Source organism: Gorilla gorilla, chromosome 9, assembly GCF_029281585.2.
Source record: "Gorilla gorilla gorilla isolate KB3781 chromosome 9, NHGRI_mGorGor1-v2.1_pri, whole genome shotgun sequence".
Taxonomy (NCBI): Eukaryota; Metazoa; Chordata; class Mammalia; order Primates; family Hominidae; genus Gorilla; species Gorilla gorilla.
Window position 1 is genome coordinate 71,708,639 of NC_073233.2, and position 138,722 is coordinate 71,847,360.

Consider the following 138,722-nt stretch of genomic DNA (forward strand, 5'->3'; position numbering starts at 1 on the left):
GCCTCCAGCCTAGGGGACACCATGGGGAGTGGCCTGGAGCAACTATTTGCTGGGACAGAAGCCACTGGTTCTCCACTCTTCCTGTTTTCAGTCTGTCCTGCCCCGTCCTAGGAATCTCATGTCTCAAGGCCAAATTCGCTAAGTCGAAAGACGAGTTACAGACATAACTTAGATTAGTAAGGGTCTACCCTCTCTCCTCCACAGGAAGCTGTCTCAACAATTAAGATTCCTGGCTGGGCGCAGTAGCTCATGCCTGTAATTCCAGCACTCTGTGAGGCTGAGGTGGGAGGATCATTTAAGCCCAGGAGTTTGAGACCAGCCTGGGCAACATAGGGAAACCCTGTCTCTATAAAAATACAAAATGGGGCCAGGCGCATTGGCTCACGCTTGTAATCCCAGTACTTTGGGAGGCCGAGGCAGGTGGATCACCAGGTCAGGAGTTCCAGACCAGCCTGGCCAACATGGTGAAACCTCATCTCTACGAAAAATACAAACAATTAGCCAGGCGCAGTGGCTCGCGCCTGTAATCCCAGCACTTTGGGAGGCTGAGGTGGGTGGATCACAAGGTCAGGAGATCAAGACCATCCTGGCTAACACGGTGAAACCCCATCTCTACTAAAAATACAAAAAAATTAGCTAGGCGTGGTGGCGGGCGCCTGTAGTCCCAGCTACTCGGGAGGCTGAGGCAGGAGAATGGCGTGAACCCAGGAGGTGGAGCTTGCTGTGAGCCACGATCGTGTCACTGCACTCCAGCCTGGGCGACAGAGCAAGACTCTGTCTCAAAAAAAAAAAAAAAAAAAATGCAAACAATTAGCTGGGCATGGTAGCGCGCACCCGTAATCCTAGCTACTCAGGAGGTTGGGGCAGGAGAACTGCTTGAACCCAGGAGGCAGAGGTTGCAGTGAGCAGAGATCGTGCCACTGCACTCTAGCCTGGGTGACAGAGCAAGACTCCGCCTCAAAAATATATATGTAATAATAATAATAAATCAAATAAATAAATAAATTCCAATTCTTGGCCAGGCACAGTGAATCACACTTGTAATCCCAGCGCTTTGGGAGGCTGAGGTGGGAGGATCGCTTGAGCCCAGGAGTTCGAGGCTGTGGTGAGCTATGATTTCGCCACTGTACTCCAGCCTGGGTGACAGAGCCAGACTCTGCCTCTACAACAAACAAACAAACAAAAATTCGATTCCTGTATTTGGCACTTTCTATGTAGCTGTGTAGCTGGTGGAGGAGAATTCCTGGAATTCCTAATAACTCCACTGAAGATGGTCTGGAGTCTTCCCTCAGAGCTCAGCACAGAGAAGGTTTGCTCAGCAGAGCAGGTATGCAAGGCAGAAGGCCTGGCTTTGCAGGCCGACCAATTCGCTTCTGTGACTTTCATGTTGTTTGATTTGGTTTCTTCATCTAAGCACTGCAGTGTTTAAAAGCAAGGACGGGGGATAGAGCTAGGGTTGGGCCCTGCCTTAGCAACTAGCCACATTTCATTAAATCTAGGACATCATGGGTTGCAAGATGAACCATTATTTTATGTATCCCCAAGGAAAAAAGTACTGCCAAACTATGACAATGATCTCTTATCACTTGGAATTTTATTTTACGTTTATTAAAAGAGCTCTTTTGGCCAGATTCGGTGGCTCATGCCTATAATCCCATCACTGTGGGAGGCCGAGGTGGGTAGATCACTTGAAGTCAGGAGTTCAAGACCAGCCTGGCCAACATGATGAAACCTCGTCTGTACTAAAAATACAAAAATTAGCTGAGCATGGTGGCACATGCCTGTAATCCCCGCTACTCAGGAGGCTGAGACGGGAGAATCGCTTGAACCCGGGAGGTGGAAGTTGCAGTGAGACAAGATAGCGCCACTGCACTCCAGCCTGGGCAACAGAGCAAGACTCTGTCTCAAAAAAAAAAAAAAATTAAAAGAGCTCTTTTAGGCTCTTTTAGGTGCAGTGGCTCATGCATGTAATCCCAGCACTTTGGGAGACCAAGGCAGGCGGAACTTGAGATCAGGAGTTCGAGATTAGCTTGGCCAACATGGTGAAACCCCATCTCTACTAAAAATACAAAAAATTAGCCGGGTGTGATGGCGGATGCCTGTAATCACAGGTACTCAGGAGGCTGAGGTGGGAGAATCACTGAAACCTGGGAGGTGGAGGTTGCAGTGAGCCGAGATCATGCCACTGTACTCCAGCCTGGGAGACAGAGTGAGACTCTGTCCCAACAACAACAAAAAAAAGAGCTCTTTTAGACTTGCAGATTTTTTTTCTTTTTTTTTTGAGACAGAGTCTTGCCCTGTCACTGAGGCAGGAGTGCCGAGGCAGGAGTGCAGTAGCACAATCACAGATCACTGCAACCTCCAACTCCCAGATTCAAGCGATTCTCATGCCTCAGACATCAAGGTAGCTGGGATTACAGGGGCACGCCACCACACCAAGCTAATTTTTTTTTTTTTTTTTTTTTTTTTGAGACAGAGTCTCACTCTGTCGCCCAGGCTGGAGTGCGGTGGCGTGAGATCGGCTCACTGCAAGCTCCACCTCCCAGGTTCATGCCATTCTTCTGCCTCAGCCTCCCAAGTAGCTGGGACTACAGGCGCCTGCCACCACGCCCAGCTAATTTTTTGTATTTTTAGTAGAGACGGGGTTTCACCGTGTTAGCCAGGATGGTCTCGATCTCCTGACCTCGTGATCCACCCACCTCGGCCTCCCAAAGTGCTGGGATTACAAGCATGAGCCACCACGCCCGGCCTTTTTTTTTTTTTTGAGACAGAGTTTTGCTCTTGTTGCTCAGCCTGGAGTGCAATGGCCCAATCTCAGCTCACTGCAAGCTCCACCTCCTGGGTTCAAGTGATTCTCCTGCCTCAAGCCTCCTGAGTAGCTGGGATTACAGGGGCCCGCCACCAGACCCGACTGATTTTTTGTACTTTTAATAGAGATGGGGTTTCACCATGTTAGCCAGGACGGTCTTGAACTCCTGACCTCAGGTGATTCCCCTGCCTCGGCCTCTCAAAGTGCTGGGATTAGAGACATGAGCCACTGTGCCTGGCATTTTTTTTTTTTTTTTTTTTTGAGATGGAGTTTCCCTCTTGTTGCCCAGGCTGCAGTACAATGGCACAATCTCAGCTCACTGCAACCTGTGCCTCCTGGGTTCAGGTGATTCTCCTGCCTCTGCCTCCTGAGTAGCTGGGATTACAGGTGCCCGCCACCACACCCGACTAATTGTTTGCATTTTTAGTAGAGACAGGGTTTCACCATGTTGGCCACGCTGGTCTCGAACTCCCAATCTCAGGTGATCCAACCGCCTTGACTTCCCAAAGTGCTGGGATTACAGGCGTGCGCCACCACGCCCGGCCATCCAGCTAATTTTTGTATTTTTTGTAGCAACTGGGTTTGGACATGTTAGCCAGGCTGGTTGCGAACTCCTGGCCTCAAGTGACCCACCCGCCTTGACCTCCCAAAGTGCTGGGATTATAGGTGTGAGCCACTGCACCCGGCCCTAGATTTGTTGATATTTTAACATAGGTTTTCATGATATATCACTCTTCATATACATGAAAATGTAGGCAAAATAAATTGGTTGGGGTTGTCAAAGCCCTGTGACCAAGGACCACCAGGAACACACTTGTAACCAAAATTAGGTTTAATTTGCTGCAGTGAAGGAGAATACATCCCAGGGAAACCCTCAAGGCACCCTCAGGAAACTCCTTAAATTTGGCCTCGTTCCCATAGTTCTATGGAAGAATTAGGGAAATGGAACTGGTTCAGGATTGAATGCTGTCAAGAAACAGGGGCAGGTCAGAAACTGGGTATCTTTTTTTTTTTTTTTTTTGGAGATGGAATCTCGCTCTGTCACCCAGGCTGGATTGAGGTGGCGCAATCTCGACTCACTACAACCTCTGCCTCCCGGGTTCAACTGATCAGCCCGCCTTGGCCTCCCAAAGTGCTGAGATCACAGGTGTAAGCCACCACGCCCAGCCTGGACTAGAGTAATTTTTGCTAAAAAGAAATAGCAATTGCTCCAAAAAAGGTGAAGTCAGGCCGGGCACAGTAGCACACACCTACTTTCCGGCACTTTGGGAGGCTGAGGCAGGTGGATTGCTTGAGTCCAGCCTGGACAACATGGTGAAACCCCATCTCTAAAAAAAAAAAAAAAAATCTTTTTTTAAAAAAAAGCAAAGTCGGCCGGGAGCAGTGGCTCACACCTATAATCCCAGCACTTTGGGAGGCCGAGACAAGCGGATCACCTGAGGTCGGAGTTCGACACCAGCCTGACCAACATGGAGAAACCCCGTCTCTACTAAAAATACAAAATTAGCCAGGTGTGATGGCGCATGCCCGTAATCCCAGCTACTCGGGAGGCTGAGGCAGGAGAATCTTGAACCTGGGAGGCGGAGGTTGTAGTGAGCTGAGATTGCGCCATTGCATTCCAGCCTGGGCAACAAGAACAAAACTCCGTTTAAAAAAAAAAAAAAAGGCCGGAAGCAGTAGCTCGCGCCTGTAATCCCAGCACTTTGAGAGGCTGAGGCAGGAGGATCACAAGGTCAGGAGTTCAAGACCAGCCTGGACAAGATGGTGAAACCCTGACTCTACTAAAAATACAAAAATTAGCCAAGTGTGGTGGCAGGCGCCTGTAATCCCAGCTGCTTGGGAGGCTGAGGCAGAGAATTGCTTGAGCCCGGGAGGCGGAGGTTGCAGTGAGCCGAGATTGTACCACTGCGCTCCAGGTTGGGCGACAGAGTGAGACTCCATCTCAAAAAAAAAAAAAAAAAAAAGGCGAAGTCACTTTGTGGTCATGAAGTGGCTTCATCTATGTCTCATTCTAAACATAGCTTACCTTCTGCTGGTAACAGCACAATCTGAATGCCAGAAAAGCCATCTTTCACTTTCCTGATAGTCCTAAACTTCAGTCCTAAACTTCACGTTGATGTTGATTATAGAAAGCATCACCATTTGAGGGATATTAAAATGTGGGGGAAATATTCACTCTAGGTTGGATGAAATAAGATTCTTGCTGTATTACCTTGGGCAAGTAATCTAACCCTTTAAGCTTCAACTTCTTGCTCTATAAGCTGAGAATAATATGACCTAAAAGAAATAATGTCTACTAATTGGATGGTACAATACTGGGTGTATCGCTCAAGGTTCAACCAGGAAAATAGGAACCACTTTTTTTTTGAGACAATCTAGCTCTGTCGCCCAGGCTGGAGTCAAGTGCAGCGGCACGATCTTGGCTCACTGCAACCTCCGCCTCCTGGGCTCAAGCAATCTTCCTGACTCAACCTCCTAAGTAGCTGGGATTACAGGTACACACCACCATGCCGGGCTAATTTCTTTTTTCTTTTTTCTTATGGTAGAGACGGGGTTTCACCATGTTGGCCAGGCTGGTCTCGAACTCCTGACCTCAAGTGATCCACCTGCCTTGGCCTCCCAAACTGCTGGGATTACAGTTGGGAGCCACTGCGCGCCGCCAGGAGGGAACCACTTTAAGTATTGAAAACAGAGAGAATGTAATGCAGGGTTTTGGTGACACGATTAACAGGGGTTAACAGGGAGGTCTGGAAAGCCCAGCAGGGGACAGAGAGAGGCAGTACAGAGACTGGCAAAAGCAAGAAGCTGCCTACAACTCCTAACCCGCAGGGACAAAAAGAGGAGGTGGACTGAGTAGAGCCCAGGGGCATGGATCATCCTACAGATGTTGGGACCACAGCTACCTATCCATGAGCTGGAGCCACTGAGAGGCCTCATCTGCTGCTGGACATGTCACCTGAGCCTGAGCAAGAGAGAGAAAGAGAAGAAATACCATGGCTCTTTCTTTCCTCCTGCCTTCTCTTCTCCTGCGACTGCCTTCCATTGGCTAAACCGAGGCCTGAAGCCAGATGCTCTGGGAGCCTGAGAAACTGCCCCCTGCAAGACTCAGCCCACTGCAATACAGAGCAGAGCAGAGGGGCACGGAAGGGATCTGTAGCAAATGGTAGAGAATGACCATTCAGCAGAAATAGTTAAACAGGCTTGGTAATACCTTTGTTGTAAAACCTTTAAAATATCAGATACACTTGCACATAACAAAATAATTCCCTTAAAAATAGACTGCAAGGCCAGGCGCGGTGGCTCACGCCTGTAATCCCACTTTGGGAGGCCGAGGCAGGCGGATGACGAGGTCAAGAGATCAAGACCATCCTGGCCAACATGGTGAAACCCCGTCTCTACTAAAAATACAAAAATTAGCCGGGCATGGTGGCACGTGCCTGTAGTCCCAGCTACCCGAGAGGCTGAGGCGGGAGAATAGCTTGAACCTGGGAGGCGGAGGTTGTGGTGAGCCCAGATGGCGCCACTGCACTCCAGCCTGGTGACAGAGCGAGACTCTGTCTCAAAAAAAAAAAATTAAAAAATTGACTGCAATCCATATAGACTAGTTCACACCTCTTCTCACACCCCCATCCTACTATGCGATTCTGAATACTACTGTGTCTGGTCTGATATAACGACATTCGAAGATGGATTTTCAGTGTCAGACATTTTGCATTTTCTGAGCTGAAATCTCATGAGGGTTGCTATAGAAGAGGGAGATGCACATTCCATGTCACAGAAGTAAAAGCTCACCCAGAGTGTGGTTATAGGGCAGCAATGTCATGGCAACTGGACTGTGGTCTTGGGGCTCTCAAGGGATTGCTGTGTGTCCTTGGAGAGGGTCACAAAATCTCTGGACTCCCGTGCCAAAAATGGAAATCATACCCATCAGGGTGGTTTATGTCCGCTCACAGTCCACTCTGCTTCTCTTCTTTGCCTTCTCAGAAGGGTCCAAAATGGTTTTTGAAAGAAACGATGAGCCGGACTAAGAAAACAGATAATGTGCCCACGGCCACGGAGCTGGCAGATGAGAAGGAATTCGGTCTTTGCGTTTCCATACCAAGGCCCTTTCCACTCACCCACCGCTTCTTCTCCTGCCCGGGGCATCTGCTGGCGGAGGAAGGCTTGTCCACGGAAAGGCAAAAGCGACTCCCGATCAAAATCCGGGGGCACCTGGTAGCGCTCTCCACGCCAGCAGAAACGCCCAACTGACTTCTTAATGGAGGGAAACCCCGGGCTTGGCCCGCAGACTGAGGCGCCCGCGTTGCGGCTTTTGGGGGCCCCTCTGCCTCTGCGCACCGGGCGGCCCCGGGTCCCCTCAGCCCTTCCCGCCTCCTCCCGGGTCCAGGGTTTCTAACGGGGCCGCGTGCCCGGGGCGGGGCCACGCGCGATTGGCCGCGCGGCATCGGGGGCGGGTCCGCGGCTGGCCGGCCGGGCGGGCGCCGACAATGAGCCTCCATAAAAGGGAGCGGCGGGGGGCAGGGGCCCCGGATTGAGCCCTCCCCGCCCGAGCTCCCGACGCGCCGAGGTCTCGGGGAGGCCCGGCCGGCGAGCGGCGGGCAAGCGGCGGGGAGGGGGCTGCGCGGGGCGGGCGGCGGGCCCGGCGCTGTTCCGGCCAGGAGGCGGGAGGCGGTTGCCGGCTGCGCGCCGAAGCCTGCGCGCCAGTCCTCCGGCCACTGCTATCGCCCACGGCCGCACCATGGCCCTAAAGGCCGAGGGCGCCGCACTCGACTGCTTCGAGGTGACGCTCAAATGCGAGGAAGGGGAGGACGAGGAGGAGGCCATGGTGGTGGCAGTAATTCCGCGGCCCGAGCCGATGCTCAGAGGTGAGGATGGAGGGGATTCCACTTCCGCGTCACGGTGCGGGGCCGGGGCTGGGGCCGTCCCTTCCCAGTCGGGGTCCGGGACCCGGGCACCTTCTCACCCCCTTCAGCCTGGGGCCCAGGTTTCCTCTCGGATCTGGGTCCAGGGCGCGCTCTTGCACCTCCCCCACCATGGTTTAGAAGCTCAGGCCTCCTCGATTTCCCCCTCCCTTCCCCTTTCCCCCGCCCAGGGTCTGGAGACTTCGATCCACGCCCCGCACGCTCCGGATCTTCCGGTGCCCAAGCGCCCCCTCTCCCGGGCCCAGCACCGGAGGCCGGATCCCCAGAGGCGCTGGGTGGTTGCGGCCGCCGTCTCACAGCCTGGGAAGCGGAGGCAAGCACAACGGCCGGGCTGTGTTCTAGTCCGAGGGGCGGCGAAGCCTCTAGGCCGGAGGCTGCAGGCGGGCGCCGCTGCCGACCTCCAGGAGAATTTTAAGGGCTCTCCGAGCATAACGCTTTCCTGCCCACCACCCCGCTTCATTCCCATTCCCGGGCCTTCCACTTGCAGGAGCCACAGGTGTCAAGTTCTGGAGAGAAGGGATGAATGGGACTGCATACAACAGCTAGTTTGGAAAAGCAGTGCAGTGCTAGAACGAGATTAGCTTTGGGAGGGGATGGGAGGAACAGTCTCAGAACACTCGCGGTCCCCTCCCCCTTCACCGATTTCTAGTCCTCAGGAGCTTGCAAACCGTAAGAAAACAAAGAGCCATCTTTGTGGGAGACTTAATATGCATGAAAATGCAAATATATTTCCATTCTCCCACCCCGCTTTTCTTAGGCGGGATAGTACCCAGAAGAGGTTGAGAGCAGCAAGGCCATTCATTGAACTTCAGCCGAACAGAATGATGCCTGTCTGCACTGCCTGTCATCCTTTTTGGAACTGGAAGGGTTATAAAATTCATGAGGGAAATAAAGGTCACCTCCCTTCTCGGAGCATTTAGTCCAAAAGATAGGTTGTTTTCCTACTTCTGCTAATATTTGTTGAGTGTTCATTGGGCATTGTCAGAGGCTGTCTCAGTTAATCCTCTCAACCCTGCAAGGGTGGCCTTATCCCCACTGTTAGGGCGGGAATAGACAGGTGAATTCATTCAACCAATATTCACTGGACGTCTACTTTAGGCTGTTTAGGCTAGTGTTTTTAGGCTGGGAAGTAGTAGCAGTAAACAGAGCAACCGAAACCCTGCTCTTGAAGAACATATATATACCAATGGCTAAAGACAGAGAAATAGGTTCATGTATAGTATGTTGGGTGGCAATAAATGGTTCGGAGATCACTAAAGCAGGAAAAGGAGAAAGAGGAGGAATGGGTATTTAATTGAATATATCGAGTGGTTCAGAAAGGGTTTTCTAATAAGGTGAATTTTGAGCACAGACCCAAAGGAAGTGAGGATGCCAACCTTGCAGATATCTGCAGGAAGAGCATTTCAGGCCAAATAGCAAGTGCAAAGGTCCGGCAGCACAAGCTTCTGGAAAGATTTCGGTGGAGAGAGGAAGAAAGATTGAATTCAAGGTTTTTGGCCTGAGCAGCTGGAGGAACAGCCTTCCCATTTTCCGAGATGGGGAAGGCTGCGGTGCTCTTGGGAGACTGGGAGTGAAAGTTTGAATATGATTACGTTTGAGATGCCTATTTATGACATATTCAGGTGGAGAGGTCAACTAAGCAGTCAGATACATGGGCCTAGATTTCCTGGAAGTATCTAGCTAGTGGCGTAAACAGAAATTGCCAGCAGGCAGACAGTGGGATGAGAAGGAAGTAGAGAAGTGTCTAAGGACTGAGTCCTGGGAAACTCCATTGATGGCAGGTTGGAGACCGAGTCAGTCCCTCATCACACATTACTAAATGCCACTGCATGCGAGGAGATACAGATACAGATGCTGGAGATACAGATGCAAAACATCAGAAATCTGTATGGTCATGGATTTTTTTTTTTTTTTGAGACGGAGTTTTGCTCTTTTTGCCCAAGCTGTAGTGCAATGGCACAGTCTCAGCTCACTGCAACCTTCGCCTCCCGGGTTCAAGTGATTCTTCTGCCTCAACCCCCCGAGTAACTGGGATTACAGGCATGTGCCACCACGCCCAGCTAATTTTGTATTTTTAATAGAGATGGAGTTTCTCCATGTTGGTGGGGTTGGTCTCGAACTCTCAACCTCAGGTGATCCGCCCACCTCGGCCTCCCAAAGCGCTAGGATTCAGGCATGAGCCACCGCGCCTGGCCGTGGTCATGGATGCTATGGTGTGGTAAGGAGACAGGAAGTGAACATCCCAAAAACAAGTGCCAGGTGGTGATGTGTGCTGTGTTGGAGGTGATGCATAAGGGGAATGGGGTGCTCTAGTGAGGGGAGATGGTTCTTCAGCAACAAGCCAGAGGAAGGGAGGGAATATTGAGAAGAGATGAGGAAGAACTAGCACACATAACTGAGAAAGAGGGCCAGGGAAGCAAAAGAAGAACCAACAGAAGGTCATGCCCTAGACGCAAGTGATGAAAATCAAGATGGAAGAGGTGATCGGCAGAGGATGAAGTTGAGAAACTGACCGCAGAGTTTAGCACTGCTGACTTGGATGAGAGCTGTTTTGGAAGACTGGTAGGGAAGAAAGCTGATTGCAACTGAGAGGTCAGGTTTTCTGCCCATGGTCGCATGAGAGATAGGTACAAGACATATCTCGTATCTGTTTCAGACACCACCTCTTGCATCCATGCAAGCCGAGGCTCCTATTTCTCATACCACCTCTTCCATGCAGCCCCCAGGTATTAGGGCCTCCTGTGTTTTAATTTTGTCCCATCCTCTCTGGAAGGTAGGAGGGAGATGCAGCCGTGAAGGATCATGGGCACTTCGTAAAAGCACTGAGCTTGCAGGCTGATGCAGGTCTAAGGCTGCCTTCTTTGCTGAACTGGAAAGGGTGATGCCCTGTGAAAGCTTATGGTCTGTCTGTGTACACAAAGAGCAGGTATCAGGCAGCAATAGGAGTGGGACCATGGCTGTAAATGCTCTGTGAGCACTGAGAAGGGAGGCGAGTTCTGAGGGGATGGGGTGGCCTTTAGAATGGGCACGGTGGCTCATGCCTGTAATCCCAGCACTTTGGGAGGCTGAAGCAGGAGGATTGCTTGAGCCCGGGAGTTCACAACCAGCCTGGGCAACATAGCAAGACCCCATCTCTTAAAATTTTTTTTTTTGTTTGTTAATTAGCTGGGTGTGATAGCATGCATCTATCTGTAGCCCTAGCTACTCAGGTGGCTAAGGCTGGAGGGTCCCTTGAGTCCAGGAGTTGAAGGCAACAGTAAGCTATGATAACACCACTGTACTCCAGCCTGGGTGACAAAATGAGACCCCCATCCTTTAAAAAAAAAAATTATTAGCCAGGCATGGTGGCGCTCACCTGTAGTCCCAGGTGCTTGGGAGGCTGAAGCAGGAGGATCGCTTGAACCCAGGAGGTCAAAGCTGCAATGAGCTGAGATTACGCCATTGCATTCCAGCCTGGGTGACAAAGTGAGACTCTGTCTCAAAATAAATAAATAAAATTTAAAAATTAAAAGAATTTACCTTCCTCATCCTCAAGAAAGTGTAGAAGTCAGATTTGGATGAAATCTATTTTCAGGGATTGGGGTTCTGGAAAGCTTTGCAGGGATGATGTTGCCCAGCCCAATTAGGGTGGTCTGGACAGATGTGCAAAGGCTGGAGACCTGCAAGAATGCAGCCTGTTGGGAAAGTATGTGTAGTCAGTCCTAAGGTCCAAGACTAGATCAAGAGGAAGTATAGACGCGAGAGTCGTGGGATCCCGGGCACATCGGCTGTGTTGAGTGTGGCGTGTGCCTCATGGGCTCCAGGGGAAGGAAGAAGAACCCTTTGGCCAGAAATGCTCTCCTCCCCCATCCCACTCAAACCACTGAGTCTGGAGACGTGCTAAGTGTTGTTGGTTGTGGGCACCTTTAGTGATAACACCCTCCCCCTCTCCCCTCGCAGTGACCCAACAGGAGAAGACCCCACCGCCTAGACCCAGCCTGCTAGAGGCGGGCAGTGATGGCTATGAGGAGCCGAAGCAGCAGGTGTCTTGGGAGCAGGAGTTCCTGGTGGGCAGCAGCCCAGGAGGCAGCGGGCGGGCACTGTGCATGGTGTGTGGCGCTGAGATCCGGGCACCCTCGGCCGACACGGCTCGCTTGCACATCTTGGAGCAGCACCCTCACACCTTGGACCTGAGCCCTTCTGAGAAGAGCAACATCCTGGAGGCCTGGAGTGAAGGGGTGGCCCTCTTGCAAGATGTGAGAGCTGAGCAGCCGTCCCCACCCAACTCAGGTAGTTGGTCCTGGGGCTGGCGAAGGGAGAAGTTGGACTTGTTGGGGCACTAGAAGCTCATTGTGCTCTTGCTCCCTGCAGACTCGGGCCAGGATGCCCACCCAGACCCAGACTCCAACCCAGACCCTGCCAGAATGCCAGCCGAAATTGTCGTTCTCCTTGACTCTGAGGATAACCCATCCCTCCCTAAAAGGAGCCGGCCCAGGGGACTCCGCCCCCTCGAGCTTCCTGGTTAGTCAACAGAGAAGCCAGTGAGCCCCGGTGGAGGTGGGGGTTTGGGGACAGGGTGAAATACAGGCCCTGTGTTCTGGGCAGATATCTTCAGGAGCCCTGGGGTGGCAGGGTTCGGGGATGGCCTCTTAAAAAGGGTATGAGGTCTTTTCTTTTTGCAGCTATCCCTGCCACAGAGCCAGGAAATAAGAAGCCCCGTGGTCAGAGATGGAAGGAACCCCCAGGGGAAGAGCCAGTCAGAAAGAAAAGAGGCAGACCTATGACCAAAAACCTGCACCCTGACCCAGGTGAAGGGGAGGCCCGGGGGAGGCGTGGGCTCTGGCCGCAGTGCTCTGAGGAAATCCGCGTCAGTGAGGATGGAGCAGGGCCCGGGCGCAGGGCGCCTGCAGCTCCTGAGGCTTTTTCACTCACAGTTCCATCCCGTCCTCCCTTCCAGAGCCCCCATCGCCAGACTCGCCCACGGAGACTTTCGCAGCACCAGCCGAGGTCCGACACTTCACTGACGGCAGCTTCCCCGCCGGCTTCGTCTTGCAGCTCTTCTCCCACACCCAGCTCAGGGGCCCAGACAGCAAGGACTCACCCAAAGACAGGGAAGCGGTGGAAGGAGGCCTTCCCCGAGCGGAGAGCCCCTCTCCAGGTGAGCCCTCCTGAGAGGGAAGCACAGTGGGGACCTCGCAGGCAGCACTCCTGGGCCGGGCCTCGGAGAGGCTGCTCTATGGCAGAGCTCACAGTAGGGGTGGGTGGGGTGGGTGGGGTGGGTGGTGCTCAGGTTTCCTGGGACACGGGGCCGGGGCAGGGGGATCTGAATGATGAGGAAGGCTGGCCTGAAAGCTGAGCTTTTCTTTTTCTGTTTGTTTGTTTTTTGAGACGGAATCTTGCTCTGTTGCCCAGGCTGGCATGTAGTAGCACAAGCCCGGCTCACTACAACCTCTGCCTCCCAGGTTCAAGCAATTCTCCTGCCTCACCCTCCCTAGTAGCTGGGATTACAGGCGTGCGCCACCACACCCGGCTAATTTTTGTATTTTTAGTAGAGACAGGGTTTTCTCATGTTGGCCAGGCTGGTCTCAAACTCTTGATCTCAGGTGATCCAACTGCCTTGGCCTCCCAAAGTGCACCACGCCTGGCCTATTTTTTTATTTTTTATTTTTTGAGACAAGAGTCTTGCTCTGTTGCCCAGGCTGGAGTGCAGTGGCGCGATCTCGGTTCAGTGCATCCTCTGCTTCCCAGGTTCAAGCGATTCTCCTGCCTCACCCTCCTGAGTAGCTGGGATTACAGGCGTGCGCCACCATGCCCAGCTAATTTTTGTATTTTTAGTAGAGACAGGGTTTCGCCATGTTGGCCAGGCTGGTCTCGAACTCCTGACCTCAGGTGATCCACCTGCCTCAGCCTCCCAAACTGCTAGGATTACAGGCGTGAGCCACCGCACCTGACCAGGTGGGCTTTTCTTAGTGTTTCCTTGTTTCCTGGAATTGGTCATTGGGTCCGGGGAGGCCAGTGTTTCCCAGAAGCCTGATACTGATTTCCACACATGCAGTTTGTTCTAGCTAGAGCCTGAGGGGTGCCCACCTTACCCTGGTGGAGCTGAGACCCAGATGGGGCCACTGAGCAATTCAGTTAGGTGTCCAGAGAATAGATGAGATGAGCAGTGGACAGACACCTCCAGGGAACACCAGCTCAGTAAATTGCCTCATAACAGCAGTAAGTGCTTGTGTTGTTTGGGCTCCTACTGAGTTTAAGAAGCTTACATACAAGGCAAGTCGTGGTGGCTCACGCCTGTAATCCCAGCACTTTGGCAGGCTGAGGCGGGCAGATCACCTGAGGTCGGGAGTTTGAGACCAACCTGGCCGATATGGCGAAACCTCATCTCTACTAAAAATATGAAAATTAGCCAGGTGTGGTGGCAGGCGCCTGTAATCCCAGCTACTTGGGAGGCTGAGGCAGGAGAATTGCTTGAACCTGGGAGGCGGAAGTTGCAGTGAGCCGAGATTGCACCACTGCACTCCAGCCTGGGCAACAGAGTGAAACTCTGTCTCCAGAAAAAAAAAAAAAAAAAAAAAAAGAAGCTTACATACAGTTTATTTGGCCCTTACAAAAATAACTTGTATAGAAGGGCAGATGTCCATTCCTTTTTCCAAAAGGGAAAACCATTTCTCAAAGAAATGGTTCCTTCTTCCCCATGGTCCTTATGTCAGTTTCCTATTTGCCGCTGTAACAAATCACACAAATCTAATGGCTTAAAACAACACACATTGCTTGTGCCTGTAGTCCCAGCCACTTGGGAGGCTGAGACAGGAGGATTGTTTCAGCCCAGAAGTTCAAGGCTGCAATGAGCTATGATCACACCACTGCACTCCAGCCTGGACGACAGAACGAGACCCTCTCTAAAAACAAAACAAAACCCAAATTTATTATTTTACAGTTCTGGAGGTCAGAGGTCCAAAATGGGTCTCACTGAGCTAAAATCAAGGTGTTGGCAGGGCTGTGTTCTTTCCTGGAAGCTCTAGGGGAAAATCTATTTTCTTGACTTGCCCAGATCCTGGAGGCTGCCTGCATTTCTTGGCTTGTGGCCTCCTTCCATCTTCAAAGCCAGCAGTGGCTAGTAGAGTCTTTCTCAGATACTGCCCTGGGTTCCGGCTCATCTGCCTCTTCCCCATTCAAGGACCCTCATGATTATATTGGGCTACTCAGTCCAGGATAATCTCTTTTTGAGTCCGCTGATGAGCAACCTTAATTTCATCTGTAACCTTCATTCCTCTTTGCCATGTAACAAAACATTCACAGGTTCCAGGGATTAGGGTGAGGGGCATCATTCTGCCAACCACACATGACCCAGCAGACAGAATTAGGATGAGACTGGAATGTAGTCCAGCAGGGCAGAGACCGAGCCTAGTCCTCTGTTCACCTCTCCATGCCAAGCATAGTTTACAGGCGCTCAGGAAATGCTTCTTGAAGAAGTGAATGGGTCAGGAGTGCACGTCTCCTTGTACCAACTTGTCTGAAATGTGTGTTTGAAACTAGAGCCATAGAATGATGGCCAACGAGGTGGCTGGAGGCTCTCCTGAGAGTAGGGCTCTCAAAAAGCAGGTGTGCTTTTGTTTTTGTTTCTTGAGACAGAGTCCCTGCCCAGGCTGGAGTACCATGGCGCCATCATAGCTCACTGCAGCCTCAAACTCCCAGGCTCAAGCAGTCCTCCTGCCACAGCCTCCTGAGTAGCTGGGACCACAGGTGTGCATCTCCACACCAGGCTAATTCTTAAATTTTTTGTAGAGACAGGTTTTCACTGTGTTGCCCAAGCTAGTCTCCAACTGCTGGGCACAAGCAGTCCTCCCACCTGGGCCTCCCAAAGTTCTGGGATGACAGGTGTGCTTTTTTGCATAAAGAAAAAAGCCTTGGCTAGGCACAGTGGCTCACAGACCTGTCATTCCCAGCACTTTGGGATGCCAAAGTGGGAAGATTGCCTGAGGCTAGGTGTTCGAGACCAACCTGAGCAACATAAGGAGACTCCATCTCTAGAAAAATTTTTTAAATTAACTGGGCATGTTGGTGTGCACCTCTAGTCCCTGCTAAGACTGGAGGCTAAGGCAAGAGGATCACTTGAGCCCAGGAATTTGAGGTTGCAGTAAATTCTGATTGTACTCCAATCAGATTGTACTACTGTACTCCAGCCTGGGCAACAGAGCTAGACTGTCTCAAAAAAAAAAAAAACAAAAAAGAAACAAAGAAAAAAGCCAGCGTATTGTGTACTCCTTTAGTCACACTCCACTCACCCCTCACAAGGTTTTTCTTTGTGTTCACTGCTATACCACTCTTAATTTGGTTTGTATCCTTCAGAGAGAGCTCTCTGTGTGTTTGCGTGTGTGTGTAGTTGCTTTTGTTTATTTGCCTAAATTTGAGCCCCCCGTTTTCTGATCTCGAGGCAGGCCTCACCCCTTCACGTAGATCACAGTTCTGACTGTCTCAAGTTTCAGCTTGAGTCACATTCCAGTCCTGGCTCCCTGAGACCGTGTGTGCTGCTTGGACTTGAGCATGTCCCAAGTCTCCTGGTCCTCTCCGGTGGATCCCTGCTCTAAATGGCTGACCTCTTCCACTGTCTAATGGGTCTTCTGGTTTCATTTTCGAAAGGGAGCCCTCATTTCGAGTCCTGGGGTACCCTGTGTGCAAACTCCACCTATCTGGAGTGGTGAGTAGATGAGAAGAGAATCCCTGAGATTCTAGGTTTCTTTGGGGTGAGTGGGCAAAGTCTGAGAGGAAGGGGCTTCAGCAGGCTGCTTGAGTGATCTGAGGGGGCGGAGGCAATTGTAGGGTGTTGTCAGCAGTGGCAGCCTTTGTGGAGGTTGGAGATGCCTGGGAAACCACAGAAGATACCTCAGTGGTACACAAGTGTTCCTGGAGCCTGTGCCCGAGGGAGGCACCCTGGGAGATGGCATGAGTGAGACAACCTTTGTCCCCCAAAACTCTGTGTCCAGGTATATAGGCTGGAGGCAGTAAATCTTTAAAAACCAGGGGCCCCCGTGGCGGTTCTTTGCAGAGCAGAGGCTCTGAACCTGTGGTTTCAGACGATCTCATGAACCCAAAGCTTGGATAGATTTCTCAGAAACCTGTGAGGCTTTGACCAAAATGTCTCTACTTTCTGTGTTGTTATGTACGTATTGAAGTTCTCTGAAGACTTTATTTAAATAAAGATCCTGCCACTTTAAAAAAAATTAGAGGTGTAAAAATCGTGGATTTAACAGTTGGAAAAGGCCACCTGTGGTCAGGTTAGCTGAGCTGATGAATGTGAATGTGAGGTAGTCCGGGAAGACTCTAGAACCTTCTGAGGACCTTGCCAGAGGAGGATGGGGAGTGTGTGCAGGCCAGGAGAGGAGGTGGGCCACAATGACCCACTGACAAGTAATGGAAAGAGGAGCCTCTCTGTCTTGCTGGTGTTTTTTTTTTTTTTTTTGGAGATAGAGTCTCGCTCTGTCGCCCAGGCTGGAGTGCAGTGGCGTGATCTCGGCTCACTGCAAGCTCCGCCTCCTCCCAGGTTCACACCATTCTTCTGCCTCAGCCTCCCAAGGAGCTGGGACTACAGGCGCCCACCACCACACCTGGCTGATTTTTTGTATTTTTAGTAGAGACGGGGTTTCACCGTGTTAGCCAGGATGATCTCGATCTCCTGACCTCGTGATCTGTCCGCCTCAACCTCCCAAAATGCTGGGATTACAGGCGTGAGCCACCGCACCTGGCCTGTTTTTCTTTTTTTTTTTTTTTTTCTGGAGATGGAGTTTTGCTCTTGTCGCCCAGGCTGGAGTGCAGTGGCGCAATCTTGGCTCACTGCAACCTCCGCCTCCCAAGTTCAAGCGATTTTCCTTCCTCAGCCTCCTGAGTAGCTGGGATTACAGGCGTGCGCCACCACGCCTGGCTAATTTTTTTTTGTATTATTAGTAGAGATGGCGTCTCACCCTATTGGCCAGGCTAGTCTCAAACTCCTGACCTCGGGTGATCTGCCCACCTTGGCCTCCCAAAGTGCTGGGATTACAGGCATGAGCCACTGCACCTGGCCGGTCCTTCTCTTTCTGATCTGGCAGTTACAGTGGGCTGATCACTCACTCCTTCCTGGAGACAACTTTCTTCCCTTGGCTTTTCAGGCAGCTGCTCACCTGGTGTTCCTCTTCCCTCACTAACTGTTCCTTCTCAGTTTCTCTTGCCGCTCACTCTCAGCTCCCAGAGTTGGAACACGTCATATCATTGTCTGCCTTTCCCTTTCTAGAATGTAAGGGCCTGCAGGTTAGGGTGTTTGCGTCCTGCACTATAATATCCGCGGTAACCAGAACAGTGCCTGGCACAGCGTAGGCCCGGCTTATGAGTTTGGTGAATGAGTAAGTGCTTAAGTATCTGCAGCCGTGGGTCAGTGTCGGTACTCGCTCCCTGGGAGATCTCATCCAGGTTCACAGCTTTCAATGCCATGTGTGTGCTCGTAATGCCCACCTTGGCTGCTCCTTCCTGGTTCCATCCTCTTTTCCAGTTGCCCAGGTGGCGTCTCTACATGGTTGTCTAAAAGATCTCAAACATTGTGCCACTGCACTCCAGCCTGGCGACAGAGCCAGACTCCATCTCAAAAAAAAAAAAAAAAATCTCAAACTCGCCACATTGAAACTGAACCCCCAGTCTCCCCAATGCACCCTACCCCTAGACTCCACAATCTTCCCTTTCCCAGTGAACAGGCAGCCCCAGGCTTCAGTTTGCTGTGACCGCACCCACAGTCATCCTCTTCTTTCTCCAGCCCAGCATCTGTCCAGCAGCCGATCCTCCAAAACAAGTTCAGAGCTCACACTGCTGTCACCACATCCACTGCTGCTACCCTAGTCAGGGCCGGCTCTCGCCTGGTTCCTGTAACAAACCTAAGCCAGGTCTCCTGGCTGCTGAGCTTTGCCCGCTATGCTCTGCTCTCCTGTAGCAGCCAGAGTGTCCCTGCTGAGAACACAAGTCAGATCCAGTCACTCCTCTGCTCACGGCCTTTCTGTGCTGCTCCTGTTGCACTCCAGATAAAAGCCAGAGCCTTCGTGGTGACCAGTGAGCTCCCCACAGGCTCCTGACCTCTCCCCGAATATCCCGCTCCCGGCACAGGCACTGGTCTTGCTGTTCCTGGGGAAGCCAGCATGCTCTACCAGGGCATCCACATTTGCTCCTCCCTCTGCTCAAAATGCTGTTCCCTCACCTGTCTGCCTCACTGGCTCCTCACTCCCTCTGTGTCTCTGGTCCCCTGTCAGCTTTCTGCTATCCTATTATCCTATCTCCTTTCCCTGGTGTACTTTGCTACTTTGCGTCTGTCCATATATAACATACTGCATTTTTTATTTGTTTATCCTATTTGTTGGCTCTGATAAATAGAATGTGAAGTCCCAGAAGGCCATTTAGGGAGTTCCATTCACCGCTGTACCCCTAGCAATCCGAACGGCATTGGGCATATAGTGCTCAATAAATTATTGTCAAATTAATGAACAAATGGGGTTCAGTGTTCCTTCAGGGAGCCTATAGTTTATCAGGGAGACAAACTGTGTTCTGGGAACACAGAATAGCATTTGGTAGGTGATAAAAATGCGGTGGCAGCCACTAAGTCATTTTAAATTCCAGCACATCGCACAGCAAAATTGTACCTGTTTTCTCTGCCACATTTTAAATAATCGTGTCTCTAAAAACAGGGTAGAAAAGGAACACACACAAATAAATCCTTCCCAATATAGACAGTGCAGTAGTTGAAATCACCATTTTCTGTTTTTGCCTTTCAATGTAATGTAACTTTTTTTTTTTTTGAGACAGTCTCACTCTGTTGCCCAGGCTGGAGTGCAGTGGCGTGATCTTGGCTCACTGCAACCTCCACCTCCCAGGTTCATGCAACTCTCCCGCCTCAGCCTCCCGAGTAGCTGGGATTAGAGGGGTGCACCACTATGCCTGCCTAATTTCTTTGTATTTTAGTAAAGGGGTTCTCCATGTTAGCCAGGCTGGTCTCGAACTCCTGACCTCAAGTGATCTGCTCACCCTGGCCTCCCAAAGTGCTGGGATTACAGGCATGAGCCATCATGCCCAGCCCTAATGTAACATAACTTTTGCACACGTCCCTGTTGCGTGCTCGTTTTTTATGGCTGCATGCAGCCACGGCAGTCCTCAGTCCTCTTTCCTCTGCCTCGAGGCCCAGCTTTGCCCATTATGAGTGCCTTCTCCATACTGCTAAGGTGGACACCTGGTCTTGGTGATGTAGGTGTTGACACTCAGGAGATAAAGAGCCTGGTGGAAGTTCGCCAGGGGTCTTTTCTCTTCCCCACGTAGTCCCTCACGAGCTCCTTTGTGGGCACAGCTATGCGTTAGACTGCTTCTGGGTGTTCCCACCCCATCACCTCTGCCCCACTCAGGCAGAACCCGTTAGGCTAGGATGCCCAGTAAGTTTGAGATAAAATGGAGTTGGCTGCAGGTAGGAGTTACAGGAAGAGGCACGAGCACCGGGCGTCCCTGTGCCAAAATACACACAGGAGGAAGGCTGCCTGGCTTCGGCTGGCTTGTCCCTAGGGAGGCTGTGCGCCTCATTTTCTAGCTGGCAGCAGTCCTCGATCACCCAGGAGTGGAGCTCCCTGCCGTCCTTGGGCTTCCCCTCATGCCAGGCACTGGGCTGTGGACATAATGAAAGCCCTGGAAATGTGGGTACAGTTTGCAGAGCTTCTAGGGGGCATCCTCGTGGTGGGGTGTCTGGGGGGCTCTGACTGCTCTCTGCTCTCATCCCTGCCCAGCTCCCCCTCCGGGGCTCCGCGGGACACTGGATCTCCAGGTTATCCGCGTGCGGATGGAGGAGCCCCCAGCGGTCAGCCTCCTGCAAGACTGGTCCAGGCACCCCCAGGGCACCAAGCGTGTGGGAGCAGGTGACACCTCAGACTGGCCCACAGTTCTGTCAGAATCCAGCACCACTGTGGCAGGAAAGCCGGAAAAAGGGAATGGGGTGTAAATTCTTGCTTTCCTGGGGAGGGAGGGAGGGAGGAGGCAGCGTCCCCCAGTGGCTTATAACTCAGAGCTGCCTGGCTCACCCACCTGGTGGAGAGAGTAGAAACAGGTGCCAGGGCAGGAGGGGGCTGGGGCAGCATCCACTGTTATTTCGGGGCACTGGAAAGTGTCTGTTCCTGGCCAGGCCTGAGGTCGGCGAGGGTGGCTGAGGCTGTTGTGCAGTAGGGCACTGGGCCTGTGGAGAACACCTACCCCAGTCCTTCGCTGACCCCCACCTCTGTTTGTCCCCCATGACCTCCTCCCACCCTCCCCCTGCTCCCCACCATTCTCCCTTGGCACAGTGCCTTACACAAGAGTGGTCATAAGGGGGTTTGAACTGAGTCCCACTACCTCGGGGGACACCTCCCCTCCCCACTTGTTCAGGCTTCTAAACCAGGAGGCCTCCATTACCTCTTCCTGTCCCACCCCTGCAGAGGCCTGAAGCTGGGCCTGGGCACCCCATTCACTCCCGTTCTCATTTACATCTGTTTTCCTGTTGTATATATCACCTTTGTTGACAATAAATTATTTTTTTTTATTAAGAGTTCCGTCTGGGCCATCATTGGGGGAAAGGGTTTGCTAGCAGGATACCTGGCCACCTAGAGCAACCTTGAGGGGCAGGAGGGTTGGAAGATGGTCCTGGGGGGAGCCAGGGAGCCACCTCTCCTGAAGGTGGGACAGCACCAGGGCAGGCCTCTGTGGAGCCCAGGAACGAGGGCTGACTTGTGCTATCCGTCACCTGTGGGCGTCTCACCCCCTCCCTTCCTCTCTGCTCTGGAAAGGGGGTCAGAAACAGTTTTCTTTAACATTGTACCTTCTGGCTCACCTGGTAGGCCTCTGCCCAAAAGAGGTCACTGTAGAAGCCCAGGGGTGCTCACAACCAGGGAGCTGGGAATTAGCCTGAGCTTGCTTGCTTGCTTTTTCTTTTCTTCTTTTTTTTTTTTTTTTTTTTTTTTTTTTTTGAGACAGAGTTTCATTCTTGCTGCCCAGGCTGGAGTGCAGTGGCGCGATCTCGGCTCACTGCAACCTCCACCTCCTGGGTTCAAGTGATTCTCCTGCCTCAGCCTCCCTAGTAGCTGGGATTACAGGCACCCACCACCATGCCCATGCCCAGCTAATTTTTTGTATTTTTAGTAGAGACAGAGTTTCACTATGATGGCCAGGCTGGCCTCGAACTCCTGACCTCAGGCGACCCACCCGCCTCAGCCTCCCAAAGTGCTGGGATTACAGGCGTGAGCCACCACGCCCAGCTTATCCTGAGCTTTCTAAAGTGAAATGGCGGTAGCCAGCTTGCAGATGGAAAGATGCCTCCTCCCTTTCCGTATGATGGTGAGGGGCACAGGGGTCCTAAACTCAGCCCTGCCTTTTCCAGCCCTACAGACCTGCACCCTCAGCTGTCCACCTTCATCCCACCCAACCCTTGGCTTAATTAAACCCAAACGCTTGCTGGTTTCCCCTATTCCCTGGATCATGAGGAGGCCACTTTTGGTCTCTTCACCAGATTCCTTACCTTCCTAAACTAAACCAACAGGGGCCAGATCTGTGTGTGGTTTTCCCTTTGGTGAGATGGAGCACACAGGCAGCCCCTTCTCAAACCCCAGCTGTACTGTCCTGTTTAGAGCCCATGGCAGGTGTGGTAAGCAGGACTGTATACCTCTGCACATGCTGACAAATGTGCACATAGGAGAAGTGGGGGCACAGGTGGGACTTGGAGGGTAGCTATTCCTGTAGGACGCTGACACTGCCACATATTTTTTTTTTTTTTGAGTTGGAGTCTTGCTCTGTCGCCCAGGCTGCGATCTTGGCTCACTGCAACCTCTGCTTCCCAGGTTCAAGCGATTCTCCTGCCTCAGCCTCCCGAATAGCTGGGATTACAGGCGTGCGCCACCATGCCTGGCTAATTTTTGTATTTTTTGGTAGAGATGGGGTTTTCGTCATGTTGGCCAGGCTGGTCTCAAACTCCTGACCTCAGGTGATCCGCCCACCTCGACCTCGCAAAGTGCTGGGATTAGAGGCGTGAGCCACTGTGCCCGGCCAACACTGCCAGATTTTGAGACTAACCAGGAAGTTCATCTCGGGCAGGAAGGGTCTGGGCCTGGGCAGCGTGTGCTGCGTGCTCACCTGATGGGGTGTCACCATGTGCCAAGCCAGGTATGAGGGATCTCACGACTTGGTGGGCTCCTGGGACATGGTCCCTTCTCCCCATCTGACAAGCTCAGGAGGAGCCTAGAAATATACAGGGTCTTTGTCTAGGGGACATTAAAAGACAGGTGTGGTGGACAGAAGGCAGTGGCCAAGGCTTCAGGATGCCTTGTATCTAGTGTGGCTCCCCCACTGCATGATGGCAGGCAGGCAGGCCGGCCATGGAACTCCCATGTCTCAAACACCATTATCCACAGATTGGCAAAACTTGTATCCTACCTGATAGGAAGGAATAAATAATGCTAAAAATCTGGTTCTGCAAGCACAAATACTGCAAATGGTTTTCTCTCATCCTTTCAATCCTGTGACTTGTGTTTACATTTATGCCAATGTGCTTTTAAAACAACATGACTGTGTTGCTGGGTGTTTACACTTGAGAAAACGTATGTAAAAGTTTGTTGTAAAATTGTGAAGCTAAATGCACCTTTGCTGTTCTATGATTAATGGCTTGGCCTTCTAGACTGTGAGCTCCTGGGCAGGGACCAGGTTGTATTGACTTTGTTTTCCAAGTGTCCTGCCTGGGGCCTGGCACATAGTAGGTGCTCAATAAATGTTTCTCGAGTGCCCTCTGAGTGTGTATTCCTGTGTGACATTTTTCTAGTGCATGTTGGTCCCTGGAGTGTGGTTCTCAGCACAGGGTGGTTGCTACAGTGACTGTGCAGGGTGGGAACTTCATCCCCACATTGTGGCCAATAGGGGTCTCCCCAGCCTCAGCCAGGGCCCTGGGGACTATGTGAGTGTGTGTGGCCAGCAGCTGTGTGTGGCACCTCTGGGCTTCCAGGAAAGAGTTGGAGAAAGTGGGGCTGAGGATATGACTCCAGCCCAGGCTGGAAGGACCTTACTGACGGATTGCCCAGGGCTTTCCTACTCCACACTGGCTTGGAGTCCCTGACGCTGGTCCTGCGTCAACGCCGGTGCAACACCGGGGAAGCTCTGCACGAATGTCGGTGACTCTCAGGGCTGGTGGTGGCACCTTCATCCATGTGGTGCTGTGGCCCGACCATGCGTTTGGTTGAAGAAGTTGGGGAAGAGGGTGCCACTGCCCCTGACTGCTGAGCCACACACCCATTTCCTGACTTCCCAGACCTCCTTGGCTCTCTGAAGCCAGCCACCTCCTGCCCTCCCAGCTGCCTTCCGTGGGATCCAGGTGTGGGAGATCTTTTTGGATACCTAACAAGGAAAAACTTTCTACATTCCCAGTACTTCTGACACCAATGTTAGTGGGGAGGGGGGCACCCACATCAATTCTCCGACTCTCCAGACACCAGCCAGCTGTCCTAAAATTCAGTTCTGACACTCACTACCCGGAGTTAGCACAGTCCCCGCAGGTGAAGGGCTCAGTCCCAGCAGACTGCCCCTGCTTCAGATACCAGTTCTAGGTCCCAGCTTGTCACCTGTACTTCTGACCCGCCCAAATTTGGAAGTTCCCACAACCCCCTCCTCAGTTTTGATAATTTGCTGTAATGGCTCACAAAAATCACAGAAACAGGCCGGGCGTGGTGACTTACGCCTGTAATCCCAGCACTGTGGGAGGCCAAGGCGGGTGGATCACCTGAGATCAGGAGTTCGAGACCAGCCTGGCCAACATGGCAAAACCCCGTCTCTACTGAAAATACAACAATTAGCTTGGTGTGGTTGCGGGTACCTGTAATCCCAGCTACTCTAGAAGCTGAGGCAGGAGAATCACTTGAACTCAGGAGGTGGAAGTTGCAGTGAGCAGAGATCACGCCATTGCCCTCCAACCTGGGTGACAGAATGAGACCCTGTCTCAAAAAAAAAAAAAAAAAAATTAGGGAAACATTTACTTACATTTACTTGTTTATAAAGGATGTTACATACGATATAGACAAACAGGTGATGAGGTACTGAGGGCGAGGTTCAGAAGGGTTCCAAGCACGGGACCTTCTGTCCTAGTGGAGTTGGAGTGAGCCACCCTCCTGGCCTATGGATGGGGTGCTGTCACTGACCTGGAACCTCCCAAACCCCATTATTTAGGGTTTTTATGGAGGCTTCATTAGGCACGATTGATTAAATCATTGCCCACTGGTGATTGGCTCAATCTCCAGCCCCTCTTCCCTCCCCAAGGTCTTGGGTAGGGATGAAAGTTGCAATCCCCTAATCATGTGGTTGGTTTCTCTGGCCACCAGCCCCATCCTCCAAGAGTCATCTCATTAGCGTGAACTCAGGTGTGGTGAAAAGAGACTCATTATGAATAACAAAAGATGCTCCTCTCTCCCCATCACTCAGGAAATTCCAAGAGTTTTAGTTCTGGACCAGAAACCCGGATGAAGACCAGATATATATGTCTCTTTTTTTTCTTTTTGAGTCGTAATCTTGCTCTGTCGCCCACGCTGGAGTGCAATGGCATGATCTTTGGCTCACTGCAAGCTCCACCTCCCGGGTTCCAGTGATTCTCCTGCTTCAGCCTCCTGAGTAGCTGGGATTACAGGCGCCTACCACCACGCCCAGCTAATTTTTGTATTTTTAGTAGAGATGGTGGGGGGAGTTTCACCATATTGGCCAGGCTGTTCTCCTGGCCAGACTGGTCTCGAACTCCTGACCTCATGATAACTCCTGCCTAGGCCTCCCATAGTTCTGGGATTACAGGCGTGAGCCACCTGTGCCCAGTTGTCTTTTTTTTTTTTTTTTTTTTTTTTTTGAGACAGGGTCTCGCTCTTGAGGCCCAGGCTGGATTGCAATGGCACAATCTCGGCTCACTGCAACCTCCGCCTCCAGGGTTCAAGCAATTCTCCCGCCTCAGCCTCCCGAGTAGCTGGGATTACAGGTGCTTGCCACCACCATGCCCAGCTAATTTTTTGTATTTTTAGTAGAGATGGGGTTTCACTGTGTTGCCAAGGCTGGTCTTGAATTCCTGACCTCAGGTGATCCACCCGCCTCAGCCTCCCAAAGTGCTGGGATTACAAGTGTGAGCCATCTAGCCTGGCCGATATGTATGTCTTTTTATATCACAATGCTGGTAATCCTCTCTTTCTTGTGGACAAAGCCAGTCTGAGACAAGGGAACAGTCACCCCTGCCCTCCTTGAAGAGAAACTGGAGCATGTGGGAGTGTGAATGGGAATGGGGGACACTGGCTGGGCCCCTGCCGCACCCCAGTGGTGGCACTGGTCTGGTCCAGGCCTTGAGGCTTTCTAGCAGATGCTCCTGCAATCTGAGCTTCCTGTTTCTCTGCAGAAAATGCGGCAGTCACCCCCACCTCCACCCCACACACAGCTGGGCTGCTGTGTGGCTCAAATGAGACTCTGCATTTGGGGCCCTTTGTAAACTGTAAAATCCTGAACACCCCTAAGGTGTGGTAGAAGATGGGGGCTGGGATGGGAGAGGGTCTCTAATGGGCTTGCAGACCCTCTCTGCCATCGGAGTCTCTTGGGAGGGGGGCACCCTACTGAGGCTGCTTGCAGGTGCAGGGACAGGGAAGGGGCTGCAACACCTCCTGGGGTGTCTGCCTTCCTACCTCCCTGGAGCCAGGTGCCTCAGCCCAGAGCCATCATGCCACCAAATCTGCTCAGTCCCTTTCTCCCCTAGAGAGAACACCCTCATTCTCAGGACAAATGTACCAGCGTCCAGGAAGGAAGAGGAGCCAGCCTTTGGGTTCCCAACACCAATGTCAATGGCTTGGATCTCCTCCAGCCCCACATCTGGTGGGGGTGGGCAGAGGAAGCAGGAAAAGCAGGTGTGTGATGGGAGATGGGGTAACCACCCTGTGTTGCTTAAATCACACAAACATCAGTGAAGGACCCCATGGGCAGGCACTGTTAGAAACTATGGGGTACAGACAGGACACCTACCCTGGCTTCATCATGGATCACCTCATATTGTGCCCATTATACAGGTGAGGAAACTGAGGTACAGTGAGATGAATGCAGTGACTTGCCTGCCATTCCAGAGCTAGTAAAGGAACAGCTCTGGCCAGGCATGGTGGCTCACGCCTGTAATCCCAGCATCTTGGGAGGCCAAGGGGAGGCGGATCACCTGAGGTCAGGAGTTCGAGACCAGCCTGGCCAACGTGGTGAAACCCCGTCTCTACTAAAAATACAAAACTTAGCTGGGCATGGTGGCAGGTGCCTGTAATGCCAGCTTGGGAGGCTGAGGCAGGAGAATCACCTGAACCCAAGAGGCAGAGGTTGCAGTGAGTGGAGATGGTGCCTCCAGCCTGGGCGAAAGAGCAAGACTCCCTCTAAAAAGAAAAGAAAAGGAAAAAGAAAATAAGAAAAAAGAAACAAAAGGGAAAAGGGGGTCTTACTCTGTTGCCCAGGCTAGAGTGCAGTAGTGCAATCATAGCTCCCTGCAACCTCAACCTCCTGGGTTCAAGTGATCCTCCCACCTCAGCCTCCCAAGTAGCTGGGACTACAGTTGTGCCACCATGCCTAGCTAACAGGGGTCTCCCTATGTTGCCCAGGCTGGTCTCAAACTCCTGGACTCAAGGGATGCCCCCCCCACCAAATTTGGCCTCCCAAAGTGCTGGGATTACAGGCGTGAGCCATCACACCTGGCTTTTATTTTATTTATTTATTAATATTTAGAGAAAGGGTCTCACTCTGTTGCCCAGGCTGGAGTGCAGTGGTGTGATCATAGCTCACTGCAGCCTCGACCTCCCAGGTTCAGGTGTAATCCTCCTACCTCAGCCTCCCGAGTACCTGGGACTACTGGCAAATTTTTTGTATTTTTTGTAGAGACGGGGGTTTGCCATGTTGCCCAGACTGCTCTCGAACTGTTTAGCTCAAGCAATTCATTCACCCACCTCAGCCTCTCAAAGTGCAGAGATTATAGGCATGAGTCACCATGCCGGGTCAGGCCTTAATTTTTTTAAGAAAAGGGCTAGGTGCCATGGCACACGCCTGTAATCCCAGCACTTTGGGAGGCCGAGGTGGGCGGATCATGAGGTCAGGAGTTTGAGACCAGCCTGGCCAATATGATTAAACCCCGTCTCTACTAAAAATACAAAAATTGGTCAGGCGTGGTGGCGCACGCCTGTGGTCCCAGCTACTCAGGAGGCTGAGGCAGAAGAATCTCTTGAATCCTGGAGGTGGAGGTTGCAGTGAGCTAAGATTGCACCACTGTACTCCAGCCTGGAGACAGAGGGAGACTCCATCTCAAAAAAATAAATATATAAATACGTAAATAAATAAATTTAAAATTTGAAATGTTTTTAAATTTAAAATTTTTGACACATTTTATTCAGATAGTAGTCTGATCACATATGGTCTAAGAACATTCAAATCATAAATCAAATATAAATCAAATGTTAAAGATGGATCTTCAAACATTATAGCCAGTGATGCCACACTCACCTATGATCTCTGTGACATAAAACCACATCCACACCCCAGTGACCTCTGAAACATTCAACACAGCTTCCTTGACTGTGAGCTGTTTGAAGCTACCAGTTTGAGCGCTATTGACTTTTTTTTTCAGGCCCTCAATAACTAGGGATCTCAGCAGGGTTTGGAGGAACCAACTCCACCTTGGCGTAGTACTGAAATGTGGCCAATCAAGGCTTCAACTGAGTCACAGCAGCGTTCACCAGTACCAGGGCCTTCTCTGGCGAGGTGATGGACAAATCAGGTCATGGTTCTAGGATGGAAAGTCTGTCGCCCCGAAGGGCCCGCTGAATGCCAACACCTCCCGGCAGTTTTACTCTGTGTGTGTGTTTTGTTTTCAGTTGTTCAGGTGGGAAAGCCTGCAATCGTCTTTAACTCCCCTCTTTCATAACCCCAACCCATCCGAAAGCCTGTTGGCTGTACCTTTCAAATATGTCCCAAATCTGATCACTTCTCACTACTTCCACTGCTGCTGCCTGGCCCCAAGCCACTGGCATCTCTCCCTTGAATTGTTGTAAAAGCCTCCTTGCTAGTGCCCCGGGTCTGCTTCTGTCATGCCCTTTCACTCTGTTCTCAGCCCAGCAGCCAGTTAGATCATGTTACTCCGGCGGCAACTCATCCCACTCCCAGGGAAAACCACAACGGTAGCCCACCAGGCCTGGTTCCCGTCGCCACACACCTACCTCCTCACTCACTCTGCTCCAGGCTCATTGGCCCCTTGCTCTTCAAACGGGCCAGGTATGCTCCTCTGGCTGGGTTGCTCTTCCCCTAGATGTCTGCAGAGCTCATGCCTTCACCTCCTTCAAGTCTTTTTTTTTTCTTAGCCTCCCAAAGTGCTGCAATTACAGGTGTGAGTCACCACGCCCGGTCTCCTTCAAGATTTTACTCAAGTGTCACCTTCTCAGTGAGGGCTCATGAACCCCCTCAGTACTGTAGCTTGTCTTCCACCCTCTCACCCCTGTAATCCTGGCTTAACTGGCTCTGTTTTTTTCTGATATCACTTAATACTGACTCTTTTGTTTGTTGTATGTCTTCCTCAAAATGAAAAGTAAGCTCCCCAAGGGCAGAGTTTTTTTTTTTTGATTGTTTGTTTTTTTGTTTTTTTTTTTTGAGACAGAGTTTCTCTCTTGTTGCCCAAGCTGGAGTGCTGTGGCGTGATCTCGGCTCACTGCAACCTCCGCCTCCTGGTTTCAAGCGATTCTCCTGACTCCGCCTCTCAAGTAGCTGGGATTACAGACGCCCACCACCGTGCCTGGCTAATTTTTTGTGTGTTTTTTTTAAGTAGAGACGGGGTTCCACCATGTTGGCCAGGCTGGTCTCGAACTCCTGACCTCACATGATCCACTCACCTTGGTCTCCCAAAGTGCTGGGATTACAGGCATGAGCCACCGTGCCTGGCAGGCAGAGATCTTTATCTTGTTCACTGATCTACCTAAAAGCCTAAAACAATGCCTTGCACATAGTAGGTGCTCAATAGGGATTTGCTGAATGAATGAATGAATTTGCAGATTTAGAGAGGGGGTAAATGTGTGGCAATAATTCATCTTTGAGGAGAACTAGGAGGGTTCACGGATTTGAGTAGGAGAGATTTGAACTGGATCTTGAAGTGGTTCTGGAAGCTGAGGTGGATGATGGGCAATCATCTATCAGCTTGAACAAAGGCATGGAAGTGAGAGAGACTGGCAGCAGGGTAGGAGTTAGGGAGAAGTGTGATCAGTGATAGTTGGAGAGGTTATTGCAAGGCAATGTGAGGCCAGATTGAGCAAAGTTTTGAATGCAGGCTAAAGGCTTTTCCTACAGCCAGGACCAGCTACATAATTTGTGGGGCACAGTGCAAAATGGAAATGCATGGCCCCTTTGGTCAAAAATTTCAAGATAATGGGCCGGGCGTCGTGGCTCACGCCTGTAATCCCAGCACTTTGGGAGGCCGAGCCAGGTGGATCACTTGAGGTTGGGAGTTCTAGACCAAACTGGCCAACATGGTGAAACCCTGTCTTTACTAAAAACACAAAAAATTAGCCGGGTGTGGTGGTGGGCACCTATAATCCCAGCTATTCAGGAGGCTGAGGCATGAGAATCACTTGAACCTGGGAGGTGGAGGTTGCAGTGAGCTGAGATCGCACCACTGCACTCCAGCCTGGGAGACAGAGCGAGATTCAGTCTTAAAAAAAAAATTTCAAGATGGTGACAGCAGAGCATTCATCCAAGCTCAGGGCCCACCTGAGCACAGGGCTCTGTGTGACTGCACGGGGTTGTGGGCCCATGAAGCCAGCCCTGCCTATAACCGGTGAGGGAGCTGGTGATAGCTTTCTAGCAGAGCAGAGATGTTATTGGAGCTGGACTTTGGGAAGATTATTCTGACATGTCTGGTGCAGTAGGTTGGAGGGAGTCTAGGCAGGGAGACAAGCTCAGCAGCCTTGTGCAAAGCTAGCAAGGAAGAGAAAGGATAGGTAGGGTAGGGGTCGGGGATGAAGGTCAAAGGGCAGGGCTGAGGCAGGGGTTAGAGCTAGAGTGAGAAGCTTGGAGAAGATGGAGTCTATTTAGACGAGCGTGTGGACCAGGGAGAGACTGCTGGAACACCAACCACCAACTGCTTCCTCTCTCTTTTCCCTGCTTTCCAGACCCTGGCATTAGAGGTGATACCAGGCACAGGAATCCACAACGTGTCTCCCTTTGGCCACCAGAGGGCAGATGATTCTCAAGGATCGAATTTGGGTTGGGGGAGTGAAGTGTTCTCTGTCCTCCTCTTCTCTCTTTCCCTCACCTTCATGGGTGTGCCTTCACCTTCTTCCTCAACGGTTGGGTGCCTGAATAGAGCTGGTATGGGGCATGGGGAGCAGTGCTGGAGTCCCAGGATTTACTAAGAGTGTAGTGATACCTGTTGCCTTAGGAAGTACTTTCATACCCCGGTAATTACATCTGCTCAGATGCCTATTTCTCTGATTGATGGGATGAAGGCTGGCTCAAGATGCTGTAGCTGGGAGTTGGAGGTCAAGTAGCAGGGGTCCAATCAGCAGTTTTCCCAATAACTCCTGGAGCCTCTCTGCTCCTGTACCTTTGGGAACCTGTTGCCTGAGTCTGGTTTCTGACTCCTGCGGGGCCTCTGCCTCCTGCCCACCTTAAGCCACTGATGGGAGGGTGTGGTTCCAACGTGTTCCAGGTACTATGGGTGAGGGCAGCTTGGCGCTGGGGAAATCAGCCCAGGATACTCCCTGTCCTTGGTAACGCAGTGTAAGGGGAAGTGAGGAATGGACTGCAGTTGCCATACAGACTTCCTGTTAGTCAAGGGCTCTCCAAAGCTGAGAAGGACCTCCGAGTTCATGAATCCAATGGCTTCACTTTACTGATGGGGAAAATGAGGCCCAGAGGAGGAAAGAAAAGAAACTTTAAATGCCTTATCTTGCAGAGGCATTTTAAAAGGTAACTGGAATTCAGAAATGTCACTTTGAATGTCAACGCAGGAGCAAAGGCAAAGGAAAGAGGAGCCTAAACTCAGTGATGTTATGTGATTTTTCCAAGATCACGCAGCATTGGCACTTGGCAGAGCTGGGGCTGAAATGCAGGGCCCTGGATGCTCTCGCATCCGGTGCAGAGGACGCTGCCCTGGGCCTGCCTGGGACCTTGCCGAGCCCTGCGGACTAGATGCGGGAATGCACGGATGAATCCATAGAAGCCAAGATAGACGGTGGCAGACAGGCAATAGACTGATGCTGCATTTGACAGGTATATTGATAGGCTAGATGATAAAAAGAAGATGAATTTTATGAGCCGACCGACAGATGGACAGAAATGCAGACAGGAAGCTGCTATAGAACCAGAGGATGCCAATCACAGGGACGGCTAACAATCTTGTTTTGTATTTAGTCAAATCACAAGCACAGACAGGTGACCCACGCTTCCTGTTCAAGGTTTGAAAATGCCCGAAAACTGACGGAAAGACACGAAGCGAATCAGACTCCGAGAGCCACCCGGGGAAACGACAGGGTGCTCGGAGGGCCTCGGGTGTTGCCGGAAATGGCCGACGACCGCCCTCGGCAGGGCTGTGGGAGGGGGCGTGGCCGGCTCAGCACGCGGAGCAGCTTCGGGTATTTCCGGAAACTGCCGAAAGCCCTCTTGAAGTGGGCGGGGAAAGGCCGGTGGGCGTGGCTGGATGGCCGTGGACGTGGGCGGGGGGTAGGCACCCGGGGTCGCTTCGTGGATTTCCGTAAACAGAGCCGAAGCTTCGTCTTCGGAATCGAGGAGGAGAGCGCGTCCCCGGGGTTTACCTTCTTCGGCTGTTTCCGGAATTCACCCGTAGTCTGTGGCCGGGAGGAGAAGGCGCGCCCCACCTCCCGTTTCTAGCCGCTTCGGATGTTTCCGGCTGCTGCCGGCGGAAAGAGCCGAGGGCCGGCGGTGGTGGCGGCCATGTTGGGAGCAGCAGGTCCGGCGGCGGCTGCCTGTGTGCCGGGCGTGGAGCAGTGCCGCTGAGGGCAGGGGAGGAGCGAGGCAGGCGGCCGGCTGCGGCGGCAGAGAGTAGGCGGAGCGGCGCGGCCCGGCCGAAAGGCGGCACAGCCCAGCCGGGGGTCGGGGGGGTGCGGTCCGGAGCCGCTCGGAGCCGGCGCGGCCTAGCCCGAGCGGCGCATCCCCGGGCTGGCGTGAGCGGCTGCCCGGCCTCCCCGCACCCCCGGCCGGGGCCCATGCGGCGGGTCCTCCTGCTGTGAGAAGCCCCGCCCGGCCGGGCTCCGCGCCTTCCCTTCCCTCCCTTCCTCCAAGCTTCTCGGTTCCCTCCCCCGAGATACCGGCGCCATGTCCAGCGCTCGGACCCACCTACCCACGCTGAACGAGAGGGACACGGAGCAGGTAAGGAGCCCCGAGGGCTCCCCGAATTCTCTGGCTGGGCCCTTTGCACCTTGAGGAGCCTCCTCCCTCTTCTGCTCTCCTCGTGCCCCTGCTGCCATCCTGCAAGCCTCGGCTGCCCTGTCATCCGGCTCCTGGCTCCGGCTCCGCACATCCCGCTTCCGAGTCCTGACCTGGGACCCACCTCGTCCTGACTCCAAGCTGCACACTTGTCTTTCTGCCAACCCCCTCTCCCCTCACCGCCCTCCTGCGTTCTTCCGTGTCACCTCCCCAGCTTCCCTTTCTCTTCCCTTTTTCTCTCAGGGGCCTTTCTGGTCTTCCTCCACCCACGCTTAAAGCAGCCACCCTCCCGCTCCTCGAATAGCAGCACCCCGCGATTTGCCACAGATCGTTGTCCACCTCTCCGTTCGTCTCTCCTGCCTCGCTTCCCCTCCGCCCGCACCGGTTCTGCCAGTCTCTGGGTTATCACCCTCAGGGTCCTTGCCCTGGACTGCGCTCTCGATCCCTGGCCCCTTGCAGTTCCCCCAGCTTTTTCTACCCTGCTTCTTCGTTTTCCAAATTGTGCTCTCCCTCTTGCTTGCAACCCACCAGCTCCACCCTCATCACCTTTCCAAATCCTTCGCCTACTCTTTGCTCATCACTTTCCCTTCTTTGCTCCAGGAGCTCCCTGGATCCTGGCGCTGGCATTTGTCGCTTCCGTGTTTTCCCACAGCTGTCATGCGCATAGTTTTCCCACAGGTTGCGTTTGGGGTTCCAATCATCACTCCCTTCAGAGTCTTTGGATCCTTCTTGTTCTCTTCGCTTCGGGTTTGGCTTTTAGGTCCCTGGGCCTCGTGTTTCTCTCTGTGAGTGTTCTACCAGCCTTCTACTGGGCTCTTTCTCCCAACCGAAAGACACTTGGCCCCACCGTATTAACACAACCTGTTGCTCAGTCCTTTCCCAGACCTCGCTGCATCACAGTTTTTGCCTTTCTGTCTTCGTACGCTGGAACACAAACCATGATGACTTTCTGTGTCTTCACTCCTGTGCCTGGCACTTAGAGTATTTTCTTTCTTGCTTGTTGCCTTCCTGTTTCTCCACCCTCACCCCATCTTCCTTACTGTGCCTTTTAATCAGCGTTGCCTTTCATCTCCGCATTAGTCTCCTGCCTTCTTCATGTCCTGTGTATCCCCCCACCATGCTTGGATCCATTCGGTTCCTATTGGCTAAGTCTCTGTAATTCCCAGGAAGTCCAGGTGTTTTGCATGCTAGTTTCTTGAGCTACACCTCAGCCTCACGACTCTACACGGTTCCCCTCATCCTGGCAGTCACTGCTATGTTTTTCACCCAAGTCTTAGCCTTTCTGTGTCATCTCACTTTTGATCCCAGAGACGTCCACTTTCCACACCTCGCCTTTCTTTCACCGTCTCTAGCGTCCTTTGCTGACTGCTCTGTGCAGAGTCCCCTGCCTGTCTTACCTTTCTTGGTGGAGAACTTTACTAGGCCAAAAAAATTTGACTTGAAAAAGAAGTGCTTCTGTCCCGGGGCTGCTGTGCTTTTTGCCTTCTTTCCCCTCCTTCCATCCTTTATGTTTCCCTCTTACTCCCGTCTTTCTTTGTAGCCCGGTAGAGCAGTTGTTGTATTCTCTTGCATGTGAACATTCTTCTTTGAAAAATCTTACCTCCTTTCTTTTACTGTGTTTTTCTATTTTGTTACTCCCTGGCCCTCTGTCACCTGGGCAGTTAGGAACTAAAGAGAAGTTCTAGGCAGAGTTTTTCTCTGCAGGGTTGACCCTTTTATTACTTGTGGATTATTTGCTTCTGGGGGTGAAATAGGGGTTGAGAGGGAGGGATGGTTGATTTCCATTTCATCACTGGGTTTGGCAGCTGGTTCTGCATGGGACAGGGGTCTTTGGAGACAGAGGAGCATGTTCTGTGTCTCGCAGTCTTTCTCTCCCTTGCCTACCGGCTGTTTCTCTCTCCTTACTGGGAATTGCTTTCTCTGGGCCCTCTTGAGGTTGCTTATTCCACCCATTTTCCTCTCACAACCTTTGTTTTAGCAGGTAAACCCTCCTTAACCAGAGAACTTTCCCAGACTGTTGATCGTGAGCTGGTAGGAGGAGGCCAAGTGACTGACTGGCACCCTCAGGCATTTGGGGAGGGGCGATGGAGTGCCTATTCTCAGTGAGGCTGGTGGGGGGCATTGTGTTCAGCAGAGCAGAGTAACAGACTGCCTCAGTGTGGTTTCTTTGTGCTGCTTACTACATGTAAATGTATTATTGCCATGGTATTTTTCCTGTGATGTGTGTGTTGATTTCCTTTCTTCCTTACATGCCTAGCGTACTGCTGAGCATGTAGTAGGAATTCCACCGTAGTGTGCATCCACTGATTCCATGATAGCAGCAATCAGTGACCATTTGGGAATGTAAGTAAGCTCTTTGCTCTTTGATAACTTTGCCCAGAGCAGTAGCTGCATACATTGTCATCCTGTTACGATTATTAATTACCCATCCTATTTCTACTCTTTATGGACTTAGATTCTCCTTAGCCCCTTCATACCTTCTACTGTTGTTCTCAGGGTAGCCAGTCACCGTATCGACTTAATATTAAGTCTCATTCCAGTAAAAGCAGGGGCTTTGGAAAACCTTGGATGCACCTATTCCAGACAGATTCCTGTATTCTTTTTTTTTTTTTTTTTTTTTTGAGATAGAGTCTCGTTCTGTCGCCAGGCTGGAGTGCAGTGGCACAATCTTGGCTCACTGCAATCTCCGCCTCCTGGGTTCAAGCGATTCCCCTGCCTCAGCCTCCTGAGTAGCTGGGACTACAGGCACACACCACCACGCCCGGCTAATTTTTTGGATTTTAGTAGAGATGGGGTTTCACCATGTTGTCCAGGATGGTCTCAATCTCCTGTCCTCGTGATCCAGCCTCCCAAAGTGCTGGGATTACAGGTGTGAGCCACTGCACCGGGCCTGATTCCTGTATTCTTTAAAATGGGAAAAAGACGAGCAGCAGCTCCTCAGGTCACAAGGCCAGGTATATCAAACACTGGCCTCCGAGAATAGATCATGCCACCAAGTGAAAGAAACCTCTTCTTGGTCCTGTTGTGATTTTAGCTAAAGTAGTCATGGAAGCTTGGTCATTACTATAGTCTTAATGTTATTTTTTTTAAAAAGGGGATTTAGTTGGGCTGATTTCCTCCCCTAGAGGTCCTCTGTCACCTTATTTAAATTTAAAACTGGTTTTACCAGAAAATAGGTAAACAAACACCACTGGTTGTCTCCAGTCTCTTTTCTTGCTCTTCCTCTCCCTCTTCTTTAAAAATGTGGCTGATGAGAACCTGTTTCCAGGAGCCCTTTGATCACTCTGAAACACACAGACACTGAAAATGTTGAAGCATAAAAATAAACCTTGCGTTACAGGGAGATTGCCTGTTTGCTGTCCACTTCGCTTATAACAGTGAAAGTAGGAGATTAAAAAAAAAAAGAAGTTAAGCCCTGTCTTTAAGATGGTTTTTGTGACACCTGATTCCAGATGTGCTTTTTCACAGCCATAGACTTCCTGCTTTTGCAGGAGGAGGGTTCTAATCTGGGGCTCGTAGCTTGGGGGATTCTTAGTCTGTGAGCTGAGCTTTTTGTTCACTTCTTTTCCAAATGACTCTGCTGGCCTGAAGCTTGGCAGTTGTGAAAGCAATCAGCAAGATGACTGTTTGTCTTCCAGCCAGCAGCAGCAGTCACAGGTAAGCCTGGAGAAAGGTCCAGCTTCCAGAGTTCACCTGCTAGAGTTTTCCATAACACCTGGGGGAGAGGCTACTCCATCTGGGACCTGCCCCACCTCTGGGCCTCAGAAACTATGAGAGAGGGATTGAGAGAAAACTTGCCCCACTTCTGCTGCAGTGGGAAGGGAGGGGGCTGCTGTCAGGCTTCTAGGCAGTGAGTGGCATTGTTTATTCTCTCAGTTCTAGGAAGGGGAGTTTAGAAGTACTGGTGAAGAAAACAAAGTTACAAGATCCTATAAGGAACAGCTGAACTACTCCAAACACTCTTCATTGGACCCCCATTGTTGACTCTGGATAAAAATATATATATATATAAAAATCTTTTTTTTTTTTTTTTTTTTTTTTTTTTGACACAGAGTCTTGCTCTGTTGCCCAGGCTGGAGTGTAGCGATGCGATCTCGGCTCACTGCAACCTCCGCCTCCTGGGTCAAGCGATTCTCCTGCCTCAGCCTCCTGGGAGTAGCTGGGACTACAGGCGCCCACCACCGTGCTGGCTAATTTTTGTATTTTTAGTAGAGACGGGGTTTTGCCATATTGGCCAAGCTGGTCTCGATCTCCTGACCTCAGGTGATCTGCTGGATAAATATTTTTTTTTGCTTTTGGTGTCACTTAGGTAGATTGGATCGGCTAGCTAGCATCTCAGTCCACACTCTGAGCTGTGCAGCAGTGTGCCCTGGTGCTAATTCTCACTCTGTCCTTTGATTCTGGCCAGGGGGTCCTTGGTGGTGCTGCCTTCTGGTCAGGAATGTGGGTGAATGTCAGACCAAATAGTGTCACTTTCGGCTTGGCCGTAGAGATCAGGAAGGAAGTGTTGTTAGAGCAAGGGCTTTGGGAGTCCTTGGAGTTCGTAACCTTTGAACCTGAAAAGTAACTGTACCTAGTAAATTAGAATAATTTCTCTCTGGTCAGGCACCATGGCTCATGCCTGTAGTCCTAGCACTTTGGGAAGCCAAGGCAGGAGGATTGCTTGAGGCCAGGAGTTCAAGACCAGCCTGATCAATAAAGTGAGACTCCATCTCTACAAAAAAAATTTTTTAAATTTAGCTGGGCTTGGTGGCACATGCCTGTGGTTGCAGCTACACAGGAGGCTGAGGCAGGAGGATGGCTTGAGCTGGGGAGGTCGAGACTGCATTGAGCTGTGTTTGTGCCACTGCACTTCAGCCTGAGTGACACAGCAAGACACTATCTCAGAAAAAAAATTACTTTTCTCCAATTTATGGACTTCGGAAAGTAGCTAAACAGATGGATATAAGACAGTTGTTGAAACTCGGCCTGCTGCAGATTAAAATAAAGTTTGCACAAGGATAACTTAATCTTTCATACCAACCAAAGTTTGGGCTGGAGATTTTTCTCAGCATAAATGTCCTAAGCAGAGTTGGTGCCTATGAGGTAGGAAGAGATTGAGACTTTGCTTGCCTAAGAGGTTTGCAGGGTTCAAGCTCTTGGGAGTCAGAACTTCTCAGACTAGATTGTTTCCCCTTTGGACAGAACAACCCAATTCTCAGTGGGCATTTGATCGGGACTAACCCAGGCCTTCATGAACTCTTTCCCATTGAGCACTTAGCCACCTGGCTGGCATTTCTCTTCTCCCAGGAGCTTCCATGAGGTTCCTACATATGTATTATGTCGACTTGAATGAATATTTTATGTCTAGAGTGCAGCCAAGCCTCAGACTTTGTGGCCCATTATCGACAAATGGGGTAGGGGGTGGGCGCCACCTTTGGCCCCGTGATAGCTTCTCTGCTAAATGGACTCCCCCCAGCAGCACTTTGAAGCCCATTAATGGATTGGAATGAAGTAACCTCAGCAGATGGAAAGGGTGAGGAGGGTGGTCATCTTCCTTCCCTGAGACTGCCTGATGAGGCTTTCCTACAGTAACCAGGACAAGCCCCTATTCCCTCTGCTTGGTTAAGCTGTGGACTGGAGCTACTAGGCCTCTGCTTTGAGAAGAAATATAGAAAGGATTTGATTCTCTTTTAGCCATGGTGGGGCCGCCAGTTTCCCCACTTTCCCATCAAAGCAAAGATTGAGAAGGATGTGGAAAGGGTGGGTGGAGTTTAAACCTGGCCCTTCCTCCTTCAGTGGAAGTTCAGCAAAATGACAAACCAGATAGGTGGCTAAATTTCCTTCTCTTGACGGGAGATTCCAGTATTTGTACGTTTTGTGCTTGTAGCTTGGATTCTCCAGGCCTCCTCCCAGCTTTCATCAAACATGAGTGAGTCACTGAAGTGTTGTCTATGCATTTTCTCCCTTCTGTCTCTGCAAAGGGAAGAGTAAGCCTTTACAAACCTGTGGGGGAGGAAGTCACCCTCTTCCCACTGCTGGAGAGCCAGGCTATCCCCAGGTTAACCCTGAAAGTGCTAACTCCTGAGCAGAATGTTACTGCCCCCTGCCCCCTTCCTTTTTGGTATAGGCCATTGAAGGTCATTGCTCGTCTTTTTTTTTGAGACAGTCTTGCTCTGGTCACCCAGGCTGGAGTGCAGTGGCAGGATCTCAGCTCACTGCAACCCCCACCTACTGGGTTCAAGCGATTCTCATGCCTCAGCCTTCCAAATAACCAGAATTACAGGTGCGCACCTCCATGCCTGGCCACTTTTTGTATTTTTAGTAGAGATAGGGTTTCACCATATTGGCCAGGCTGGTCTTGAACTCCTGGACTCAAGTGATCCGCCTGCCGTGGCCTCTCAAAGTACTGGAACTACAGGAGTGAGCCACCGCGCCCGGCATCATTGCTTATCTTTTAGACTGAGATAGTACAGCTGATTCTAAACAGCACCCAGAGAGAATCTGGCCTCTTGATTTCCAGCTGTGTCTCAGAGGAGGAGGCATCCCAGTTCCTCCTCTTGCCCTCTAGACATCTCCTCCTCTGATAAGTATAAATAGGCTAGATCCCTTTATCTTCATATCTGTTTTTGTCTGGAATGTTTCAAGTTTCTCAAGCTAGGTGTGGTGGCTCATATCTGTAATCCCAGCACTTCGGGAGGCCACGGCAGGAGGATCACTTGAGCCCAGGAGTTCAAGACCAGCCTGAGCAACATAGTGAGACCTCATTTCTACAAAAAAAAATTTTTTTTTTTTTTTTGAGTAGGAGTCTTGCTCTGTCACCTAGGCTGGAGTGCAGTGGTGCGATCTCAGCTCACTGCAACCTCCGCCTCCCGGATTCAAGTGATTCTCCTGTCTCAGCCTCTTGAATAGCTGAGATTACAGGTGTACGCCACTGTACCCCGCTAATTTTTGTATTTTTAGTAGAGATGGGGTTTCACCATGTTGGTCAGGCTGGCCTTGAACTCATGACCTCGTGATCTGCCTCAGCCTCCCAAAGTGCTAGGATTATAGGCATGAGTCACCCCGCCTGGCCAAAAAAAATTTTTTTTTTTTTTTTTTGAGACGTTGTCTCGCCCTGTCGCCCAGGCTGGAGTGCAGTGGCGTGATCTCGGCTCACTGCAAGCTCCGCCTCCCGGATTCACGCCATTCTCCTGCCTCAGCCTCCCGAGTAGCTGGGACTACAGGTGCCCGCCACCACACCCAGCTAATTTTTTTGTATTTTCAGTAGAGACGGGGTTTCACCTTGTTAGCCAGGATGGTCTCGATCTTCTGACCTCGTGATCCACCCACCTCGGCCTCCCAAAGTGCTGGGATTACAGGCGGGAGCCACCGCGCCCAGCCCAAAAAAATTTTTAAAAAGTTACCTGGGTGTGGTAGCACATGCGTGTATCCCACCTACTCAGAAGGCTGAGATGTGAGGATCACTTGAGCCTGGGAAGTTGAGGCTGCAGTGAGCTGTGATCATGCCACTGCATTCCAGCCTGGGCAACAGAGTGAGACCCCATCTCAAGATAAATAAGGTTTGTCAGTCCCTGTGGTGGTTCTTTTCGCAGATGTCTGTCTTTGGGTTGGCACTTATTTCCCCCTACTTGCAGTTATTCCTTACATTTCTTGTTAGAAAATGGCAAAAAGGGCAAAAGTAAATTCATTTCCTTTTTACACCAAATCATTAATTTTAGGCTTATAAAACAAAATGAACAGAAGATTTGGTAGGAGAGGAGGGGAGATGGACACTGATACTGGTGGCTAGGTGATCCTGAGGGACAACTAGTGCCTGGCAGAAAGAGAGGAGGGCTGTGTTCAGTGACTGGCTCCCAGCCACTTTTTTGGCCTTTTTCTTTTTAACATGAGGAAGGCGGAGCAGACCAGGGGCTTCTCTGTAGAACCAGTCAAGCTGGTTTTGGGCAGCCTTGGCCTATTTTCTTGTGTGCTCTTTGGGAAGTTGGCAATACAAAGGTCTGCCTCCTTTGGGGCTGTGTTCGTTGAGGGGAAAGTTTGGAAGACAACTATCTGTCAACAACCCCCTTCTCCCCAAACACTGAATGGGTCTCTGAGCTGGTCCTTCACTCCAGGGAGGAGACTTTCTCTCCACCCTATGCTGAACCTGAAGGCAGCTTTGCTTTATACACCTTTCACTGAAAGCTCTAAGACATTAACTCCTTTTTTGGACTCCCTTCCCAATTCACAACTTGGTGAAAGGCCCTCAGCCTGGCCAGGAGGAAGGGACTGGGTCTGCCTTTGGCTCCTCATTTATGGGTCTGGGAGGGGATCAGGACTCCTTACTGCTATGATCTGGCTGCTAAATTCAGTGACATCCCAGGCCTTTTTTCGTCCACGCAATGGGACTGTCTCTCCAGGCCTGCTGGGAAAGAAAAGAGAGAAAAAATAGTTTTTGGTCTTTGGCAGCTTACAGGGACTTCAGCCACAGGAAACAACCTGTAGGAAAGGTGGGAGCTTCCGGTCACCATGTGTGCCAACACTTCCTGCAATAGCAGTAGGGAGTCTTTCTCAGGGAGCAAGGCCAGCCAGGTAGGATTATTTCCCAGTCTCCCAGCTAAGCAGGAAATGCCAAAATGTGAACGTTTAGTGATTAGTGAGTGTAACTACCTGCTGACAGAGCTCCAGCCTAGACCTTGTCCTTGGGGGCTGGTTGCCCCTGTTGATACTACAGTGAGCTACTCATTGCTTCTGATTAGCATTTCAGTACGAGTTTTGCTTTGGTTTCTGATATCCCGTGTGTGGCTGCCTTTTTTCTCCACCTTCTTTTTGTTGTGTCTTTTTGTTTTTTTGAGACGGAGTCTTGCTCTGTTGCCCAGGCTGGAGTACAGTGGCACAATCTCAGCTCACTGCAACCTCCGCTTCCCAGGTTCAAGCAATTCTGCCTTAGCCTCCCAAGTAGCTGGTACTACAGGCATGTGCCAGCACACCCGGCTAATTTTTTTTTTTTTTTTTTCTTGAGACAGGGTCTCGCTCTGTTGCCCAGGCTGGAGTGCAGTTGGCGTGATCTCAGCTCACTGCAAGCTCTGCCTCCCAGGTTCACACCATTCTCCTGCCTCAGCCTCCCGAGTAGCTGGGACTTCAGGTGCCTACCACCACGCCCAGCTAATTTTTTGTACTTTTTTTTTTTTTTTAAGTAGAGATGAGGTTTCACCATGTTAGCCAGGATGGTCTCAATCTCCTGACCTCATGATCCACCCACCTCGGCCTCCCAAAGTGCTGGGATTACAGGCGTGAGCCACCGTGCCCGGCTGTAACACCTGGCTAATTTTTGTGTTTTTAGTAGAGATGGGATTTCACCATGTTGGCCAGGATGGTCTCGATCTCCTGACCTCGTGATCCACCCGCCTCGGCTTCCCAAAGTGCTGAGATTGCAGGCGTGAGCCACTGCGCCTGACCTTGTTGGTGTTTTTAAGAGACAGGGTCTCACCCTGTCACCCAGGCTAGTATGCAGTGGTGTGATCATAGCTCACTGCGGCCTCAAATAGCTCCTAGGCTCAAGTGATTCTCCCACCTTAGCTTCCAGAGTACTGGGACTACAGGTCACACCTGGCCCCCTCCACCTTCTGGACTTTTCACTCACCCCATCATTCCCTACTTCTCTGCCACAGAAGACTGTCATTGGCTATCTTTGCAAGTAGTATTGAAGCCACTCGGAGATTGTTGCTTTGTCTTTTTGACCATGAAAGTTTGAATTACTGGTTCTCCAGTCACAGGAAGTGGGGCTCCTTAGGCCAGCTCCATCTCACGTAGTGTACTGATTATGTTGAGCTTATGGCACAGCTGAGAGGAGAGTCCAAACTTTTTGAACACTTTTTGACTTCCGATAAGTGGTTCCACTATGGTTAAGAGCAGGTTTGGTGGGCCGGGCGCGGTGGCTCATGCCTGTAATCCCAGCACTTTGGGGAGGCCAAGGCAGGAGGATCACCTGAGGTCGGGAGTTCGAGACCAGCCTGACCAACATGGTAAAACCCTATCTCAACTGGAAATACAAAAATTAGCCTGGTGTGGTGTTGTACACCTATAGTCCCAGCTACTCGGAAGGCTGAGGCACAAGAATCACTTGAATCTGGGAGGTGGAGGTTGCAGTGAACAGAGATCATGCCACTGCACTCCAGCCTGGGCAACAAAGCAAGACTTTGTCTCAAACAAACAATAAGAGCAGGTTTTGCAGCTAGATTTCCTGTATTGGAATCCTGGATCATCCTCTCCTGTGATCTTAGGTTCCCTCTGTGTCTGTTTGCTCATCTGTAAAATGGGAGAAGAATAGTACCCATCTTATAGGTATAGCTGTTATGAGTATTAAAAGAGTTAATGAATAGAAAGCATTTAGAATAGCGCCTGGCACAGCAGAATGATCATTGTCATTATTGTTCCAGTTGAACAACACAGTGAATTTTTTCTGAGCACCACACAACTCTAGGTCAGTATAAGGGGTGATGTTTGGGATTTCTCTGTAATCAGTTGAAAAAATCTTGTTCTGGCATCTTCAAGCCACTGGGGTCCTATAGGTGCTTTTTCTAACATTTCTGTTTTTTTTGTTTGTTTGTTTTTTTGAGATGGAGTCTTGCTCTTGTTACCCAGGCTGGAGCGCAGTAGCACCCTCTTGGCTCACTGTGACCTCCACCTCCTGGGTTCAAGCGATTCTCCTGCCTCAGCCTCCCAAGTAGCTGGGATTACAGGCACCTGCCACCATACCTGGCTAATTTTTTTTTTTTTTTTTTTGTATTTTTAGTAGAGATGGGGTTTCACCATGTTGGCCAGGCTGGTCTTGAACTCCTGACCTCATGATCTGCCCGCCTCGGCCTCCCAAAGTGCTGGGATTACAGGCGTAAGCCACTGCACCCGCCCTAGTTTGCTTTTTTACCAATCACCTATCTGAAAAAAAATGAAATGCTACTGGAGAGATTCATGTACTTCTGAGAACACTTTTAGCTCATTTTTTATAAGGCATCAATATTAGATAGTTTTCTTGATTAAAGAAAAAAAAACACCACCCACTGCCTGCCTATATTTCTGTGTTGCAAATGATGGTGGTGGATGTGCAGCCTCATCCGTGGCTAGAAGGCCAAATCCAAAGTCACCAGAGCTTGAGTTTTTTGAGAGTTGAGATCTGTGTGTCAAAGGGGAAGCCCTAGGGTTCTTCTCTGCAGCACCAAGAGCAGGGATTCATACCATCATGTTCCTTTCTTTTTTCTTTTCTCTTCTTTTCTTTCTTCCTTTCTTTTTGTTCTCATGAGTTCTCACTGTGTTGCCCAGGCTGGTCTTAAATATCTGGCCTCAAGTGATCCTACCGCATTGGCCTCCCAAAGTGCTGGGATTACACACTCAGCCATGTTCCTTTCTTCAAGTACGGTATTGACCCTTTGGCCACAGGAGAAAGTGCCCAGTTTTTCTTAAAGACCACGTGGGAACTCAGCAGCCCATGATTGTAGGTTCCTTTTTCCCTCATAGAGTGGCCTTCAAGGGCAGGTTCTTGTTATCTCTGTTTCAGAGACCCAAAGGGACACAGGCATTTCTGCTCCTGGGAATTTGCAGACTTTGAATCTTGAGCTCAGATTTTGGTCTCTGTTGGTTGCTTGTTTATCTTCATCTCTTGTCATTTCTGGAGCCTGCATGCCTTCTCAGAGCAGCAGGTAAGTTGCTTAGTTTTTTCACATTGAAGCTGTGGCTGGGGGAAGGTAACAGTGTCCCCTCAGAACTCATGGAGATGCCAGGCATAGTGGAGGCTGAGGCAGGAGGGTCACTTGAGGCTGGAGGATTGCTTGAGGCCAGCCTGGGCAACATGGTGAGAGCTCATCTCTAAAAATTTTTTTTAAAAAGAACTCATCAGGGGCTATTTCTTTCATTGTATTTTCCTCTTCCTTTTGCCCCCTCTGCTGACTTGTTTCACTTTCTTTTTTTCTGTTTGGTTTCTTTGAACTCCCTTTCTTCATTATCATGTCCTCATTCCCGTCCATCTTAGGTTTTTCATTTCCTTGTTCCACTCTCCCTAACCTGTTTCTGTGCCCTGTTTATGGCATGGCTCAGGATATGAATTTTGATCTCCGTCTGAGATCTCCTTCAGGTATAGAATCCCAGACCACCTGGTCCTTTTGTTCTCTCATTCCTCTGATTTCTGTACATTTAAGGATTCACTGCTTTAGAAAACTTTTTTCTTTTTTTTCTTGTTTCTGGAGCCACCTCTCTCAGTAAAGCCAGGCTTGGCAACTTATTAGGGACAGCATTCTGGTTTCCCTGGTGACAGGGTTTAAGCTGATTCTAGGCTGTTGCCTCTAACCCATCGGGAATGCCATAAGTATAGACCCTGTCTTGGGAGAGATCTGGAGAGATACTTGAGAATTTTGGACACTGTAATATTGAATTCGGTTCTAATTGTGATCTGGAGACCCTCAGACTCTTTCAGGTGATGCACGAAGTCAAAATTCTGTTCATAGTAACATTAACACAGTGTTGCTTTTTCACTCTCATTCCCTCACCAGTATACAGTGGCATTTTCCAGAGGCTAAATGATGTGTGGTAACATCACATTCTTCTGGCTAATGAAATGTGTAATTCTGTATTCTTGTGTTTTCTATAATTTTTAAGGTGGTACTTTAAGGTAAAAATATGGAAGTTTTCATTGATGGACTCAGTTTGTTCTTAGTACTTCTGTGCTCTTACTAGCTTTCTTCAGTTATAACTGCTGTCATCTTTTTGTACACTTCATTACTGTCTAATAAATCCTTATTTTGAAATTTTTCTTGGAACCTTTGAGAAAATATAAGAAGTAAGTACTACTTGTAAAACTTGCTTGTAAAAACTTTTGGGAAAACTCCTAATTTTAAAAATTTTATTGACAACTTATTTTAGCACTTTATTCTAAAATAGAAAAAATTTATAATATTTTTCTTATATGTAAGGGTGGATTGTTGGCTTAAAAAAGGGAGATTAGAAGACTTGCTTTTTCAACCCATAGCTGCAACTTGTATGTTAAAAGTACTGAAGTGGACATACCAACAAGTATAAAGGAGGACTTTAAAGAATCTGGGCAGAACTGTAAATAAGAACTAAAAAAAAAAAAAAAGAAAAGAAATGAAAGTGTAATGAAAGCTACCTTCTCAGTTTCATAAATGTTCATAACGTACCTTACTGCGTCTTATGCGACAGAACATTTTCATGTAGTATTATGGTACCAGTTAAGTTGTGGCATTCTTTCAAGATCATTTACAGTTTAAAGAAAAAGGAATTGCATATTTTATGCGTACGTACTATGAGCTCTTTAAAAGCCAAAATTTCTTCCAGTTCTTAAACTAGAAATAAAAAAGTCACTGAAGCCTCTATCTAACAGGATAAGTTGCCACATTGCTTTGGCTGGAAAAGCCCACACAGAAACTGAGAGACGAATGAAGTCTTGAACAGCTGACATTCCTGAATGCCCACTGGATGAAAAGTCAGTAAAATTCAAGGCAGTGCTGCTTTAAATGTTACCAGGATTCATTAAATTAAAGATTTAGCCAGGCGCAGTGGCTCATGCCTGTAATCCCAGCACTTTGGGAGACCGAGGCAGGTGGATCACCTGAGGTCAGGAGTTTGAGACCAGCCTGGCCAACATGGTGAAACCCCGTATCTACTAAAAATACAAAAATTAGCCAGGCGTGGTGGCGCATGCCTGTAATCCCAGCTACTCGGGAGGCTGAGGCAGGAGAATCGTTTGAACCCAGGAGATGGGGGTTGCAGTGAGCCGAGATCGTGCCATTGCACTCCAGCCTGGGCGACAAGAGCAAAACTAAAAAAAAAAAAAAAGATGTAGCTGCACACATGAAGACCAAGTTAATATCTTATTTACAGAATTTTACTTTCACCTTACAAATGAGCAAATCTATAGATGTGGCTCGACTTGCTGTATCAGCACCAACTGCTCATCAAAGAATAATTTATTTTATGTGAATGCTCAGCAGCAGATACAAATGGTGATAAATATTCAAAGGGTTGAATAACTTCCTGAATCTCATGACTTATCCTGGAACAACTTTATTTCCATTTGCACCCTTGGTGCAGAAGCAGTGGTGGAGAAAGCTGCTGACGCTGTAACATGGATCAAGGAAGTGGCACTAAACTCTACTAGTGGTCATTGTCATGGTCTTCTTTCCCACCACAAACTTGTGGTTGAAAAATAAAAGCCATTTTTACTTGAGAATGTCTTGAATGAAGGATTAAAGACTATCATTTTTATTTATTTACTTATTTATTTATTTTTTAATTTTTTATTTTTATTTATTTATTTTTTTGAAACAGAGTCTCACTCTGTCTCCTAGGCTGAAGTGCAATGGCGTGATCTGTGCTCACTGCAACCTCCGCCTCCTGGGTTCAAGTGATTCTCCTGCCTCAGCCTCCCAAGTTGCTGGGATTACAGGCACCCGCCACCACGCCCGGCTAATTTTTGTATTTTTAGTAGAGACAGGGTTTCGCCACGTTGGCCGGGCTGGTCTGGAATTCCTGACCTCAGGTGATCCACCTGCCTTGGCCTCCCAAAGTGCTGGGATTACAGGCATGAGCCACCATGCCTGGCCAAGACTATTAATTCTGTGTGTGTGTGTGTGTGTGTGTGTGTGTGTGAGTGACAAGGTCTCACTGTGTCGCTTAGGCTGGAGTGCAGTGGTGCAACCTCAGCCCACTGCAACCTCTGCCTCCCGGGTTCAAGTGATTTTCTCACCTCAGCCTCCCCAGTAGCTGGTACTACAGGTCCGCACCACCACGCCTGGCTAGTTTTTCTATTTGCTTTTTTTTTTTTTTTTTGGTAGAGACAGGGTTTTACTATGTTTGCCAGGCTGGTCTCAAACTCCTGACCTCAAGTGATCCACCTGCCTCAGCCTCCCACAGTGCTGGGATTACAGGCATAAGCCACCATGCCCAGTCTTTTATTTTATCAACCCTTTAATAAAGGTCTCTTTAGGCCAGGCATAGTGACTCACGCCTGTAATCCCAACACTTTCGGAGGCCAAGGCGAGTGGATCATCTGAGGTAAGGAGTTCGAGACCAGCCTGGCCAACATGATGAAACCCTGTCTCTACTAAAAATACAAAAATTAGCCGGGCATGGTGGTGGGTGCCTGTAATGTAAGCTACTCGGGAGGCTGAGGCAGGAGAATTGCAGTGAGCCGAGATCGCACCATTGCACTCTAGCCTGGACCAACAACAGCGAGACACCATCCCAAAAAAAAAAAAAAAAAAAAAAGGGTATTCCAAGTGAGGAAATACAAAGTATTCATGAAGCATTGCTGCTGTATGCCAAACTTGAGGAAAGCACATGTGTTGGAGCTGAACCAGCTGCAGGGATCATAATTTTTTCTTGAAAGAACAACTGATGGACAAACTAGAGTTGTTCATATGGACATTTTATGAAAAAGTGAGCCTGTCATTGTTGCCATTGATAAAATTCAAGTGTTCAAGTGAAAATTAGAATTTTGGAAAACTTGTGTCTGCTAAAACTTTTCCGAGATTTGTAGTAAAATTAATGAGTGTGATTTTTTTGACATTATGTGAAACGTCAGTATTTGGAAATTCTGCACAATTCAGTGAAGAAATATTTTCCAGATTGCTAGTGGGTAAAAGAGCCATTCAAAGTGCAGGACGAGGCCAGGCATGGTGGCTCACGCCTGTAGTGTCAGCACTTTGGGAAGCTGAGGAGGGAGGATCGCTTGAGGTCAGAAGTTCAAGACCAGCCTGTGCAACATGGCAAGACCTCATCATCTCTGCTAAAATGTTTAAAAAATTAGCTAAGCATGGTGATATGCACCTGCAGTCCTAACTACTCAGGAGGCTGAGGCGAGAAGATCTCTTGAGCCCAAGAGGTCAAGGCTGTAATAAGTTGTGATTGTGCCTCTGTACGCCAGCCTGGGCAACAGAGTGAGACCTTATTTAAAAAAAAAAACAAAAAAAACAGTGCAGGATGACTAATGTAAAAGTATATGAAATGTTCCTTGATAAAATTTCAGGTTCCACATTGCAACTAAGCCTTTAAAAACTACCACTTGTTGAATTTTGGTGTAGTATCAAAGAAGAAAATCCTCAGTATCTGAAAGGCTGTTGAACTCTATTTTTCAACTACATGTCTCTGTGAAGTGAGATTTTCTTCATATGTTTCAACCAAAACAACTTATGAAAACACATTGAATGTGGAAGCAGAGAGAAGTCAGCTGTCTTTCATTAAGCCAGACATTAAAGAGATGTGCAAGAATGTAAAGCACTGCTACTCTTGTGGTGAAATTTCATTTTGTTTTGGAAAATACAGGTTTTTTATTTTAAAAAGATTATTAGCATAAACATTTGGGTTTATGATCTTGAATGGATTAATAAATATTTTTTAAAATTAGTTTCAATTTCTAATAAGATAGCTGTGTAGTCCTCAATAATTTTTTAAGCATATAAAGAGTTCTTGAGACCAAAGGTGAGAAAACCACAGTAGCAGACAAAACATGGGGCCCTTGTCTTGATCAGTTGGTTGGTTACTTGCTTTGACTTCATAAGGAGCTCTTGTTTTGCTGGTTCCCAGCCCCAGTATAATCCCTGCCTGGGCCTCAAAGAGGCATTCAGTACTTTGGTTTGCAGTCCTTCTGGTTCCAGAAGCTAGTTCTCTGTGATGTGAGGGACTTTGACCAAAGATAACTGATTTCCTCCTTCTGATACATATACCACTGGCCCTGTGGGTTTTGTTGTTTTTTTGTTTTTTTGAATATATGGCTTGTTTATTCTTTTTCTCCCCTTTTTTCTTTATTTCTTTAACTTTTTTCTCATTTTCCCTTTTAATTTCTTTATTGTTGGTTTATTTATTTTGAAACAGAGTCTTACTCTGTCGCCCAGGCTGGAGTGCAGTGGTGTGATCTCAGCTCATTGCAGCCTTGACCTCTCCACGCTCAGTTGATCCTCCCACCTCCGCCTCCCAAGTAGCTGAGATTACAGGTGTGCGCTACCACACCCGGCTAATTTTTGTGTTATATTTAGTAGAGACAGTGTTTCACCATGTTGGCCAGGCTGGTCTTGAACTCCTGGCCTAAGTGATCCGCCAACCTCGGCCTCCCAAAGAGCTAGGATTACAGGTATGAGCCACTGCAACCTGTCTTGTTTTTTATTTTTCTCATTTTTTTCCATTTTTAAATTTTTCAGGTTTTTTTTTTTTTTTTTTTTTTTTTTTTGAGACGGAGTCTCTCTCGCTCTCTCGCTCTCTCGCCCAGGCTGGAGTGCAGTGGCGCCATCTCGGCTTACTGCAAGCTCTGTCTCCCGGGTTCACGCCATTCTCCTGCCTCAGCCTCCCGAGTAGCTGGGACTACAGGCGCCCCCCACCATGCCCGGCTAATTTTTTATATTTTTATTAGAGACAGGGTTTCACCGTGTTAGCCAGGATGGTCTCGATCTCCTGACCTCATGATCTGCCCGCCTCGGCCTCCCAAAGTGCTGGGATTGCAGGCGTGAGCCACCACGCCCAGCCTAAATTTTTCAGTTTTTATACTCATTTCTTTTTTGTTCGTTTTGTTTCTTTAATTTGTTAGTATTTGTTGTTTTTTGAGACAGCCTCACTTTATCACCCAGGGTGGAGTGTGGTGGCACGATATCGGCTCACTGCAACTTCCACCTCCCAGGTTCAAGCAGTTCTCCTGCCTCTGCCTTCCCAGTAGCTGGGATTATAGGCACTTGCCACGAAGTGATTTTTGCATTTTAGTGGAGACGGGGTTTCTCCATGTTGGTCAGGCTGGTCTCGAACTCCTTACCTCAGGTGATCTGCCTGCCTTGGCCTCCCAAAGTGCTGGGATTACAGGCATGAGCCACCGCCCCAGCCTGTTTTTTGGTCAGCTGTTTTGTTTTGATTACATTATAAGATTAGTTCATCAGGTAGACTTCCTTTGGTATATATTTAGTTGTGGTTTGGAAAATAAGTTTTTTATTAAAAATAAGTCATTTATGTTTACATGTAATGAGTTTACTCATGTTCTGTTAAATAAATTGATACATATTTAAATTTTTCCTCACTTGAATTTCTAGTATAGTAAATACTGATAGATAAAATTCATATAAACAAAAGCTTCTGGGTGTTCAGTTATTTTTCAAAATGCAAAGAATCGTGAAACCAAAAACTGTAAGAATCATGGTTGTAGACAAAACTTGGTTTGGTTCTCCATGACTTTGGTTGATACATTTGTTTTTATTTTTTTATTTTTTGAGACAAGTTCTCATTCTGTCACCCGGGTTAGAGTGGAATGGCATGATCTCGGCTCATTGCAGTCTCAACCTCCCAGGCTCAAGCAATCCTCTCATCTCAGCCTCCCAGAGTGCTGGGATTATAGGCATGAGCCATTGTGCCTGGCTGTATTATCATCGTTATTATTGTTTTGTTTTGTTTTTTGAGATGGAGTTTTGCTTTGTCACCCAGGGTGGAGTGCAGTGGCACCATCTCAGCTCACTACAACCTCTGCCTCCTGGGATCAAGCGATTCTTGTGCCTCAGCCTCCCAAGTAGCTGGGATTACAGGTGCACACCACCACACTTGGCTCATTTTTGTATTTTTAGTAGAGACAGGGTTTTGCCATGTTGGCTAGGCTCCTGGCTTCAATTGATCTGCCTGCCTTGGCCTCCCAAAGTGCTAGGATTATGGGCATGAGCCACTGTGCCTGGCCCTGTAATATAATTTTACATGAGTTAATAGTGTAACATTTTCTCAGTTGTAATTTTTTTTTTTTGAGACAGTGTCTCGCTCTATCACCCAGGCTGGAGTGCAATGGCGCAATCTCCACTCCCTGCAACCTCCTAGGTTCAAGCGATTCTCCTGCCTCAGCCTCTTGAGTAGCTGGGATTATAGGCATGCGCCACCACACCTGGCTAATTTTTGTACTTTTAGTAGCGATAGGGTTTTCACCATGTTGTTCAGGCTGGTCTCGAACTCCTGACCTCGTGATCCACCTGCCTCTGCCTCCTAAAGTGCTGGGATTACAGGCCTGAGCCACTGTGCCTGGCCAGTTTTAATTTTAATACAATAAATATCAGTAGCTATCACCCACATGAAGAAAGCCATTTGACGTCATCAATAAGAGTAAAGGGATTCCAGACAGTGTGAGAACTCTTTTGTAAACAGAGATAGGACTGATAATCCCTGTCCTCGATTGGTTGATTACTTGCTATGACCTCATAATGAGCCTCTGTTTTGCAATTTCTGGGGCCCTGGCTGGGCCTCAGGAAGGCACTTGCTGTCTTGGTTTTCAGTTGTTCTAGCTGAGGAAGCTGGTTCTCAGTGACCTGATGGACCTTGGCCAAAGTTGGCTCATTTCCTCCTTTGAATACATAGCATTACTTTATGTTTTTTTATTCCATTAAAAAGATCATTTGGCTTACTTGGATTTTATTATGAGGTTTGTGTTTTATTATGAGGTAGGTTTGTGTGTTTTTTTTTTTTTTTAACTTATATGTTGGCTATTGGTCAGTTCCAAATTTGAAAACTGCAACGCTTACACAGCTTCTATCCTTGAAGAACCTTGGTGCCTACAATAGCTGAGAGCTGCTAGGCTGCAGTCACTAAGGCCAGACACTCAATAGTCTATTCCCTGGGTGGCTTGAGACCTGACATACTTTGTTTCTTTTTGTTTCTTTTCCTTTTGTACTTGACTCTTTTTAACCTGTTTATTTCTCTTTTTTTCTTTTCTTTTTTTTTTTTTTTACCCGAGAAGGAGTCCTGCTCTGTCACGCAGGCTGGAGTGCAGTGGCACGATCTCGGCCCACTGCAACCTCTGCCTCACAGGTTCAAGCAATTCTCCTGCCTCAGCCTCCTGAGTAGCTGGGATTGCAGGTGCCCGCCACTATACCCGGTTAATTTTTGTATTTTTAGTAGAGAAAGGGTTTCACCATGTTGGCCAGGCTGGTCTTGAATTCCTGACCTTGTGATCCACCCGCCTTGGCCTCCCAAAGTACTAGGATTACAGGTGCAAGCCACCATGCCTGGGCTAACCCCTATTTCTATCTTTCTTTTTTTTTTTTCGAGACAGAGTCCCACTCTGTCGCCCAGGCTGGAGTGCAGTGGCCGGATCTCAGCTCACTGCAGCCTCCACCTCCCAGGTTCAAGCAAATCTCCTGCCTCGGCCTCCCGAGTAGCTGGAACTACAGGTGCGTGCCACCATGCCCGGCTTATTTTTGTATTTTTAGTAGAGACAGGATTTTGCCATGATGGCCAGGCTGGTCTTGAACTCTTGACCTGGTGATCCACCTGCCGCGGCCTCCTAAAGTACTGGGGTTACAGTCATGAGCCACCACATCCGGCCTCTAACCCTTGTTTCTTAATGAAACATACCTGTAAACCCCACTCTTATGTAGGTATACTTTATTTTTCCTGTAAGAGGTAGGTTTATTTGGAGTGTTTGTAGCAGTGTGTGAACTTTGTATTTCCTTGACAAGTCCTTAAGTGACAGGGAAAATTGTAGTAGTATATAATCTGTAAACTACCCTGTAATTCTCAACCTTGTTCTTTTGCATATACTCATTCTCCAATTTCCATAGCACCTCTAACTTTTAACAGCTTCCCTAAGTCCTACAAATAATAGACCTTGGGCCTCCTCTAATAGTCACTTTTGACCAACTTTAAGCAAATCTTTTAAAACTCATGTCGGCTGGGTGCAGTGGCTCACTCCTGTAATCCCAGCACTTTGGGAGGCTGAGGCGGGTGGATCATGAGGTCAGGAGATCGAGACCATCCTGGCCAACATGGTGAAACCCCGTCTCTACTAAAAATACAAAAATTAGCCGGGCGTGGTGGCGTGCGCCTGTAGTCCCAGCTACTTGGGAGGCTAAGGCAGGAGAATCGCTTGAACCCAGGAGGGGGAGGCTACAGTGAGCCGAGATCATGCCACTGCACTGTAGCCTGGGTGACAGAGAGAGACTCCCTCTCAAAAAAAAAAAAATAAATAGAAATAAAAAGCCAGGCACAGTGGCCCACATCTGTAATCCCAGCACTTTGGGAGGCCAGCGCGGGTGGATCACAAGGTCAGGAGTTCGAGACCAGCCTGGCCAATATGGTGAAACCCCGTCTCTACTTAAAATACAAAAAATTAGCTGGGTATGGTGGCGCGTGCCTGTAGTTCCAGCTCTTCAGGAGGCTGAGGCAGGAGAATCACTTGAACCCAGGAGGCGGTGGTTGCAGTGAGCGGAGATCACGCCACTGCACTCCAGCCTCGGTGACCGAGTGAGACTCCATCTCAATGAAAAAAAAAAAAAACAACAGAAACTCAATGTCATTTGCTCAGAATCACATCTCATTGGAATCATTTTTTTAAAACTGTTTAATCAAGTGCTCAACATATCAATTCGTTTCTGCATAGAGTATCATAGCTCCATTTCCGATCACTCAGCAAGTCCCATAATCTGCTTTTTCCACAAAGCGTATTTCTTTTCAGATTTACATGTGGCATGCATTTCAGTTCCAGAATTGAACTTAATGTGCTATTTTCTCTCTTCGGCTACTGGTCTGTGTGGAAGATAAGGAACTTTAATTTCGGGTTGGGTGCGGTGGCTCACGCCGGTAATCCCAGCACTTAGGGAGGCTAAGGCGGGTGGATCACGAGGTCAGGAGTTCAAGACCAGCCTGGCCAAGATGGTGAAACCCCATCTCTACTAAAAATACAAAAAACGTAGCCAGGCGTGGTGGTGGGCGTCTGTAATCCCAGCAACTCTGGAGGCTGAGGCAGAGAATTGCTTGACCCTGGGAGGTGGAGGTTGCAGTGAGCTGAGATCGCACCACTGCACTCCTGCCTGGGCGACAGAGCGAGACTCCGTCTCAAAAAAAAAACAAACAAGAATTTTAATTTCAAATATTTGTTTACTGTATTAGTTAAGGCAACAGCTTAGTAATGGCACCTCCTGGATGGCCCTGTAAGCGCATTAATCTGGTCCAAGTCATTGGGAAACTCAGCCTTAAAGGGAATGGACTGAGTGGTTGAAGAGTAGGCAGGGTCTCCTCATTTTTGCATGGTTTGCCTCTGAGGCTGTGTATCTTTAGCTACAGACAGAATAGCTAACATTTATTGAGCCCTTACTCTGTCGCAAGCACTTGTTTAGTTGTTTTACATTCATTAACTCATTTACTCTTTTTTTTTTTTTTTTTTTGAGACAGAGTCTCGCTCTTGTTGCCCAGGCTAGAGTGCAACGGCACGACCTTGGCTCACTGCAACCTCCGCCTCCCGGGTTCAAGCAATTCTCCTGCCTCAGCCTCCCAAGTAGCTGGGATTATAAGTATCTGCCACCATGCCCGGCTAATTTCTTTTTTTTTTTTTTTTTTTTTGAGACGGTGTTTCGCTCTTGTTGCTCAGGCTAGAGTGCAATGGCACGATCTTGGCTCACTGCAATCTCCGCCTCCTGGGTTCAAGCAATTCTCCTGCCTCTGCCTCCCGAGTAGCTGGGATTCCAGGTATCCGCCACCACGCCTGGCTAATATTTTGGATTTCTAGTAGAGATGCGGTTTTACCATGTTGGCCAGGCTGGTCTCAAACTCCTGACATCAGGTGATCCACCCATCTCAGCCTCCCAAAGTGCTGGGATTACAGGCATGAGCCACCATGCCTGGCTTCATTTACTCTTTGTAAGTTAGTAGATCTCACTGTTTTACAGGTGAGGAAATAGAGGCCCAGAAATGTTGAATAACTTGTTTAAGGCTACAAACCCAGGTGGTCCAGAGTATGTCATTGTCAGAACCAGCTTTTCTTGGTTGTGAAGAATCCTTTGTCCCTGGCTTCAGTTGTGTCCAGGCAGTAGAAGATAGTTTCCTTAGGATTAGCTCCCAGTCAGTGTGAGGCAGATGTCTTGCAGGCGGAATTTAGAGTCACAAATGGCCTCCTCTGCCTCCAGTTGTTTCTTTTGTCCTTGGTGGCCGTTGGTAAATGTGGCCGAAATGGTGTGGATGGAGTGGGAGCAGCTTTCTGGGCTCACCTCCCTACTATTGAGGGCTCTATGCGAGAGCTATGGGAGACCTTTTTAAGAAACCCTCTTTAACCCCAGCTTCTGATTCACATCTTTATCTTTTCCCATCTTCCGGAATTTCAAGAACCCCTTTAGAAAAACCAAAGTCCCGAGTCCTAAAATTGATAACCAGCAATTAAGTACCTTAAAGTGTAGGGCATGATGGATTTCTAGGTTTGACTATCCTGCTCTGTGGCACCCATGAAATGTTGGGATTCTAGAACTCTTTCTTTGTAAGCACTCCACTCCCCACCAAAAAAAACCCCCCACTAAACGTAAGAAGCTTTTGTCTGTGGATCTTAACTGTGTATATTTTGTCTCTAGGAAGCAAACTCAGATTCTCTCTTACAACCGTCTGTGTGCCACTTGCACACACACAGGCACAGAGCTACTTGCTTGTAGCCTTGACTACCAGCAGCCCTGAACACCGTAGCTGGTGGTGCCAGGCCTTGTGTGTGTTTAAGGACTTACCAGTTCAGTCCTGGGAGCTGAACTCTGAACATCCTGCTGTGTGTCTCTTTATCCCATCGCTGGTGTAATTTATGCCACTACTTCCTGTTTGCATTTGCTCAGTCTCTCCTTTGGTTTGCTTCTCTCTGCTGAAGCCGGTCCCCATAGCTGTGCACATGGCTAGCTATGGGGACTAGGCATCTAGATATTCTAGACATCTGCAGTTGTTTCTTAGTGGGAATGGTTGCTTTGTGTCTCTCTACAGAATTTTAGTTGAACTTGAGTGTATGATTTAATTTACTTGCTTGTCTAGCTTTGGCAAGGGTGCCTTTTATTTTAAGATGCCAGCATGGGGTGAGAGTAAAGGGGTGAGCTATTGCCCTCCCCCAACCCCCCACCCCCCACCCCCCCACTTTTTTTTTGAGACAGGGTTTCTCTCTGCCACCCAGGCTGGAGTGCAGTGGCGCAATCTCAGCTCACTGCAGCCTCTGCCTCCTGGGTTCAAGTGATTCTTGTGTCTCAGCCTGCTGATTAACTGGGACTACAGGTGCCTGCCACCATACCTGGTTAATTTTGTATTTTTAGTAGACACAGGGTTTCACCATGTGGGCCAGGCTGGTCTTGAACTCCTGACCTCAAGTGATCTGCCTGCCTTTGCCTCCCAAAGTGCTGGGATTACAGGTGTGAACCACTGTGCCCCCCCGCCCCACACCACCACCACTTTTTTTTTGAAACAGGCTCTTGTTCTGTCACCCAAGCTGGAGTGTAGTGGCCCAAACATGGCTCACTGCAGCCTCAGCCTCCTGGACTCACACAGTCCTGCCTGAGCCCCCTGAGCAGCTGGGGACTAATAGGCACGTCCCACTACACCCAGCTAACTTTTTTATTTTTATTTATTTATTTATTTATTTATTTTTGAGACTGAGTCTCGGTTTGTCGCCCAGGCTGGAGTGCAGTGGCGCGATCTCGGTTCGCGGCAAGCTCCGCCTTCTGGATTCATGACATTCTCCTGCCTCAGCCTCCCAAGTAGTTGGGACTACAGGCGCCCGCCACCACTCCCGGCTAATTTTTTTGTATTTTTAGTAGAGACAGGGTTTCACCGTGTTAGCCAGGATGGTCTCGATCTCCTGACCTCGTCATCTGCCTGCCTTGGCCTCCCAAAGTGCTGGGATTACAGGCGTGAGCCACCACGCCCAGCCTATTTATTTATTTTTTGAGATGGAGTTTCACTCTTGTTGCCCAGGCTGGAGTGCAATGGCTTGATCTCGGCTCACCGCAACCTCCACCTCCCAGGTTCAAGCGATTCTCCTGCCTCATCCTCCCGAGTAGCTGGGATTACAGGCATGCACCGCCACCACCGGCTAATTTTTTTTTGTATTTTTAGTAGATACGGGGTTTCTCCATATTGGTCAGGCTGGTGGTGGTCTTGAACTCCCGACCTCAGGTGATCTGCCTGCCTCAGCCTCCCAGAGTGCTGGGATTACAGGCGTGAGCCACCGTGCCTGGCTTTATTTTTATTTTTTATAGAGAATGGGGTCTTGCTTTGTTGGCTAGGCTGGTCTCAAACTCCTGGGCTCAAGTGACTGTCACCCACCTTGGCCTCCCAAAGTGTTGAGATTACAGGCGTGAGCCACTATGCCTGCTCTGTTGCCCTTGATTAAGGTATCACTTAGGGCTGGATGTAGTCGGTGGCTCACAGCTGTATTCTCAGCACTTTGGGAGGCCAAGGTGAGAGGATCACTTGAGCCCAGGAGTTTGAGACCAGCCTGGGCAACAAAGCAAGACTCCATCTCTAATATTAAATAAATAAATAAGATTTACTTATCCAAAATCACAATTATGTGCCTTTTTTCTTTTCTTTTGAGACAAGAGTCTGACTCTGTTGCCCAGGCTGCTGTAGTACAGTGACGCAATCTCAGCCTTGACCTCCCAGGCTCAAGCAATCCTCCCACCTCAGCCTCCCAAGTAGCTGGGACTACAGGCATGTGCCACTATGCCTGGCTAATTTTTTGCACTTTTTGTAGAGATGGGGTTTCATCATGTTGCCCAGGCTGGCCTGGAACTCCTGGCCTCAAGCAACCTACCTGCCTTGGCCTCCCAGAGTGCTGGGATTACAGGCAGTCGCCATTGTATCCAGCCCAGTTATGTAGTTATGTGCCATTTCTAAACTACTTTAGAACCCATCTCTTTGGTGTTTGTTTGTTTGAGACAGAGTCTCACTCTGTCACCTCAGCTGGAGTGCAGTGGTGTGATCTCAGCTCACTGCAGCCTCGGCCCCCAAGGTTCAAGCGACCCTCCCACCTCAGCCTCCCAAGTAGCTGGGACCACAGGTGCTCTTTTTGTTAAGAGTGGAAAAGCCAAGGTCCATGTACTTTTTTTGAGAAAGACAGCCTGTTGGCTTTCTTCAGAGTGGTTCTGCCCCTTCCCGTACCCCATCTCCGACACATTTTTATCTCTCAACAGAGGTAGCTGCTATTCACTCAGGTGTTCTTTAATGCTGTGGCCACGGCTTCCTTGGAGAGTGTGGCAGTGCTTTCCTTGCTAATGAAAAGGCTGTCATAATGGGTTAGGTCCATAGGGGCTCTGCCCTTCTGTACTTGTATTCCCAGGGAGAAAAATCTCTACCTTAATTACCGACATCTCATGCTGGCAGAGAGGTGTGGTTGCTAATTGATTAGATGACAGTGCTTTTCATTGATGTGGCACTGTTGGGGTGGTTTTGTTGTGCTTTTTCAAGTAAACAGATAGATTTGGGCCAGGTAAGTTGATTTTGGAGAGATGAAGTTCTGTGTAGGGATTTCCCTTTATTAAGCTCATGTCTTTAGTGCCACTTTTGTGTCCTAATTTTCTAACTTGATAGTAAGAAGTACTAAGTTGGCTTGTCTTGCTATTTTGGTGCGGGTGGTGAATATTGTCTCTTCTACCCTGCTCTCTGGTGTGCTCCTGTTCTGTTTGGTAGCACCACATTCCTTTATTTCGTTTGGTTTTCATTCCCTCTTTCTCTCTTGTAATGGTTGGACCCTATTCTGAAATATATATTTTAAGATAGTGTTACTTTGGGTGGTCGAGGCGGGCAGATCACCTGAGGCCAGGAGTTCGACACCAGCCTGGTCAACATGATGAAACCCTGTCTCTACTAAAAATACCAAAATTAGCCAGGCGTGGTGGTGTGCATCTGTAATCCCAGCTACTCGGGAGACTGAGGCACGAGAATTGCTTGAACCCAGAAGGCAGAGGTTGCAGTGAGCAGAGATTGCGCCACTTTACTGCAGCCTGGGCAATAAAGCGAGACTCAGTCTCAAAAAAAAAAAAAAAAGTAGTGTTTAAAAGCAAACACCCTGCCTTTCTTGAAACCACAGAAACTGCTTGTGAAACAGCCGATAGGGCAGGCTGCCAAATCCAGACTGTTAAAACCAATCTCTTAATGACAAAATGTCAAACACTGATGTTAAACCTTCATTTTGACTGTGGTGTGAGGATTTTTCTCAATAAGAAACGTTTAGGTGCTGAACTCCCAGTTTCACATTCAGAATGCTTCTATTATCAAATTCCTCTTGGTACATCATTTCTGAGAGGCTTGTGTAGCTAATCCACTATCTACTGTACAGGAAAGATTTTAAATCTGTTCCCATTCATCCTCATCTGTGTTTTTTTGTTTTTTGTTTTAATTTCAAGAAGTAATTTTCTTTTGAGGTGATTTGGACCAACCGTCTCACTAGCTTTTCCCATTTAAGATAGGAGAACTAGATTCAGAATTGTGTCTTTTTCCTAACAGAAGACTGGGGCCTTAATCTTTACCCCCCAGGCTCTGATTAACTGACTTTTCTTTTTTTAGGTGGCATAGAATCTTCTGTCTGTCTAGAGAATTTTGTTTCTTGCCAGGCACTGTCAGGAATTAGTATTCATTCCTCCCTGCTATCTTCCTGAAGAGCTGTGAACCTGCTGGTAGCCTGATGGATAAGGGTACAGTTGTTTGTTTATTTATTGAGACAGGGTCTCATTCTCTCACCCAGGCTGGAGTGCAGTGGCATGATCTTGGCTCACTGCAACCTCTGCCTCTCAGGCTCAAGCTATCCCCCAACCTTAGCCTCCTGAGTAGCTGGGACCACAGTCATGTGCCACAACACCCAGCAAATGTTTTGCATTTTTTGTAGAGACAGGGTTTCCCCGTGTTGCCTTTGCTGGTCTTGAACTCCTGGGCTCAAGTGATCCGCCTGCCTCAGCCTCCTGAAGTGCTGGGATACCAGGTGTGAGCTACCATAGTTGGCCAAGGTATAGTTTTATGAGCTGAGCTATAGAACTGGTTGAATGGGAATTAGGGAAACCAGACAACCAATAATTGGGAAGTAAAGGAAAAATATATAAGTGTGCCTCCTTGGTCACAGCTAGCCTTGTGACATTGGGATTTTGGATATAGAACTTCAGGAATCCCTTCCACCTCCTTCCCAAGAGAATTTCTTCTGTTGGTATTGTAAGGGGCTTTTTCCAACTTCATTTCCATTACCAAGAGTCTTGAGTGGCTTTATTTTCAACTTGGGTTTTTTAAGCACTTCTCATGTCACCTTTGCTTGTGTACTGGGCCTGTCTCAAGTTTCCAGAGGGAGATGAAAGACAAGAAAAGCTAAATGACTGGTTCTTCAGTGAGTTTCCCAGAGTTGGCTTCTTCTCATTCCAGCACTGCCTATCTCACCATGGCTGACGCCGTGGGCAGGCATCCTCATTCATGGAAGGCCAGGTCCTAGCTGGAAGTGACACAGGGATCTTCAGATCTCTCTTAGCCCATTGTTCCTCTGAAAAAAAAAAAAAAAAAAAAGCCATAGACAGTAAATTGGGGGAATAGGCTGACCATAACTTCAGTTCGTGGATTTGGGTCCCACACTGGATTGTGTGATTTGTGCTTATCTCCTACTAGATTGTTACCTTCTTTGAAGGCTGGACTGTATCTTATCCTTCTCTGTATCACTTCGGACACCCAGAAACTGTTGGAGTACTTTGCACATGGTCACCTCTTAATGAATTATTTGTGAAACAAAAATTTTTTAAAATTGTAACATGAGGCTGGGTGTGGTTGCTTAGGCCTGTAATCCCCGCACTTTGGGAGGTAGAAGTGGGCAGATTGCTTGAGTCCAGGAGTTTGAGAACAGCCTGGGCAACATAGCGAAACCCTGTCTCTATAAAAAATAGAAAAGTTAGCTGGGTGTGGTGGTGCGGGCCTGTAGTCCCAGCTCCTTGGGAGGCAGAGGTGGGAGGATTGCTTGAGACCTTGTCTCAAAAAAATAAAAAAAAAATTACTTAAAAAAATTGTAACATGGGTATTCTCCATTACAGTTACTCTTAGGGAAGTGTGTCCATATTGATTTGTAAGTCTGATATCAGTCTATCTGATTCTTAGGCTATGTAAGTCACAAGTCTTAACCAGTATCTTAAGTAGGTGTGGTAATGACTACAAAGAAGTGCTTTTTCAGGATGAGAAGATGAGGGAGAAAATTTACACCATTGCTGGATTGTGTTAAGAACTCGGAGAGGAAACCACAGGGAGGATGCACTGCTGAGGAAATCGTCTGGCTTCCTGGAGTGGGGACCAGAGCCAGAGAGCCAAGCCCTCCTGGCTTTGCTGAGTTCTGTCCTTGCCCCTGACACCAACGTGTCTGCCTGCGTTGTTGCTCCTGGTTACAGTGGGCTCAGTCTTGCCTCTTTTTTGATGGGTGGGCAGAGGAACACTAGTGTTGGGAATTTTGTCCAGCGTTGGAGAGATCATGTGGTCTGTCAGAAGGCTGGAGTTATTTATAGTGGGAGAAAAGCCCAGGAGCATGGCACAGGAAGAACTGATTTCACACCAGCTCAGCGCCTGATGATGGCGAGGACCCAGATTTTCCTTTGAGCATCTCAGAGCGGATCAGTCGCTTTTCCTGATTGACCCATGAACTGTGAGACTAGGGACCATGTTTTCCGAGGCCACTGTGAGTGGGGGAAGAGTGAGAAGGATGACCATTTTCTTCTTCCTTGATTCTGGTCTTTGTGATGTGTGGTATGAAAGTGTCATCTGACTTTTGAATCTCCTTTTATTGAACTGGTGAAGAAGGCAACAGCTGTGTGGGGTGTTGGAAATAAGGACCTGTTAAACTCGTCTGCTTGTATCTGCCTCCCTGCTCCCCCCTCACCCCACCCACCCCCACCCTGGGCAGGGAGGCTGAAACTGCTGCTTGCTAGGCTTTGCCAACTCAGTTTCTCTTCATGGATTACCTGCTCGCGGCAGGCAGGCAGGCAGGCAGGCAGCTCCCCACCTGGAAGCCTGCAGACTCGCCGAGCTGAGAGAATCATGCTGCAGGTGGGGGCAGGTGCTAGGAACTAGGTGTGCCACTTACCCTAACAGGAGCTGTGCCTAGTCCGGGCTGCTCAAACTAAGGCTGCAGAGCCCTGGGGCCTGTTGGAAATAGACTGTGCCTTTCCCTGCACCTTGTGGCCACATTTTTATGGTATGTGGAGAGTCTGGGAGGGGCCAGGAGCTTGTAAATTGTGAGTAAATGAAGTCTAGGGAGGGAGATGATCCTTCTTGAGGGCACCCTGAGTTCAGGGTTGTCATGTTTCTGAGGTGTGCTGCTGCTTAGTACCCTGATTTCTGGAGTTGTCTACCTAGGTTGCTTTTAATTTTTTCAGCCTTAGGTGGAAGAGATTTTCCATCTTGGTGTTTAGGCATGTTAGGTGAGGTTTACTTCCGGAGCCAGACTTTTAGGCAGCTTGTCTTGACATAAGTCAAGGTCAGGAAGCGATCTTCAGGACATGCAGACGATGCCCACTTCCTGCTGTGATCTTGAAGAGGGCTGGAAGGCTTGTGAGCACAGAGGCACTGAGGGCTGTCGCATCCACACAGGAAGACACTCAGGGCTCATCTCCAGTGCCTCATTTTATAAGCATGGAAACAAAAGTCCCAGGAGGGTCAATGACTTGCCCAAGGTGACATAAATTGTTTGCGCAGAGCTGGGTCTAGAATGGATCTTATGCCCTTGGCAGCGTGCCCCCATTGCCATCACTTCAGAGGGGCTGGCTGCAGCCCTCAGCGGCAGAAGGCAAGCTGGGAAAGGACAAGTGGAAGGGTAGCAGGCCCCAATTCTGCACACTGGAGAGCAGCTATGAAATCCTGCCGGAGACTGTGCCCATAGAGGTGCCAGAGGCCCTAGAGAATGATGATTTATTTTGTATTTTGTATTTTTGTGGAGACAGGGTCTTACAATATTGCCCAGGCTGGTCTCAAATCCTAGGCTCAAGTGATCCTCCCACCTGGGTTCCCAGAGTGTTGGGATTGCAGACATGAGCCGTGGCGCCCGGCCGAGAATGATTTAAAAGTGGGCACCAGCATTCTAGCCCTGACCCAGGCTAAAAGGGGTCACATGGAGCAGAGCTGTGCAAAGAGCTTTTGGGTGAGGAGTCACTCCGAGAAAAGCGAGAAGACTCTGACCCCGAGACTTCCCGTGGTGAGTCAGGAAAGCATTTCTGGAGAGCCTGTTAGGTACCAGGCACTGTGGCTGGGCACTGAAGACACGAATTGATTTAGTCTTGGAAATTCCCTTATGCTGCTCTCAGTCTGTGTAATAGTGAACAAGACAGCCAACAAGAGTTGTGAAGGAGGCCGTTCAGCAAGCAATGAAGTGCTACTGCAGGAAGGCCCGAGCTGGGAAATGTCCGGAGAGACCCTGTGAAGTGATGCAGGGATCAGGAAAGCTTCCTGGTGGAAGCAATGTCTGAGCTGAGGCTCACCACAAAGAGGAATGGGAGTGACTGCTAGAGGGAAAGTGTTCCAGGCAGTGGAAAGCTGTGGCCAAGACCTGGGGGTCTGAGAGGCCATTGTACATTTGAAGACAGGTGGCTGGAACCCAGAGTGAGACTCTAGGAAGGGAAGAGAGTTAGTCTGGAGCTGCAGGCGGGGAAGGGGAGACAGCCAGCTCATAATACAGTGTGGGCAAAAATCCAGAAACCATGTGGATCTAATTTGATATCAATTTTACATGTATACGTCTATATACCTACACACATACATAAAATCAGTTATGTTTGTGTATGTGTATATGCATATTTGTGTGTGTGTGTACATGCATGCATACAGAAAGTTGTTTTTTTAAGGCATGCTTTAAATATGAAGCCATCACTTCCTTTTCCCAGTCCTGGGTGCCTTTTGAGATGAGTGTTGGTGCTCCCCCCACCGCCATGTGCCATCTTCTGGAGTAAGAGGGAGTGCTTTCACTGTGTGCAGGTGTGGCTGAAGAGTATTCACTGTGCACAGGTGTGGCTGAAGAGTATTCACTGTGCGCAGGTGTGGCTGAAGAGTAGGCTGTCCAGGATTTCAATCCTTGGCTTTTGCTCTGCAGCAAGGGCTGGCTGAGGGCACTGTGAGGCTTCTTCAGGCCCAGGAGTCAGGCCCACTTTCCCTTTTCTCTTGAGGGAATGACTCAGAGAACGCTCCTGCCACCGGAGGTTCTGCAGGCTTTTGAGAGGCAGCCAGTGGAGGCTGATGGTAGCAGTTGGTGAGAAAGAGGAAGTACGTAGTCGCCATTCCTCCGGCCACTCCTGACAAATATTTCTGTCACTCAACAGCACCTCTCTGTGGCAGCCTTGGGCTGTGTTCTGGAAAGGGAGGAGCTTTCCTCTCCCTGTGGGAGGGCCTGTCATCTGTGGCTTCTGCTTTGCCCTTGGCCACAGACTAGATTGCACAACACAGCCAGTGAGAGTCCCTCTTCCCTCACAAGTGCTTGGAGTGCAGACCTTAACTTACAGGGTTGTAGAAGTGACCGTGTTCCACACTGCAGAGTCCAGGTCACAGCCGGCGAAGCACATGAAAATTGACCTAAGGTTAGAATGTGATTGTCCTACTGGGAAAGGTTTACTGGGACAGCATTTCACTTCTGACTCCATAGGCTGTCGTCTCCTGCCAGGGAGTGAGTTTTGTTTCCATGCTTGTCCAGTCTTTACTGCTTTCCCTCCTGCCTTTTCCCAGAGGCCACAAACCTGCCCACCTCCTGCTATGTTCTAGTTCTGATAGGAGTACCATTCAGAGTTCTTGGCAGGGGACCAACCCGCTTCTACCGTGGTTGGTTTCCCCTCCTTTTCCCAGCTTGTTTGATGTGTACGTTCTCCAAAATTCTTATGCAGCTGGTTGGCTCTGTAGTGCCCAGAGATCGGAGCTCCTGCAACGGGAACCCTGCCGCTTCCCTCCCTGGTTTTAGGGGCAGGGCTTGAAAATAGAGAATCATAATCTCCCTTCCTCCTCCTCCTCTCCCCAACTTCTCCCTGCCCCCACCCCCACCCCCACCCCCACCCTGCCAGGCAAACTGGAGTGACCAGCTCAGAGCGGGACTCAGTCCACCTCCCTGCTCTGCATGTCAGCAGTGATCTGGAGGAGATTCCTGGGCGCATGAGTATGTGAACTCTGGAGCACGTTACTGTCCCGGGCTGGCACTCTGTGGCAGGTGTGTGCACTCATTCTGCTGTTACTGGAGACCAGTCTCCTTAGGGGTGATGGTGACCCAGCTAGATGTCTGCCAGGTCTGTCCAAGGCCACCCTGTTCTCTAATAGCTTGGGAAATGGAAAGCACTTCTAAATACCCCTGCTCTTCAGAAGAGCTGGCTGGGTGGTTTGGGGAGTTTCTTCTTTGAATCTCTTAGAGTACAATATCCCTTTTTTCCCGAAAGCCAGGTTCTTTAGTTCTTAAGCTCCGTTCTCTTGTTGCTAACTTACTACCTTCAGTTTTCTTAGGTTGGGTGCATCTTCCCTGGCCTCAACAAGACAGTGGCTGAAAGGTCAAGAGTGGTAGCTGCTCCTTTGAGAGAAAGGGGATGTTGGAGTGGGAGCACAGGCTGCCAGCAGTTGTTTCACCTTCCCCCTTTGGCTGGCTAGGAAAGGGGCACCACTTTAGTCTTCTGCCAACCTCCACAGCCAGCTGTGGGAAAACCCAAAAGGAAACATCCTCTCGCTGCTAAGACTTGAGAGCCTGAGGCAGAGACCAGCCAGTAGCAGCCCGACCCTGCTGAATGGGGAGGATTGTTTATTTTATTTTATTTTTTTCTGAGACGGAGTCTTGCTCTGTTGCTCATGCTGGAGTGCAGTGGCTCGATCTCGGCTCGCTGCAACCTCCACACCCCAGATTAAAGCAATTCTCCTGCCTCAGCCTCCCGAGTAGCTGAGACTGCAGGCATGCGCCACCACACCCAGCTAATTTTTTATTTTTAATAGAGACAGAGCTTCACCATGTTGGCCAGGCTGGTCTTGAACTCCCGAACTCAGGTGATCCGCCTGCCTCGGCCTCCCAAGGGACTGGGATTACAGGCATGAGCTACTGTGCCCAGCCTGAAGATTGGTTATTTAGGGGCTGTGACAAATGGTTTTGCAGAGGAGCAGTGGAAAGCCTGTAACTTCACAGAGCCAGGGGTCAGCTTTTGTGCCATAGCCGTATAGCTTCTGTGGCCTGTAGTGCCTGAGGCCAGGGGATCAGGTGCTGACCACCTTTCCCTCTTCCTTCCTGTGTCTTGCGGCCAGCGACTGTTATTGTCAGGTTGACCCTCTGGTTAGAGAGGATGACTTTGGCCTGGTGTCCAGACTCCCTGCTGCCTTATCCCCTCTGCCCTGGAACTGCACCTAAAAACAATTACTTTCCTCCTGATTCCAACATAAGTGGTCACAGAAAGTTCTGTTTTGGCATTTTGATTTCTGATTGGGAGTTTAGGCATCTGAGAATTGAATGCTTGCTTTATACAAATATACCCTTAAGACATCTCCTCTTTTTTCAGCCCTACATGCTTTGCTTGGGTATTAATTGAACTTGGGGCTTTTTAGGGACCTTATGTTGCCTACCTTCCTAGTTTCCCCTCCACTCCACCCCCAAAAAACCCAAAGAACATTGGAAAAATTGAGCAGTGCCTCAAGGTCACTTGATCATAAGTGGTATTTGGCATAGTTAACTGGTTTGGTGTTTGGTGAGAGATTTCTGCTTTATATTTGAGCAAAAAATTTCTTGGCGGGAGGCCTCTATGCTATGTTGCCAATGCTTGCCCTGTGCACAGGGTTTGCCCCCTCCCCTCCCTTGACAGGTTGTTTTAATCCCCTTGTCTATAAACAAGTGCAGCAGAACTTGTCAGCCCAGCTCACATGACCTTGGTTATCTCTTTAACCAGCATCAGCGTTAGATACCACGGTCACTTGACATGGTAGAGCTGTCAGGGTAGAGTGGAGATACCAGCAGGAATCCTGGTCCACGAAGAAAGGTAAATGGGAGTGTGTGTGAGGCCTTAGGACCGGGTGGGAAAAGTCTGTTCCTATGGGGTAGGGCTTTCAGCTGTGAGAAGAGGATAATTTCATTCCTTCTCCTTTTTTAAGAGACTGTCTCACTCTGTCGCCCAGGCTGGAGTGCAGTGGTCTAATCAAGGCTCACTGCAGCCTTAACTTCCTTAGCTCAAGCAATCCTCCTGCCTCAGCCTCCTGAGTAGCTGGGACCACAGGTGCATGCCACCATGCCCAGCTAATTTTTTTTTTTTTTTTTTTTTTTGAGGTGGAGTCTCACTCTGTCACCCAGGCTTGAGTGCAGTGGTGCGATCTCGGCTCACTACAGCCTCAGCCTCCCAGGTTCAAGCGATTCTCCTGCCTCAGCCTCTTGAGCACCTGGGATTACAAGTGCGTGCCACCATGCCCAGCTAATTTTTATATTTTTAGTAGAGATGGGGTTACACCATGTTGTTCAGGCTGGTCTGAAACTCCTGACCTCGTGATCCGCCCACCTCAGCCTCCCAAAGTTGTTGGGATTACAGGCGTGAGCCACCACGCCCAGCTAATTTTTCTTTGTTGAGATGGGGATCTCATTATGTGGCCTAGGCTGGTCTCGAACTCCTTGCCTCAAATGATCCGCCTACCTCAGCCTCCCAAAGTGCTGGGATTACAGGTGTGAGACTGTGGCCAACTTTCATTCCTTCTTTATCACCCTAAAATTTCTAGTTCTGGCATCTTGTTTATCTTTCTCAAATCCTGTCTGCAGGGGCCCAGGACATGCAGCTGTTTCAGGAAACCGCCCTTGAGATGGGGCAGATGTATGCTAGTTCATGGGCTACAAAACCCAACACCAAAAATCCCATCATCCTAAACAGTGACCTGTTATGTTGTGTGAAGGACAGTGGTGATGGGGGCCTGGCCGCCAGAGAGGCTGCTGGATTCTATGGCAGACACACTCAGGAGCTGGAAGTGTGGCTAAGCTTTCACCAGCACCATCACTTCCCTCCCCATACACATGCACACAGGTTTCCTTTGTCTCACAGCTGAAGAGGCAGCGCCCATCTTCAGTGAGCACTGTGTATGAGAATGGACTTACTCTGGCCACACTGTGCACACGCATGTGTGTGTAAAACACTGATCACATTTCCCATAAAGACTGTTGATTTGCAGAGTTTCCAGGCCCATACATCTAGGGCGGGATGTGTGTGTTTTCATCAGGGGAGAGTAGAGTGGCCTTTTGTGGAAGGGATAAAATGGTTGAGCTGCTGGAGCCTTTTCTAGCTCCATTTATACAGCAGCCTTTCTGCCTGGGTGCAGACTTGAACCCAAGTCCAAGTTCAAGCCATGTGTGTAGATGACCAGAACTTAGCCTTCAACTTCAGGACTCTCCTGGAGAAAACATCCATCTCCTTTTGGAGATACAGAGAATTCATGATGAGCTTTGAGTAAAGAAGTTCAAGTTATATTTTCTGGCAACCTACAGAATAAGTTGGGAAAGGATATGGAATTATAGAAATAACCAGCATGTCGCCAGGCATTGTTGTCCATGCTTTAGATGGTGTGGATATTTTGTAATGCTGATTCTTTACCTACTGTTTTCAAGACTTGGTAGGGACCCCTTTATGGCTGTGGGGTTCTTTGTCCTTGGTAGTTAGCATGAACTATGTAGAGCAACAGAATGGGTAGCCATGGCCTCTGGCCACCCAGCTAGATTCTACTGATGAGAGGTATCCTGGGTGGGTTTCTTCTTTGGGTCTTCATTTATGCTGCCATTGCTATTGCCAGTTAGAGCTGCCTTTTCGGATTTGTTGGGTAGGAGCTGTATTCCTCTTGGAGCCATCTTTTCTTCCCTGCCATCTCTGAGTGAATTCAGAGGTGGAGAGCTACAGACTTGGCTGCTTGCCTCCTTCAAAACACCCAGCATTCCCTTGTCCACAGTCTGTGTAGCAGCACATCTAACAATGCCCCAAAGCGGCCCCCTTCCTCCCAGCCACTTGTTAATGGGTGGTTCTGGTTCCTGAGGGCTTCGACCAGTGCACGAGCTAATCTCACTGAAGAGTGCCATTCCCAGGTTCATACCACAGAAGTTAGAAAGCTCAAAGCCCAGGTCTTCTGCACCGAAGAGTGCCATTCCCAGGTTCATACCACAGAGGTTAGAAAGCTCAAAGCCCAGGTCTTCTGCTGCCTTGGGCCATTCCCTTCTCTTAGAAACCAGTTCAATCAGACTCTTTTTTTTTTTTTTTTTTTTTTTTTTTGAGACGGAGTCTTGCTCTGTCAACGAGGCTGGAGTGCAGTGGCATGATGTCGGCTCACTGCAGCCTCCACCTCCCCAGGCACAGGTGATCCTCCCACCTGGGCCTCCTGAGTACCTGGGACTACAGGTGCCCACCACCACGCCTGGCTGATTTTTGTATTTTTAGTAGAGATGGGGTTTCACCATGTTGGCCAGTTTGGTCTCGAACGCCTGACTTCAAGTGATCCGCCCGCCTCAGCCTCCCAAAGTGCTGGGATTACAGGCGTGAGCCACTGCACCCAGCCCAGACTCTTTTCATAGGATGCTGAAAGGATGAATTAAGTATAAAAAGTGCCTTTTGGCCAGGTGCAGTGGCTCATGCCTATCACTTGAGAGGAGCTTGGGCAACATGGTGAAACCCCATCTCTACAGAAAATACAAAAATTAGTTGGGCGTGGTGGTGGGCACCTGTAGTCCCAGCTACTCAGAAGGCTGAGGTGGGAGGATCACCTGAGCCTGGGGAGGTCGAGGCTGCAGTGAGCCAAGATCGCGCCACTGCACTCCAGCATGGTGACAGAGACCCTGTCTCAAAAAAAAAAAGTGCTTTTTAATAAGCTACACGTAATGGAAAATGGCTGTCATCTGGTTTGCCATACTCTGCTCCTAGGTAGAAAGTACAAACAGCAAGGGCCCCTTGGAGCAAAATTGTCATTGCCGCCAGTGAATAAACAGCAGTGGTTGGCTTTGAGGGGCACCTTCAGCCTAAAGCCATAAGCTGACATATACTCAGTCTCACTGAGAAGCTCGGGCTTTCCACTGTTCACCTAACTGCTGACAAATGAATCCTCCATTGATCTGGCAAGCTGGCCAGGATACCTGCCCAGGCCATGGCCACTTAGTAACAGGATCCGGTTCTCAGTGCAGGGTTGAGACTGCAGCAGCAGTGGCAAGCCCAGTAAGGCAGGTATGAAGCACAGCCCCCGCATCGGTTGCCTAGTAGGGAAGACAGTTGTAAAGAGCATTTGCCCCTGTTATGTCAGGGTACTGTTGCAGGTTGTCTTTTCTCCTCTAGCTGGAAGTTGTTCTACCCAGTCTTCCTTAATTAGCTCTTCTTTTGTGTAAGGCAGCACCCATTTAAAATTCTTTTCCCCCAGCCTCATTCCTCATCTCCATTTGGGTTTATATCTCCTCAGACCCTCTCTCCTACCCAGCCTTAAGTTCTACCCCAAATGCTTTGAAGCTCTCTTGTTCAAGTCTTTTTTTTTTTTTTTTTTGAGACGGAGTCTCTCTCGCTCTGTCGCCTAGGCTGGAGTCAGTGGCACGATCTCGGCTCACTGCAAGCTCCGCCTCCTGGGTTCACGCCATTCTCCTGCCTCAGCCTCCCGAGTAGCTGAGACTACAGGTGCCCACCACCACGCCCAGCTAATTTTTTGTATTTTTAGTAGAGACGGGGTTTCACCGTGTTAGCCAGGATGGTCTCTATCTCCTGACCTCGTGATCCACCTGCCTCGGTCTCCCAAAGTGCTGGGATTACAGGAGTGAGCCACCGCACCTGGCTCAAGTCTTCTTGATTCAAGCCCTCACCCAGAGCTTGAAGACTAGGGACCCCCCGTGTCTGTTGCCCATGGTGCTTGGAGAGCAAAGATCTGTTCCTGGGTCCTGAGTTCGAACTCTGAATTCATTTCCTGTTCTGGGCTATGGTTTAAGTCTTAAGTACGATTCACGTACCCCTTGAAATACTATGCTGGGACCTCATGGGCTGGCCTGAGAACACAGCTACCATTTGTAACATGTTTCTATGGAAAAAGAGTTCCTTCTCAGAACAGAACTTTTGGTAACTTGGGGATTTCTTGACTAATATGCTGCAACAGATTTGCATTTGCCTGTGGAAGTGTCTCTTTATTTTGTATTCAGCTGGGCACGGTGACTCACGCCTGTAATCCCAGCACTTTGGGAGGCCGAGGCAGGCAGATCACTTGAGGACAGGAGTTTGAGACCAGCCTGGCCAATATGGTAAAACCCCATCTCTACTAAAAATACAAAAAAATAATCTGGGCCTGGTGGTGAGCGCCTGTACTCCCAGCTACTCTGGAGGCTGAGGCAGGAGAATCACTTGAACCCAGGAGGTAGAGGTTGCAGTGAGCTGAGATGACACCACTGCACTCCAGCCTGGGCGATAGAGTGAGACTCTGTCTCAAAAAAAAAAAACATTTAAAAAATCACATTTTTGTGGTCATGGCACTATCTATCACACAAGTAAGTTGTCCTCCTATATGCCGAATGACAGAAAAGAAGCACCCTCCTCTTCCCACCCAGAAAGGTTGCTAGAGAGCTACCCTTGTCTTCTGTGATTGCCTTGAGGGGCAGGTTTGTCTGGGTTCTCCATGTCAGCTGATTTGATCCATAGTCCAGTAGCACCTGAAACAGGATGCCCTCATTCCACAACTTAGGTTCCCTCTCCTGCTTGGTTTTTTAATGATCTGCTACAGGAGAAAGATAGCACCTCTCCGTTCAGCAGGAGCAGCCCAGTAAGGGCTTGCTTCTAGAAAGATCGGCCAGTTGGATTTTTAGTGGTCACTTAAGTGGAGTAGCCACTTTGCAGCCTGGCCCAACAGGGAGACAGTTCTGAGGTGAGGGTGGCAGTGACAGCCTTGGGGTGGTTTCTGATGTGCTCTGACCTCTGGCCATGGTGACTTCTGGAGCAACAAACTTTGTCCCAGTATTTTTTTCTGACATTTCCTCCTCCTTATTCAACTCCCTCTTTGAAACTGGAGGAGTAGGGAGGCAGTATTTGTTCACTTCCAGAGAAAGATGCAGCAGGAAGAGGCACATGTCTTGTTCTGCACTTTCCAGCAGCAATGCTGGGACTAGGGGGTCTAGAAGGCCTGTTTCCCAGCTCCAGGCTGGATCTTATCCTCAGCATACAAGCAAGTTTTAAGGAAACCACATTGGAAAGGGCAGAAACAAAGGGTTAAATCTGTACCCAGGTAGAAAGAGTGTTGCATAAATGCTGAGTTTTTTGTTTTTTGTTTTTTTTAAGATCTCATGCTTCTTTTTTACTTTGTGTTGGCAAAAACCCCAGGAGAAGATGGGAGATTCTGGGAGGAGATGATTATGCTGGGTGAGTCAACTGAGCTCCCCAGCTGCCGTTTTTAGTTCTTTTGCTTTTCTGTAACAGGAGGCAGTTTGGGGAGGGGTTGGGGGCAGGGTGGGAATGCTGATTTTTGCAGCAGGACAGGAGGCAGGTGTGTATGGGTGAAATTATTTTGGCACCCTAGAGTTAACCGGGCCTTAGAGTCAGTACATTGGTTCAAGTAACAAATATCAAAGCAGAACTCTTAGTGTGGCAAACAATAAATAATTGTCTCCTAGATTCTTATACAAGTCACTGTCCGTCCCCAATTAGTAGCTCTTAGAATGGCTTGAGTTGCATTCATTGTCACAGCAAGACACAATGGTTTTGATAGCAAAGCAGTAGAGAAACTAAATGTAGAGAGGCAGAGAGAACTGTCTTAAGTGGGAGGACCTGGTGGTTGTCATGGGCAGCAGGAAGTTTGAAGGAGAGGGTTTTCCCTCCGATGAAAGGAAGGCTAGGGCTTGATTCAGGGGAGCAAGTGGGATGGGCCCTGCTGGTCCCTGGCTGTGCCTATATTCTGAGTCTGTCTCCAGCTCACCTTGTTGATCACTCACTTTCATCCATCACTGGGATAGGGGATCTCGTGGCTCACTACCCTCATGGGTGTTTTTTGCAGAGTACACTGATGTGGGCTATCGGTTATCAGTTGGTCCCAGAGATTGTCATGAAGACATCACAAAATGTTTTCTTATGTATTCATTTGTGCACATTTATTCATTCAGTACTTCATTGTTCTGGGCCATGAATAAGACAGACCTGGCCTGGTGCAGTGGCTCACGCCTGTAATCCCAGCACTTTGGGAGGCCAAGGCAGGCAGATCACCTGAGGTCAGGAGTTCGAGACCAGCCTGGCCAACATGGTGAAATCCCGTCTACTAAAAAAAAAAAAAACAAATTAGCCAGGCATGGTGGTGGGCACCTGTAATCCCAGCTACTTGGGAGGCTGAGGCAGGAGAATCGCTTGAACTCGGGAGGCAGAGGTTGCAGTCAGCCGAGATCATGCCACTGCACTCCAGCCTGGATGGCCAGAGAGAAACTCTGTCTCAAAAAAAAATACCAAGGTCCCTCCTTTTGTAGTGTAGTCTAGCAGGAAGGACAGATAGTAACCAACCAACTTCGAGGGCAACGAATGCCTTGAAAGAGGGGAAATGGGGCTGGTAGCAAGAAATTGTGATCTTCCTTCCTCTACCCATATCTCTTGGGGTCGAGAGTGGGGTCGAGAGTGGGCAACTTTAAAGATCAAAAAGTTGTGCCTCTCTTGTTCCCTAAGTATTGTAACATGGGCCAGCTAGGTGTGGGCACTGTTGGGCACTGAGGGTATATGAAGGTGAGGGAGATACTGGCTCTGATCTGTCAGAGCATGAGGGGCTTAAGGTATGGGGACACAAACAAGAAATCAATGGGGCTGGGTGTGGTGGCTCACGCCTGTAATCCCAGCACTTTGGGAGGCTGAGGCAGGAAGATTGCTTGAGCCTAGGAGTTTGAGGCCAGCCTGGGCAAGATGGCAAGATGCCATCTCTACAAAAAAAATGAAATAAATAAAAAACTAGCCAGGCATAGTGGCACACACCTGTAGTCCCAACTATTCGAGAGGCTGAAGCAGGAGAATCCCTTGAACCCAGGAGTTTGAGGATGCAGTGAGCTGTGATTGTGCCATTGCAGTCCAGCCTGGGCAAGAGAGCAAGACTTCATCTCACAAAAGAAGAAGAAATGAAGAGTACAGATAGAGCGCTGAGAGTCTAGAGAAGTGAGTCTAGAGAAGTGAGTGACCACTCCCAGCTAAGACGGTGTCTGGATTTGAGATAAACAAGGGATAAGAGGACTTACCTGGATCACAGGAAGGCGCATAGGATAGATGACCACTTTCCTTTTAGTATGTGTAGATCTGGGTAGCTTCTTTGTACCACAATTCTGACCCATTCTTTTTTCTTATTATTTTTATTTATTTATTCAAAATAATAATTTTTTTTGAGACAGTCTTGCTCTGAGCCACCATGCCCAGCCTGAAATAATAAAAGTTTTAATCTTTTAAAAAATATGGGCCAGGCTTAGTGGCTCACACCTGTAATCCCAGCACTTTGGGAGGCCGAGCTGGGCGGATCACCTGAGATCAGGAGTTCGAGACTAGCCTGACCAACGTGAAGAAACCCTGTCTCTACTAAAAATACAAAATTAGCCGGGCATGGTGGCGCATACCTGTAATCCCAGTTACTTGGGAGGCTGAGGCAGGAGAATCACTTGAACCCGGGAGGCGGAGGTTGCGGTGAGCCGAGATCACGCCATTGCACTCCAGCCTGGGCAACAAGAGCGAAACTCTGTCTCAAAAAAAAAAAAAAAAAAAGGAATGCTTCACAAATTTGTGTGTCATCCTTGCACAGGGGCCATGCTAATCTTCTCTTTATTGTTCCAATTTTTTGTATATGTGCATGTACAGAGTGGTGGAACTGGGTTATCACTACAGTCTAACTCCAGAATGACACCCTTCACTACTATACCATATATGGTGCCCCAGTATACAGCAGTGGAGCTAGGAAGAAAAGCCCAGTGTCTAGAGAGCCCAGAAAATATGCCAAGAACATATATACTAGGCAAAGAAAACGAGGTTAGGAGGAAGCCCAGCCACCTCAGCTGCACTGGTTAGGATCTGCTACCTCCCCACAGTCCTCTGTAAAGTGAGCCAGACCTCTATGCTGCAGGCTTCCTTCTGCCTACCCCCACCACCCCCATCCCCCAGAGCCCTGGGCTACTGGCAGGCTGGCTCTCCTGTGATATGGAGGAACTTGTTGGTCTCCATGGTTACGGTAACCCACTGGTATGGGAGGAACCGCATAAAGTGCGAGGCTGGCAATGTGAGCTTCCCCCAGCCCTTGGCACCATGTGGTACTGGTATGTCGGCTGTTTCATGGACCTTTTCTGGGAGGAGGGAGTTAAGGAACTGATGAAGAAGGGAAGAACCCTGGCAGGACCACTGTCGTCATCCTCTGGGCCACACAGAGGGCGAAGGCATGGGCACCATGTCATTCAGCTACTCCTCCTGCAGGATGGTTTTATGTTAGGAAAGAGGGTCCTCTTTGCCTGATTGCCCAGCCATGGCAGAATTTGACTTTTCGTTGTTATAGAGGGAATACCAGGATGACAGGAATCAACTTAGCTATACTGGTACTTACAATCAAATTTCTAGGTATTGTAGCTCTTCCCAGAGCCCAGAGAACCCTTGGAGAGGGGAAACAATGGTTCCTACCCAGAAATGAAGCTAGATAATAATAGAATACATCATCAAGACATTACGGAACACCAGGTTCTATGGTAAACACCGACATGGATTTTCCTTTTTTTTTTTTTTTCCTTTGAGACAGGGTCTTACTCTGTCACCCAGGCTGGAGTGCAGCAGTGTGATCACAGCTCACTGCAGCCTCAGCCTACCTCCCTGGGCTCACGTGATCCTTCCACCTCAGCCTCCCAAGTAGCTGGGATTGCGGGCACATGTCACCACACCCCGGCTAATTTTTGTGTTTTTTTGTAGAGCCTGTGTTTCGCCATGTTGCCCAGGCTGGTCTCGAGTTCCTAGGCTCAAGGGATCTGCCTGTCTTGGCCTCCCAAAGTGCTGGAATCAGAGGTGTGAGCCACCACGCCTGGCCAGATTTTCTCATTTAATCTTCACTCTAATTCTGTGAAATGGGTACAGCTAGTATCTTTATGTCCCAAATGAGGAAACAGATTTGGAGAAGTTATGTCACTTTGCTCATGTTCAGTCAGCTGGTAAGCAACAGAGGTGGGCAGAGCGACTATAGTAAGTTTTCTGTATAGTTTACCTCTTCTAAGTTTCTGGAAGGCAGGAGCCAGATCGCACTGAGCTTTGCAACTGGAGCCAGGGCTCCAGAGTACTGCTCAACAAAGGTTTGCTAGGGCAACAGTAGCTGGGGATTTAGCGACCAGACCCCAGCAAGCAGATTCTGAGGGATGAAAGTAGTCCTGGAAGCCTCTAAAGCCCTGGTTGCTCAGTAGAATCTAGTTTCAAGAGGAGCCCAGCGTTTCAAGTGGCTCTGAAGTAAGAGGAGATTTGGAGAGTGCTCTTTGCATTGTGGCTTCCAGGCCTGAAGGAGAGTGAGCTGGAGGTTGCTCTCTGTTCTCACCTCTTACGCCATGTCAGGTTTTTCCCAGGCAGGCTTGAGTCCTGGGGGAGCCCCGCCTCATGGCCCAGGCTGCAGTGCTGATCTCCCTGCCTTGTGGTGAGGATTGCAGCTCAAAGAGCTAAAGGGCAGTAAACCACCTTGGTTTTGGCTTTGTGCTTAAGTTGCAGGCTCTTCTGGTTATCCTTTGTGAAGGAGGCTCTTACCCTGGCTGGAAGGAGGGAGCAGCCCCTGCCTCCCATCTACAATGGGATAGTAAAGAAATGTGGTTGTTTCTCAAGTGGAACAGTCACAGTTAATTTTGGGGGTGGGAGCATCCAGGCTTTCCACTGGTGAGTACCTGCCAGTTTTACAAGCTCTCCTACACTGAATGCTCCTCTGGTTTATTGACTCTTGGCAGTTGATAGCGATAGTTGCTCATGGCAGTTGATAGCGATAGTTGCTCATGGCAGTTGATAGTGATAGTTGCTCAGAATCAAAGGATGAAAAGACAGTTTCTGGATACAGTGAGGGAGGAAGGGTTAAAAAACAAGGGACTCCAACTCCCAGTTACGAGATGTCCCATATGGCCATGCGCAGTGGCTCACTCCTGTGATCCCAGCACTTTAGGAGGCCAAGGTGAGAGGATTGCTTGAGCCCAGGGAGTTCGAGACCAGCCTGGGCAACATGGAGAAATCCTGTCTGTGCAAAAAATACAAAAATTAGCCGGGCTTGGTGGCCCATGCCTGTAGCCCCAGGTATTCAAGAGGAAGATCACTTGAGCCCAGGAGGCGAAGATTGCAGTGAGCCAAGATCGTACCACTGCACTCCAGCCCGGGCAAAAGAGCAAGACCCTGTTTAAAAAATAAATAAATAAATAAATAAATAGGGACTTGCCACAGGCACATGACTTTTCTTAAGAGACAAAGTCTTGTGCTGGGAATGGTAGCTCATGTCTATAATCCCAGCACTTTGGGAGGCCAAGGTGGGCAGTTCGCTTGAATTGTTGAGTACAGTACCAGCCTGGACAAGCTTGCAAAACCCTATCTCTACAAAAAATACAAAAATTAGCCGGGCGTATTGCTGTGGGCGGGCCTATAGTTGCAGCTATTCGGGAGGCTGAGGTGGGAGGATGGATTGAGCCCAGGAGGCAGAGGTTGTAGTGAGCCAAGATCGTGCTGCTGCACTCTAGCCTGGGTGATAGAGTCATACCTTGTCTTAAAAAAAAAGAGAGGCTGGGCGTAGTGGCCCATGTCTGTAATCCCAGCACTTTGGGAGGCTGGGGCAGGTGGATTACTTGAGGCCAGGTGTTCAAGACTAGCCTGGCCAAGGTGGTGAAACCCCATCTTACTAAAAATACAAAAATGATGTGGACGTGGTGGCACGCACCTGTAATCCCAGCTACTTGGGAGGCTCAGGCAGGAGAATCACTTGAACACAGGAAGCGGAGGTTGCAGTGAGCCGAGATTGCACCACTGCACTCCAGCCTGGGTGACAGAGCAAGACTCCATCTCAAAAAAAAAAAGAAAAGAGGCCGGGTGCGGTGGCTCAGACCTGTAATCCCAGCACTTTGGGAGGCCAAGGTGAGCAGATCACAAGGCCAGGAGATCGAGACCATCCTGGCCAACATGGTGAAACCTCGTCTCTACTAAAAATATAAAAAAATTAGCTGAGTGTGATGGCGGGCGCCTGTAATCCCAGCTACTCGGGAGGCTGAGGCAGGAGAGTCACTTGAACCCGGGAAGCAGAGGTTGTGGTGAGCCGAGATTGCGCCACTGCACTCCAACCTGGGCAACAGAGTGAGACTCTATCTCAAAAAAAAAAAAAAAGAGACAAGAGTCTAATTCTGTCACCCAAGCTGGAGTGCAGTGGCACGATCATAGCTCACTGTTACCTCCACCTCCTGGACTGAAACAATTATCCTGCCTTAGCCTCCCTAGTAGCTGAGACTACAGACCCATGGCACCATGCCTGGCTAATTTTTGAATTTGGAGAGAGAGGGTCTCACTATGTTGCCCAGGCTTGTCTCGAATTCCCAGGCGCAAGTCGTCTTCCCACCTTGGCCTCCCGAAGTGCTGGGATTAAGGCATGAGCAACAGTGCTCAGCCCCGTGTGGCTTTTTTTTTTTTTGACAGAGTCTCACTCTGTTGCCCAGGCTGGAGTGCAGTGGTGCAGTCTCTGCTCACTGCAACCTCCACCTCCCAGGCTCAAGCAGTTCTCATGCCTCAGCCTCCGAGTAGCTGGGATTACAGGTGCACGCCACCACGCTCAGCAAATTTTTGTATTTTTAGTGGAGATGGGGTTTCGCCTTGTTGCTTAGGCTGGTCTTGAACTCCTGACCTCAAGTGATCCACCAGCCTTGGCCTCTCAAAGTGCTGGGATTACATGGTGGGGGCCACCATGCTTGGCCCCCATGTGGCTTTTTATCTAAATCCTACCCTATCTCTTCCCAGCTTTTCTGTTTGAAGTCAGTGCTTTGTATTTCCTCAGTTTACAAAATCCCTTACTGTCTCCCACAAATAGGATTGAGGAAACAGTCCTTCTGTCACATTGCAAAGCCCTAGAAAAATGAAGGGACTAGAAAAATGAAGCTGTTTGATCCTGCTCTGGTTCTCAGTCTACCAGTGAGTGAAGGGCCAGAGGGCCCAGGCAAGCTTGAGCCCAGGATCCAGTGGGCCCACTGAAGTCAGGGCCCACTTTTGTGGGGCTGGGAAAAGGAAGGGTTGCTGTGGGACCACTGGGATAGGCCTTTAAACAGCACTTCACCATTGGCCTGAATCAAACATTGTCATTCCCAGTGTCCCGAGCACCTTCCCTGAGTCTTCATACCTTCTGCCTCCTAGCTTATGGAGGAGGAGCCAGGGGCTTATCTTTTGGGGGAAATGAGAGCACGATTAGGCATCAAGAAGGGTTGATGAGAAACTGGTAAGGGGGACTGTCAAGAACAGCAGAGTGCTGAAATGGTGACAAAAGCTCTGGGCTCTGGCCCCAGCTCTGTACTGAGAAGCTGTGAGATTTTGGGCAAGTCTCATAACCTCTGAATGCCAATTTCTCAATGGAAAACAGGGAGACTACCTACCCTATAGGTCTGTGTTTGGAGAAAACAAAGTGTAAGCGCTGGACATACAGTAGCATCAGAAATGCTGAATCTGTTGGCCAGGGCTCATGTGTAAGGCAAACATTTCTTGGCCACTCCTGAGTACCATGGTCTTGCAGGGATATATGCTTAAGTGCTGTGAGAGCACAGAGGAAGCTTTGCCCTTCCCTAGAGGGTTAATGGCTACCAACGTGAGAAGGTCACGGAGTTCCTTAATGAGAAGGAGCCTAGCCTAGAATAGGGGATGAATGAGAAATTGTTCTGAGAACCAGAGGCAAGGCTGCAACCAGCACATAGACAGGGGTCGTTGGTCTAGAAGGGGAGTCTTCTCCAGATGAGAGCCAGCTTGCCGTGTGCTCACCATGTGCCCAGGTAGTGGGGGCTTAGCAGGAGGAAGGTGTGAGGAATCCCAGGCCTTTGGAATTCCTTGAGAAAGCAGTGTTGTTTTGAAGGTAAGGCAGGGGATTGGTGACTGGAAACTTGGAGGTGAGTGAGAACCTAGGGATGAACGTTCAGAAGCAGGGCTGGAAGGAACTTAAAAGGGACATTTGGATTGTTTCTAGCTTTTGGGCAAAATCTAGGATTAAACATGATTTTTTCATTGATAGAATGCTCTATCAGTGATAAAGGCTCTTAATCTAGAAAACATACACCTCTAGGGGGCTTTACAGAGTCCCCGAACTCCCTGAAATTATGCTCAAAATATTTTGTGTCTAAGTGGAATGTGCATGTTTCCAAGGTTAAGCACTGCTTTTTTAGGAAGTAGGAGGTCCATCCGCCACTGTCAGCTTGCTGGTTTCTGCTTACCCTCCTCCCCACTTCGTTCTTGAGGGGGTGGTTTGCTGGTCTTTGGCAGGGCCACCACTCTGGGTCAGCACATCTCAATCACACATATTCCTCCCCAGCCCTATTGGAGGCTTTGTTAAAGTCATCTGCCCCTACCCAGGTCCCACCTGCTACAGGTGAGCTAGGGTTTTATGACAGCCGTGTCTGCAGTGAGTCTCCTCGACCTCTCGCCAGCTGTTACCCAGCAAAGCACCTTGGGGAGGGTGGGGCTGCCCACTTCCGGGGAGGGAGGGAGGGGGAGGGGAGAAGGAAGTTGATCTAAACCCGCCTCTTTCTCTCTCTGTCTCCCTTCCTGCCCTATTCCCCTCCTGCCCCTTCCCTCCCACCTTGCTTCTGGTGTACTGTCCTGGAATTGCACGCGCTTCCTGACCACCAGGCTCTGGCCCTTGAGAAGCCAGCGGGGCTTTGTCCCTGTTGCTCTCCTTGCCAAACCCAGTCTCTCTGCTAGTGTTGGTTTCGGTTGCGACACCGTCCAGGTTCCCAGGCAGGAACCGCTCGGCCTGGCTGCTTAGCTACTTTTCACTGAGGAGGTGGTGGAAGGTGTCGCCTGCTCCGGCTGAGTAAGGGTGGCTGGCTGAGCCGGCAGCCCCCGCCCTGGGCCTGGCTCTTCCCAGCCTCTGTACTTTGCCCTCGCTGCCTGACAGGTTCTGCTGTGGGCTCTGCTGAATGGAAGTCGCTGGTAGTCCTTTTCCCTTTCTCCAGTCGGGTATGTTGTCCCCCTTTTTACTCTAGGATTGCCTCCTCCTCTTTCTTTCCTCTCACCTCAAACATAGGATCTTTAGAGAGTTGCTAAGGGGCGCCCTGCCTGAGTCCAGCATAGTAATATTCATGGGAAGGGTGTCCAGATGTGGAAGAGGCATTGACTGGGAAAGGAAGAGGGGGCACATACCAGAAGGGTCTCCCCTGAGAACAAGCGGCTTGACAAGTGGGCGAGGAGGGGCTGGTGGGAGGCAGAGGCCTGAGGCCTCAGAGAGAATGCTCCCGTGCTACAGTGAGGGGGAGCCTAGGATCTGGGGCCATCGCCCAGGGCTGGTGCCCAAGGGACACTTTTCTCCCCCAACTCTATAGTGCCTGGCTTACTCTGCTTCTGGCCAGGGAATATCACCCCTCCTGGTTTGGCCCCTTCTCAGCCCTCGGGAAGCCAAAGGACACTTGAGGCCAGCCCTGAATGCAGAGCCCCAAAGCATGAGCTTCTCCATGGGACAACTGTTGGTAGGAGCCTCCAGCATTAGGGCAGGGGCCCTGCCTACCTGAGTCAGCGCCAGGCCTCTCGGGGTGGAGGCTGTCTTCCGGGCAAGCCTGACAACACACCTAGGCCGAGTCTGAGATCCCAGGCGGAAGGGGCCTGACAGGCCCAGTGGATGCAAAACTATCTTTTTATTTTCTCCTCCATGTCCTGCCTTCTCTCTTCCTCTCAGTAGCAGACCCCAAAGCTGTTTCAGCCCTACTTCTGAATCAGGCCTGCTTAGTAACTGCTTGGTTTGCCTTTTGGTTCCAAATAACTGCCTTGCAGGGTGACCCCTTATTCTTTCTAAAGGCTACTTGAGAGCCATAGGGGCTACTCTTGACAGACCTCCTCCATCCTTTAGGGCCTGTCTGGAGTATGATATAGGCCAGAGCTTTGGGAGTGCCTGGTGTGCCACATCTTACTATAAGCAGGGAGGATGGTGGTAGAGGGGAGAGCGTGGCTTTTGCCAGGTCCTATTGAGTTGGCCCAGCAGGGCAGCTAATCCTCAGCCTGCCATCCTGTTGGTGAGACCCAGGGCCAAGCTGAATGGTGCAGCCAGAACCAAAAAAGGGAAACTCTCTCTCCATATTAGCCACTGCATACTCTTACCTCTTTATCCTTCAGGGAAGAAGCTAGGTGAGGAAGTTGCCTCACTTGGGGCCTTGGCCCAAGAAGCATTTCTGTTGGAGATTCTCTCCTCTCTTTTCCCTTTTTCTTTTCTCTGCTTCCTTCCAGCGGCTTGCCTCCTTACCCTGGCTCACATCCCTGCTGTGGGAAACATCTTACAGCATAGAAGAGGGGGTGCAGGGGTAAGTAAGGGAAGGATTGAGCACTTGGAGTCCTCTGAGTTGGATGGTTCAGTCCCAAAAAGGGGGTTGGTGACTTTGGAGCAGGGGATCAAAGAGCAAGCACCAGTGCTTGTTGCTTCTCTGGCTCCTGAACAAGCAGAACCTCCTCTCTTTCCCTGTCCTGGATACCCAGCGTGGGACCAGCCCTTCACAGCCACCCCGTCTTGAGTTCCTGACTCTCCTTCTTCCCTCTTTTGAAGGCTAGAGGTCCTGGTGTCGGCTAGCAACAGGTTGAGGGAGTGTGGCATTTCACCAGGTCTGGAGGAGAGCGGGCACTCAACTTGGCCCCTTCTGCGGAAAGGCCCGTAGCATCTCTTGTCAGCCTCCAGCTGAGCTGTAGCTGGCTTAGCGGGCTCAACTTCGATTTGGAAGGTTGTTTTGACAGTGAGACTTCTGGATTGGCAGACAGTAGTATTTGGGGACATAATGATTGCTCTCATTGAACATTGGATAAGGCATTTTACATGTGCTCTTTCATCTACCTGTGTAAAGTAGGGAATGTTTATTGCCACTTTACAGATAAGGAAATTAAAGCTTGTACGTGGGGGAGCCAGGGCTTGAACCTGATTCTGTTGGACTGCAGAGTTCCTCGGGATCCTGCCTGGCACAGATGTCTGGCAGTATTGGCCACTGGTCGTTTTTTGGGTAGTTCTCTTCCCCATTTGTAATAGTCTCACCTCCTTCTTGACAATGTTGATGTTACACTTGTTTTGTTTTGGGGTTTTTTGTGTTTGTGTGTGTGTGTGTGTGTTTTCCTTTTTGTGAATGGGGGTCTCACTGTATTGCCTTTTAAAATATATTCTTTTTTTTTTTTTTTCCTTTTTGTGAACAGCAGGTCTTGAACTCTTGGGCTCAAGCTATCCTCCTGCCTCTGCCTCCCTAAGTGCTGCCTGTAAAGGCATGAGCCACTGTGCCTGGCTTGATGATGTTGATGATAATAATAAAGTTAATATGTGCTGAGTAGGTGACAGATTTAGGATTTGAAACCTGGCAGCTTATCTCCGACATCTATAGTCTTAACCAGAAAGGAAGAGAATGAATGGTAGAATCTTGCTTGTGGTTGTTAAGCTCCTTGAGGCCCAGTGTGCAGCAGGGCCAGGCAGGGAACGCTGACCTGCTGTGCCACACAGACCAGCCCCTCAGTTCACCAAGAGGGATGGGCAGAGCAGAGCTCAGGATGGGCAGAGCAGAGCTCAGGATGGGCATGGGATGCCCAGATTTGGTCTCAGTTGGCAAAAGGCCCAAGTCTGCAGGTAGATGCTAAATCCCTGGTCTGGATTTTGAGAACTTAGAGACCGTCACACTTCCTGCTGCCTTGGGCTTATATCCTCGGAGAAACAGGGAGTGACAACAAACTTAGAAGGTGAACTAGAGGTTGCCAAGGAAACTTTCCCACCCATCTTCCTCTCGTAGGAGTTGGGGCAGAAGGAAGGTTTTTTCCTGTTCATTGCCCCTTAGGCAGATGGGTAGGGTTGGAGGCAGTCTAGCAGCACTGAAAGGGAGGATGGGGCTGAGAAAAAGGTAGCCTGAGGAGACCAGGCTTTCAGTACCCTGCTGGACAGGGCTAGGGTACCCTTCAGGAGGCTGGCCCAATCAGGTGCCAGCAGGGCCTAGAAATGCCCTTCTCTCCAAGGGGTGTGAACCCTAGAGTTCCTTTGGAAGGGAAAAAAGCAGGTATTTAGAAGTCCACTTGTCTCGCAGACACTGTTTGAGGACCAACCAGGCTTAGGTGAGCTACAGGGTGCGTGGAGAACAGAGCACCAGAGAGCTCTGTGGGCTGGAATGAGCAGACAGTAAGAGCTGGGGGGCTTCATGGAGATGCAAAGGTTGATGAGGAAGAGAGAAGGAAGTTAAAAGGGCCTCTTCTGGGATGTGAGGAGCCTCCCCCTTCAAACATCTACCAAATGTTGGATCTCCTCCAAGGTCCAACCCCACGTGTTTCTGGGATCTGGTCAAACAGCTCACCAAAAGACAGCCTGCAGCTACTATGCAAAGGCCCTACGTGGGCATAATGAAGAAGGGGAAATGTCAGAATCAGGATACTGTACTTAACTTGCTGCTGTCGTTTCTGCCTGAAAAGCATCTGGTTGAGCTAGCAAGCTTCTTGTCTAGGAATGCTGGACAGTTCCTTGGGTAGTAGCAAGTCATTCTTTTTTTCTCTGTGGTTTTTGAGTGCTTCACGTACAGCCAGCAGGGGCCATGAAAGGAAGAACTTTCACTCACACTCCTCTGGTCACCCTGCTGCCCTCCAGACTGTTTCCTTGAAGTTTCCAAGGCAGCTCTGGATGGTTCTGGGATGAGGCTCTGGCCTCATATGCTTTGTTGCAGTATGCTGGAGCGATCGCTCCAGATGTTCTTTGTGAGATGTAAACCAGGGCTCTAATCAGGAGTTAGACCAGACTCTGCATTTTTTTTTTTTTTTTTTTTTCTTCTGAGACAGGGTCTCGCTCTATCACCCAGGCTGGAGTACAATGGCATGATCATGGCTCACTGCAGCCTCGAACTCCTCCTGGGTTCAAGCGATCCTCCCGCCTCATCCTCCAGAGCAGCTGGGACTATAGGTGCATGCCACCACACCCAGCTGATTTCTTTTTTTTTTTTTTTTTTTTTTTTGAGACGGAGTTTCACTCTTGTTGCCCAGGCTGGAGTGCAGTGGTGCGATCTCAGCTCACTGTAACCTCCTCCTCCTGGGTTCAAGCAATTCTCCTGCCTCAGCCTCCCTAGTAGCTGGGATTACAGGCACCTGTAATCCACCACGCCCAGCTAATTTTTTGTATTTTTAGTAGAGACAAGGTTTTACTATGTTGGCCAGGCTGGTCTCGAACTCCTGACTTCAAGCAATCCACCTGCCTCAACCTCCCAAGATTTCTTAATTTCTTAATTTTTTGTAGAGACAGAGTCTCCCTATGTTGCCCAGGCTCGTCTCGAGCTCCTGGCCTCAAGTGATCCTCCTGCCTCAGCCTCCTAAAGTGCTGGGATTTAGGCATGAGCCACCTTGCCTGGCCCAGACTCTGAACAGTTTTAGTGAGATACCATAAGTTTATCCATTTGAAATTTATATGAGTGGCTTTTATTAAATTCACAGTTGTGTATCCATCACCACAATCAATTTTAGAACATTTTCATTACCCCGAAAAGAAACCCCATACTCCTTAGTTTTCACCCTTAAATTTCCCCCATCCTTCCCAGCAACCACTAACCTACTTTCTGTCTCTGTAGATTTGCCTGTTCTGGGCATTTCATATAAATGGAATCATACAATATGTGGTTCTTTATGACCAGCTTTGTTTACTCAACATCGTTTTCAAGTTTCTTCTGTGTTGTAGCATATATTCTTTTTTACTGCCAACCAATATTCCCCGGTAAGGATATGCTACGTTTGTCTATCCGTTCATCCAGCTGATGGGCATTTGAATTGTTTCCACTTTTTGACTATTATGGATTATGGTGCTGTGAACCTTGGTTACAGGTTTTTTGTGGATTTCTGTTTTCATTTCTCTTTTGTATATACTGAGGAGCGGAATTGCTGGCTCATATAGTCTGTGTTTAGCACTTTGAGGAATGTACACGTCTTCACATAGATGTATGTTTTTTGTCTAGACCATACCCTTTTTGTACAGGTTGAACATCCGTAATCCAAAAGCCAAAATGCTCCAAAATCTAAACTTTTTGAGTGCCAGCATGATGCCACAAGTGGAAAATTCTACACGTAACCCCATATGACAGGTTATAATCAAAATTCAATCACTTTATTTCATGCACAAAATTATTTTAAAATGTCATGAAATTACCTTCAGGCCATGTATATAATGTACACATGAAAAATAAATGTTTAGACTTGGGTCCCATCCCTGAGATACCTGATTATGTATATGCAAATATTCCAAAATCCAAAACAATTTAAAATCTGCCACGTTTCTGGTCCTAAGCATTTTGGATAAAGGATATTCAACCTGTATTATGTTTATATGCCTCTTCAGTGCTGGTCGTTGTAGCTTCTGCTTCCTCATCCCCTCATTTGAGCCGGGAGGCAGAGCAGGGCAGACTGCTGCCTTGCTCAGACCTAATCGTTCAGTTCTTTCATTGTACAAGTATTCATTGAGCAGCAAACATAAGCCAGTCTCTCTAAGTGCTGGGATGTATCAGTGAATAAAGAATATATGCCTGCTTTCATGTGCTTCCATTTTTACTGGGGGAGACGGCAAATAAATGTAAAGTGATAAATAACAAAGGTTCAGTGGGGCATTGGTAGTTCAGCGGCAGAAATTTCATCTCCTACGCGGGAGACTTGGGTTCGACTTCGGCCATGCAGTCCTTCCATGCAGGAAGGGCTACTACGTTTCTACCCAACAAAGTTATTATGGCCGGGCGCAGTGGCTCATGCCTGTAATTCCAGCACTTTGGGAGGCCAAGGCGGGCGGATCACCTGAGATCGGGAGTTTGAGACCAGCCTGACCAACATGGAGAAACCCTATCTCTATTGAAAATACAAAATTAGCCAGGTGTGGTGGCGCATGACTGTAATCCCAGCTACTCGGGAGGCTGAGGTGGGAGAATTGCTTGAACCCGGGAGGTGGAGGTTGCGGTGAGCTGAGATCGCACCATTGCACTCCAGCCTGGGCAACAAGAGTAAAGCTCTGTCTCAAAAATATAAATAAATAAAAAATAAAGGTTCATGTAAGTTTTGGGTGGCGATGAGGGCGTTGAGGCAGTTATGACCATGTTGCTACCATGACTTTGAGATGCAGTCTTGTCGCAGTGTGCACAGGCAGCATGGAGGGAGGCGGGGTACCGGCTCTCCCTCCTGAACCAGACGAGCTGTTGTGTTGCCAGTGGAGGTTCAGGGAGCCAGTGATGGGACAGCTCTGCTCCTGAGCTTTGCCACCCACAGGACCTGGACACTGGACCTTATGATGTGCTCCTTTGGAGTGAAGACTGGCTGTCATCTCAGCCCCCTCTCCTTTCTTCTGCTGCCATATCATTCTTCACATGCCTACCAGCCCCCTGGAATCTGCCCCTGCACTCTCATCGCTTATATATTTTGCAGAGAGCGTTTAGAGGACTGGAAGTGTAGCATGTAATGGTATCTCTGTTTCCATCCTGCAGCCCACCTTGGGACACCTTGACTCCAAGCCCAGCAGTAAGTCCAACATGATTCGGGGCCGCAACTCAGCCACCTCTGCTGATGAGCAGCCCCACATTGGAAACTACCGGCTCCTCAAGACCATTGGCAAGGGTAATTTTGCCAAGGTGAAGTTGGCCCGACACATCCTGACTGGGAAAGAGGTGAGCACTGGGACTGGGGACATGGCAGCACCTCCCAGCCCTGTTGACACTCCAGCAGGTGGTGATGGGACTACTACTGCAGCCAACCTCTTGTTTATCCGGCAGAAATGAGATCTGAGATATAGGGGTGCAAAAAGCTGTGGGATGAAAAGGAGTAAGAAATATAAAGGAGGAAGTAGATTGGAATCCTGGGTTTCGCCTGGTCAGAGAAGTGATTTGGGGCCTTTTTGTCTCATCCTCAGGTAGCTGTGAAGATCATTGACAAGACTCAACTGAACTCCTCCAGCCTCCAGAAAGTAAGCACATGGCACCTCCTGTCCCTTTTTTTTTTTTTTTTTTTTTGAGTCAGAGCCTCACTCTTGTCGCCCAGGCTGGAGTGCAATGGTGTGATCTCGGCTCACTGCAACCTCCGCCTTTTGGTTTCAAGCGATTCTCCCGCCTCAGCCTCCCGAGTAGCTGGGATTATAGGCACCCACCACCACGCCTAGCTAAGTTTTGTATTTTTACTAGAGATGGGGTTTCACCATGGTAGCCAGGCTGGTCTCGAACTCCTGACCTCAAGTGATCCGCTCGCCTCGGCCTCCCAAAGTGCTAGGATTATAGGCGTGAACCACTGCCCCCAGCCCGCCTGTCCCTTTCTAAATCTCTCTTCTGGGGTCAATGATCTACTGACCCCATTTAGACCTTCTCTTGAATTCCTAGTTTAAATTTTCTGGCCATTTCACTCACCATCCCTCAACCATTCCCTCCCATGGCTCTGCTACCTTTGGGGCTTTGGTTGGATCATCTGTGGTGACTCCTCCTGAGTGGGCTTCCTGGCCATAGGCACTGGCTCTTGTGAAGTCTTTCTGTTCATTCCCAGCCACTTGGCCTACCTGTCTGACCTACTTCCTGCATCTTGTTATCTTCTGGCTTGTGGCCAGCCCTATGCAAAAACACATGTTTGTAGCCACTACTAGAAACACATGCAGCTACTTCAAGATCTGGAATGATACAGGGGAGTGGCTTTAGAAATACAAGAATAAGAGGAAGCAGAGAACCTGCCGGTGGGTTCTGTGCCAGCTACCTTTTAGAGAATGAGCTCCAGCTCAAATTTTCTGAACAAAACCTAGTTCTGTTCATCTTGTGGCAAATCAGATATTTTCTCCATAAGCACATTGTGGCAGTTGAGTTAGGAGAAGGCATGATTCGTGCTAACAGAGTCAGATAGTGATACTGGGAACCTTAGGAGTAAGGGCTGAGGATTGTTGTTGAGGGCGATGCTCATGGAATTAGAGTGGATGAGTTGTTCTCCTGACATGCAAATAGCCAGAACCAAGGTGTTTCCTATTTATTGTTATCCCTGGGATCCCTTCAAGGGTTCTTCAGTTCAGTAGAAACATTGTTGTCATCATCAGGGTGTCCCTGGCTTGAAGCTTTCCAGGAGGAAGGGAAAAAGGGCTGCTTATGACATCCTGGCTCCAGCCCCACAGAAGAAGTCAGCGTGGGGTGGGCCATTTGGCCTTGGGAGCAGTCTAGCCTGCCATCGTAATAATCGCCAGTCCACCAAGCCATCGTATTCCCGACCTTGTTTTTCTCCCTAATTCTTCTTGGTTTTCTCCCTAATTCTTCCTGACTCTCTGGAAGGCACCAACACCAGACAAATAGAGCCATTTTCAAAACCTTTTGAGACTCTTTGTTACTAAAGCCAGTCTGATTCTGGCCAAAAATGTGATCTCAGCAATGATCCCTGAAAAATGAACATTGAAGAAGCTAGCCCCCTCAGGGGTCTAGACGAGCCCAGAAAACCCCAAGTTCTCCCAGAAGAATGTCACTTCCATGCCAGGTGAGCAGCCTCAGGGGAAGAAGCCCTGGCAGCTGCCTCTGGCCCCATTTCAGAGCTGCTCCCCATTACTGCCCCAGAGGGTGGTATCCAGGCTTTTTGCCTCTCCATCCAAAATATCTGTTGGACCAGGGAAAAAAGTAAGAAAAACCTAGGCCCTAATAAAGGGTAAGGTCAGCATTGTGTTCCTGAGGATTGGAAAGCCTTTTTCTTCTTTTCGTTTCTAGCTTAGGAAAGCTCTGGGGCATCATTAAAGGGGAAACAAATGTATTCACTTTATTCCATAAACCATATCTTGAATTAGGGCTTCCCCTACCCCCAACAAAAACAACAACAAAAACTAGTTCTGTTCTTTGTGCAAGTGATGAGGCCTGAAATTACAAAAAGCCCCACCTCCAGTTCTCTGGCCCCCGCAGAGGGGAAGGAGTTCATTTCTGTCATCTTTCTTTATGGAAATACATGGTTTGGAGCCCCTGGTTTTGTTTCACAAAGAGAGCGTGAGTGTGTGGAGGTGGATTTGATTAAAATTGGCATCAGCTATATATAGGAGTGGCTTCTTCTGTCACCACCCTAGAGGCCCAGGAAGGAAAGGCCTATCCCCTAGAACAGAGCCCTCTGACTACTGTAAATCAGAAAATGATGGGGTCACCCTCTGGTGCTCTACCACCCCTTTACACAGACCAAGCTGGGGTGTGTACTGTCACTGAACCAAGGCAGCAGCTCGGGTTCTGAATATTCACGCACATGGGCTCACACTCCCTCCAGTAGAGGCAGCCAGCCAAAACCTGCCTGCTGTTTTGGGGCTGGATTTGGTAGACGTAGCAGAGGGCATGGCTGGCTCATCCTGATGCCATCCCGGGTAGCACGTCCCCACAGCCAGCCCTCCTCCAGCTTCCCCAACTTCCCAGCCACGGGAAGGCCGTGCATGAGCTAGACAACCACCCTATTTTCTTTTCCCTGCCCGGTTTTGGTTTTTTGGGAAAAACTAATCCTGGCAGGGACTGTTTGGAGAGACCTGAGGGGAGCAAGTTGGGCAGGCATGACCCCTGGTATTTTATCTTCCAGCTATTCCGCGAAGTAAGAATAATGAAGGTTTTGAATCATCCCAACATAGGTGAGCACAAGTTGTTATTTCTTTCTTCTTCCCCAACAGCAAGGCACTGCTTTCCAGCATGTCATCTTCTCCCCGAGGTGCACTGCCTTCTGGAGTCTGCAGTCTTCAAGGATGCCCCTGGGGAAGCTCAGCTCAAAATCCATCATCTCCCCTTCTGGCACACTGGGCTGTCCTTAGCAGTTTGGCTGGCATGAGAGGAACTTGTTCTTGGGAGTGGGGGATCATGAAAGGAGGGGAGATTTTCGTCCTAGGATGCTCCTGGGCATGTTGGAGAGCAGTATGTGGCCCCTGTTGCTTCTTGACTTAAGGCTTGGCCTTTTCTCTTGTAGTTAAATTATTTGAAGTGATTGAGACTGAGAAAACGCTCTACCTTGTCATGGAGTACGCTAGTGGCGGTAGGTGTGGAACTGCCTCTTCCTGTTGTGCCCCCACTTCTTCCACCTCCAGCCAGCTCTGACTGAGATCCCTGCCTGGTCTCTTACAGGAGAGGTATTTGATTACCTAGTGGCTCATGGCAGGATGAAAGAAAAAGAGGCTCGAGCCAAATTCCGCCAGGTAGGTGTGACTCCCTCCATAGGAGCTAGGCCTGACCTCTGCTTTTGGGGTTTGACATGTAAGGATAAGCTGCCTGTCTGTAAGTGGCCCTTGGAGGGTACTTTGGGCTCTGCTTATCCGTGTGGCAGGTTAGCACTAAGTCATAGGGTCACTGCTCTGTCAGCCCCTGTGGCCCACCCTCAGGCACCCCTGGGTTAACCCTTCTTCCTTCCTTTCAGATAGTGTCTGCTGTGCAGTACTGTCACCAGAAGTTTATTGTTCATAGAGACTTAAAGGTAAGGCATGCACTTCTCCTTGTGCCTTTGAGTGGGAGCCAGGTTGTTGCCTCTTGGTTCTCCATGATAAAACCATGAATAACCATCAGGCCCTGAGTGTTCCAGGAAACTCCAGCCTTTCCTTTTTTTCTTTCTTTCTTTCTTTTTTTTTTTTTTTTTTTTTTTGAGATGACCAGAAAGCCCCTAGGGCTGCCTCTGATAGAGGCCTTGTGGCTGGACCTCGAGTTCCATTCTAGCCCTTGAGCAGGGGGCCTCTGCCATTTCACCTCTTGGCACATCACCTTTCAGTGCTGCCAAGCGAGGCAGGCACACTCCAGGCTTTCTCAGTCTTTCAGGCAACCTGGTAGCTGACCCAGGGAAGAGTGCTCAAAGTTCCACAGCTGTATCCCAGCTGCTTTGCAGGCAGGCACGCACATACCATCTCCATTACCAAGATACTCAAGTTTGAGGACACCTGTGGGTCTCTTGGCTGCTGAGTCCTCACAGACATGATTTGATTAACCTGGGCCTGATGCTGAAGCTTTGCACAGCTCACAGGGTCTCTGGGCCTTCAGATCCCATCTCTCCCATGGCTGGCCCACGTGAGGAGTGGCCTGCATTGCCTTCCTCCTGCCCAGCCTATTCACGCTGATTGAAGCCCTGCCCTGAAATTGGTGGAGAAAGTTCTGAGACTGAAGATGACTTTCCGTTTGTTCTCCCATTCCCCTCAGCTCCTTCCTGCCCAGGGCCTTAGTCTGGTTCACTTGGTTCCCTGATGTTTTCCATCTTACCTCCCAGGCAGAAAACCTGCTCTTGGATGCTGATATGAACATCAAGATTGCAGACTTTGGCTTCAGCAATGAATTCACCTTTGGGAACAAGCTGGACACCTTCTGTGGCAGTCCCCCTTATGCTGCTCCAGAACTCTTCCAGGGCAAAAAATATGATGGACCCGAGGTGGATGTGTGGAGCCTAGGAGTTATCCTCTATACACTGGTCAGCGGATCCCTGCCTTTTGATGGACAGAACCTCAAGGTGGAGTGAAGTGCAAGCTTTTTATTGCTTCTCATTTCCTCTCGGCCTCTGGTCTTAGCCCTGACCTCCCGCCTTTGCCACCTGTCTACATTTGTCCCAAGCCAAAGCTTCAGAGAAGGGCTTGCTGAGGTAGCAGCAGTCAAAGGCCTTCTGCACCTGGGAATGAATAACCTCAGTTCCTTTCTCGAAAGATGGGATAAACTGTGTGTGTGTTCATCCCCCAAGGCACTCCGGATTGCAGGCCTCGGACTGGTCAAGTTAGAGGGTACGAGGGTATTTGACTTCACTTGCCTCTCTGGTGAGGTGTCTTGTCCCCAGGCTGTCTGCCTTCTTCTATATTTCATTTATGTCTGCTTTGCCAGGCTTAAGCTCTCAGGATCTTGGATATTAGGTTTCTTCCTTTGGCCTTGGGGTGATTTCAATTTTCTAACCCTGGATCCTCCTGCAGGAGCTGCGGGAACGGGTACTGAGGGGAAAATACCGTATTCCATTCTACATGTCCACGGACTGTGAAAACCTGCTTAAGAAATTTCTCATTCTTAATCCCAGCAAGAGAGGCACTTTAGAGGTGAGCAGTGGAGCCCAACTGGCGGAAGGGCCTGGGGTCCCCACAGAAACTTTCCAGCTGAGTTTCTTCCCCCTGCCCTTTTCCTTCTCTGTGCTCCCCAGCAAATCATGAAAGATCGATGGATGAATGTGGGTCACGAAGATGATGAACTAAAGCCTTATGTGGAGCCACTCCCTGACTACAAGGACCCCCGGCGGACAGGTGAGGCTGTGCCGGGCTGTGAGGTTAAGCTTGCCTAGGAGTTGAGGCCAGTCTTAACTGTTATGTCCCCCTGTGCAGAGCTGATGGTGTCCATGGGTTATACACGGGAAGAGATCCAGGACTCGCTGGTGGGCCAGAGATACAACGAGGTGATGGCCACCTATCTGCTCCTGGGCTACAAGAGCTCCGAGGTGTGTGCTCCCTGCTCCATTCTCTGACCTGGCCAGCCTCACTGTCTGTAGCACCCGTGCTTCTAACACCTGTTGAGGGCAGAAGCTCATCTCTGAGTAGGTGTGCTCTCTGCTCACCAATTTTAAGCCTCAGCTTTGGTGTCTAAGGTCCTCTGGCCCATTCACTGATCTCCATGAGTGAATTAATAGAAAGCTGGTAGGGTCAGTGTGGGACTGGGTCAGAGTTTCAATACGGGTGAGTTGATCTAGGTTAGTCTGCATTGATTAGATGTGTCTGGGTCATCGGCTAGCACTACTACATTGATCTAGATATCTTTGTGTCTCTTTTTGTATCTGGAAGTGTACATTTCTGGGGGGTGGTGTGTGTGTGTGTCTCTGTGTGTGTCTGATCAGAAGCTTGAGTCTGTTGCTTTTTTTTTTTTTTTTTTGAGACGGAGTTTCGCTCTTGTTGCCCAGGCTGGAGTGCAATGGCAGGATCTTGGCTCACTGCAACCTCCGCCTCCCGGGTTCAAGCGATTCTCCTGCCTCAGCCTCCCAAGTAGCTGGGATTACAGGCATGTGCCACCATACCTAGCTATTGAGTCTGTTGCTTCTGTCTAGTGCTTTATGTTTGGGTGTGTGTATCTGTGTGTGTGTGTGTGTGTGTGTATGTGTCCGTCTTCCCGTCTGTGGATCTGGAGACTGTGATTGTTCTTCTGCCCATTTGGGTTTTGTTCATCATCTGAGTATCCCCACATGAACTCCCAGCCTCCCTGCCCTGCTCTCCCTCTGGTGGTGGGATCCTTAAGAGGCACCTGGTGACACTTGGTATAGGCCCATATTGCTCTGTGTTGAGGGGAGTGGACTTGAGTCTGGACATGTGTTCTTGCGGATGTTTGTGTCTCTGGGTGTGTGGGCTTATGTATTCCTCTCTGAGACTGTGTTTCTCAGTGTCTGTGTCAGAGCATGTGTGTCTCCAGGGTCTCCTCCAGGGGGGATGTATTGGTCTTACAAGTGGATGTCCGGTATGATCCTGGGGTGTTTGAGTGTTGGGAGAGGGCGGTATGTGTAAATGTGTCCATCTGTAGGAATCTCCACATGACTTCTGCCCTCCCTTGAAGCTGTTTTCTGTTTCTTTCAGCTGGAAGGCGACACCATCACCCTGAAACCCCGGCCTTCAGCTGATCTGACCAATAGCAGCGCCCCATCCCCATCCCACAAGGTACAGCGCAGCGTGTCGGCCAATCCCAAGCAGCGGCGCTTCAGCGACCAGGGTAAATGCTTTTGGGAGTTGTAGGTGGGGACTCACCCCTCTCCAGAGAGGTTACAGGTTCTGTGGGGACTTGGGTAACACAACTAAGTTTCAGTCCTGGTTCAGCCATTTATTAGTAGTGTGGCTATGGGCAAGCCACTTCCCTTCCCTCGCCTCTGTGGAATGGGGGCTTGCTGGGTTGTTGGCCAGCCCTGTAGGAGATGAGCATGCGTGGGGCTGGCGCTCAGTGGACCCCTTGGCCTTACCCATTCCCATCCTCCCTCTGGCCCAGCAGCTGGTCCTGCCATTCCCACCTCTAATTCTTACTCTAAGAAGACTCAGAGTAACAACGCAGAAAATAAGCGGCCTGAGGAGGACCGGGAGTCAGGGCGGAAAGCCAGCAGCACAGCCAAGGTGCCTGCCAGCCCCCTGCCCGGTCTGGAGAGGAAGAAGACCACCCCAACCCCCTCCACGGTGAGCCGCACCCCCCGCCCTCTCCTTCCTTCCTGCGGTGGGGCCTGCCCTCTCCAGGCAGCTCTTCTCTTAATTCAGACTCTGTTCCCTTTGGCTACTACTTCTGCTTATAGCAGGAAGCCTCGCTCCCAGGAGTAAATGCAGAATCCTTTCCTTAACCTACCACTGTCTGCTTCAGGTGGAAGGGACAGGAAGCCTGTTCCATGAACCTGAGGGGAGAACCTGGCTGTAGACCACTTTGGCTTTCTGATAGAACGCTTGCCCTTTATTCCCCACAGAACAGCGTCCTCTCCACCAGCACAAATCGAAGCAGGAATTCCCCACTTTTGGAGCGGGCCAGCCTCGGCCAGGCCTCCATCCAGAATGGTAAAGACAGGTGAGAGACCCGGGCCCTGCCTGCCTCGCTCCCTAGGAGCCATGTCTCACAGGGTGATGTCTGTCAGCAGCACCGTCTCCTGTCCCTGCCAGCGCATTGCTCCCTGCTCCCTGGAGTTCCATCCTGGCTGTGTCCAGTCTAGCTTTCCCCTCCCCTATTCCACGCCATTGCCTCCTCCCCATTTTCCTCTGACTGCTACTTGCAGTTTGCCAAGTGTGGGGCTGACCGTGGCCATCTCAGCTACATGCTCGCTTCTTGACCACGGCCAGGGCATGGCAGCTGCCCTCCTCTAGACATGAGCAGCTAAGGCCTTGTGTTGGGGGTCCCAGCTCAGGGCAGAACCAAGAGATGCCCACCTTGAGGGGTGTACACATAGAGGGCGACTCCAGCCATCCCCATGAGACCAGAGCTCCCCAGCCTTCACCGGCCGCATTTCTTGGTGTTGCATTCCTGGCTCTATCTCTTCTGAGTTTATGAAAGTTTCCCCTCAGCAACACCCCACTCTTTGTGTAGAAGAAACTCTCCTGTTCTTAAAATTCTTAGGAGGCCAGTGCAGCCTGGAGGCAGCGGCCCCTTGTCTGCTCTCCTTCATTTCTGATTTCCTCTTCCCAGGCACTGACCCACCTCGCTGCTTCCCGACCTCACTCACCTCCACTTCTCAGCCCCACATTCCCCAGTTCTGACTTGCATCCCGCTGCTGCCCAGGCCTGACCTCTACCCTGCCAGAGCTCCCCAGCTCTGGCCCTTCCCCTGCCCTTGCTTCCTAATCCAGGCCTTCCGCCCTCACTCACCCCTAACACGGGCCTCTCCGCTGCTTTTGTTTCCTAGCCTAACCATGCCAGGGTCCCGGGCCTCCACGGCTTCTGCTTCTGCCGCAGTCTCTGCGGCCCGGCCCCGCCAGCACCAGAAATCCATGTCGGCCTCCGTGCACCCCAACAAGGCCTCTGGGCTGCCCCCCACGGAGAGTAACTGTGAGGTGCCGCGGCCCAGGCAAGTGTGCTGGGGCAGCTGGTGCACCTGCTGCCCTCAGCCCACCCTACCCCCTTGCCCCAGCAATTTCTTCTTCCCACTTGGGGGTCCTGCTGTGTTCTTGTCATCTTAGCCACAAGAAATGGGTCTGTCCCCTGCGGCCAGGAAGTGGAGGGAACAAAAAAGAGCATTAATGCCCCTCTTTTCCAGTTCTCCCTCTCAGAACAGGTATGCAGGAAGCTGTCCTAAGGCTCCAAAGGGAAACCTTTTTGTTCTGAACCTTCCAGGGTTTCCTTAGGGACCCCGGGGATAGTCGGCATCACAGGGACTCAATCCTCAAGGGTTGGTCCCCATTGCCACCTTGAGGGTCCAGTCTGCCCGGCTCCCAGGGAGCCCGCTGTCTCCAGCCTAAACCACACTCCACACACGGGTCCTTCCTTGCCTCCCTCCCTCCCTTCCCAAACCATCTCCTTCCACTTCCACGAGACTTCCTTCTCACCACTGTCCTCAGTAGTCACACCCTTCCTTCTGTGTCCTCGTGATGGCTGCCTCTGCCCTAGCATCCCCCTCCCTGTCCCCACCACAGGGTGTCCAAGTGCCCAGTGATGATGGCTGTCCTATACCCTAATTCGTCCCCCTCAACCCCACTTCTCTTCCCACAGCACAGCCCCCCAGCGTGTCCCTGTTGCCTCCCCATCCGCCCACAACATCAGCAGCAGTGGTGGAGCCCCAGACCGAACTAATTTCCCCCGGGGTGTGTCCAGCCGAAGCACCTTCCATGCTGGGCAGCTCCGACAGGTGCGGGACCAGCAGAATTTGCCCTACGGTGTGACCCCAGCCTCTCCCTCTGGCCACAGCCAGGGCCGGCGGGGGGCCTCTGGGAGCATCTTCAGCAAGTTCACCTCCAAGTTTGTACGCAGGTAAGCAAGGAGCTTTGGGTGGCAGAGAGGCTCAGGCCAGGCCTTGCTGCTTTACTCGGGGTGGGTTGGGGGTTGGGGTTTGGGATACTCTGTACCGGTATTGGGTCCTGGGGTTAGAAGAGGCTTCAGGAAGCACAAGAAATTAGGTCTTTGTCAACATCTTATGTGCCCAGGCCCACCCCTCTTAGGCCTCTCCCCAACTCACAGGCACCCCTCATTCTCTGGCCCCAAGCAGATGGCCGATGCCGCCTCCTCTCTAGGAGAGTGTGAACTCAGATGCTAAAATAAAAGCCCCCCCTTCTCTCCTGGGTTCCCATGGAAACTTATATTTGGTGACGCAGCTGCAAAGTCATGAGGCATGAGCCAGGCTGGGGCCAGCAAGGAAAATTTTGTCCTGGTCTCTTGCCCCTTTGACTGCCTCTCCCCCTAGTTGGTTCTGTTTCTGGCTGCAGGCGCAGCCATGCCCTTCCACCCGGGGGTTTTAGGGTGAAACCTATAAATGAAATCACTGGCGAGGGCCTACAGTGGCCTCTTCCCTAACCTAACTCCGATGTGCCAAAGGTTTCCTGTGTTGGACCCAGGGTGGGGATCTCTTCACGGGGTTTCTCACACCTGAGCCCCCAGCCACCACAGAGGTGCAGCTTGAAGTGCATCCAGCCAACTGGCTGGCCTCCTGGGATGCTCCGCATCCCCATCCTGCCATTCCTCTCCCTGCCTTGGAGTAGCAGCTCAGGAAGCAGCAGGGGCTTTGAGAGAACAGGCTCGCCTGCCCTTCCTCTACGTTTCACTCCACTCTGCTGGAGGAGCCAAAGCCACTGCCCCATCCGAGCCCCAGAATGCAAGTGTGAGGCCTGCAGAGAGTGTGGGCAGGTCTGAAAGCCTGGGACTCTAGTCTCGCTGAGCGGCTCTTCCGAAAATGGGATGACCCTTGAACCTGTAAAGCCACCTCCCCCACCTGCTTATCCACATACCGTCTTGTTGGTTTTTTTTTTATTTTTTTTATTTTGTCTTTTTTTTTGTTTGTTTTTTTAGAAATCTGTCTTTCAGGTTTGCCAGAAGGTAGGCGTTGAGCCCGCTGTGTGTGTGTGTGTGTGTGTGTGTGTGTGTGTGTGTGTCTGTGTCCTGTGTCCTGCCTCCATCACTAACTCCCCTTTTCTGGCTCTTACTCTCCTCCATCTGCTTAACCAAGTCTGTGTGGCCCTCCTCTCTCTGCCATCTTAAAGGGATGAAGACTGCCTCTGATTGGGCATCAGCACAAGGCCTGCCCTTCGTGCCCCCAGTACGAACAGGCAGGGCTAAGAGGCCACATTGGCCCACTCAGGGCAAATGGCTTTAAAAATGAGGGCCTTCCTTGGGCCCACAGTTACGCCTGTCCTCAAGTAAGGGGAGACTGTCTCAGGGAAGCCTCCCTTTAAGATTGTCTCCTCTCACCCACCCCACCCCCACTCCCTCTCACCCCAGGTTTTGGTCACAAGTGTTGGGATCCTTTCCTGCCCTTTCCCTTGTCATGTGCATGCGCTATGAGGAAGCTCCAGGGTTACAAGTGCATCTGGGATGGTATCTTGTTTGTTGTCTCCTGGGTTTCCAGAACTTCAGAGCTGTGTGACCTCTTCTCCTTGGCCTATGGGATCGCAGGACTTTGGAGACACTACGGGGACCCTGGGGCCCCAAGGTTTCAGTCTGGCTCCCCCAGACCTTAGGAGCTTTTGTCTCACAAACGGAGCACAGCACCCCCTCCTGGCAGCTCCTGCAGAACTAGCCCCACCCACCCGCACCCCTGCCCCAGCACCCCTGCCACCAGCAGCATCTGGATAAATCAAGCCTCTTCTCCTCTAGGCAGTTTTCTCCAGATATGGCCTGTCTCTTCCAAAGTGCAGGGAGCTGGGACATTCAAGGGCAACGGCCATTCTACCCCAAGCCGTAGCAAAACAACAGGAGATCTCTGCACCCTTACTCAGGGGTCTCCCTTCACAGGCCCCTTCCTGGCTCTTTCACCCCTGGCCTTATGCTCATCCTCTCTGCAGGCCTCGGGGACCAAATACCAAGCTGAAGACCAAGGGCCAGGTTAAGAGTGCTTGTTCCCCAAGGCTGTCTGCTCAGGCCCTGCATTGGGACCGGGATGCCTGGCAGGGACATTGGTGCCACAGCTGATGGAGGAACGTCCAGACAGGGTCTTCAGGCTTTCCCCATCCCCTCCTCCTCCCACCCAGCTCTTGACTGCATGGCTGGCTGCTGCCTCAAGGGGCCCCAGCAGGGAGCTGCCCCACAGGGGGTCTGGAGAGAGCAGGGAGGGTGCCTTCCTCGCACAGCCGGGCTCCCTGCTCGCAGTGCACTTGTGTGCACCCCTGTGTTGGTTGTTTCTTCCTGTTTATTTCTATGTGCTGCTGCTCTTCCTCCTTCCTCTCACATCCTTCCTCCTCTGCAATCCCCAATTTCCTAGCTCCAGACACCCATCTTCCAGCCAGGAGCTGGAGAAGCCGCTCAGCGGGGCCAGACCTCTTCCCCACCCACCCAACCAAGGTGTCTGCCCTGCCCTGCCCCACCCCGCCCTCATCCTCCCTGCATATGAGCAGATGGCCTGGCAGGCCAGCAGGTAGGGGAGTTGGGAAAGGTCGGAGGAGGCCGCCTTTTCCACTCAGCAGCAGGAAGCCATCCATGCAGGTGCTTACCATGCCTACCATGCAGACCCAGGCCTTGGCACTTTGAGTCTCCTGACAGAGGCCCTTGCGTAGCCACGGCCCCTCCTCCTACAGAGATCCAAAGCATTGCAGCCCCTTTCCTCCAAAAGGACTGCAGTCCTGAGACCCTAGCGTGTGGCTCCAAAAACGCACTCACACCCGCAACCCCCAGAACAGCGCGTGAGCCCTGGCTGTGGGGGAGCAGCCTCGTGCCGGGCCGTGTGCTCAGTGTGCTCAGGGAAGTGCGTGCACAGCCACTCCCCCTCCTCCCCCAGAGCAGAGGCTCCTTCTCCCCGGCACAGATCTGGGAATGTGGGGAGGGACAAGCCCCATGTGCTGGGCTCCCTGCTGGAAAGGAATGGTTGAGCCGCCAGTGTGAGGTGCTGCAGAGCCCTGTTGGCTTGCCAGGTGATGGGCAGAGGGCCCTGGGCTTGGGTCCTGCCCACCCACTGGTGGCACCTCCCCAGACCCACTCTCATCTGGGTCTGGCGGCGGAAGGAGCGAGAGATCCCAGCACTAAACTCTCCCTCGCTCTGTTTTTTGAGGAACCTGAATGAACCTGAAAGCAAAGACCGAGTGGAGACGCTCAGGTGAGAGGGCTGGAGCCGGCACTGGCCCTGCCCGGGCCACCGGGCTTGCCACAGCCTCCTGCTCCTCTCTTCCTTCTGCCACTTGGCTCTTCCTCCCGTGGTTCTGCCCTGTCCCTACCCTCTGGGGCCTCCCTTTCCTCAGAGAGTTTCCCCTTCCCAAACCCAATTGCAGGAGTTAACGGGCCCTTCTCCTCAGGTCTGGTATATTCTGGAAGTCGGAGTTCTGGGTCGGGTGGTCGGGGCTATAGATTCCTACCCCTGGACTATCCCACCTCCCTGTGCTCCGAGGCTTCTTTCTGGAGAGAGAGTCTGTGCTCGTGCTATTGAGGGCACTGGTGTCTTCCCTGACCCCACCCCGCCTACCCCAAGGCTGGCTTCTCCTCCCCTTCGCTGTCCTGAGAGATGGGGGTTGGAGGACTGCCACCCTCCGCCCCTGCAGGCCAGGGGCCGCGCCTGGCTGCTCCTGCTCCCTCCCGCTCTCCTCTCTGGGCTCAGGGGCTGTCTGCCAGGGTGGCTCTCCTGGGGTGGGGTGCCTCAGCCCCCCCGTGACGCCCGCCTCTGCCCTCTCCACAGACCTCACGTGGTGGGCAGTGGCGGCAACGACAAAGAAAAGGAAGAATTTCGGGAGGCCAAGCCTCGCTCCCTCCGCTTCACGTGGAGTATGAAGACCACGAGCTCCATGGAGCCCAACGAGATGATGCGGGAGATCCGCAAGGTGCTGGACGCGAACAGCTGCCAGAGCGAGCTGCATGAGAAGTACATGCTGCTGTGCATGCACGGCACGCCGGGCCACGAGGACTTCGTGCAGTGGGAGATGGAGGTGTGCAAACTGCCGCGGCTCTCTCTCAACGGGGTTCGATTTAAGCGGATATCGGGCACCTCCATGGCCTTCAAAAACATTGCCTCCAAAATAGCCAACGAGCTGAAGCTTTAACAGGCTGCCAGGAGCGGGGGCGGCGGGGGCGGGCCAGCTGGACGGGCTGCCGGCCGCCGCGCCGCCCCACCTGGGCGAGACTGCAGCGATGGATTGGTGTGTCTCCCCTGCTGGCACTTCTCCCCTCCCTGGCCCTTCTCAGTTTTCTCTTACATGTTTGTGGGGGGTGGGAGATTGTTCTCCAGCCCCCCACATTCACCCCTGCCCAGAGATTCCCCCTTCTCCTCTCCCCTACTGGAGGCAAAGGAAGGGGAGGGTGGATGGGGGGGCAGGGCTCCCTCTCGGTACTGCGGTTGCACAGAGTATTTCGCCTAAACCAAGAAATTTTTTATTACCAAAAAGAAAAAAGAAAAAAAAAAATCCCAGCGGCCACCTTTCCTCCCTGCCCCATTGGGACAGTCGAGACTGGATCTGTGGGGTTTCCCGGGAGGGTGGCTCAGGGCTGGAACACTCTCAGGCAAGAGTGGTGGAGCTCCCGTCAGGCCCTCCGCCAGGCCCACTGTGGGCTTCTCCCCTCTCCTCCCTCCTTCCCCTCCAAGCAAACCACCAGAGGTGGCCTTCCCCTGACCTCAGGCCCCTGGGCTGGAGGCCTGGGCGGTGGGGCAGGGGGCGGGGGTGCTGCGCAGCCCTGCAGTGGGTGGGGCTGGGGGCTGCTCCGGGGCTGCTGAGGCTGGAGGGCCGGCACAAGGCTCCGCCTCCCTCCACACTGTACCCTCTGCCCCTCCTCCCCAGAGCTGGGCATTTCCTTCCACAAGCTGCTGTGGGGACGTGTGTTCCCTCAAAGTCTGTGCCATCTTCTCCCACCCCTCCCGGGTAGAAGGAGGGGCTGACCCTAGGGCTGGGAGAGGGGAGGGGACTGGAGGGCAGACTGGCTCCTCAGTCCCCAGGGGGCCGCTTGGGCTGTTGGTCTCCAGAGCAGGGCCACTGGGCACTCTGTGATGGGGGAGCCTTTGTCTGAAAGCACAGCCCCCTCGCCCTTCCTCTCCCCATGGCTTCCCCTTCATTGGCATTAATCTGGGCACCAGCTCTCTCCATAGCAGTGACTTCCCTCACCACTCTCATCTCTCAGCCTTGCCTTTTCTTCCTGACACTGTCGCCCCCTCCTCTCAGGAGACACTGCCCAGGGCCACCTGGCAGAAGGCTGGGTTAGGCAGCAGGGCCGGGAGCGTCTGCCCTCCACAGGGGACAGATAGGCGAAGCGACTCCCAGCTTGCTACCCTCAGTGGCCAGTGTGGGCGTGGGCAGTTTGGGGCGCTTGGCTGGTGGTGGCCACTGCATCCCTTAATTTATTTCTCTGCTGTTTCTGTTCTTGAGAAATGGGGGGTGGGAGTCCTACACAGAGGCTGCCCCTACCCTCACCTGAGTTGTACATTTTTTTGTGATGGGTTTTATTTTTTATTATTTTATTTTATTTTATTTTTTTTGATTTATGATGACTCCACCCCTCTTCATCACCCCCGCTCCCAGGCCAGGCTCAGCGATTAAGCCGAGCCCTTGCGTCCTAGGAAGGGGCCTTGCCAACCTCAGCCCTCCTGCCCCACACTCCTACTGCGGCTCAGACCAAGGGCTCCCCCTCCCTCCCTTCCCCCCTCCTGCCCTATGGAACAGCCCGGGTGCTCTGAGGGGGCCGGGAGGGCATGGCTTGGCTCCCAAAGGGGGTAGGGGCCCGGGGCACCCAGGCAAGGTGGCCCCTCCCCGTCTAGCCCCCTCCTCCCCAACCCTGCACTTAGTTTCTCCTCTGGATCAAACACGTAATAAAGAGAATGTTTGGAATCTGAGCTGCCTCCTCCTGTTTCTTCTCCCAGCCAGGCAGGGACCCAGTCCCCTGTGGGCAAGATGTGGCCTAGCCCGCCTGCCTTGCAGGAGAGACTTGATTCCTGTCTGGGGCCAGTGCTGGGTGGGCCCAGCTCCCCACTTACCCACAGGGCACAGACAGGAAGCAAAGCCCAGGGCCCTTGCACCAAAAGGGAAAGAAAACTCAGTAAGCTTAGATTTTATTTTTTTTTAATTTTTAAAAAATGTTGAAAAATAAATCCATGTCTGCATAAGTTCCCAACCCCCATTTCTCCAAGTTTCTGGAAGGTGGGCTTGGTGGGCACCCTCAGCTCCTTAGCATTTCCCAGCTGGCCCCTGAAGACAGAGCTTCTCTTCCAGCCTCTGCTGCTGTAAGGCCCCTCTGCCCACCTCCCCCCCTGCAGCCTCCCTCCCCACCTCACCCCAGACTTATTGCTAAAAGAAGGGAAAGAGGAATGAGAACAGCCAGCACACCCAACTGCCCTCTCCCCACTCCACGCTAAGGTCACTACCCCGGACACACAAAGGGCAGGACCCAGAGGCCAAGCCCCAGCAGACTAGGACGCAGCCATTCCAGTACCGGCCAGGAAGCGAAAGTGCCCTCAGGCCAGCTCAAAGGCCCCTGAGCCCGGCCATGGCCCCAGGAGACAGGCCCAGCTGCCAGGAACACATGCAGAACCCAAAGGGCGGGGCTGGGCTGGGCTGTCCGCAACTCTGGTCTTACAAAGACCCCGCCAGAGCCCTAGTCCCTTCTGTCCTCAGTGACACCAGAGGTGCCTGGGGATGGCCAGCAAAGGGGTCCTGGAGCCCGTGGTTGGTGGAGGACGTCAGGGCTCAGAGTGAGGGCGCTGGGGGCTCCAGAGGGGCTCCAATCAGGGTGGGTGGGGGCTGAGGGCCAGGGCGGGCGCTGTGGCGGGGGGCAGCCAGAGCAGGGCGGATGAGAGGCGGTGGGGGCTGGTTGGGGGCCAGCCGGGGCTGGAGGAAGCGGCCCTGCTGCAGTGGGGGTGGCTGTCGGAGCAGAGTGGGAGCCGTGGGCAAAGGTGGCCTCAGCAGCGGGGGCGGCTGGGACAGCGAGGTGGGAGGTGGAGGGGGTGGTGGCGCAGGGGGTACTGATCGGGGCACGGACGTGGAGACCGATGTAATCTGGACCTGAGGGGAGAGGAAAGAGTGAGAAGCCAGGCTCTTCCCGCCCTCAGCCCAGTCTAAGGACCAAGGCGGCGCCTCACCTCGCCTCGCCTCGCCTCTCCTCTCTGAGGGGTTTCTCTCACCCCCTTCTCACCTCATCATCTTCCTCTAGGGCTGGGGCTGGCAATGGAGCCCCTCTCCTAGCCTCCTCCATGGGGACTGGGGCTCCAGGGGCCCCATCCTGCTCAGCCTCCCATTCCTGCAGCACCTCCTCCAGATTGAAGCGGCGCCGGTAGCTCACAAAGAAAGTCTTCACCTGGGTCAGAGTCTTGTTCCCAATCACCTCTGCAATAGCCCCAAAGTCTTTGCCATACCTACGGATGGCTGCAAGGGTCAAAAGGGCAGCAGCGTCAATACCCCTTAGAACTAGTTACTTCCCTGACCCTTCCCCTCTGCCCCCCCACTCCTTGGAGGGTGAGGAGATAGATTCCTGGGGTCCTCTCTTCTCACCACAGTTTAACCCACCTTGAACAGCCAAAAGCTGCTCATCTGTGGTCCAGCGGGAGTTGAACTTGGTGTTGGCCTGGAAAGCAAGGAACAACATATCCTTTAGACTCAAAACCATGCAAATGGCAGCCCTGCTCCCCAAGCAGTACTGTTTCTGCTCTGCCTCCGGAGAGAAACCCCCCTTTGCACCCTAACTTAAAGAGCAGCCATACCTCCGGGGGGCGGAGTGGATCAATACCGCCCTCCAGGGCTTGGCGCAGGCTGCTGTTCGTCTGCTTCATGCTCTGTACCTGGGAAGGCCAGGAAGTGGAGGAATATCAGACTCCCATCTCAGGCAGGCCACTATGCCCCTCACAGGACCCTACTTCTGCACAGACACCAGCACCACTGCCCCGGCAAAGCTTTCTGCCATCCACCATCTGGCTTGTTCCTCCTAAACAACTACTCAGTAGGGGAGCCGCTGGGGTTCTCCCCTTTCTGCAGACCAGTTTATATTTTTATTTTATATATATATATATTTTTTTTTTTTTGAGGAGTTTTATTCTTGTTACCCAGGTTGGAGTGCAATGGCGCAATCTCAGCTCACCAAAACTTCTGCCTCCCGGGTTCAAGCGATTCTCCTGCCTCAGCCTCCTGAGTAGCTGGGATTACAAGCGCCTGCTACCACACCTGGCTAATTTTGTATTTTTTTTTAGTAGAGACAGGGTTTCTCCATGTTGGTCAGGCTGGTCTCGAACTCCCGACCTCAGGTGATCCACCCACCTCGGCCTCCCAAAGTGCTGGGATTACAGGTATGAGCCACCATGCTCGGCCTATTTTTTTTTTTTTTTTTTTTTTTTTGAGATGGAATCTCACTCTGTCGCCCAGGCTGGAGTGCAGTGGTGCAATCTCAGCTCACTGCAACCTCCACCTCCCAGGTTCAAGCGATTCTCCTGTCTCAGCCTCCCGAGTAGCTGGGATTACAGGTGTGTGCCACCACACCCAGCTAATTTTTGTATTTTTAGTAGAGACAGGTTTCACTATGTTGGCCAGGATGGTCTTGAACTGTGTACCTCAGGTGATCTGCCCGCTTCAGTCCCCCGGAGTGCCTGGATTACAAGCATGAGCCAGCGCACCCAGCCTGCAGACCAGTTTTTAAAAGAAGGCCCAAAAAGAACACCACATTACTCAGAGTCCCAGAGGATGGGGCTGGGCCCCTGAACCATCTCGCTTATACCTCAGCTCCCCCTAGACTTCAGTTCCCAGGTGCCGAATGCCCCCTTTGCATAGCCCGTTCATTTCCCAGGGCCCCACCTGGCGCTTGAGGGAGATGAGCTGAGAGTCAAGACCTCGGAGCGTGAGGTTGGCAAGGTCCGGGCTTCCTGACACTGCCGTGAGGCCCTCAGGACTCAGGTACATGCCCTTGGGTGGGCGACGCCGGGTTCGCAAGGGATGGTGGCGGTACTGAGACACCTGGACCTCCTTTTTCCCAGGGCCTGGGCGTGCATTCAGGGGCCGAGAGGGTAGAGGCTGCCAGTGAAAGGAGAGGCAGGTAGGTGGTGCAGAGCCAGAGAGAGGCAAGAGGACAGGCAGGCAGGGCCCAGAGGCTCTGGGAGCTCACCTCTCTCTTGGGATCTCCAGGATCGGGCTCTCCCTCACTCACGCCTCCTCGACCCTCTTCGAGCTCATCACTGCTGACACAGGGGCCAGGGAGGGAATGAGGCAGCTGCCAGGAGCTCTACCTACCCCATGCCCAGTGCTTGCTCCTGCCCCCACCTGTCTTCTTTGTCCTTGCGGCCCCCCAGCCGCCGGGCCTGTCTGTCCATCACACTAGTTCGGCTGCGGGTCTTCTTCCAAGAGTAGTAGTACTTCACTAGGCTGGGAATCAACTTGTCAGGCAACTGGAGGAGGCAATGCCAGAAGCTGGGGCCCACTCAAGACTCTGGGCCCCAGGTAAGCTCTTCAGAAAGGAGGGGCAGAGGAGCGCCGGGGAGTGGGGGTGGAAGGGCTTTACCATCTGCTGGATCCGCTGGAAGCATTTGCCGTGGAAGCCAAAGGCCTGTTCAAACAGCACCTTGTCCTCTACTGTCCACTCGTCAGGGAATGGGGTGAAGTTGGCCAGGTCGGCCAGCGACTTCTCCACATCGTGCTTATGCCACAGAAGCATGCCCAGCGCCTGGCCCAGTGCAAGGGGCAGCTCAGGCTCAGCTGCCCCAGCACCGTTCCACCCCATTCCCAGTCCCTGGGGGCCAAGGCTCACCTGCTCAATGTTGTAGCCATGCTTCTCCTTGGCCATCGCAATGTACTTGTCAACTGCAGGGGCAGCAGGGGCAGGGTCTTGGTGAAGGGGGTTATAGCTCCTAACCCAGGCCTGTCCAGAAAGGGACCACCCCCCAAGGGCCAGGTCCCTGAACATGAGCCCCAGGGCAAGGGTTGGACCCACGAACACCTCAGCTTCCAGCCCCCTTCTGAGAAGAGCTAGCTTGGAGCTGGGATGAACCCAAGCCCCCACCTCCCAGGGCTGTGCCCCACTCACGCTTGGCATCTGACACACAGTGGTTGGGTGACCACACCAGCATCCCCTTCAGCTCCTTGTTGCTGTAGCGTGCGGGGCTCTCTGAAAGGCCGAGGAGCAGGAGGGAAGACACTCAGATCAGCCTGGTGGCACAAGCCTAGACCCATGGCCAGAGGGCAGCAGAGGAGTGGAGCCAGGGAGGTTGAGGCCCAGAAGGGAAGGAGGGGCAGAGACCCAGACAGGAAGGCAGGGCAGGAAAGCAAACCATGCTGCGGGGCCACCCACCCCTGCCAGCCTGCCCTTCCAGGGGAGCCAGCCAAGGGCGCCCCAGGTGGGGCTGCAGGCCAAGCCCCGGGCCTCCACCCCCACCCCACTTCACAGCCTGTCCTGCCGCTCACCAGGCTTGCACTCCGGAATTACGGCCTGGTAATTGGTTCCAACGCGGATCATGCTGTCTGTGGAGCCAGGGGGAGGCAGTCAGGACTCCAGGGAGGGCGGGCGGGAGGGAGGATGTGGCGGGCGGGGGAGGTGGCCGGCCTGGAGTTCTCCTTCCTGACCACCCAGGGCCCCCACCTTCCAGGAGGCTCACTTTTCCCTCATTGTCCCCCAGTTACCTGCAGCCACAGAAGGGACTGGAAGAGGAAAAGACCCTGTCCAGCCATGGCCATTGGGGCTGGAGGGTGGACAAGGGGACAGTTTTAGAGCCCAGGCCAAGCAGGGTGCTTTGTTCCGGGGGAGGGGAGCGGGGTTGGAGGGCAGCCCCTAGACCTGGACCACAGCCCTGCAAGGAACCCAAGGCTCCTTCCCACCACAGGAGCCTCACAGCTCTGTGTGGAGGTGTCTCTCCAGTCCCTGCTCCAGCCAGACCTCAGTCCCCTGCAAGGTGGCAAGGTATGAGGGACCCACTCTATGCAAGGGAGGGATGCCTCGGTCCCTGAGGGGGTGAGGGCAGGGCAGGGGCCGGCAGGACGCCTCCACAGCAGCTAGGGGCCCAGGTTCCAGATTGGCTGTGCCGGCAGCCTGGGTTTGTGGGAGAAGCAACGCAGAGGCTCCAATCCAGGAGAGGCAGGAGCCATCAGTGTAACAGGCTCGTGGTCTGCAACTCTTCCCCCTCCCGCCCCACTCCGCTCCCCCCAGGCCGGCGCGCCTTTAACCCTAGGCCACCGGGCTCACCGTGCGAGTGCTCCTCCTCGCTGCTGTCATCCTCCGAGTGGGGCTGTCCGCCGTTGGGCACCGTCTTGGCCCGGCTGCGGGACAGGATCCCAGAGCCCGCGCTCGGCTTCTCCATCACCGAGGGCATTACCCCGCCCAGCTGCCCCGGGGGGCGCGGGAGCCTTCGGAGAGCGACAGTGGTTGCCGCACTCGCTCCGAGTGCCGAGCCCGGCCCAGCCTGGAGAGGTCGCCACTGAGGTTAGCAGAGGCAGGAGGTCAGCGTGGCTAGGGTCCGGCGGGGTGGGAGCCCACCTGGCAGCCCCAGCGCTCTCCACGACCCCCACGAGCCAGGGCGTCAGAAAAGTTTGTGCAGAAGTGGGGGACGCAAGGGATGAGCGCAAGGTCCAGTGCGGCTGGGGCGCGATTACTATGTACGCCCCTCAGGGTTGGGGTTCCCCTGAAGTCGGGGCCCCCTGTCCTCGGGGCGCCCTGGAACCCCACCGCCCACCTGCCCACGCCGTTCAGCGGCTGGGCGCTGAAGCGCAATCTGCGCCCCCCGGGCTCTGCGCCTCTCGGCTGCGCCGGGGATGCCCCAGTCCCCGGGCGGGGACCCGTGTCCCAAGCAGACCCCTGCCCGCGACGGCAGCCGGCCGGGGCACCGGCGGCGGCGGCGGCGGCGGGACGGCGCGCACGGCGCGCGGCGCTGGGCAGAGTTGCCGGGAGGCGGGCGGAGCGCAGCCGCGGGTGCCGCCTCGCACCCTCCCCGGCGCGCTCGCTCTCCCCGCCGCGCTCGGGCTGCCGCTTGCTCGCCCGCTCTCCGCCGCCGCTCGCTCCTCGCGCACACAATGAAGCTGCTGGCAGGGAAGTAGTGCCGGCTGCGGCCTCAGCACCCCTCCCCCAGCCGATGCCTCCGCCAGCTGAACATCTGGCCCTGGGGTGGGAGGGAGGGCCCGGGGGGCGGGGCCAGGGGGCCGGGGCCAGACCTCCAGGGGGTGGGATCAGGACCCTGGTGGGGCGCGCGTCCCGCTGCGGGGGCTCCCCTCGCGTCCCTGGGCTCCCAGACTTGCCCCTGGGGGAGACCCCACTGCCCCCCAGGAGTAGCCAGAGGTCAGCCCCACCCACGCGCACACCAGCACCACACACCAGTGGGCTCGGGTTACTGCCGCCTGCCCCGGGGGCCCTGGGGCCGCCTGCCCGCCCGCCCGGGTGGAGCCCAGCTTTTCCTTCCATTTCCCTTCCTGCCAAGGAACTCCCCGCCCCCCCTTCCGCAGGGGGGACCCCCCTCATGCGCCCTTGGGGGCCAGAACGGATGGGAGGCTGGACAGGCAAGGAATGAATTCCTCCAAGAGCTACCCAGCCAGAGGCTGGCTTCTGGTGGATCTGTGGGTCCCCAAGGGTCGCCCCAGTTCCCTTTAACTGCTGCAGTGTGCACCTCTAAACAGTGGTAGCAAGGGCTGAGGGATGGGGAGTGGGAGGTGTAGGGGAAGGTCTGGGCTGCAGGGGAGAGAGGAGCTGGGTCTCCTCCCCTCTGGGTTCACTGTCACCCCAGCTGGAAGCAGCATCCCCCTCCCCCCGGACAAGCACGGGCAGAGTGACAGACAGGGAAGCGGGTAGAGCGGCACAGACGGAGATGGGGGAGGGGGTGGGCAGAGACTTTCAAAGCCAGACCCAGCCACCCTGCCAGGCACACAAAGAGCCAGCGCACACACCGGCGGCGGCTCCGAGCCTGCGAGCTGCGCCCGTGCCCGTCCCCGCCGCCCGGGGCACGTGCTGCAGCGCACACAAGCTGAAGCCCCCGCCCGCCGCCCCTCCCACCCGGAGCCCCAGTCTCCTGGACACACCTCCACCCGGGCACACCCCGCTGTGCCCAGACTGAGCTGAGCCCGCACTCGCGCCCTCCTCTCCCTTCCCTTCCTGGTCCACTCTGTAATCAGATTCCTAAATTTAGAAGCAGCCTAGGGCCCAGCCAGGGATCCCTGCCCCCACCCGCTGCCTGCGGCCGAGTGGCCGGGGTCTTGCGGTCGGGCCACGACCCGGCTGGGGCCGCTTGTTCCCGGGGACTCCTGCGGACAGCCAGGGAAAGCCAGGCTCGACCCCACCCGGCTGCTGCGCCGTCGAGCCACATGGGGCCACCCAGCCAGCGGCCACGTTGCCCGCCACACCTCGGGCCAGGGCTACGGGGCCTTTATCCTCCTCTTAAATCATGGATTGGGCACCAAGCCCTAGGGTGGGGAGGTCTGGACAAAGGAGGAGAATGAATGGACCAGGGGCTGGTCTGAGCTAAGGAGGTCTGCTTCAAGACTGAGAGTCTTCCCAGGCCGACCACTCCTGAGTGGCAGGGCGCCATCCCTGTCCCCAGCACCTCCACCCTTTGGAGAGGCTCTCATTTCTGTCCTCTCCTGCCTGGCAGGCAACCACTGCTGCACACCAGCCTCTCCTACCGTGCTGTCTTCCATCTTGCCCCCGCCCCCTATTAGGCAGGGCCTCAGTTGAGTCCCCCATCCCCCTTGCCTCCTTTCCAGACTCAAACCTGGGGACCCGGCCCGGCCTCTTCGCCCCCACCCCCAGGCTCAGCATCCTGCTTATTTCTTGCCTCCCTACTCCAGGGCTGCCCCAGGTACCCCCAGTCTCTCTAGCAGGGATCCCCAGCCACTGGATTCCCTCCGGCCCAGCATCCCTCTCCCCCGCCTCCTAAGAACCTCATTCTCTTCATTTCTATCTAGAGCCAGGCACTCTGGGCCAAAGGAAGACTCTGTTCTGGAGGTGGGGACAGGGAGGGGAGGTTTATTCCTTGGGGCGGGGGTTGGGAGAGTCCCTAGGCCCTGATGCAATGAGGCTTCTGCCTAGGAGGTGGGCCACGACACAGGAAGTGTGTCCTAGGAGTTTGGGGGCGACAGTGGGGGCCACGGGGTCCAGAGGGAAGGCGCATTCCTAGTGAAGAACCCCCTCATGGAGGGGCAACGGTGCAGGGTTAGGAGGGGGAGGGGCAAGGCCCCACCCCTCCCACCTGCTACAGCCGCCCCCTCCCCAGCTGGCCCCCTCTTTTGTGCGAAGCCACACAAAGGACAAGGGGCCCCGGCCGGCCTGGCCATCTGCTCCCAGCAGCCTGAAGGCTCTTAAAGAGACAGCACCCCCTCCCTGCCGCCCCGGGGCTGCGGGGCGGGGCTGCGCCACCGGATCCGGGCTCCGCGGTTATCCCAGATCCCACCCACCTTTCCCTGGCTCCACTTGTCCCCAGGTCAGAAATCGTCCTCCCCCAGGCCTGGGGCACAGAGGTGCCACGTGGCCAGGAACATGGGGGTGTGGGAGGGGAGGGAAGGAGAGGCAGCCCGGGGACCAGCCCCTCCTCTCCTGCAGCCTGAGGCAGCGGAAGGGGCCAAGGAAGCTGGGCAGCGCGGCCGAGAACCCGGGGCCCTCACCTCCCCGAGCTACCTCCGAGCTTGGCGCGAGCCGGAGGGCTCCCGGGAATGCCCTCCCCGCCATTTTCGCCGATGAGCTCGGGCTCACCCTTCCACTGGAAGCGACAGCGCCTTCTTTTCGAGGGCTGCAGGCCAGGACGCAGGCCGCCTGGAAGCAAGCGTGATCAGGGCACATTTATTTCCTACGGTGTTCCAGATGAGGAAACTGAGGTCTTGCACAGCCCCTACACAGGCCTCCGCCAGAAGCTGCATCCCTTGCCTGGGCCAGAAAAGGCTCCTCACTCCTCCAGTCCCCAGGGAAGCCGGCCCTAGCCAGGCCGAGTCCCACTCAGCGCCCTTGCCACACACACAGCTCAGAGACACAAGTCTATATGATGCCTGTGGTGGTTTCCTTGCCTGTCTCTGGCTGGGTTGTCACCCCATGAGGGCAGGGGCTCTGTTTGCTGCTGTGCTTTCGGGGCCTGGCATACAGTAGGCACTCAGTGTTTGCTGAATGAATAAGTGTCAGGAGCCCTTTGCCTTCACCGGGCTTCTCTGCGCTCTGCCTGCTGGGTTTCTTGCTTCCTCCTTCCTCAAGGTGAGGCCGAGGGGACAAAGGTTGAACAGGGATGCTGGGAGGGAGAAGGAGGGTGACCTTGGGCAAGCCATCCGGCCTCCCCTTGCCGCTCCCTCCTCCCACAGGCGGGGGCAGCTCCAGCCAATCCCAAGCCCGCCAGCCCTGCCAGACAGACTGGGACTGTCCCGAGCTCCGGCCCAGCGAGCCTGGCCGCTGTGGTGTGGTGTGGTGCCTGGGACCCTGGCCAGGCCATCAGTGGCCACAGCCAAGGGGCTAAACTTGGGGAGGGAGGGAGGCAGCGGGAGGGCCCTGGGGTTGGGGAGGGAGTGTGGTGGGATCCGAGCCAAAACCTGGCTGAGCAATTAGGGGGTGGGGGGGAGGTGCTTCCATCGACTGGGGGCCTGGCGGGAGGTGACCCTGGGGAAATGGAGGAGGTGGGCTAGAGTGGAAGGACCACGGCAGCTCCCTCTGGGGCCCCCACCCTCTCAGTCCTGCCCAGACAGGAATTCGGTTCCTCCCTCCCCTGCCGCCCACTGGGGCCCTGGACAGGCTGTGTGGCCCAGGGTGCTGCCCTCCCCTTTTCTGGGCCCTGTCGGTGACCCCCCTGGCCTAGCCGGCACTCCTTCCCCCACCCCACATCACCCCCCACCCAGGGTTGTGAAGAAGCTGAAAGAGGTGACAGAGGTGGCAATCTGGCACTTGGTACCACCCCGGCACGGTGGCCGTGCAAGGAGGGGGCAGAGGGAGGCAAGACAGGCACATCTGGGAGTGGCCCTTGGGGGAGGATGCAGCATACCAGGCGCAGGGTCAGCAAGGAGACTCCAGGCTTCAGACACCCACGTGGAGGAAATCTGATTCCCTGAGCAAATCTGACATCCCTGGGGAAGGGTCAGCAAGACCTCTGGCTGAGATGAGAGGTGACAGGAGCTCCCTGACTCCATAAGGGGGAGCCTGCTTGGTTTCTCCGGAAACTGGGATTGGGGGTGGGGGGCCTCACCTGGACAACAGCTGCGCCCTCTGGCGGTGACCGCATGGACCAAGGGGGTCCCACCTCAGTCTGGGAACAAATGTCCTCCCAGAGAGGCTGAGCCTGGCACCATGTTCCTGGGGAAGTGCCTGGATCATGGTCCCCCTGGGCCATTGGAGTCATTGAGCCTTAAATCCACCCCCAGCAAGGCCTGCCCCAGAACCACCCATCACCCTCCAGTGCAGTCAGGTGGACCAGAGGTCCCTAGAGAAGTGGCAGGAGCTCAGACTTAGGTTGAGTCCTGGCTCCGCTTCTTGCTTGCTACATGGCCTTAGGTGAATTACTTGGCTTCTCTGAGCCTCAGTCCTTCATCTCTAAAAGGGTAAGATGATCCTGACCTCATTGACTGTTAGGAGGATCCAAGGACATCTCACATGGAATGGAGTAACAACATCAATGCTGGTTTTCATCTGAAGCCATGCTCCCCTCTTGAGCACCCCCAGCAGGGCCCCCTCTGCCCATGGCTCACTGCTCCATGAGGCAGCCCATGCCCAGTGGACCAGTTCCGGGCCAGCCCCACCTTGAGCTCCTGGGTCTGACCTCTGGAGCAAGAAGCTGCTCCATGACATTGGACACTTCACATCTTCTCAACTATGGGTTGAACATTTCCCACAAAGTCCATGTGTTGGAAACTTAATCCCTACTACAACAGTGTTGAGAGGTGGGACCTTTGGGCATGAGGCAGTGCCCTCAGGAATGGATTAATGCCATTATCTCAAGAGTGGGTTAGTTATTGAGGGAGTGGGTTCTAGATAAAAGATGAGTTTGGCCCCCTAATCCCACCCTGCATGTGAGTTCCTGCTGCCATGTGAGGATGCAGCAAGAAGGTCCTCACCAGATTCCAGCACCATGCTCTTGGACTTCCCAGCCTCCCAAACTGTGAGTCAAATAAACTTTTTTGTTTGTAAACTACCCAGTCTCAGGTATTCTGTTACAGCAACACAAAATGGACTAAGATACTCCCTTTAGACATGTCAGCAGTTCCAGATAGGTATCTGGAACTTCAGCCTTCAGTCTGACCTCTCTAATCACTCTAATTATACACTATACACACATAATACAATTTTTTTCTTTTTCTAGACCAACTCTTGCTCTGTTGCCCAGGCTGAAATGCAGTGGTATGAGCTCGGCTCACTGCAACCTCTGCCTCCCAGGTTTAAGCGATTCTTTTGCCTCAGCCTCCCGAGTAGTGGGGATTACAGACATGCGCCACCATGCCTGGCTCATTTTTGTGTTTTTGGTAGAGACGGGGTTTTGCCATTTTGGCCAGGCGGGTCTGGAACTCCTGATCTCAAGCAATTCACCTGCCTTGGCTCCCAAAGTGTTGGGATTACAAGTGTGAGCCACCGCGCCAGGCCACTGAATACAAATTTTTAAATATAGCTTCAATTATATCCCATTCCTTCTCAGCCTTCCACGGTTCCCTATTGCCTTCCAGGCAAAGGTCTCACAGCCCAGTACTCAAGGGGTTTCTAGCCCATGTATGATCCAGCCAAACAGGTGGCCCACCATTCTCTGAGCCTCACCTGGTGGCCCAGGATGCTCCACCCACCCTGCAAACCCTGGCCTGGCTCACCCATCTGCATGCCCCATGCCCAGCCCTTCCCTCAGGGCTGCTGGGTGCTCTGCTCTGCCAGGGCACATCCAGGGCTTCTGGCTGAGCAGTGAGTACCCTTCCTGCTCTCCCCACAGTCCCCCTCCACCACTCCAGCCACCATATGGCTCTTAGCATAGGACCTTGCCTCCCACTTCCAGAGGGAAGTGAGGCCATCTGGGAGGAACCCCTTCATGGCCTTTGTCTGCTCCTTCCCCTCCCTGTAGCATAGATGGACCTTCCCCCTTCAAGGCCAACCTCACTCCCAGGCTTTGCATCACCCTCAGTGCCAGCCCCACCACACACACACACCCCAATCCTGAGCACCTTGATTTTCATTTTCCTCTCCTTACTCATGTTTGTCTTCCCCCCTCATCACATGAACCTGCTTAAGTCCATTCATCCTAAACACACACACACCCCTGCACCTCCCGTACCCCACTCCCACCCCTCCCTTCATCCCATGTTCACCTTAGTTGCCCCTTTCAGCTAGCAGTATTGCTGCCTTAAAAAAAAAAAAAAGTGCTTCTTAAAGAGATGTTCACACCCCTCCATCCCTGTCCTCACCTCCCACTCACTCCCCAACTCCACTACTCCACAGAAACCGTTCCTCCAAGGTCACCAGTGACTTTGTTATCTCTAAACCCAAAGGACGTTTGGCGGGTATGTTCTCACTTCATCTCTGGGCAGGACTGGACAGACAGGGCCACCTCTAGCTCCAGGATGTGAGCTCCTCCCTGGCTCCCTTTCTGGCTGGACTTCAAACCCTTTATGTGGGTCCTTTGGGCTCCATCCACTCCCTCAATTCCCCAGGCTGAGATATATCAAACCGTGGGCTGTGGATAGCCCCCTCCTTCCCCAGCCCAGACCCCTGACCCCAGGCTGTGAACCCTATATCCTACCAATTGCCTTCTGGACTCAGCATCACTTGCTGTCCCCCAGGCCTGTCCAAAACCATCTCTGAATCTTCACCAATCTTCACCACCATGTGCCCAGCCTGCCCCTTCCCTATCCCTCTTCCTTTTATTTTATTTATTCATTGAGACGGAGTTTCGCTCTTGTTGCCCAGGCTGGAGTGCAATGGCACGATCTTGGCTCACCACAACCTCAGCCTTCTGGGTTCAAGCGATTCTCCTGCCTCAGCCTCCCAAGTAGCTGGGATTACAGGCATGTGCTACCACGCCCAGCTAATTTTGTATTTTTAGTAGAGACAGGGTTTCTCCATGTTAGTCAGGCTGGTCTCAAACTCCCAGCCTCTGGTGATCTGCCCACCTCGGCCTCCCAAAGTCCTGGGATTACAGGCGTGAGCCACCATGCCCGGTCTATTTTATTTTATTTGTTGAGAAGGAGTCTCACTCTGTTGCCCACGCTGGAGTCTGGTGGCATGATCTTGGCTCACTGCAATCTCCACCTCCCAGGTTAAAGCAATTCTCCTGCCTCAGTCTCCTGAGTAGCTGGGATTACAGGCATGCACCACCATACCTGACAATTTTTTTGTATTTTTAGTAGAGACGGGGTTTCACCATGCTGGCCAGGCTGGTCTCGTAATCCTGACCTGAAGTGATCTGCCTACCTAGGCTTCCCAAATTTCTGGGATTACAGACCCTTTATCTCTCTCCCCATTGGGATCCAAAGTAGAAACCTGGGAGTGGCCCTCCACTCTTCCCTCTCCTTTACTTCCTGATCCATCAGTCTCCAACTCTTGTGAAGTCCCTTCTCCCACTGCCCCTCCTGGCCTTCATCCTATTCCCGAAAGAGTCACCCCACTGGACTCTCTGCCTCCTCTCTTGACTTCCTCTAATCTGTTCTTTATTCGACAGCCAGGGTGATCTTTCTTTTTTATTTTTTGAGATACAGTCTCCCTATAAGACCCAAGCTGGTCTTGGACTCCTGGACTGAAGCTGCCCTCCTGTCTCAGCCTCCTGAGTCACCGTGATTACAGGCACATGCTACCATGCCCAGCCAAGGTGATTTTTTTATTTTTTTTTTTGAGATGGAGTTTCGCTCTTGTTGCCCAGGCTGGAGTGCAATGGCGCGATCTCGGCTCACTGCAACCTCCACCTCCTGGGTTCAAGCGATTCTCCTGCCTCAGCCTCCCGAGTAGCTGGGATTACAGGTACCCGCCACCACGCCCAGCTAATTTTTTTGTATTTTTAGTAGAGCCGGGGTTTCACCGTGTTGCGCAGCCTGGTCCCAAACTCCTGACCTCAGGCGATCCACCTGCCTCAGCCTCCCAAACTGCTGGGATTACAGGTGTGAGCTACTGTGCCCAGCCTCCAGGGTGATCTTTCTAAAACCCAATCTGATCAAGTCAATCCTCTGTTTCTCATTATCCTTGGATTAAGATCAAGCTCCTTAGCATGACTTATCTCCTTCAAAATCTGGTCCCCTGACATCCATCCCCCTTCCCCTTTTTTGTTTGGGGATCCATGTGGTGCTATGGCGTCGATCCCATGCCAATGCCAGCCTTTCCCAAGGCCCTGGATACCATGAATGCTTCAGAAATGAACTAGAAACCAAAGCTGGTCCAATCAGCATGTTGTAAATATAAGACAAAGACCAGGAAGCTGAGCACAGGAGTGTTGGCTGCCATCTTTGATCTTCGGGGAAAGCCAACACTATGGAGAATACCACGAGGAGATGGAAAAAGCCACCCAAGGCCAGGTGCAGTGGCTCACACTGTAATCCGAGAACTTTGGGAGGCAGAGGTGGGTGAATCGCTTGAAACTAGGAGTTCGTGACCACCTTGGGCAACATGACAAGACCCCTGCCTCTACAAAAAAAAAAAAAATTAGCCAGGTGTGGTGGCACGTGCCTGTGGTCCCAGCTACTAGGGAGGCTGAGGTGGGAGGATCGCTTGAACCCAGGAGCCATGAGTGTGCTACTGCACTCCAGCCTGGTCGACAGGGTGAGACCCTGTCTCAAAAAAAAAAAAAAAAAAGATGGGAGTCTCAGGCATGAGAATCACCTGAACCCGGAGGTGGAGGAGAAAAAGTCACCCAACCAACCTCACTTGAAGTCACTGAACCTCTGGACCTTTTATTTTTATTTTTGAGATGCACTTTTGCTCTTGTCGCCCAGGCTGGTGTGCAATGGCCCAATCTTGGCTCACTGAAACCTCCGCCTCCCAGGTTCAAGCAATTCTCCTGCCTCGACCTCCCGAATAACTGGGATTACAGGCACCCACCACCATGCCCGGCTAATTTTTTGTATTTTTAGTAGAGACGGGGTTTCACCATGTTAGTCAGGCTGATATCGAACTCCTGACCTCAGGTGATCTGCCCTCCTCAGCCTCCCAAAGTGCTGGGATTACAGGCGTGAGCCACCACACCTGGCTTGAACCTCTGGACCTTTTAGTTATGTAAGGAGTAGGCCAATACATTTTTTCCTTATTGTTTAAGCCTGGTTGATTTCTGTTTTCTGTCACTTGCAATCAAAGCCTCAGAAATAATACACCTCTCAACACTATCCCGCTTAACGATATGCCTTAGCTACACTCAGCAACTGGAAATGCCCAGGATGCCCTGAGTCCCCTCTCTTTCCTCCAAGTCTTTATATATACAATACCTGGAATGAAGCTCCTCCTTTCCTTGCTGTCTAATTCTCTCTCTCTCTTTTTTGTTTTGTTTTGTTTGTTTGTTTGAGACAGAGTCTCGCTGTTCAGCAGTGACGTGATCTCGACTCACCGCAACCTCCACCTCCCAGGTTCAAGCAATTCTCCGCCTCAGCCTCCTGAGTAGCTGGGATTACAGGCGCCCGCCACCACACTGGCTAATTTTTTGTATTTTTAGTGGAGATGGGATTTCATCATCTTGGCCAGGCTGGTCTTGAACTCCTGACCTCACGATCCACCCACCTCGGCCTCCCAAAGTGCTGCAGGCATGAGCCACTGTGCCTGGCCTGGTTTTGTTGTTGTTGTTGTTGTTGTTTGTTTTCATTTATTTATTTATTTATTTATTTATTTTGAGACAGTCTCGCTCTGTTGCCCAGGCTGGAGTGCAGTGGTGCGATCTTGGCTCACTGCAACCTCTGCCTCCAAGGTTCAAATGATTCTCCTACCTCAGTCTCTCGAGTAGCTGGGATTGCTAGGCGCATGCCACCATGCCTGGGTAATTTTTTTGTATTTTTAGTAGAGATGGGGTTTCACCACGGGTCTTGTACTGCTGACCTCATGTGATCCACCCAAACTCCTGGCCTCACGTGATCCACCCACCTTGGTCTCCCAAAGTGCTGGGATTACAGGCATGAGCCACTGTGCCTGGCCCCCTTGCTGTCTAATTCTTATTTACCTTTCGAAATGAAGCTCAGATATCACCTTCTGCAGGACATCTGCCCCCTCCCTATCTCATCACTTATCACAATCTAATGGAACCACCTACTGGCTTTTGTTTTTTTTTGTGTGTGTTTTTCTTGAGGCAGGGTCTCACTGAGTCACCCAGGCTGGAGTGCAGTGGCAAGATCACAGCTTACTCAGCCTCAATCTCCCTGGCTCAAGCATTCCTCTCACCTCAGCCTCCTGGGTAGCTGGGACTACAGGTGTGTGCCACCACACCCAATTAACTTTTTATTTTTTATAGAGACGGGGTCTTGCTATGCTGCCCAGCCTGGTATTGAACTCCTGGGCTCGAGTGATCTGCCCGCCTCAGCCTCCCAAAGTTCTGGGATTACAGGTATGAGCCACTGCACCTGACCCACATACCTTTTTATCACCTACTGGAGGCTGTGAGCCCAGAGGGTGGGGCACCTGTCTTACCCCAGCAACTTACACAGTTTCACAGCGGCTGGTACACAGTAGGTGCTTAACTAATGGTTGCTGGGAGAATCAGCCTCAGGTGTCCCAAGCACCACTTCCCCAGGAAAGCCCTTCCTAACTGCTCCCAGCTCCCTAACAGCCCCCAGCTCCCTAACTGCCCCCAGCCCCCTTCCTAACTGCTCTTCCCCTCCCTAACTGCCCCCAGCCCCTCTCACTACAGATACCCACACTGGTATGTCCAAGAAGATCACTTCTGCCAAACCTATCTTGATTTTACCAACATATCAGGACCTGCTCCTTGAAGGCAAAGTCTTGTAATAATAGTAGAAATAAGAGCCAATTTCAAGTGCTTATTAGTTGGTTTTTCACAACTACATTCCCAAACCCTATTAGTGCAAGTATATAGTAGGTGTTTAAATACGATTGTTAAACAAATTAGTGGAGGAATAAACAAATGAAATGAATGCATATATATACCAACAACCATGTGCAAAATGCCTTACCTGGGTTATCCCATTTTTCCCCCACAGCAACCCTATTTTCCAGACGAAAGGCTGAGGCTTCAGGTCACCTGCCTAAGATCACACAGCTTGATGGTGGCAGAGCTGAGAGCCAGTCCCAAGCTGGGTGATACCAGAGACATATTTTCAAAATCTTGTGTCCCCTCCCTTTCAGTTAAGATGCATGTGGCTGCAAGTAGAGGAACAGCCACTCAGTGATGATTTGGGCAAAGCAGGCATTTTATCTTTCCTAAGGAGTCAGGAGGTCAGTGTCACCACTGACAGAGGCTCAGTGGTCATCGAGGTCTCAGGTGCTTCTCCTTTCTCAGCATTGTCCCTTCCATGTATCAGATTTCTCCTCATGATCACTAGATGGCTGCAGCTGCTCCAAGCATCTCATCCTCTGAGGACAATTTCCAGAGTGGGAGAGGAGGGGCAGGCAGCAGGGACTTTCTCCTTGGCATTTGTCTTGTTATCAGGAAGAACAACCCTTCCCAGGAATCCCAGAACAGCCCCAAGTCCCTTAAACCAATCCCTCAAAGGAGAACAGGATTCCTAGGCTTGGATTGGACCCATGGTGCTTGTACTCCAGCACACCTGCCATGACCCCTACCCATCACCCAAGCAAAGGCGGGGTTCTGCCGTTGTCTTAGTCCATTGTGCTGCTGTAACAGAACATCTGAGACTGGGTTATAAAGAACAGAGGCGCCGGGCGCGGTGGCTCACACCTGTAATCCCAGCACTTTGGGAGGCCAAGGTGGGCGGATCATGAGGTCAGGAGTTCGAAGCAAGCCTGGCCAACATGGTGAAACTCCATCTCTACTAAAAATACAAAAAATAGCCGGGCATGGTGGCGGGCGCCTGTAGTCCCAGCTACTTGGGAGACTGAGGCAGAAGAATTGTCTGAACCCAGGAGGTGGAGGTTGCATTGAGCCGAGATGGCACCACTGCACTCCAGACTGGCGACAGAGCAAGACTCTGTCTCAGAACAAAAAAAAAAAACCAGAGGCCGGGTGCGGTGGCTCATGCCTGCAATCCCAGTACTTTGGGAGGCTGAGGTGGGTGGATCACCTCAGATCAGGCATTCGAAACCAGCCTAGCCAACATGGTGAAACCCCGTCTCTATTACAAATACAAAAAAAATTAGCTGGGCATGGTGGCACATGCCTGTAATCCCAGCTACTTGAGAGGCTGAGGCAGGAGAATCACTTGAATCCAGGAGGCGGAAGTTGCAATGAGCCGAGATCGCCCCATTGCACTCCAGCCTGGGCAACAGAGCAAGATTCTGTCTTAAAAAAATAACAACTACTACAACAAAAGATTACTGGGGCCATGTTGGTGGCTGGCTACACAGGCCGGATAAGAGGTCTGGTACTAGAGAGGGTTCTGGGGGTGGAGGTCCTGAAAGAAGAAACAGAGATTTTGGGAAACATGGAGCCTTGGGAGTGTGTTAGTTTTCCCGGGCTGCACTAATGAAGTATCACAAACCAGATGGTTTAAAACAACAGCAATTCGTTTTGTCCCAGTTCTCCCAGAAGCTCAAAATCAAGGTGTTGGCAGAGCTGGTTCCTTTTCTAGGCTCTGAGGGAAAACCCACTGCGTGCCTCTCTCCTTGGCAGTCCTTGACTCCTAGTTGCCTCGTTCCAGTCTCCGGCTCCGGCTTCACATGGCTGTCTTCCTGCTGTATCTCAAATCTCCCTCTGCTTTCTCTTCTAAGGACACCAGTCATTGGATTTAGGGCCCACCCTAAATCCAGGATGATCTCATCCCAAGAGCTTTAACTTAATTACATCTGCAAAGACTCTATTTCCAATTAAGGTCACATTCACAGATACAGGGTAGGGGGATGGTTAGGACTTGAACATATAATCTGGGGGGATTCTATTCAACCCACTGTGGGAGACATCTCCATGGAGGGGCTGTTGGTGTATGACCTAATAGTTCCATCTGCAGGGCTCAGGTGTTACCTCCTCTAGGGACCTTGCTTCTTTTGTGCCCTACAGCACCTGTGCCTGCCACCATCACTGCCCATATTCCTTCAGCTAACATTTACTGAGTGTGTGCTTTACACCAGGCACCAAGCTGGTGCCAAATTTAGCACATAAAAATACAAGACGGCTGGGCATGGTGGCTCATGCCTGTAATCCCAGCACTTTGGGAGGCCAAGGCGAGGGCATCACTTGAGATCAGGAGTTTGAGACCAGCCTGACCAACATGGTGAAACCTCGTCTCTACTAAAAATACAAAAATTAGCCAGGTGTGGTGGTGCACGCCTGTAATCCCAGCTACTCGGGAGGCTGAGGCAGGAGAATAGCTTGAACTTGGCAGGGGGAGGTTGCAGTGGGCCAGGATGGTGCCACTGCACTCCAGCCTGGAGACAGAACAAGACTCTCTCTCAAATTATTTTATTTTATTATTTTATTTTATTTTTTTCCTCCCAGGTTCAAGTGATTCTCCTGCCTCATCCTCCTGAGTAGCTGGGATTACAGATGCCCACCACCACGCCCGGCTAATTTTTGTATTTTTAGTAGAGACAGGGTTTCACCATGTTGGCCAGGCTGGTCTTGAACTCTTGACCTCATGTGATCCACGTGCCTCAGCCTCCCAAAGTGCTGGGATTACAGGTGTGAGCCACTGTGCCTGGCCAGTTAAATTTAAATTTCAGATAAATGGTAGTCGGGCGTGGTGGTGCGCAGCTGTAATCCTACCTACTTGGGAGGCTGAGGCAGGAGAATCACTTAAACCCGGGAGGCGGAGGTTGCAGTGAGTTGAGATAAAACAGAAAATACATTTCAGATAAACAGTGAGTTTCAGTTTGTCCCACTTATGGAATCTGGCAACCCTAACAGGAGAAAGGCACAGTCCCCCACTGCAGGGAGCACAGGATGCCACATGGAGCAGCAGCCCTGGCCAAGCGGGCAGGGATGGAACAACCATGCAGAGTTTAGAGCCGCAGAAGGCCTTTAACTGACCAACCAGATGTGGGTTTTAGAAAAACAGGGGCGTGTGGTGTCACAGGAGCCAAGGGAAGAACAGTGTTTCAAGGAAGAGGGAGGGAATAACAGAGCTACATGTTGCAGGAAGGTCCAGAAAGATGAGGCTGAGACAGGGAAGCACAGTTGGAGTTAGCAAAACTGCTGGAGGCACCAGGAGGGAGGCGTAGGTTGCAGGGGACAGCAGCCAAGCTGCAGGGGTTGAGGAGTGAGAGGAATGAGAAGCTAAGGAAGGAGACACAGGGTAGGCTGTTGCCTCTACAAGCTTTGTGTGTGTGTGTGTGTGTGTGTGTGTGTGTGTGTGTGTGTGTTTGTCGTTGTTTTTGTCACCCAGGCTGCAGTGCAGTGGCGAGATCTCGGCTCACTGCAACCTCCGCCTCCTGGGTTCAAGTGATTCTCCTGCCTCAGCCTCCCGAGTAGCTGGGATTACAAGTGTGCATCACCACTCCTGGCTAATTTTTTTTTGTATTTTTGGTAGAGGTGGGGTTTTGCCATGTTGGCCAGGTGGTCTCAAACTCCTGACCTCAAATGATCACCTGCCTCGGCCTCCTAAAGTGCTGGGATTATAGGCGTGAGCCACCACCCCCGGCCTCCACAAGCTTTTGAGTAGGGAAGAGAGGCCCCCTAGGGCAGGCAGGAGCCAGGAAGGAGCACAAGCGAAGGAGGCCTGGGGAAAGAGGTTCACAGCCGGGAGGGACCTTGAGGGGCCTTAGCGTTTGACACTAGGTGGACCTGGCCTTGGGTGGCAGGAGGAGAAGTGTAAATTCAGATTCTTCTGGGGAAGTCCGGGGACTCTCAGCTGCCCACTCATCACACAGTGCGATGACTGCCCTCCCCAAACGTGCTCTCCCTCTCTGGCAGGAGCTGTCTCCCAAGCTGTTCCTCCACACAGAAGGCAAAGCGGAGCACATGGCGGCCCCCGTGCCTTGGCTGAATGAAGGAGTGAATGAATACTTGGGAGCGGCTGAGGGCCATAGAGGGAGAAGAGGGCAAAGCCTGGAGGTTGGGAGTGGCTGTGTCTGAGGCATAGGAAGGAAGAGGCGGCGGAGGAGGGAGGAGCCAGGGAGTCCAGGGGCCTGGGAAAGATGAGGGAGACAGAGTCCCTTGCCAGAGAGGTCGGAGCCGAGTGTGGAGAAGGGGGGCTTCAGCCGCCTGCGTGGGGGTTGGAGAGAAGGGTAAATGAGGCAGCGTAGAAAGCCTGGTCAATGTGGGTGCGGCGGGAGGGATGCGATGCCAGGGAGGGGAGAAGGGGACACATACTTTTTTTTTTTTTTTTGAGATAGAGTCTTGCTCTATTGCCCAGGCTGGAGTGCAGTGGTGCAATATCGGCTCACTGCAACCTCCGCCTGTAGGGTTCAAGCGATTCTCCTGCCTCAGCCTCCCAGGTAGCTGGGACTACAGGTGTGCGTCACTACGCCTGGCTAATTTTTTTTTTTTTTTAGATGGAGTCTCGCTCTGTTGCCCAGGCTGGAGTGCGGTGGTGCGATCTCTGCTCACTGCAACCTCTGCCTCCCAGGTTCAAGCAATTCTCTGCCTCAGCCTCCCGAGTAGCCGGGATTACAGGCGCCCGCCACCAGGCCACGCTAATTTTTGTATTTTTAGTAGAGATGGGGTTTCACCTTTTTTTTTTTTTTTTTTTTTTTTGAGATGGAGTCTCCCTCTATTGCCCACGCTGGAGTGCAGTGGCTCAATCTTGGCCCACTGCAACCTCCGCCTTTTGAGTTCAAGCGATTCTCCTGCTTCAGCCTCCTGAGTAGCTGGGACTATAGACACCTGCCACCAGGCCCAGCTACTTTTTGTATTTTTAGTAGAGATGGGATTTCACCATATTGGCCAGGCTAGTCTCGAATCCACCCTCGTGATCCACCAGCCTCGGCCTCCCAAAGTGCTGAGATTACAGGCATGAGCCACTGCGCCTGGCCTAACTTTTATATTTTTGGTAGAGACGGGGTTTCACCATGTTGCCCAGGCTGGTCTCAAACTCCTGGCCTCAGGCAATCCACCTTCCTCAGCCTCCCAAAGTGCTGGGATTACAGGTGTGAGCCACCGCGTCTGGCCACTTTGATATACTTTTGTATGGGTGTATGGGGTTCCATTCCTGCCCCAGGCCTTGCCATCCATCCCATCTTATTTAATTCTCACAACCACCCCTAGAAGAAGATTTTACTGAAGATGAAGATGATTGCTACTGGTGGTCTCACTTTACAAATAAGGAAACTGAGTCTCAGAGATAGTAGGCAGCTTGCCTAAAGTCACAAGGCCAACAAGTAGCAGAAAGGAGATTTAAACACAGGTTGGTCCAACTCCAGAGCAGGCTCTGTCCACCACCCCACAAGAACAAGGAAGCCCTGAGCAGGAGAGATGGCCCATAATCAGGGCAGGCCTCAGACAGAAGGATGCTGCCTTGGGGCAGAAATAGGGCACTGGGCCTTTTCGGGCCTCTTGGGTGGCCTGGATGATGTCACCTCCCCCAAGGACTACTGGGCTCACCTCCCAGGCCTTGTCTGGTTTCCAGCAAATTCCAGCAGGCTGGGGGAGCAGGGAGCAAACCCAAGAGTGGGGCATGGCAGAAGGGACAGGGCACAGGGGATGGTGGTGGCAGTCATCTGTGCACTGAAACAGCTGACCATGAAGTTCCCTGTAGGTAAGGAGACCAGAAAAACCAAAACACAGTGGGGACTGTGCCGAGGTGGGGGTGGAGTCTCATCCCCCACCTTATCCACTCCCTCACACCGCCCTGGCTCTGCAAATCCTTTTCTGTCAGTTGAAATTTACTTGCCTAGGCTGGGTGCGGTGGCTCACGCCTGTAATCCCAACACTTCGGGAGGCTGTGGTGGGCGGATCATGAGGTCAGGAGTTCGAGACCAGCCTGACCAATATGGTGAAACCCTGTCTCTACTAAAGATACAAAAATCAGCCACAGTGGCACGTGCCTATAGTCCCAGCTACTCAGGAGGCTGAGGCAGGATAATCGCTGAACCGGGGAGGGGAGGTTGCAGTGAGCCGATATTGCACCACTGCACTCCAGCCTGGGCATCAGAGTGAGACTCCGTCTCAAAAAAGACAAGAAAAGAAAAGAAATTTCTAGGCCGGGCGTGGTGGCTCATGCCTGTAATCCCTGCACTTTGGGAGGCTGAGGCGGGTGGATCACGAGATCAGGAGTTCAATACCAGCCTGGCCAAGATGGTGAAACCCTGTCTCTACTAAAAATACAAAAACATTAGCCGGGCATGGTGGCGGGTGCCTGTAATCCCAGCTACTGGGAAGGCTGAGGCAGAGAATTGCTTGAACCCAGGAGACGGAGGTTGCAGTGAGCCGAGATTGTGCCACTGCACTGCACTCCAGCCTGGCGACAGAGCGAGACTCTGTCTCAAAAAAAAAAAAAAAGAAAGAAAGAAATTTCCTTGCCTCCTCTTCCTTCTTCAAAGATAAGCTTGGATATCCCCTCTTCCCAGCTGGCTACCCTCCTCCCACTCTCAGCTCCCTCTCCTGGTCCCTAGAGGGCTGGCAACCACAACAAATTTCCTGACCACACAATAGGGCTGTCGGGCCAAAGATTCACTCATTCCAGTCTAACTGCATTCCCTCCACGGCCTCATCCAGTCTCACAGCTTTTTTTTTTTTCTTTTTGTGGTAGAGACAGGGTCTCACTATGTTGCACAAGCTGGTCTTGAGCTCCTGAGCTCAAGGGACCCGTCTACCTCGGCCTCCCAAAGTGCTGGGATTACAGGCGTGAGCCACCACACTCGGCCTCAGTCTCACAGTTTTATTAATTTATTTATTTTAAAAAATCAAATTTGATTTTGTCTTTTCTATTTATTTTATTATTATTATTATTATTATTATTGAGAGGGAGTCTCATTCTGTTACCCAGGCTGAAGTGCAGTGGCGCAGTCTCAGCTCACTGCAACCTCCGCCTCCTGGGTTCAAGCGATTCTCCTGCCTCAGTCTCCCGAGTAGCTGAGATTACAGGCGCCTGCCACCATGGCCAGCTAAGGTTTTTTTGTACTTTAGTAGAGACGGGGTTTTACCATGTTGGTCAGACTGGTTTCAAACTCCTGACCTCAAACGATCTGTCTGCCTCAGCCTCCCTAAGTGTTGGGATTACAGGCGTGAGCCACCATGCCCGGCCAGTCTCACAGCTTTAAATATTATCTAGTCGCCGACTGTGCTGAAATTGTTATCTCCAGCGTGGACCCCTCTCCTGAGCTCAACTCTGACTACCCCACGTCTCCACCAGAACGTCTAAAAAGCACTCAGACCTGATGTGGCCAAAACAGAATCCTGATCTTCCCTATACTCAAGCCAGCTCCTTTCAAAGTCATCCACATCTCAACTGAAGCCACTCCATTTTTCTAGCAGCTCAGGCTAAAAACCATGAAGGTAGCTTGGCTCTGATCCTTCCCTCACACCCCACACCAAATCTGCAAGTCCTGTAGGCTCTACCTTCAATGCCCTTCTCCCACCTCTGCTGCTGCTCAACCATGAAGGCTTCATCTGTTGCCTTGATTATAGCAGTGGCCTCTGGACTGTCCTTCTTTTTTTTTTTTTTTTTTTTTTTTTTGAGACAGAGTCTTGCTCTGTCGCCCAGACTGGAGTGCAGTGGCCTGATCTCGGCTCACTGCAAACTTTGCCTCCCACGTTCAAGCAATTCTCCTGCCTCAGCCTCTCGAGTAGCTGGGATTACAGGCACCTGCCATCACGCCTGGCTAGTTTTTGTATTTTTAGTGGAGATGGGGTTTCACTATGTTGGCCAGGCTGGTCTCAAACTCCTGACCTCAAGTGATCTGCCTGTCTCAGCCTCCCAAAGTGCAGGGATTACAGGCATGAGCCACCACCTTGCCCAGCCTGGACTGTCCTTCCTTTGACCTTGTCCCTACATTCTCATCTCAACCCAGAAGCCAGAGTGGTTCTAGGACCTCCTCTGCCTGCAATGCCCTTCCCCCAGATGTCCTCATTATTTGCTCCCTCACCTTCAGATCTTGACTCAAGTATCACCTCATGTTTGCCTTTCCTGAGCATCCTAGTTAAAACTATAAATCTCTCTCTCTCTCTTTTTTTTTTTTTTTGAGATGGAGTTTCATTCTTGTTGCCCAGGCTGGAGTACGACAGTACGATCTTGGCTCGCTGCAACCTTTGACTCCCCAGTTCAAGTGATTCTCCTGCTTCAGCCTCCCGAGTAGCTGGGATTATGGGCATGTGCCACCACACCCAGCTAATTTTGTATTTTTAGCAGAGATGGGGTTTCTCCATGTTGGTCAGGCTAGTCTTGAACTCCTGACCTCAGGTAATCCTCCCGCCTCGGCCTCCCAAAGTGCTGGGATTACAGTCATGAGCCACCGTGCCTGGCCTTTTTTATTTATTTATTTTATTTTATTTTATTTTATTTTTCGAGACAGAGTCTCGCTCTGTTGCCCAGGCTGGAGTGCAGTGGCACGATCCTGGCTCACTGCAAGCTCCGCCTTCCAGTTCATGCCATTCTCCTGCCTCAGTCTCCCGAGTAGCTGGGACTACAGGCGCCCGTCACCATGCCCAGCTAATTTTTTTGTGTTTTTAGTAGAGATGGGGTTTCATGGTGTTAGCCAGGATGGTCTCGATCTCCTGACCTCGTGATCTGCCTGCCTCGGCCTCCCAAAGTGCTGGGATTACAGGTGTGAGCCACTGCGCCGAGCTTTTATTTATTTTATTTTTTTTGAGACCGAGTCTGGCTCTGTTACCCAGGCTGGAGTTCAGTGGCGCTATCGGCTCACTGCAACCTTCACCTCCCGGGCTCAAGCAATCCTCTAACCTCAGCCTCCAGAGTAGCTGGGACCACAAGTACACGCCACCACGCCTGGCTAATTTTTTTTTATTTTTAAATTTTTTTGTAGAGACAGGATCTCACTCTGTTGCCCAGGCTGGTCTCAAAGTCGTGAGCTCAAGCAGTCCACCCATCTCAGCCTCCTAAAGTGTTAGGATTACAGGTGTGAGGCACTGCGCCAGGCCACAACTATAAATCTTGACCTTCCCTGTGCTCTCTCCCTGCTTTTTCTTCCTTCTAGAGCCTGTATCATTTTCTTTTTTCTTTTTTTTTTTTTGAGACAGAGTATCTCTCTGTCGCCCAGGCTGGAGTGCAGTGGCACAATCTCGGCTCACTGCAAACTCCGCCTCCCGGGTTCACGCCATTCTCCTGCCTCAGCCTCCCGAGTAGCTGGGACTACAGGTGCCCGACACCCTGCCCGGCTAATTTTTTGTATTTTTTTAGTAGAGACGGGGTTTCGCTGTGTTAGCCAGGATGGTCTCGATCTCCTGACCTCGTGATCCGCCCGCCTCTACCTCCCAAAGTGCTGGGATTACAGGCATGAGCCACCGCGCCAGGCCGAGCCTGTGTCATTTAACTTACTATGTATATTACCTATTTATTTCATCTATTATCGGTCTCCTCCTTCTAGGATACAAGGGTGGTGCCTATTCTGTTTCTTATTGTTGTTTTCCTTGCTGCTTGGAACAGTGCCTAGCATAGAGTAGGCACTGGATAAATGTTGTTGAGGCCACCACTGTACTGAGCACTAAAGTTGGAATAATGAGGCTAAGCACAGTGGCTGACGCCTGTAATCCTAGCACTTTGGGAGGCCAAAGTGGGAGGATCGCTTGGGCCCAGGAGTTTGGGACCAGTCTGTGTAACACAGTGAGACCGCATCTCAACAAAAAATAAATAAAAATTGAGCTGCGTATGGTAGTGCACACCTGTAGTCCCAGCTACTCAGGAGGCTGAGGCGGGAGGATCGCTTGAGCCCAGGAGGTCGAAGCTGCAGTGAGCTGTGATTGCACCACTGCACTCCAGCCTGGGCGACCGCGAGACCCTGTCTCTTAAAAAAACAAAAAGATAGAATAATGAGCAAAACCTGAAAAAGTCCATGAAGCTTAAGTGTTGGGCAGCATTTCACTAACTTTCGTGTCGAAGCATTTCACTAATTTTCGCTCCCTACCTGGGGAGCACTAGGAAGTGAAGACTCTGGCTCCACCCCTGGAGATTCTGGGGGAGGTTGGCAGGGGTGTGCACACTGCGGAAGCGCCCCCGGCGGTTTGGATTCGGGTCACGTGCGGGTCACTCCGGTGTGCTGGGGATGGGTTGAAATTAAAACTTTCCGGGATGCCTGGTGTTCACGCTAACAGCACTATCCACTCTCTCCTAAACAGTGCTTACGTGCCCGTCTCCCCTCTAAACCCTGAGGTGTGGCGCTGAGATGGCACCTCGCTCCTCTCTGTGCCCTCTGGGCTCAGCACCGCGTAGATGCGAGTTAATTTTTATTGAGAACGTGAATGAATGAGGGGGAATGAATGGTTAGAAGACGAATGAATGAGTAACAGGACTCTGGTTAGAAAAGGAATTTCAAGAGTCAAGATCTGGAAGGTGGGAAAGTTTCCAAAGTCTTCCGCTACGCGCGCTAGGGCTCTGGAGGGGCAGGTACTTTAGAGGTCGAGACGCGATTGGCCGCCTGGGAAGGTGGCTGTGCCGCCGGCTGCTACGCGCGGGGCCAAGGAGTCTCTGGCCGCAGGGGAGGTGCTGCCAACCACCCGGCCCCCAGCGGCGCAAGGCTCACGGCCTGAGTGAGCAGCCAGGCCTGGCGCCGCCGTTGCCATAGTTACAGACGCAGCCCTGCGAGGGGGCGGGCTCGGGCCGCACGTCATTCCCGGCGCGACGCTCCTCCGCGCTCCCGCCTCCTCCTGGTCGGAGACCCTCGGCCAGCCTAGCGGGCGCTCCACCTGCGCGCCGGCTCCCCGCTCCCCCTACACCGGTTCTGCGCCGGCGCGGTACGAGGGCGCGCGGGGGAGCTGCGAGGCGCATGCGCGGTGCAGGGCCCGCCGCTCTGCTGCCGCCGCTGTTGCAGCCGCAGCCGTTGCCGCCTCCCTGCCGGCAAGTGTGTGAAGAAGAAGCTGAGCGTTGTCGCCGCCGCTATGGGGGTGAGTGAAGCAGAGAGAGGAGATGGGAGGTCCAGGGGCGGTCCTCGCTACCCTCGCCCCCTTTGTTCTTAAACCCCCCTCTCACGTGACCCCGACCCCCTCCAGCCTCACGTGACCCCTGACCCCCACATGACCCGACTCCCCCATTCTAAGGGTCCCTACGCTAGGCCTAGCCCGGGAATCCTCTGGAGAGCCCCTGGTCCGGGGCCCCACCCCCTCGGCGCCCCCAGCGTCACTCCCGCCCCTTCCTGCCTCGCGGACCCGTTACCGGCCTCCCCACCCCCGTCCCCCGCGGGGACCCTGGGGTTAGCCTCCCGCTCCCCCAGGGTCACTCATCACCTGGCTGTCACCAGCTTCGTCGCTTTTCACATCCGAGGTCAACCCTGGCTTGGAGGGAATTGAGGCCCAGAGGAAAGAAGGCGCCTAGCGAAGGTCATACTGTCGGGGGCGTCAGACCCCACCTTGGGCCTCCCGAATCCCAGTCCACTGCGCTTCCCGTTACTCGAGTCTCAGCGAAGCCGGTTCCCCTACACTCTTTCGAAACCTCTACCAGGTTCCTGCTGCTCCTGATAAACACAGCCTTCCTTTCCCATAGACTCCTGCCTTCGACGCCTCCTGGTTGCAATGAAATGGTTCTTATGACCACTTGGGTTGTTAGGGGTTTTGGTAGTGCAGGTGTTTTTTGCAAGGGGAGGGCTGTGCAGGTGTGCGGGGAAGATGCGGGGAGGCGGGGGCGGCGGCCCAGCCGCGGATGGATATTGACCACTTGTTCCGTGCCGGCAGCCTGGAGGTGCATTTTAGTTTACTTTCCCGGGATATAGGGTAGGGCAGAAGTTATTTGCAAGTTTCTGTGCGTTCACCTTACTAAGTCTCAATTACAGCAGTATCAGTCACCCTCCTAAAAAGATAACGCCTTTCCTAGTATTGGCTGTATTCTTTTTTTTTGTTTTGTTTTTTGATATGGAGTTTTGCTCTTGTCGCCGAAGCTGGAGTGCAATGGCGCGATCTCGGCTCACTGCATCCTCCTTCTCCTGGGTTCAAGCGGTTCTCCTGCCTCAGCCTCCCCAGCAGCTGGGATTACAGGCGCCCGCTACCATGCCCGGCTCATTTTTGTATTTTTAGTAGAGACAGGGTTTCACCATGTTGGCCAGGCTGGTCTCGAACTCCTGACCTCGTGATTCACCCGCCTAGGCCTCCCAAAGTGCTGGGATTACAGGCGTGAGCCACCACACAGGCCTATATTAGTATTTACATGGAATTTCCATCACCTTAAGGGAACCCTGACTTTGGAGCCCGAGGTACCTCAATTCCAGCCCCGTCTTCGCTGCTGGTGGTATAATAGTGTGCCAGTGAGTTGGCCTTTATGTGTTTGAATTTCCTCACCTCTGTAATTGGGATGCTGATACCTCCCCCTTAGGGTAGTAGTGAAGATTAAGTGAGATAATGGATGTAGATTGCTAAGGAGGTGTCTCCTAAGTAGTGGCTGTTATTTTTGTCTGTATCCTCAGCCTTAACTTTACTGATCTAAAATGGATTTGTGCTATTTTTAACCCATTGGGTTTGTCCCTACTGTTGTTAACCTAGTTTTTTTTTTCCCTCACTCCACTATTTATCGACTGAACAAATCAACTTATTAAACAAAAATAGTTGTCTAATCTGTGTCAAAACAGTCATCGTGTTTTAACAAATAGTTTTGGGTATTACGTACTTCATATGTAGAAAACCAAGTCTAGAGACCTTAGGCATATTTAACCTAAATTTTGGTGAAAGGTCCTAGACACAGCCATTGTTGAAACTAAATGAAACCTGTGTCGCTTAGTAACTGTCTAACCAGAAGCAGCCACTGCGGATTAAGCAGAAAACAAGAAGTGTAACATGCCGTTCTAGTTCAACACTTCCTCGTTGGTTGGATTGAAATAGCAGGCCCTCAACACCATAAGACAGGGTGAAGGAAAAAAGAAATATGCCCCAGAGATTCTGCGATCCTTGCTTCCTTTAGGGCCTCAATCTTATACTTTACAGATGTGTTTCTCACATGAGACCCTACAAAGTCTCTTCTGGCCTAAAATTCACAGTAACAGAGAGACTTGAATTCTCCTCCCTGAAACAGCTGGAAACGTCTCATCACCCTCATTCCACAACTGTGGGTGCTGGGGAAGTCATCATTCCTTGTAGTTACCCTGTGGCAGAGCCTGGCCTCAGGCTGAGTGAGGCTTCAGATGGAGCGCTTTCTCTTCACTTGCCACACACGTGTCCTAGTTGCCACAGATGTGTCATCTTTCAGGAATTAGAATTTGTATTTCTCTTGCTTCACCAAAAACAGGTTCTTTTTGGATATTAGATAGTATATGGGGTAGAGACATTGATACTGAAAATCTAAGAGATGCCAAATTCTTTTTCTGAAAAGTGGCTCCTCCTCCCATCTGGATGTTTCTTTTCTTTTCCTTTTTTTTTTTAGATGGAGTTGTGCTCTTTTTGCCCAGGCTGGAGTGCAGTGGCACAATCTCAGCTCACTGCAATCTCTGCCTCCCAGGCTCAAGTGATTCTCCTGCCTCAGCCTCCCGAGTAGCTGGAATTACAGGTATTAACCATCATGCCTGGCTACTTTTTTCTGTTTTTAGTACAGACGGGGTTTCACCATGTTGGCTAGGCTGGTCTTGAACTCCTGACCTCAGGTGATCCACCCACCTCCGCCTCCCAAAGTGCTGGGGTTATAGGCATGAGCCACCTCGCCCAGCCTGGGTGTGTTTTTTTTAATTTGTCTTTATGACCCCTTCCAGTCGTAGAACTGTGTGTGGAGTTACTTTTTCATTGGGAATAGTAAGGGGAAGAGTTTTACACTGCACATGGAAACATTTAGGTAACACTTTATAACAAAAAATGCCATATACATGTAATTGTGACATGGTGGAAGGAGCATGACTTTAGGGTTCAAACATGGATTTGGATCTTGGATGATTCATTCAGCAGATGTGAACTGAGTATCTGCTGTTTGGTGAGCACTGGGTGAACATAGCCAGATAAAGCGGATCTACCCTCACCTCATGGGGAGAGTCGGAGGGAGTGGGAGGAAGAGACCACTTTGAGAACTCTCCTCACCGCCTCTGTGACCCTGCAAGTTCCTTAAACTCTCTGTGCCTCAGGTTTCTCATCAAAGAAGTAGTCACACCTACCATGCTGGGTTGTGAAAAGTAAAATAGATCACCTTTATTAAAGCACCGGCAGAAGATCTGAGGGAGGTCTTTGTAAACAGAAGTCCCCTCCTGCGACTGTTGGTGTAGACATTGCGAGCCCCATTTTATGGAGAAGAAAACTGAGAGAGAAATTTTGAGCAACTTGCTGAAAAGAGCTTAAGTAACTTGCCTGAAGTCACGCAGCTAGTAAGTGAAAGAGCTGAGAATCAAATCCAGGTCTTTTGATTCAAAATCCTGCACTCTCTTTTTTTATACAAAGCTCCCTTGGAAAAGACACTTAACCACAATGAGCTTTACTGTTCACTGTGCTTATTATCCATTTTAATTAGGAGCATTTTCCTGTGTCCCTGTAGGACAGCCTTACCTCCACAAGGCAGGGGCAAAGCTAATTGGAACAGTAGGAGACCACTTTTCCTAGTGTGGCCCCTCCCTGCCTGTCTGGCCCAGCTGGCTGCTCCCTGCCTTCTGCCCCATGGGCAGGCAGCGGAGCTCGTAAGGGGTTCTTGAGTTATTGCGGTCTCAGGCCATGGCAGCCCCAGGCCTTGCTCTGAGGATTGCCAGGTCTACATGAATGAGCCCACAAATCTACTAGAGGCCCGGCTGGCCCTCCTGCTGCTTGTTCTTGGGCATTACTGTTCATGCTTAGAAGTGAGATGGAGGGAACCCAGGCTTCAGTGCTTTCTGGGTTCTGGGCGTTACCCTTGCCCTCCAGCACCTTTGATCCCTGAGCCCTGTATAAGAGAACAAGCATGTAGGGTGGAGTAAGGGAGCTTGTACCTGCACTGAAGGTGTGCTGGCTTCTAACCTGCCCTTACAGCTCCAAGAGGCCAACATTTGGCCGGGCGCGGTGGCTCACGCCTGTAATCCCAGCACTTTGGGAGGCCGAGGCGGGCGGATCACGAGGTCAGAAGATCGAGACCATCCTGGCTAACACGGTGAAACCCCGTCTCTACTAAAAATACAAAAACAAAAAAAAAATTATCTGGGCGCGGTGGCGGGCGCCTGTAGTCCCAGCTACTTGGGAGGCTGAGGCAGGAGAATAGCTCGAACCCGGGAGGCGGAGCTTGCAGTGAGCCGAGATCGCGCCACTGCACTCCAGCCAGGGGGACACAGCGAGACTCCGTCTCAAAAAAAAAAAAAAAAAGAGGCCAACATTTGTACCCCCATCTTCATGGAGATGGAGTTGCTTTCATAAGTCATTCTGGGGGTGTCAGGAAGAGCATAGGCCCAATCTGATTGATGCCAAAGCTCATGCTCTTCTGCCCCATGGTGCAGCCTTGGACACCTTCCATCCGACGCTTCTCTGTCCCTCACCTCTGCCTCAGTGCAGAGGGTAGGGTGTATAGCGGCACTGTTTTGGCACGCTGTTACCAAACCAGCCAGGCAATGAGAAAGGAGTTGCCGAATAGTTGCTGAGGGCTTCTGAAGCCCAGGCCTTATCGTGGCAAGGTGCAAGAATCTTTGTTGATGACCAAGTGGAAGTCCACTATGCAGGACATAGGCGCCTCAGTAGGGGACAGTGTGGCCAGTGGAACAAACATGATCTGCAGCCCATCCCTGGGATTGAGTCTCCCCTCTGCCCTTTATTCACTGCAGAACTGAGTGGTCACATTGTCTCTTCAAGCCTCAGTTTCCTATTGTGTAAAGGGAAGTGATAGTTTCTGCCCTGATAATTGAAACCATAACCTAGGCCAGGTGTGGTGGCTCACACCTGTAATCCCAGCACTTTGGGAGGCCAAGACAGGAGGATTGCTTGAGCCCAGGAGTTTGAGACTAGCCTGGGCAACATAGTGAGACTCCCCCATCTCTAAAAAAAATAAAGAAAAAAAAAAGAAACATGTTTGTAAAGGTACTTTGCAAGCCTTATCTCAGTGTTGTCTTGAAATCTAAATTTCCAGAGAAAAAGATGAATGCTCTAAACCTGTCCATGGTAGAGGGAGGCTAGTTCTGTTCCAGGAGTCCAGCCTTATGAAGACAGTCCATTCTCTATTTTGTTCCTTCCTCTAGGGAGGTAAGATATGAGATCTTGCCTGTGTTCCACAGCGCTCAGCCATGAGATAATTAATAGTTGGTGTTGGTAGAGTTTGTGGCTATAAGAACAATCCCTGTGAGTTCCTGGTATCTGAACTCCTTTCTTCTTGGTTGATTAAAGTAGGAGGTAAGCAGTGTCATTCCTTGGAAAATAGTGGGTAGAACTGATTCTGAGAACTTCCCCAGCATCTGGTTTTTCAACTCATGCAGAAGGTTAATCGCTCTGAGTGTCCTTTCCTGGGGCCAGTTCGTGTCAGGGCTAGATGTAATTGGGAGTTGTCAAACCTCTCCAGAGAGCTCAGGGAAAGGAGGGGTGTTGTGGGGGGAGGTGTCAAAAGAGGCTGCTCTATTGGTAAAAAGCAGAGCCAACTTACCAGTGCCTTTGGGATGCCTTCTGGGGACCAGCTGGGTGGTGCATGCACTCTGCATGCCTGTGCTCTCTTGTTGTCCTGGGGAGAGAGAATGAGAATAGCCTTTTATTGAACACATACCATATTAACCCTCATAAGGACCCTCAGTCATCAAGCCAGGGGAGGTTCAGAGAAGTGCTGTGCCTCGTCCTAGCACTGCAGAGGGTGGAGAGCAGGAAGAGGCTTTGGACAGCCCTGGCGCGGTGGCTCACGCCTGTAATCCCTGCACTTTGTGAGGCTGAGGCAGGCGGATTACTTGAGGTCAGGAGTTAGTGACCAGCCTGGCCAACTGGGCGAAACCCCGTCACTACTAAAAATACAAAAATTAGCTGGACATGGTGGTGCGCGCCTGTAATCCCAGCTACTTGGGAGGCTGAGGCAGGAGAATCGCTTGAACCCGGGAGGCAGAGGCTGCCGTGAACCGAGATCTCACCACTGCATTCCAGCTTGGGTGATAGAGTGAGACTCCATCTCAAAAAAAAAAAAAAAGAAGAAGAGAAAAAAGGAGGCTTTGGATGAGGCCTGCCAGGTGTCAGAGCCTGGCTCTTGCCATGTGTTACCTGGCTTTTCACAATAGGGTGAGCGGGTCTTAGGCCTGAGAGAATCTCACGTCGGCCTCAAAACAGGACCTGATCTAGAAGCAGCTGTGGGCAATTTGCCATTCGCTGCTCT

The 138,722-nt window shown here is 51.3% G+C and overlaps 4 protein-coding genes, 1 long non-coding RNA gene and 1 pseudogene across 22 annotated transcripts in view; 3 read left to right on the forward strand and 3 right to left on the reverse strand.

The window, feature by feature from the left end:
- The first annotated feature begins 7,311 nt into the window (after positions 1–7,311).
- SPINDOC (spindlin interactor and repressor of chromatin binding) lies at positions 7,312–21,283 on the forward strand. 2 transcript variants are annotated; one of them, XM_004051412.4, is made up of 6 exons: positions 7,312–7,674; positions 11,671–12,000; positions 12,082–12,231; positions 12,393–12,518; positions 12,668–12,868; positions 20,493–21,283. In XM_004051412.4, exons 1-6 carry the CDS (start codon positions 7,548–7,550, stop codon positions 20,702–20,704), a joined length of 1,146 nt encoding a protein of 381 aa, XP_004051460.2. In that variant the 5' UTR covers positions 7,312–7,547; the 3' UTR covers positions 20,705–21,283. The 2 variants fall into 2 exon arrangements, with proteins under 2 accessions (XP_004051460.2, XP_018892654.2); XM_019037109.3 differs by having other exon boundaries at positions 20,531–21,283.
- An 11,216-nt stretch (positions 21,284–32,499) lies between these two features.
- On the forward strand, positions 32,500–104,335 carry MARK2 (microtubule affinity regulating kinase 2). Of its 13 annotated transcripts, none has more exons than XM_055354362.2 (19): positions 32,500–33,120; positions 88,466–88,645; positions 88,888–88,941; positions 91,533–91,581; positions 91,911–91,976; positions 92,066–92,136; positions 92,355–92,411; positions 93,189–93,425; positions 93,874–93,993; positions 94,095–94,194; positions 94,273–94,385; positions 95,506–95,638; positions 95,909–96,090; positions 96,369–96,466; positions 97,295–97,456; positions 98,098–98,355; positions 99,388–99,414; positions 101,579–101,623; positions 102,197–104,335. In XM_055354362.2, exons 1-19 carry the CDS (start codon positions 33,067–33,069, stop codon positions 102,555–102,557), a joined length of 2,367 nt encoding a protein of 788 aa, XP_055210337.1. In that variant the 5' UTR covers positions 32,500–33,066; the 3' UTR covers positions 102,558–104,335. The 13 variants fall into 13 exon arrangements, with proteins under 13 accessions (XP_055210337.1, XP_018892656.2, XP_055210341.1 ...); XM_055354363.2 differs by having other exon boundaries at positions 32,502–33,120; positions 95,912–96,090; XM_055354370.2 differs by lacking the exon at positions 32,500–33,120 and adding an exon at positions 81,850–81,989.
- Positions 38,912–56,363, reverse strand: LOC129525242 (uncharacterized). 3 transcript variants are annotated; one of them, XR_008669396.2, is made up of 3 exons: positions 56,307–56,363; positions 41,482–41,557; positions 38,912–39,132 (listed from the first exon to the last, which is right to left on the reverse strand). It is a non-coding gene; the product is annotated as an uncharacterized lncRNA (long non-coding RNA). The 3 variants fall into 3 exon arrangements; XR_010129127.1 differs by having other exon boundaries at positions 41,482–41,560; positions 56,307–56,351; XR_010129126.1 differs by having other exon boundaries at positions 55,867–56,349.
- LOC115936443 (uncharacterized) lies at positions 75,565–75,663 on the reverse strand (annotated as a pseudogene).
- A 209-nt stretch (positions 104,336–104,544) lies between the features above and the next one.
- RCOR2 (REST corepressor 2) lies at positions 104,545–110,477 on the reverse strand. Of its 3 annotated transcripts, XM_031016495.3 has the most exons (12): positions 109,651–110,477; positions 108,876–108,932; positions 108,499–108,579; positions 108,223–108,275; positions 107,977–108,138; positions 107,739–107,863; positions 107,584–107,653; positions 107,277–107,492; positions 106,196–106,273; positions 106,002–106,059; positions 105,631–105,860; positions 104,545–105,500 (listed from the first exon to the last, which is right to left on the reverse strand). In XM_031016495.3, the coding sequence occupies exons 1-12, from the start codon at positions 109,775–109,777 to the stop codon at positions 105,186–105,188; spliced, it is 1,572 nt and encodes a 523-aa protein (XP_030872355.1). In that variant the 5' UTR covers positions 109,778–110,477; the 3' UTR covers positions 104,545–105,185. The 3 variants fall into 3 exon arrangements, with proteins under 3 accessions (XP_030872355.1, XP_030872357.1, XP_063549285.1); XM_031016497.3 differs by lacking the exon at positions 105,631–105,860; XM_063693215.1 differs by lacking the exon at positions 107,277–107,492 and having other exon boundaries at positions 109,651–110,469.
- A 21,485-nt stretch (positions 110,478–131,962) lies between these two features.
- NAA40 (N-alpha-acetyltransferase 40, NatD catalytic subunit) overlaps positions 131,963–138,722 on the forward strand; it is an 18,980-nt gene continuing 12,220 nt past the window's right edge. The window contains exon 1 of the mRNA XM_019037570.4: positions 131,963–132,415. Within this exon, the coding sequence (XP_018893115.1) occupies positions 132,410–132,415 (6 nt within the window). The 5' untranslated portion in view covers positions 131,963–132,409. The remainder of the gene's footprint in view (positions 132,416–138,722) is intronic.

What these genes read in the sequence shown, in the direction of transcription:
- SPINDOC (XM_004051412.4), top strand. Translation starts at nt 7,548, where the DNA reads ATGGCCCTAAAGGCCGAGGGCGCCGCACTCGACTGCTTCGAGGTGACG. An exon ending in GCCGTCCCCACCCAACTCAG is followed by an intron (nt 12,001 to 12,081) that starts GTAGTTGGTCCT and finishes TGCTCCCTGCAG; the next exon opens with ACTCGGGCCAGGATGCCCAC. An exon ending in CCGCCCCCTCGAGCTTCCTG is followed by an intron (nt 12,232 to 12,392) that starts GTTAGTCAACAG and finishes TTCTTTTTGCAG; the next exon opens with CTATCCCTGCCACAGAGCCA.
- MARK2 (XM_055354362.2), top strand. Translation starts at nt 33,067, where the DNA reads ATGTCCAGCGCTCGGACCCACCTACCCACGCTGAACGAGAGGGACACG. An exon ending in GCAAGAGAGGCACTTTAGAG is followed by an intron (nt 93,994 to 94,094) that starts GTGAGCAGTGGA and finishes TGTGCTCCCCAG; the next exon opens with CAAATCATGAAAGATCGATG. An exon ending in TGTGAGGTGCCGCGGCCCAG is followed by an intron (nt 97,457 to 98,097) that starts GCAAGTGTGCTG and finishes CTCTTCCCACAG; the next exon opens with CACAGCCCCCCAGCGTGTCC.
- RCOR2 (XM_031016495.3), bottom strand. Translation starts at nt 109,777, where the DNA reads ATGCCCTCGGTGATGGAGAAGCCGAGCGCGGGCTCTGGGATCCTGTCC. An exon ending in AATTCCGGAGTGCAAGCCTG is followed by an intron (nt 108,580 to 108,875) that starts GTGAGCGGCAGG and finishes TCGGCCTTTCAG; the next exon opens with AGAGCCCCGCACGCTACAGC. An exon ending in CTGTGTGTCAGATGCCAAGC is followed by an intron (nt 108,276 to 108,498) that starts GTGAGTGGGGCA and finishes CTGCCCCTGCAG; the next exon opens with TTGACAAGTACATTGCGATG.